At 44.2% G+C, this 133,892-nt stretch overlaps 3 protein-coding genes and 1 non-coding gene across 7 annotated transcripts in view; 2 read left to right on the top strand and 2 right to left on the bottom strand.

Annotated features, from left to right (window-relative positions):
* Nucleotides 1-25,387: 25,387 nt before the first annotated feature.
* Nucleotides 25,388-56,380, top strand: LOC103293873 (cytochrome P450 2U1). Its single transcript, XM_008150258.3, has 5 exons — nt 25,388-25,950; nt 46,041-46,676; nt 48,518-48,679; nt 52,375-52,542; nt 53,254-56,380. Exons 1-5 carry the CDS (start codon nt 25,464-25,466, stop codon nt 53,430-53,432), a joined length of 1,632 nt encoding a protein of 543 aa, XP_008148480.2. The 5' UTR covers nt 25,388-25,463; the 3' UTR covers nt 53,433-56,380.
* A 7,692-nt stretch (nt 56,381-64,072) lies between these two features.
* Nucleotides 64,073-64,152, bottom strand: TRNAH-GUG (transfer RNA histidin (anticodon GUG)). Its single transcript has one exon. It is a non-coding gene; the product is annotated as a tRNA-His (tRNA).
* A 6,811-nt stretch (nt 64,153-70,963) lies between these two features.
* On the top strand, nt 70,964-120,672 carry HADH (hydroxyacyl-CoA dehydrogenase). Of its 2 annotated transcripts, XM_008150259.3 has the most exons (8): nt 70,964-71,189; nt 95,517-95,645; nt 98,682-98,839; nt 102,509-102,635; nt 105,801-105,890; nt 110,124-110,196; nt 118,771-118,887; nt 119,833-120,672. In XM_008150259.3, the coding sequence occupies exons 1-8, from the start codon at nt 71,058-71,060 to the stop codon at nt 119,949-119,951; spliced, it is 945 nt and encodes a 314-aa protein (XP_008148481.2). In that variant the 5' UTR covers nt 70,964-71,057; the 3' UTR covers nt 119,952-120,672. The 2 variants fall into 2 exon arrangements, with proteins under 2 accessions (XP_008148481.2, XP_054582698.1); XM_054726723.1 differs by lacking the exon at nt 105,801-105,890.
* Nucleotides 120,673-131,569: 10,897 nt separating this feature from the next.
* The window catches only part of LEF1 (lymphoid enhancer binding factor 1), a 119,881-nt gene continuing 117,558 nt past the window's right edge, over nt 131,570-133,892 (bottom strand). For all 3 annotated transcript variants that reach the window (XM_054726696.1, XM_054726697.1, XM_054726699.1), the window contains one exon: nt 131,570-132,384. Coding sequence is in view for 1 of the 3 variants with exons in the window: in XM_054726699.1 (XP_054582674.1) it covers nt 132,305-132,384 (80 nt within the window). In the remaining 2 variants the exon portion in view is untranslated. The remainder of the gene's footprint in view (nt 132,385-133,892) is intronic.

Below are 133,892 nucleotides of genomic sequence, written 5' to 3'. Positions count from 1 at the left end.
TGCGGAGGGCTCCCTTCCAGACTTCCTCACACCCGGGGAGAGATCTCTAGTCTCTTGCTCTTATGAAGGACACAAATCTCATCATGGGCCTCTATCCTCATGACCTCACCTAAACTTAATTACATCCCAAAGATCACGTCTTCTAATACCATCCTATTAGGGGTTAGGTGCCGCATCCATTTGCAGCAAGGGTTCAGGATCTGAAGAAGGGGCCGCGCACAAATGAAAACACTAAACAAGAAATATGAATTTAGAAGGCGTGGGGGCCAGGCAGAAACTTCCCTCTAGTGGAGAAGCTCTCTGAAACCCTGGACCTGTTAGCTTTTATTCAATTTTAGATACACATCTTGCCCTCAGTTAGGCATGGCAATCCAGTAGCAGACAGACTATCTCAAAAGGTCAGTAAAAGATCAGTAAGGATTTACTTTGAGGTTATTAGGTCAGGAAATTGCTTTGAGCCAACACTATCTCAACAGAACTATCAATACATAGTTTTTATTTTTATTTTATTTTATTTTTTAAATAAATCTTTATTGTTCAGATTATTACAATTGTTTCTCCTTTTTTACCCCCATATCTCCCCTCCATCCGGTTCCCACTCCCCCTCTGCCCTTACCTCACCCCTGTTGTCCTTATCCATAGGTGTATGATTTTTGTCCAGTCTCTTCCCGTACCCCCCACACAGACACCCCTTACCCCCTGAGAATTATCAATCCACTCCCATTCTATGCCTCTGATTCTATTATGTTCACCAGTTTATTCTGTTCCTCAGATTTTTAATTCACTTGATTTTTTAGGATCACTTGTTGATAGATATTTATTTGTTGTTCATAATTTTTCTTTACTTTTTTCTTCTTTTCCCTCTTTTTAAAGAATACCTTTCAGCATTTTATATAATACTGGTTTGGTGGTGATGAACTCCTTTAGCTTTTTCTTATCTGTGAAGCTCTTTATCTGCCCTTCAATTCTGAATGATAACTTTGCTGGGTAGAGTAGTCTTGGTTGTAGGTTCTTGCTATTCATCACTTTGAATATTTCTTGCCATTTCCGTCTGGCCTGCATAGTTTCTGTTGAGAAATCAGCTGACAGTCGTATGGGTGCTCCCTTGTAGGTAACTAACTGTTTTTCTCTTGCTGCTTGTAAGATTCTCTCTTTGTCTTTTGCCCTTGGCATTTTAATTATGATGTGTCTTGGTGTGGTCCTCTTTGGATTCCTCTTGTTTGGGGTTCTGTGCACTTCCTGAACTTGTAAGTCTATTTCTTTCACCAGGTGGGAGAAGTTTTCTGTCATTATTTCTTCAAATAGGTTTTCAGTATCTTGATCTCTCTCTTTTTCTGGCACCCCAAAAATTCGGATATTGGTACACTTAAAGCCGTCCCAGAGGCTCCTTACGCTATCCTGACACTTTTGGATTCTTCTTTCTTTCCGCCTCTCTGGTTGGGTGTTTTTTTCTTCCTCATATTCCAGATCTTTGGTTTGACTCTTCAGGTACGGTGGTCTACAGTTGAGTGTCTGTATATTCTTTATTTCAGACAGTGTATGCATAATTTCTGATTGGTCCTTTTCCATTTTTATGGTATTCTCATTAAGGTCCTTGAAGGTCTCTTCAAGTTTCTCAGCAGTTTTTAGAAGATTCTTTTTTTTTTTTTAATATTTTATTGATTTTCTACAGAGAGGAAGGGAGAGGGACAGAGAGCCAGAAACATCGATGAGAGAGAAACATCGATCAGCTGCCTCCTGCACATCCCCCACAGGGGAAGTGCCCGCAACCAAGGTACACGCCCTTGACCGGAATCGAACCCGGGACCCTTCAGTCCGCAGGCCGACGCCCTATCCACTGAGCCAAACCGGTTTCGGCTTTTTAGAAGATTCTTGAGTAACCTTATCAATGTGGTTCTGAACACTGTGTCGTCCATTAGTTTGCTTTCCTCCATCTCTCCTACTCGTGACATACTTCAGTGTCTTCCTCATTTTGGCTGCCTCCCTGTGTTGATGGAGTGGCTTTGTGTGGTCAGTGACCTATAGGGGCCGGTAGCTCAGCTTCCCCAATCACTCTAAGTGGTCGCTCTTGGTACACCCCTTTGTGGGTTGAGTGGTAAGTCTTGGTGTAGTTAAAAGCCTTGATTGCTGTTGGTACACTGGGAGGAATTGACCTCCAGGCCAATTGGCTGTGAGGACTTGCTGGGTCTATAACAGAAGAATTGTGCTGTGCTGGAAACACCGTAGGGCTTTGGTGCTCACTGAGTCTGCCTCTTGAATGTGTCCCTTATGAGAGTGGTTGAAATCTGGTGTCGTTCACACCGACCACTAGATACCCTAGTGTCTGGATCTCCAATGGGGTGCAGGTCTGAGGCCTCCCAGCAGGAGCTACAACAAGAGCTACAGTTTTGTCCTCTTTGCTTGGGCAGTTTTGGAGCAGTCTGACTGGAGCTGCAGTTAATTTGGTTGAGCTGCCACAGAACAGGCCATTTACATGTAAAAGCCGCTGTGTGGAGCCTTGGCGGTTTGTAGAATGTGCAGGGCGGGGTCTTAGGGTGGGGTGGGATCTCAGGGTGTCACTAGGCTGGGGCGTGGCCAACGGCCATGGCTGCCTTCAGCCGTTTCTGCCTTTCCACGTTTCCAAGTCCCCGTGCCCCGCGCTCCAGCGCAGCAAACCCTGATTGCTGGGCGCACCTCTGCAGAAAAATCACTCTCACTCTCTGACCGATGGTCCAGAGTCCAGCTTCTCCCCACAGACGTCTGGGTCCCCCACGTGTCCCCAGAAACTGGAGTTCAGAGTGATCGGGAGTTTATCTCCCTTCAGTTTGAAGAAAAGCCACGCGCCCAGTCGCCCGCCGCCAGCCCGCTTCGCGCGCGCCTCTGTACCTCAGCTCTCCAGCGTTTGCGCTCCCTTCTCTTCTTAGTTGTAAACCTACCACTCAGCCAGCTTTCTCGTGGTTCTGGGTGGTAGACGTTTTGTTTTTTAGTTGTATTTTTGAAATTGTTGTGCGAGGCAGCAGTTTAGTTGTTTAACTTTGCCGCCATCTTGGTTCCTCCTTCCAATACATAGTTTTTAGCCCTGCTAAAGCTCAAGGTTCATCAGCCTTCTGAGTTCCTTGTTGCACTTTCATAGTAGTGTTGACAATGGATGGCTCCCCGCAGTTAGGGTTTCACATATGGATTTCAGGAGCACACAAAACACCTGGGCTTTTAAATTTTATATAAGCACATCTTTTTAAAGTGCACTGCTTATAGTGCAGTCTCAGGCTCTTGGGTTTCATGGTTCTTCCTAATCAGAGCCTTACCTATGCAAGGCACTTCCCACTGCTCTCAACCAATAGCACCCTCTGCCTGGGTCAGGCTGCTCTATCTCTGTCCTCTGTTCTGCAGTGATCAGTCCTGTCCTGTGATGTGCTTCCCCATCCAGAATGTCGCCTGTCTCCCCAAGAGACAACACGGTGGCCCTGTGCTCTCTGGGTTTGAATCTCAGTTCTTCCAGTTCTACTTTTTAAAGAAGACCTTAAAAAGTTGCCTAACTTCTCTGTGCCTCGGCTTCTTTATCTGGAAGATAGAAATAATAATAGTCTGTGTCCCATAGAGTTGTTAGAAGGACTAAATGAAAGATGTTGTTACAAGACACACATTGAATAAGTATTGGCCAAGTTCAGTTAACAAAAACTTTAGTATCATGGTTCTAGTCCTGAAATTATTAACATCCAAATCTTGCCTGTCCTGAGAGTTCAGCTAAAGTCTTATCTCCTGAAAGCTTTACCTTCCCTGAATTCCTCCCTAAAAGACACAATTGCCAAAAGGTGAGATACAATCACTACTTTAAGATTTAAAAAATATATCCTATTTCCGTACCAAATTAAAATTCCTTTAAAGAGGGTTGTCTTAGTGTTCATTTCAGTGTCTAATAAAGTTCTTATCAACCAAAGGACTTGTATGCATGCATATATGCCTAACCAATGGACACAGACAACAGGGGGGTGAGAGCATGAGTGGGGGGATTGGGGGAGTAATGGGATAAGGACACATATGTAATACCTTAATCAATAAAGAAATTTTTTAAAAAGTTCTTATCATAAAGGTTATTCAGCAAATATTTACTGAATGAATATTTTAAAATGACTTGTGTATTTGGGTTATTAACAGAATTGATGAAGATTCAATGAAAAGGAAATTGTCCACTATGCCACCAAAATAGTTTGCTTTAACATAATTGAAGCATTTATCAAACCATCGTATGTTTATAACTTGAAAATGTTTCAGTAGCTACCACATAATATGTGTTTTGATAAAAAATATGGATTGAAAATGTCTGAAGTGGAAAATTCAAAGACTGTGGACTTAGCCCCTAGGTTTAATTCCTAAGCAGTTGCTTCCCAGCCATCCAGCCTTGGGCAGGTTACTTTACTTATCTGAGTCATTATGTCCCCTCTATAAAGTGAGAGTGAAGAAACCAACTCCTAATGTCATGATGATGATCAGAGATAATGTATAGGAAAGAAGTGGATACTTCCTGACTCATTAATACTTGATAAAGCCTAATCTGCCTTTTAAGCAATTTAAGAGTTTTTAAATTGTAAGAATTTAATGGTTTTTAAATGAAGCATTTTTTTAAATTATATTTTATTGATTTTTTACAGAGAGGAAGAGAGAGGGATAGAGAGTTAGAAACATCGATGAGAGAGAAACATCGATCAGCTGCCTCTTGCACACCCCCTACTGGGGATGTGCCCGCAACCAAGGTACATGCCCTTGACCGGAATCGAACCCGGGACCCTTGAGTCCGAAGACTGACGCTCTATCCACTGAGCCAAACCGGTTTCGGCATGAAGCATTTTTAAAAAAAATACAAGATACAAATATTTGTCCTGTTGTACAAGTTTCTGGATTATCAGTTGATAACAATGTTAAGTGTTTAAGCTCATGTTTCCAAAGGCCCCACATACCTTCCCCTGAATACCTTCCCCACATTTTGCATGCTAATTAGGTACATTAATTATTTTATTGTATCTCTGCAAAAATACCCAGAAAAGTGAGTAATGAAATTACTAGTGTGGAAATATTTTTTCTAAAAAAAAAAAGGACAGTTCATTTAATAAGGTAAACCTGCCATCCATGACCATGGGATTAAGAGTGATCATTTTATCCCAATCATAAGTACTATCTGTCCTATCACAGTGGGGTCATATGTCTGTCCCAGTATTGTACCATCAACCAAGTTACTAAATTGTACCAGTAACTACTCTAGTTAGCTGACTTCCGAATAACCTGCCAAGCTCTCCAAGGAAGCACCAGAGGTTGGGCAAGCCCAAAAGGGTGCTGAGATTAAGTATCAAAGAGAGTTGAGCTCAAAAGCAGAAAAGGTTGGTAAGGACTGTTTTGTTATACAGCAGCCTTCCCAAGAGAAGTGATGAGAAGTCTGCTGAAGCTTTTAAAAATGAAACTGCCTAAACAGAAAATTTCACAAATATATGGAAATTTAACCATCACACTTTTAACCAGTGGGTCAAAGGAGAAATCCCAAAGGAAATTTGAAAATACCTTGAGACCAATGACGATGACAAATAGCAGAGCAAAACATATGGGATACAGTGAAAGCAGTACCAAGAGGGAAATTTACATTAAGGGACACACATTAAGACAGAAGAAAGATCTCAAATAAATAACCTAACTGTAGATCTTAAGGTCTAGAAAAAGAGCAAACTAAATTCAAAGCTAGCAGATGGAAAGAAAAAAAAGTGAAGAAAAATTAATAGAAAAACAATAGAAATCAATGAAACAAAGTTGGTTCTTTGAAAAGAGCAACAGAATTGATAAACGTTTAACTAGATTGCTTTTTTTTTTTTTTAAAGAAAAGGTTCAAATTGCTAAAAGCAGTATGGAATAGGTACATTACTATGAATAATTGTATGCAAGTAAATTGGATAACAGATGAAATGGACAAATTTCTAGAAACACAAAACCAAACTGTACTGAATCATGAAGAAGTATAAAATCTGAACAAACCTATAACTGACAAAAGAATTGAATTAGTAATAAAAAAAAAACCTCACAAAGAAAAGCCCTGGACTAGAAGACTAGACTGGTGAATTCTACCAAATATTAAAAGTAGAACCAACACCAGTCTTTCTCAAATTCTTCCAGAAAACTGAAGAGAAGAGAATATTTCCTAATTCATTCTATGAATACAAAGCCAAACAAAGACATTAAAAGAAAACTTAAGACCAATATCCCTTATGTATATTGTCATAAAAATCTACAAACATTGGCAAAACCCAATTCAGCAGCATATTAAAAGGATTATGTGCCATGACCAAGTGGATTTATTCCTGGAATGCAAGGGTGGTTCAACAAGTGAAAATCAATCAATATAATATACTACCTTAACAAAATGAAGCAGGGGGAAAAATGATCATTTTAATTGATGCAAAAAACCCCCAACATTTGAGCCTTAACTGGTTTGGCTCAATGAATAGAGCATCAGCCTGCATACTAAAGGGTCCCGGGTTCCATTCTGGTCAAGGGCGCATGCCCCGGTTGTGGGCTCTATCCCCAGTAAGGGGCATGCAGGATGCAGCCCATCAATGATTCTCTCTCATCATTGATGTTTGTAACTCTCTTTCCCTCTCCCTTCCTCTCTGAAATCAATCCTACATAATAAAAGGAAATTACCACCACTCTGCTACACCCATGATTGGGCCAGCGGGAGGCGCAGGGGGCGGGGCTCGGGGTGGCCGGGGTGGCCCATTGGGGCCGGCAGGATGCTGAGCTCCTGCCGCCACTGGCGATGCTGCGGCACAGAAGGGGCCTATGGGGCAGGGAGCCCACGTCCTGCTCCGGACCATCAAAAGTGGGGAGCAAAAGCGGGGGAGCTGGCTGTCTGTCCGCTTCAGCACCAGGCCTTTCCAGGCTTTCGAAAGGCCTGGTGCACCAGCGGACAGACAGCCAGCTCCCCCGAGATCGAAAGCGGGGAGCTGTGTGTTCGCTCCAGCACCAGCAGACCCCCTGCCATCAAAAGCGGGGAGCAGGCTGCTAGCAGTGTCCGCGGAGCGTGCTAGGCTTTGCGGGGCAGTGGATATGGCCTGGATGGCAGGTTAGGCCTAGGGGACCCTACACATGCATGATTTAATCATGCACTGGGCCTCTAGTAAAAATATATTTGTTAAAAGAAAGAAAAAGCATTTGACAAAATTCCACACCCTTTCATAATAAAAATACTCAACAAAATAGAAATAAAAAGAAACTGCCACAACATCATAAAAGTTTTATATGAAAAACCCATAGCTAGCATCACACTCAATGCTTATCCTCTAAGAGCAGGAAGACAACAGAATGCAAGCTTTTTCCATTCCCATTCAACATAGGATTAGAAGTTCTAGCCAGAACAATTAGACAAAAAAAAAAAAAAAAAAAGAAAGAAGAAAGAAAGAAAGAAAGAAAGAAAGAAAGAAAGAAAGAAAAGGCATCCAAATTGGAAAGAAGTAAAATTAACTCTGTTCACAGATGATGATCTTGTGTATAAAAATACTAAAGATTCCACACACACAAATACCTGTTAACGCAAATAAATTCAGCAAAGTTGTAGGATACAACATCACACAAATATGAGTCATATTTTTTATATACTAACAACAAACAATGAAAAGAAAATTTATAAAACAATTTGGTTTAGAGACTTCTGGCCAAGATGGTGAAAAAGGTAAATGCGGTACTCACCTCCTCCCACAACCACATTAAAATTACAAATCAACTATAAAATTACAACTAAACCATCATTCAGAACTGCCTGAAATCAAGCTGAATAGAAGTTCTACAACTACAGAATTATAAAAGAAGCCACAATGAGATTGGTAGGAGGGGCAGAAGTGCAGAAAGGGCTGGTCCCACACCCACGTGTGGTGATAAAAATCAGAAGGGATACCTTGGCTCTGGAGGCCCCCCTGAGGAGTGAGGGGGTCCCAGTCCCACACTAGGCCCCTAGCTCAGGGTTTCAGTCCTAGGAAGAGAAGTCCCTTTAACTTCTGGCTATAAAAACCAGTGGGAATTGAGGCTGAGGGAGGCTTTGGCTGCTGGAGTCCCAGGAAATTCCTCTTAAAGAGCCCATGTATGGATTTACTCAGACTCACTCCCTCTGAGCACAGGGACAACAGCTTGAAAGGCTCCAGAGATGTAGGTGGAGGAACTGAATTACTTGGCATTAGGGTGAGGGCTGGAGGGGCAGCTTTTTCCCTGACAGAAGTACTGGCAGGGGTCAATGTTTCTTTGATGAGCTCTTTCCCCACAGAGCCAGCAGACAGGCATCATATCTGAGTCTCCATCAACTTGGCTATCACTGTTTGCCTGCCCCTGGTGACTCCCTGAGATCCCCATTCCACCCAACTCTCTGGCCCACCCAAGCTATTTCCAGTGGCTTTACCATAGGAATGGCCTGTCTTGACTCATGCTTCAGATCTTCCTAAAATCATACATGCAGCATCTTTCCTCAGTGAGCCCAGTACCTCTAGGTAAGTGGCCCCAGGCCTGACACTAGCAGCAGCCAGCCTTGGTTAACATCTTGGTCTCACCTGGGCACCTACAAGCCCAACACAAGAAGCAGCCATCTGCAAATCACTTTGTATTTTATGTCCGGTGGCCCTGGAGCAGAACACAGGCAGTGGCTGACCTTGGCCGGCATCTCCTGGGAGGCCCCAGAGCCAGTGCACCTAGTAGACAGCTTTAGACCACATCAAAGCACCACCCAACCACCTCCTCAAGTGACATACTCAAGTGCAGACTCAGCGGGTACCAGAACTCTACTGAAACGATTCTTGCTCTATGCAGTGGGTCCCTGCACAACTGACCCTCCAAGGTGGTTGAAGGTCACAGTTAGTCCTTACAACTGATTGGCCTGGGTAAATCCCTCCCACTGATGTGCCAATAGCAATCAAGACTCAACCTCACAGATGTACAGCTCACATGGGGGTGGGGAGGGGTACCTCTAGCGCCCAGCTATGATGAATGAGGAGGCTGTGCCACTAGACCAAGCATGTCAAACTCAAAGGCTAACATGGGCCAAATAAACAAGGTTTAAGTTTATGTGGCCACAAAAAAACAAAAGCTTCAATTTTCATATAACCATAGGTTTATTGCAATAGAGATATGCTGAATACAAAGGGCTGAAATAAATGAATGATCGTTAACATAAAATAATAGAACATTTTAATAAAAATTAATATTTTTTCTTGAGCAGTAACTTACCAAACACTGAATAACTGCACAAATTAATAAGCATAACACAATAAACCTATTTTTCTTGTTCTCTGAAAGCAAAATATTTGCTGTTGCGCACACCAAACAAGTCAGTGCAAGACTAATGACGTGGCAATCAGCTGCTGAAATATTCGCTGCTACTATTAGTGGAGAGAAATGGTGCGCCTGTGCGTAAGGGAAATGAATACAACACGATTATAGTAATCAGTCATTAGCGAACGTTGTAGTTCATTATTAATAATTATGTATAACAGGATATTGTAAAAATTAAGTTAAAAAATTGTATTAAAATGTTTCTTACACACCGTTATATTGGCTGGCCACAAAAATATTCATTGTGGGCCACATGCGGCCCAGGGGCTTAGTGTTTGATATGTTTGCACTAGACCCTACATGACACCTACTACATTAGGCCACACTCCCAATCCTGAGAGATGTGGTAGCTCTACCTATATTTATTTCAGCACTGTTTGTAATAGAAGGAAACCGGTAGTAACCTAGATATTATTAACAGAAGATTTTGCTAATAAATTGTGACATACTTACATGAATTCCTTAATGATCTTGGTTTCACCTCTGCCCCTTTACAAAGCAGTCAAAATGATTCTATTAAAACATAAGGCAGATGTTGGTATTCCTCCTCAGAAACCCTTCTATGGTTCACCATCTTCCTCCAAGTAAAAGCCATGTTCTCTCCAGGGCCTTCTTTGATTTCATTGTTCCTCCCCTCACCTTACTTCTTCACTCAAGCCTTGTTCCTGGAGAACTCAGCATGACTCAGCCTCAGGGCCTCTGTACTTGCTGTTTCCTCTGTCTAGACTGCTATTCCCCCTCCCCCACCTCCCTGCCCCGTACCTGCAAGCTTTCCATCAGGTGATCATCCATCTATTCAAGACAAGCCTTCCCTGAATACCTTATATAAGACAGCACACCCCACCACACAAACACACACACACAGCAATCTCTGCCGCCTTCTTTATGTGCCTTATTTCCTTCCTAGTACTTATCACTGTATCACTAACTGGTACAGTATACATTTGCTCATCTACTATCTGTCTTCTCTCACTAGAGAATAAGCTCCTTGAAGTACTAGTACTTTGTTATGCACTTCAAGGAGGGTTATTATGTTCACATAATATTCTTAGTGCCAAGAACAACGCATGACACTCGGTAAATATTTATTGAATGATTTCAGACCATCGATATTAATGAAACACCAGACAAATGTTTAAACAGGATGAGGGAGGCAGATCAATACTCAGTCACAAGACGAGATTCTCAAAAAAACACCGGTAAGTGAAAAGAGCAGGTTAGTGAACCAAAAGCATGATGCCATTGGAGGGAACGAGGACCAGGATGGGGAGGGAGGGAATCTACGTCAGCAATAAGAAATCTGAGAGGATAGATATCATACTTTTATGTTGTTAATCCTCACCTGAGGATATTTTCCCATTGATTTTTAGAGAGAGTAGAAGGGGAGAGAGGGAGAGAGAAAGAAACATGGATGTGTCCCAATCAGGGCCAGGGAACGAATCTGCAACACAGGTACGTGCACTTGACTGGGAATCGTACCCACAACTCTTTAGTGTGTGAGCTGACACTCTAACCTCTGAGCAACACCAGCCAGAGCTATATCATACTTTTAAATAGAGGCTATCTCTGAGGTATAAAAGCAGGTGCATGCCTGTTTGTGTGAGTGGGTGAGTATGTCTGTGTACTTTGTTTGATGTAGTAATAGCCCTAATACCAAAATTCTATGTTTTAATGTATTCTGCTGGAATAATCAAAACATATATAACACAGCATTGTTCATAATAGAAAAGAAAAGGTGAAAAAAGATAGAAAGAAAAAAAGAAAGGAAGGAAGAAATTAGCCTATGTGTCACAACAGGATATTGGTTAAATTTTGAAATATTCCTAAACAATGGACAAGATTTTTTTAAAACCCAGAAGTCAGCAAATAATGGCCTGCACACTAAGTCTAATTGCTGCTGTGGTCTTTTATTTATTTATTTTTATTTTTTATATATTTTATTGATTTTTTACAGAGAGGAAGAGAGAGGGATAGAGAGTTAGAAACATCGATGAGGGAAACATCGATCAGCTGCCTCTTGCACACCCCCTACTGGGGATGTGCCTGCAACCAAGGTACATGCCCTTGACCGGAATCAAACCTGGGACCCTTGAGTCCGCAGGCTGATGCTCTATCCACTGAGCCAAACCGGTTTCGGCACTGCTGTGGTCTTTTCATAAATAAAGTTTTATTTAAATACTAGTGACCCAGTGCACAAAACTTGTGCACATTTAAAGGGGATTAAATTAGAGGAAATAATTTAATATTGCTATTTGCCCTTTCTCTATAAAAGAAGTGTCAGAGATGAAAGAAAATTAGTAAAATGTATATGAAAACCTTCCTTCTGTCAGAGTCTGGGGCTCACCACGGGACCCAGAGTCAAGTCCCCACCCACCCACATGCACCTCAAAATAGTGTGAGACCCAGTCCCGACCGCCCCACCCCTACCCATTGGGCTAGATCCAGACCCGGCCATTCCCACCCTTGTCAAGACTTGCCGGGCAGGGGGCGTAGCCTCAGGTCCCCTGGCCCGGTGCCAGGACAGAAGGCATGGCCTGAGGTCCCCCAGCCCAGACTGGGGTGGGGTACATGCCTTGAGGTCCTCTGTCAAGACATGCCAGGTGGGGGACATGGCCTGAAATTCCCCTGTCAAGCCCCGTTGGGTGGAGGGCATGGCCTGGGATCTCCCGTCAAGCCCCACCAGGTAGGGTTGCAGGGGCGCAGCCTCAGGTCTCCCTGGCCCAGCACCAGGAGTAGGGTGCAGGCTCAGGTCCCCTGTCAAGCCCCGCTGGGCAGGGGCACAGCCTGAGTTCCCCCAACCCAGAAGTGGGGGTACACCTTGAGGTCCCCTCTCAAGCCCCACTGGGTGTGGGGCACAGCCTGAAGTCCCCTGTCAAGCCCTGCCAGGCAGGGGTGCAGTCTGAGGTCCCCCGGCCTGGTGCGGGGTTGGGGGTTGCAGCCTGAAGTCCCCTGTCAAGCCCCACCTGGTGGGGGGTGCAGCCTGAAGTCCCCTAGCCCAGCACCAGGACGGGAAGCATACCTTGAGGTCCCCCGTCAAGCCCTGCTGGGTTGGGGGCACAGCCTGAGGTCCCCTGTCAAGCCCTGCCAGGTGAGGGATGCAGCCTGAGGTCCCCCGGCCTGGCACTGGGGTAGGGGAGCAGCCTGAGGTCCCCTAGCCCAGCACCAGGACGGGAAGTGCACCTTGAGGTCCCCTGTCAAGCCCCGCTGGGTGGGGGGTGCGGCCTGAGGTCCCCTGTCAAGCCCCACGGGGGCGGGAGAGGGCATAGCCTCAGGTCCCTGCTGATTGCTCGTTAAGGCTCCTTATGGGAGCTTGGCCTCAGCTGTGGGTGCAGCCATCTTTGTGATGGAGTGATGGTCAATTAGCATATTCCCTCTTTATTATACAGGATATAGCCATGCCCATTTAGATACATTGTCTATGGCTCCTTTCCAACTCCCACGGCAGAGCTGTATAGTGGTGATAAAGACCAAAAAGACCAAGTGATCTGCAAAGTCTGAAATACTATTTGGCTCTTTACAGAAAAGGTTGCTGAACCCCTGGACTAGAATAAAGTAATTAAAAATGACTTATAGAGAACAATATGGAAAATGTTAATTATATATTTACTAATGTCCTGATACATGAAATTCGTACAAGGGGGAAGTGGGTGTCCCTCAGCCCAGCCTGCACCCTCTCCAATCTGGGACATCCCTCTCGCAATCCTGGACCACTGGCTTCTAACCGCTCACCTGCCTGCCGGCCTGCTCACCCCCAACTGCCCCCCTGCTGGCCTGACCACCCCCAACTGTCCCCCCGTGCTGGCCTGCTTGCCCCCAACTTCCCCCTCCTCAACCAGCCTGATCACCCTTAACTGCCTCTGCCTCAGGCCCGCCTCCATGGCTTTGTCCGGAAGGTCTCCCAGAAGGTCTCCCAGTCTAATTAGCATATTACCCTTTCATTAGTATAGATTACCCTTTTATTAGTATAGTTAGAGGCCTGGTGCACTGTTGGGGGCCAGCTGGTCTGCCCTAAAGGGGGTCCCAGATCAGGGTGGGGATCCCCATGGGGGGTGGGGTTGGCCTAGGCGAGGGGCCTGGGGCAGTTTTCAGGCCAGCCACATGCCATTGGGGTAGGGGTGCCCACTGAGGGAAGTGCCGGCCTGGGTAAGGGGCTGGGACAGTTTTCAGGCTGGCCATGCCCCCATCAGGGTAAGGGTCCCTGCTGGGGGGCATGGCCAGCCTGGGTGAGGGGCTGAGGGCCGTTTATAGGCTCCACACCCCCATGGGGGTGAGAGTCCCTGCTGGGGTGTGTGGCCAGCCTGGGTGAGGGGCTGAGGGCCATTTGGGGGTGGTTTGCAGACTGGCCAAGCCCCCAGCTTTGTCGGAAGGATGTCTGAAAGGTCTCCTGGTCTAATTAGCATATTACTCTTTTATTAGTATAGATTCGCATACTTATTAAATACTAGAGGCCCAGTGCATGAAATTCATGCATGGGGGGGTTCCCTCAGCCCAGCCTGCACCCTCTCTAATCTGGGACCCCTCGGGGGATGTCTCAGGATCAGGCCTAAACTGGCAGTTGGATATCCCTCTCACAATCCGGGACCACTGGCTCCTAGCTGCTCACCTGCCTGCCTGCCTGATCGCCCCTTACTGCCCGCTTGCTGGCCTGGTCACCCCCACCTGCCAGCCTAGTCACTCCTACCTGCCCCCCACCCCACTGGCATGGTCACCCTAACTGCCCCCCCACCCCACTGGCATGGTCACCCTAACTGCCCCCTCTGGTCATCCCACGCAGCCTGCTGCTCAGTCATTTGGTTGCCCCTCACTAACCTCCCTGCTGGCCTGGTTGCCCCAAGCAGCCTATTCGGTCATCCATTTGGTTACGATGGTCACTTAGGCTTTTATATATATAGATGTGAATGTTATAAATAGAAATATAACACTTATAATATTACCTATATAGTTTTTTTTTTTTTTACAAGAGTGGAATGATACATACAGCAATGTTACAAATTACCTGAGTGGAAAAAGCAAAAAGGTGATTATTCATTTTTTTACAATTTCCTGCATTTTCAAATTTTCTATAAACACTATGTATTACTTACTATCTTTAAAATCTAAGTGAAAAATTGACTTCTTAATGCCTGGTTTGCTTTGAGTCTGTTCTTGCTTAAAAGAAAGAATAGGTAAACTTTCAATGTCCTTCTATAATGTGATTCTTCTGAGACTTAGAAGCGAGGCTTCCTTATTAGGCAAAGGGCCAAGCATTCCTACTTGAACCAGAAGCAACAACCCTATTAGTTTTGTTTAGGTAACTGGCTTATGCTTTACTTTGTAAAAGTACTTTTTTTTTCATATTCTATTGACTAAGAATGTTATTAATCAGGGCCCAAGTTCAAAGTCCTCACAATCCACTTAAGAGGGTGAGTATAAAGGATTGGAGGAATATTACAGTCCTTGTGTTACAGACCCCTCATTTTACCACCTGAAGACAACAAGAGGAAGAAGGGTTTCCTAGACTGTTCTTCCCAAGAGAAACCCCAAGTAAACAACCTAACATTACATCTTAAAGAATGAGGAAAAAACACAAAGCAACCCTAAGTCAACAGAAGAAAGGAAATTATAAAAGTTAGAACATAACTGAATGAAATAAAAAACAGAAAGACTATACAAAAAATGAATACAATAAATAGCTGGTTCTTTTAAAAGATTTAATAAAATTGACAAACTCCTGACTAGACTCACTAAGGAAAAAGAGAAAAGACTCATATAAGCAAAGTCAGAAATTAAAGAAAAGTCACCACAGACATCACAGATATACAAAGGTCATACTAGAATACTATGAAAGACTATATGCCACTAAATTCAATAACTGGAATAAATTAGTCTCTAGAAATATATAACCTTCCTAGACTGGATTATGAAGAACTGGAAAATTTAAATAGATTGATCAGCATTGAGGGAATTTAAACAACCATCACAAACCTCCCAAAAAATAAAAGTCTAGGACCAGATGGCTTCACTAGTAAGTTCTACCAAGCATTCAAAGAAAATTTGATACCCATCCTCCTCAAATTTTCTAAAAAATTGAAGAAGCGGCAATACTGCCTAAACACATTTTGTAAGGCCAATATAACCCTGGTACCAAAATTGGCTGTATAAAGCACACAGGAAAAAACCCACAAACCAATATCTCTGATGAATACAGATACAAGAATCATAAACAAAAGACTAGCAAGTTGAATAAAACAATACAGAAAAAAATATTCATAAATCACAGTCAAGTGAGGTTCATTCCAGGGGCACAAGGATGGTTCAACATGTGCAAATAGATCAATGTAAACACCACATTAACAAAAGATAAAAATCACGTGACCATATCAATATACGCAGAAAAAGCATTTGATAAGATACAACATCCATTTATGATTAAAACATGCAATAAAATGGTTATGCGCCCAGCCGGTATAGCTCAGTGGTTGAGCATCAACCTATGAACCAGGAAGTCATGGCTCAATTCCCAGTGATGACATATGCCTGGGTTGCAGGCTCAATCCCCAGTGTCTCTCATCATTGATGTTTCTATCCCTCTCTGTCCCTCTCCCTTCCTCTCTGAAATCAATACAAATTTAAGAAAAAGGGAATATAAAGACCCTTGAATTCTTTTTTTAATAAAAAAGTAAAATGGGTATAGAAGGAAAGTACCTCAATATGATAAAGGCCAAATATACATATATACAAGCCCTCAGCCAACATCATACTCAATGGTGAAAAACTAAAAGCTTTTCCCCTAAACAGTGATGGACAACCTTTTGAGCTTGGTGTGCCAAACTTCGCCAAAAAACTGAGCATAACTCGGGTAGTGTGTCACTTTGAGGAAAAAACATTATTTCGCAAATGTTTCATCCTCAGGAGCAGCAAATGTTTCATCCTTGGCATGCGGCCGCCTTAGCGGCCGTGTGTCATCAGAAATGGCTACGCGTGTCAGTGCTGACACGCGTGTCATAGGTTCGCCATCACTGCCCTAAAATAAGGAATAAGACAAGGATGCCCACTCTCACCACCCTCATTCAATATAGTTTTGGAAGTCCCAGCTAGAGCAATCAGGCAAGAAAAATAAATAAAAGGCATCCAAATTTGGAATGAAAAGTAAAGTGTCACTTTTTTGCAAATGATAGGATTCTGTATATAGAAACCCCTAAAAACTCCACCAAAAACCTATAAAGACAGTATAGTTGCAGGATACAAAATCACTGTACAAAAATACACTGCTTTCCTATATACTAACAATGAAACTTCAGGAAAAAAAATGTAAAAAACAATTCCTTTTGCAATTGCAACAAAAAGAATAAAATAACTAGGAATAATCTTAACAAAGGATGTGAAGGACCGATAGGTTCTGAAAACTACAGTGTTATTTTAAAAGATTGAAAAAAGCCGAAACTGGTTTGGCTCAGTGGATAGAGCGTCAGCCTATGGACTGAAGGGTCCCAGGTTCGATTCCGGTCAAGGGCATGTACCTTGGTTGCGGGCACATCTCCAGTGGGGGGTGTGCAGGAGGCAGCTGATCGATGTTTCTCTCTCATCGATGTTTCTAACTCTCTATCCCTCTCCCTTTCTCTCTGTGAAAAATTAATAAAATATATTTTTAAAAAAAGATTGAAAAAAGCACAATGAAATGAAAGATATTCCATGTTTGTGGATTAGAAGAATCAACATAGTTAAGATGGCCACAAAGCAATATACAGATTTAGTGCAATCTCCATAAAAATCCAAAAAAGAAATATTTTAAAGAAACAAACAAACAAAAAATAAGATTTCTATGGAACCACAAAAGACCCCGAAAAGCCAAAGCAATCTTGAGAAAAAAGAATGAAGCTGGGGGTATCGCACTACCTGACTTCAAGTTATACTACAGAGCTACAATAATCAGCATGTCACTGACAGAAAAACAGACACAAAGACCTGTTTCACAGCAGTGTTCATAATAGAAAAGAAAAAACAAAAGAAAGACAGAAAGAGAGAGAAAAAGACAGGAAGGAAGAAATTAGCCTATGTGTCAACAACAGGATATTCGTTAGATAAATTAAGAGCCCAAAAATGAAACCATGTGCATATGGGCAAATAATTTTCGACAAAAGAGCAAAAACACACAATGAGGAAAAGAAAGCATCTTCAATAATGGTCCTGGGAGAATTGGAAAGTCACAAGCAAAAGAATGAAACTAGAGTACAGTTTGTCCCCATGTACAAAAGTTAATTCAAAATTAATCAAAGACCTAAATATGAGATCTGAAACAATAAAGTACATAGAAAAAAAACATAGGTACTAGACTTATGGACCTTGGTCATAGAGAACATTTTGTGAATTTGACCCAAAAGGCAAGGAAAGTAAAGGCAAAAATAAATGAATGAGATTAAATCAAACTAAAAAGCTTCTGCACAGCAAAAGAAACTGCCAACAAAACAAAAGGTAACCCAACCAAATGGGAGATGATAGTTACAAACTACACTCCAACAAAGGTTTAATATACAAAATACTAGCGTTCCCGTTGCAGGAAAAATCCTGCAATAGGATTTCCTGCTGCACTCTACCCCGCCTCCGCTCCTCCCTTGTCGCCCGCCCCGCCTTCTCCTCCAGCCCGCCTGCTTTTCCCTTCAGCCCCGGCCCCGCCTCCGCTCCTCCCTTCTCCTCCCCCCCGGCTTGCTTGCTTCTTCGAAGCTTTACTCCCTTCTGCAGCTCTTGGCTTCTTTCGAAGCTGTCTTGATATGCAAATTAGTCGCCATCTTTGTTGGGGTAATTTGCATACTCATTCTGATTGTTTTGTGGGCGTGGTTTGGCTGGTGGGCGTGGCTTGGGTGTAGCAAAGGTGTGGTCAATTTGCATATTTGTCTATTACTAGATTAGATATAAAGAGCTCACACAACTCAACGCCAACCAAGCAATCCAATAAAAAAAAAAAAACAGGCAGAGGCTTATTTTCGTGGCTCAGTGTTTGAGCATCAGTCCAGGAACCAAGAGGTCATGATTGCATTCCAGGTCAGGGCACATGCCTGAGTTTCCAGCTCAATCCCCAGTAGGGAGTATGGTGTGCAGGAGGCAATTAATAGGTGATGTTTCTCTCTCATCAATGTTTCTATCTCTCTATCCCTCTCCCTTCCTCTCTCTAAAAATCAATAAAAACATTAAAAACAACAACAACAACAGGCAGAGGACAACTCCCAAGAAGACATACAAACACTAACAGATATATGAAAAGATATTCCACTTCACTAGATATTAGGGAAATGCTATCAACTGTCAAACCTCAGAGGGAAAGTAGGGGAGGGTGGGGTAAAGAGGAGAGATCAACCAAAGGACTTGTATGCATGCATATAAGCCTAACCAATGGACACAGACACCAGGGGGGTGAGGGCATGAGTGGGGGGTTGGGGAGACAATGGGGGTATAAGGACACATATGTAATACCTTAATCAATACAGAAAAAAATTTAAAAAAACTATAATGAGATACCACCTCACACTTCTTAGAATGGCTACTATCAACAAGACAAGCAATAACAAGCATTGGAGAGGTTGTGTAGTAAAGGGAACCCTCACTCACTGTTGGTGGGAATGTAGACTGGTACAACTACTATGGAAAGCAGTCTGGTGATTCCTCAAGAAATAAGAATAAAGTTACCATATAACCTAGTAATCCCTCTCCTGGGTATCTACCCCAAAAATTGAAAAAAAAACAACCCATTTATTCACAAAGGTATATGCACACCCCTATGTTCATTGCAGCATTATTCACAATAACCAAGACATGGAGACACCAAGTATCCTGCCATTGAAGACTGGATAAAGAAGATGTGGTACATATACACAATAGAATATTACTCAGCCATAAGAATGGATGAAATACTGCCATTTGCAACAACATGGATGGATCTTGAGAATATTATGTTAAGTGGAATGTCAATCAGAAAAAGCTAAGAACCATAGGATTTCACTCATATGTAGGATATAAAACTGAAACTCAGGCACAAACAGTATGGTAGTTACCAGAGGGAAGGTGGGGGAATAGTAAAGAATGAAGGGGGCCAAGTACATGGTGATAGACGATGATCTGACTTCAGGTGGAGGTCACACAATGCAATAATGTACACTTGAAACTTATATGATCTTATTAATCAATGTCACCCTAGTAAATTTAATTTTAAAAGAGAAACATTTTTTAATTAATTAAAAAAAAAACATTTTTAGAAAAAGAAAGGTTTACAGCTTGCCCAAGGCAACCCAGGTAGATTTGGGCAGAGCTCTTGTGTGGTTTCCATGCTGACTTCTGCATAATAAATGGGGTCAATGAGGCAGAAGAGAGGAACAGCGATTTCAGAACGGCTTCAGCTCACATAAAGATCAAATGTTAGGGGTCAGCAACAAGGGGGCAGGCTAACTAAAGAGTAAGTTTACTTTTAAGAGGAATGTTACTCTTAATTTTCTCTTCTGATCCTCTTTACTTATATACAGGACTACTAGTCATAGTTGTTATTATAACAACTAGGGGCCCAGTGCACGAATTCGTGCACCTTGAAAGAAACTGTGGGCTGTGAGGCTGCGGTAGGCACAGGGTCAGGTCTCAGCCCATCCTCTGCGCCCCCACCCGGCTCCTCCCCTATGGCCCCCGGTACCCTGTCTGCCAGCAGCCCCGCTCCCACCACCGCTGCTCCCATGCACTGATGGCGCTGGCCCCGCTCGCACCCGCTCAAGGCGTGGAGTGATTAGGGCCAGCGCCAGCAGCAGGAGCGAGTGGCAGCTGCTGCCCCGATCTCCCCTCAGGAGCAGGGGGAGGTGGAGAAGTGCTCATGGGCGATCAGGGCCAGCAGCTGCCGCTCACACCTGATGATGGCACCAAGCGATCAGGACTGGTGCTGGGCACTGGCAGTGGGTGCAAGTGACAGCTCCAGCACCAGCTGCAGGTGCTAGAGGGGTCGGCACTAGCACTGGGTGTGAGCAGCAGCTCTGGCACTGGCAGTGGGTGAGAGCAGGGCAGTTGCCTGCAGTGGGTGTGAGAGGCGGCTGCTAGCCCTGATCTCCCATCAGGAGCAGGGTGAGGTGGAGAAGCCCTGAGGGGTGATTGGGGCCGGCAGCCGCCACTTGCACCCGCTGACAGCGCTGAGCGATGGGGGCCAGCACCGGGGTCACTGGCAGTGGGTGTGAGCAGCAGCTCCGGCACCAGCAGCGGGTGAGAGTGGGGCCAGCACCGGCAGCAGGTGCAAGTGCCAGGTGGGACCACAGTGCACAGGAGCAAAGATTTTTCAGTAACCACCAGAGGCTCGTCCCGATGACAGCGTCCAGCGGCCCGCCTTGGTCTGGTGCCACCGCTCACTGCTCCACCATCCTGCCACGGCAAATGCCCGCTGTGTTCCGCGCACACCCTCTGGTGGTCAGTGCATGTCATAGCAACCGGTTGTTCATTTGTTCCACCTTTTGATCTATTTGCATATTAGTCTTTTATTATATAGGATTATATAGGATACTAGAGACCCAGTGCACGGATCCGTGCACCAGTGGGGTCCCTTGGTCTGGCCTGCGGGGATTGGGCCAAAACTGGCTCTCAGACATCCCCTGAGGTGTCCTGGATTGCAAGAGAGAACAGGCCAGGCTGAGGGACCCCACTGTGCACAATTGGGGGCCAGGGAGGGACTGCAGGAGGGCTCCAGGGAATGCCTGGCCCATCTCACCCCATCCCAATCAGCAGGACTCCAGCAGCAAGCTAGCCTACTGGTCAGAGGACCTGCCCCCTGATGGTCAGTGTGCATCATAGCAACTGGTCAAATGGTCGAATGGTCGGACACTTAGCATAGGAGGCTTTTATTATATAGGATATTATGTAACTGTAACTGAGGGCATTCACTTCATAACAGGTGCGTCTTCTTACTTCACCATGTCTTTTTCTTCCAAAATATTGGATTTTGTTAATTTTAAAATTTTGTTCTACTGACCCCAGTGACAGTGGCTCAGTGGTGGAGTGTCAACCTATGAGTCCACGGTTTGATTCCTGGACAGGGCGCATGCCCAGGTTGTGGGCTCAGTCCCCAGTGGAGGGAATGCAAGAGGCAGCCAATCAATGATTCTCTTTCCCTATCCCTCTCCCTTCCTCTCTGAAATCAATAAAGATACATTTTAAACAATTTGTTCTACTGAGATATAATTTACCTAGCTGACATGCACAGTTTTGACAATTGTATATACCCAGATAACCAACACTCTACTCTGATCAGCATATAGAACATTTCCACCACCTCAGAAAAATGTCTTATGTCCCTTCTCAGTCAATCTCACCCTCTATCTTGATTTCTATCACCACAGGTTAGTTGTCCTTTCTAGCACTTGTAACTGCTGTTATTCAGTATATAATTTTTTGTGTCTGGCTTTCTCACTCAGCATATTTTTTGAGAATCACAATGCTGTGTGTGTGCAGGGGAGGGGGTAGTACAACATACTCGTCCTTTTTTTTTTTTTATTATTGCTGAGCAGTAGTCTATCTTACAAATACACTGCAGTTTCACTCCCCACCCCCTTTTGTTGAAGGAGACCTGGACTGTTTCCAGTCTGGGCATTAAACAAAAAGTTGGTCCCAATCCTGGCAGCATTTTGTCCAAATAAAAAGAAGTTTTGGGATTTGGATTTTGTTACTTTTCGGTCTGCTTCCCACTAATATTTAGATTTTTTTTTTAGAGGCCTCCCTCCCTTGCTCTTTTCTCCAGGAAAATCATAGTATATACATGCAACTGCAGAGGAATTCAAGTGGGTAATATTGAAGATGGACATGTTTATATATTCATGCTCATCACACAAGCATAAAGGCTGAATACAGAAAACAAGTTAATATCTTGGCCAGTCTCACAATCTAATTTTGGAAAGGGCAGGTAAAGCTGCAAAGGGTGAAAAAGGGGGGGGGGCAGCAATAGTGTCAATTCTATAGAGTTTAAGGCATTATCAGGGCCCCAATGATAATTATAATTACACTTGTTCTTGTTGACCCTTAACATTAGACATTGTGCTAATGATTTAATTTAATCCTTATGCTAGATGTGACACATTTATTATCCCAACTTCAGGTAGAGCATGTGGACATTCAGAGGGTACATAAAAAAGTACATAAACATTATATATAGAGGACATTCAAAGGAGCATAAATCATAGGGACTTAAAGGAATTCAAGGGGTTAGTTTTTAAATGGCTAGTGGTGCAACTAAATAGTATAAATAGCATTTTTACTTTCTCTTTTCATTAGCATCTTGCAAACTCTTCTTAAGCCATAAGCCCTCTCTGTTCATGCTCACTGACTCTGGATGGGTGTAGTGTGTGACTTTTACCTCCCAGGGAACTATAAACCAGCTGGACAATTGTAGTTTTACAAATGGAGTAATTTAACACCACTCCTCATGACAAAATAATAAGTACTTTGATATTGTGGATATACTGTTACCAACAATTCTGGCCAAAATCCATGTACAGCAAGAAAGAATTTCAGTGGAAAAGTGAGTAGTTTAAAAATGATCTTTAGGAATTCAATAAAAAATTATTGTTTTCCTTAATGCTTTCCTTTCTTCCTTCCCCTCTCTATCCACCCCAAATATTGTTTAGTATTCTCTTCTTTTACTGCTACTGATTATTATATTATTGCCCTATTTAAAATAGGAAGGATGGCCCTGCTGGTGTTGCACAATGGTTAGAGTGCCAGCCTGCACACTGAAGGGTCTCAGGTTCGATTCCTGGTCAAGATCATGTACCTGTGTTGCAGATTTGATCTTTGGCCTGATGGATCACGTTTGGGAGGTAACCCATTGATGTGTCTCTCTCACATCAATGTTTCTCTCTCTCTCTCTCTCTCTCTCTCTCTCTCTCTCTCTCTCTGTGTGTGTGTGTGTGTGTGTGTGTGTCTCTCTCTCTGTCTCTCTCTCTCCCCCTCCCTCCCTTCCTCCCTCCCTTCCACTCTCTCTAAAAATCAATGAAAAAAATATCATGTGAGGATTAACAATAAATAAACAAACAAACAAACAGGAAGAATGGAGAAGAAAGTATTCTTTTTTCTGATAAGAAAGCCCTGAATACAATTTGGAGAAATTCATCCTTAAGGAGCACTGTATGAGCCATGTGGCTTCACGTTTAAAATAGCATTATGAACAACATAGCTTTCTATATTAGTTTGCTAGGGCTTCCATGACAAAGTATTATAGACTTGGGGGCTTAAACAGAAACTAATGTCTTCACTGTCTGGAGGCTGGAAGTCTAAGATCAAGGTGCTGGCAGGGTTGGTCTCTTCTGAGGCCTCTTCTTGGCTTGCAAATGGCCTTCCTTTTGTGAACACGTGTCCTAATCCCTTGTTATAGGAACAACAGTTATATTGAATTAAGGTCCACTCATATGACCTCATTTTACCTTAATTAGCTCTCTAAGGACCCTGTCTCCAAACACAGTCACATTCTGAGGTCCTAGGGGTTTAGGACTTCCACATATAAAATGTTGGGGGCACATAATTCAGCCTATAACACTTCCTAACTGCATGACAGATCTAACGAAATAAGAGAATATTTAGGAAAATGCTATCAATGCAATTATAACAAGAGGGTATCTGTTAGGGATGAAAATTAGTCATATCTTCAACTATTTTAAAATCACTTGTGAATTTAAGTTGCTTGTAAGGAAAGATGTTATTGGCTACTATTTTAGATAGCAAGGCCATGAAGAGAATCAGATCACATGTTGGAGTTCATATCTGCAAACAAGTACAGTAGTTTAAATGTTAAAAGTTCTCTAAATTAAAAAAAGAGAAAAGTAATCTAAAATTAAAGGTTAATTATAGAAGATAAGAGGTGTGTATTTTTTATTAAGCTTAAAATGACTTATGAAGAACATGGCAAAAATAATATTAGAACAGAGTAGACTTGAAAGTTAGCATAGCTTCCTGGCATCACTTATTATATAGAAAACAGAAAGGATCACAGAACAAATAAGAAGGCTCACTATGCTTTGGTCACACTTTTGTAAGTACAGCTTGGTGTTCAGTGTCTTAGTGTGTGCAGCATCCAAAATAATCAGAAATAGGGAAACAGATTTGTCCATGATGATCAACTAAGATGATTCATATGAAACTGACCTTTCAATAGATAAAATAAAACCGGAGGATTTAGCCAGTAGAAGAGGTAAAAGCGAAGTACCTAGAAGCCACTATGATGAAAGATTAGATGGACTTTTGTCTTAAAATTATTACACAATTCTTATATAATGTCTTAACCCCATACCAATAATAATATCGTCACCCCTCCTTACTCTATTAGTTTTCTCTTTATATCATTAGCTTCTTAAATCCTCCCAGCAAGTTCCTAAAATAGGTCGTCTGCTTTACCCAGGCCAGGGGCTAAAACCAACTCTGTGCGTTCACTCTCCGCATAAAGAGGTTGCCCCGACCCTGGCAAGTCCTAAGAACTTGACTCCATCACACCACCCCCCACCATCACCCCCACCACCACCCCCTACCCATCTTTCCCGTAGCTTGGCCATCTACACCTACACATTTAACACATTGCGTTTACGTCATCGTCATCCTCCAGGCTCTGGGAAGAGGAAAGGGTCTTTTTGACTGCAAATCCCGATCTGGATAAAGAGTAGTAGCCCGGTCTTTTGGCTACATGGCGTGGGGCGGAACCCCCCCCCCCCCCTTCCAGCTCAGGGTGGAGCTGCTGGGGTGGAGGCTGTGTCACATCAGGGGCCTATTGTCCCCGCAAGATTTATACACTCAATATACAAACGAACGACTTAAGGAAGTCCAGCAGCCAATCAGAGCGCAAGAATGCACAGCCAGCATCTTTGTTTTCAGGAGCTGCCACAGCCAGACCGGACCCAAAGGAGGGGTGCTACGGCCATTAGAGACCAAACTTGCAGACTGCGCGCCCCACCTCGTCCGTCCGCCGACCTCTTCTGCAGCGCAGCTGGCGCGTCCCCTTTTAGGAGGTGGGAGAAAGCAAGGGCCCGGCCAATCCCGGCGCGCTCCGCCGCTCCTCCCTCCCCCGGCTCCCGGTTAAGGCCGCGGCTCCCAGCGGGCGTCAGCGAGAGCGCTCTCCTTGGGACTGCAGGGTGAACACGAAGGCCGCCCGTGCACTGGCCATGGCCACCGCCGCGCCGCCACAGGCCCCCGAGGGCTTACCCTGGCCTCTGAGTCTCCTGCCCGCGCCTCGGGGGCTGCTGAGGCTGGACCCCACCGGCGGCGCGCTGCTGCTGCTCGGCCTGACCGCGCTGCTCGGGTGGAGCTGGGTGAGGCGGTGCCGGCCACCGGGCATCCCTCCCGGGCCCACGCCCTGGCCGGTGGTGGGCAACTTCGGTTTCGTGCTGGTGCCGCCCTTCCTCCGCGGGAAGACCTGGTTAAATTTAGGGATGAATATCCCAAACATGGACCCCTACATGCCGGCCTCGCAGGTGCTGCTGACCAATCTGGCCCGAGTCTATGGCAACATCTATAGCTTCTTCGTGGGCCCCTTCCTGGTGGTCGTCCTCAATGACTTCCACAGCGTGCGCGAGGCGCTGGTGCAGCAGGCCGAGGCCTTCAGCGACCGTCCTCGGATGCCGCTAGTCTCCCAAGTGACCAAGGAGAAGGGTGAGCTGGGCTCGGGAGCCTCGGGTGTCCGGGGAGTTGTGAACCCGCGAGGCTGCGGACCTGTGCCCCCTCCAGCCGCACGCACCCCGCCAGGGCACTGCTGCACCCCAGTGGGGGGGGGGGGTGGTGGTGGTGGTGGTGGCGGCGGTGCCTCCCTTTTCCAGATGCCATTCAACTGTAGCTGATGGATTACTCGTTCATATTTCAAGATCAGGAGGAAGGGTAATGGGAGGGAAGGGGGTGACAATCAAGTGTGAAGCCTGGCTGCATCTCTGCAGGGGTATTCTCTCCTTCCCAGAACCAAGCCTCACTCCCTGGAGGAAACCTGGATCCTTTTCACCTTCCGAGTTTTGCGTGCAAGAGTTTAAGATATTTATTTTCCCATAAAATAGTCCAGAAAACACTTTAGGAGCCTATTGGCAAACTTAATACACTGAGTTTGTAGCCACTGTGATTCCTGCCTCCTGGAGTCTAACTTGGGCAATTTTTCTGGGTTAGGAAACGAAACACATTGTTTCAATAAAATATCACATTTACTTTTCCTCTAACCCCACCCATCCACCTATTTATTTATTTATTTCCCTGCTTATTTATTGCCCTTCATCAGTCTTCCCCGCCTTTGTCCTATTGGCTAACAGGCCCCAGGCTTTTTTTTTCTGAGTCACTCCTTTGCAGATATTAAATGTCTGCCTCAGGGAGGCTTTTTTTTTTTTTCCCTCACTGCTTCTCCAAAAATTAAGCTCCGTTATTAGAACAATTTCATTATACAAGTATTTTTCCTTCACTGCAATTACCAAAACTGAGGCTACATAATTTTGTAACCTGGGGCCAGGATGTGGGTCTTCACCACTAGACTGACATCCAGGAGGACAGGGTAATTCCTATGTGCCTGGCACATAGTAAATCTCAGTAAGTATTAAGTGAACTGCTACTTACTGTCTCTGGAATGTGGCATAAAGAGACCCAGGCTTTTTAGAATCTGAGTAAGCCAGAGTTTTGCATCAGGATTCTAAATGAATAGTAGTAATCCTATATAATCCTATGTAATAAAAGGCTAATATGCAAATCGACTGAACAGCAGAACAACCAGTCTCTATGATGTGCACTGACGCTCAATGCAGGAGCTGCCTCCCCCAGGGCTCCCAGACTGCGAGAGGGCGCAGGCCGTGCTGAGGGCACCCCCCCCCCCCGCCAAGTGCATGAATTTCATGCACTGGGACTCTAGTGATCTAGTGATGATCATAAAATTCTAAACATCTCACTGAAAAACTGAAGTCACAGTTCATACCTCACCCTCTCCATGCCTTACACAGGCTACTGCTTCTACCTGGAAATCTCTCCCAATCTCATGGCTGCCTGCTTTTCGTTTTTTTAGATTGTGATGAAATACACATAAAATTTGCCTACTCAATAATTTTAAATCTTACAGTTCATTGACATTAGGTTATTTACATTGTTGTAAAAACCATCATCTCCAAAACTCCCTTTGGCTTGCCAAACTGAAGTCTTGTGAGCATTAAACAAATATTAACCCCAGTTCTCTTTTTCCAGTCCCTGGCAACCACCTTTTTTTTTTTTCCTCTATGAATTTAGTAATCATACAGTATTTGTCCTTCTGTGACTGACATATTTCACTTAGCATAATGTCTTAAGGTTCATCTATGTTGTAGCATGTGTGAGAACGGCCTTCCTTTTTAAGACTAATATTTCATTGTATGTATGTATTACATTTTGTTTATCCATTCATCCCCTGACAGTTGGGTGCTTCCTCCTTTTGGCTTCTGTGGAAAAAATGCTGCTATGAACATGGTACAAATATCTGTTAAGGAAAAACCCAAACAAAACTGGTAAAAGATGTTGGCCAAGGTTAATTTTTCTTTCTATGTACTACAGTTCCAATAAATCAAAGCATAAAAGCCCAATAACCCAATATGAATAGTTAAGAAGATGATAAATCTTCATATAAAGTTAAAAGATGATGATTTAACCTTGGTTAGTGCAAATAAAATCCATAGTTGAGATTTCATTTTCTAGCAGTCAGATTTTCAAGTATATTTGATACCAGTTATTAAAGGGATGGGGAAACAGTCACTTATATGTCCAGAGTAATATAATCTTGAAAGAGGGCAATCTAGTTTTTATTTTTTTTCCTCCAGAGAAACAGACGAATTCACCACACACACACACACACACACACACACACACACACACTGAGTGGCCAGATTATTATGATCTCTGAGCACATAATAATCTGGCCACCATTATTGTATAACCTATATAATAAAAGGCTAATATGCAAATTGTCCCCTCGACCAGGAGTTCGACCAGCAGGCAGGTTGGCCAACCGCCCATGTCCCCTTCCCCTGGCCAGGCTGGCTGGACCCCACCCATGCACGAATTCATGCACCAGGCCTCTAATACACACACACACACACACACACACACACACACACTGAGTGGCCAGCTTATTATGCTTTCAGAGATCATAATAATCTGGCCACTCAGTGTGTGTTTGTGTGTGTGTGTGTTGTGTGTGTATGTGTATATATATATATATATGTATACACACATACAAACACACGCAGAGATTTATTTCATGTAATCAGCTTACATGCTTGTCGAGGCTGGTGTTGATATAAGAAGGTTCAAGCCTGTAGAAAATTATTATGAAAGTTTATTAGAGTTTATTTGAGCCAACTGATGACATTCCAGGAAACAAGATTTCAAAATGCTCTCAAGAGAGCAATCTAGTTTTTATTTTTTAATTTTATTTTTTTTCCTTCAGAAAAACTAATTTATTACATATATATGTGTATATATATATATATATATATATATATATATATACATACATACACAGACACACATAGAGATTTATTTCATGTAATCTGCTTACATGCTTGGTGTTGATGTAAGAAGGTTCAAACCTGTAGAAATTTGAAAGTTATTAGAGTTTATTTGCGACAACTGACGACATGCCAGGAAGTGGTATTTCAAAATGCTCTTAAGAGGGCAATCTAATTTTGTTTATTCTTGTTTTTAAATATATTTTTATTTATTTTGTATTTTTTAAAATAATCTTTATTGTTCATATTATTATAATTGTTTCTCCTTCCCCCCCCCATATCTCCCCTCCTCCCAGTTCCCACCCTTCCCTCTGCCCTTACCTCTCCCCGTCGCTATCCTTATCCGTAGGTGTATGATATTGTCCAGTCTCTTCCCGTAACCCCCACACAGACACCCCTTTCCCCTGAGAATTATCAATCCACTCCCATTCTATGCCCCTGATTCTATTATGTTCATCAGTCTATTCTGTTCCTCAGATTTTTAATTCACTTGACTCTTAGATTCACTTGTTGATACGTATGTATTTGTTGTTCATAATTTTTATCTTTACTTTTTTCTTCTTTTTCCTCCTTTTAAATAATACCTTTCAGCATTTCATGTAATACTGATTTGGTGGTGATGAATTCCTTTAGCTTTTTCTTATCTGTGAAGCTCTTTATCTGCCCTTCAATTCTGAATGATAACTTTGCTGGGTAGAGTAGTCTTGGTTGTAGGTTCTTGCTATTCATCACTTTGTATATTTCTTGCCATTCCCATCTGGCCTGAATAGTTTCTGTTGAGAAATCAGCTGATAATCGTATGGGTGTTCCCTTGTAAGTAACTAACTGTTTTTCTCTTGCTGCTTGTAAGATTCTCTCTTTGTCTTTTGCCCTTGACATTTTAATTATGATGTGTCTTGGTGTGGTCCTCTTTGGATTCCTTTTGTTTGGGGTTCTGTGTGCCTCCTGGACTTGTAAGTCTATTTCTTTCACCAGGTGGGGGAAGTTTTCGTTCATTATTTCTTCAAATAGGTTTTCAGCGTCTTGCTCTCTCTCTTCTTCTGGCACCCCAAAAATTCGGATGCTGGTCCGCTTGAAGTTGTCCCAGAGGCTTCTTACACTATTTTCTACTTTCTGAATTCTCTTCTCTTCTCTTCTTGCTTTTCTGGAGGCATGTCCTTTGCCTTTTTATATTCCAAACCTTTGACTTGATTCTTGCGTTTCTCTAGTCTGCTGTTGGGTCTCTGTATAATATTTTTTTATTTCAGTCAGTGTATGTTTAATTTCTAGTTGGACTTTTTCATATCCTCGAGGGTCTCATTAAGTTTATCGGCTTTTTCCATGAAATTCTTGAAAAACCTTATAACCGTGGTTTTTTTTTTTTCTTTTAAATATATTTTACTGATTTTTTACAGAGAGGAAGAGATAAGGATAGAGAGTTAGAAACATCGATGAGAGAGAAACATCGATCAGCTGCCTCTTGCACACCCCCTACTGGGGATGTGCCCGCAACCAAGGTACATGCCCTTGACTGGAATCGAACCTGGGACCCTTGAGTCCGCAGGCCGACGCTCTATCCACTGAGCCAAACCGGTTTCGGCCATAACCGTGGTTTTGAATTCTATGTCCAGTCGTTTGTTCTCCTCCATTTCTTTTGTTTGGGATCTGTTTCCTTGCCTCATTTTCATTTTTGCTGCTTCCCTGAGTTGGTAGGGTAGCTTTGTGTCCTATTGGTTCAATGGGTCAGCCTCCCAGTTACCTGAGGTGGACGCTCTTGGTGCACCCCTTTTTAGACTGTGTGTACAGCCTTGTTGTAGTTAAGTCTTGATTGTTGTTGGTGTCTCTGGGAGGAATTGACCTCCAGGCCAATTGGCTGTGAGGGCCTGCTGTGTCTATAAAGGAAGAATTGCTGTGCTGGAGACACGTTTATGGGCCGGGATTTGTTGCAGTAGGGCTTTGGCGCTCACTGAGTCTACCTCTTGAATGTGTCCCTTATGCAAGTGGTGGAAATCTGGTGTCGTCTCACACCGACCACTAGATGCCCTCGTTTCTGGATCTCCAATGGGGTGCAGGTCAGCTACTGTCTGAGGCCACTCAGCAGGAGTTACAGCAAAAACTGCAGTTTTCTCCTCTTTGCTTGAATGGTTTTGGAGCAGTTTGACTGGAGCTGCAGTTTATTTGGTTAAGCTGCCACAGGGAAGGCCATTTATATGCAAAAGCTGTTGTTTGGAGCCTGGGCGGGTTTGTAGAATGTGCAGGGCGGGTCTCAGGGCATCACTAGGCTAGGGCGTGGCAAACAGCAGTGGCTGCTAGTCTGCCTTTTCTGCCTTTCCACTTTTCCAAGTCCCTGCGTCCCGTGCTCCAGCGCAGTAAACACTGATTGCTGGGCGCACCTCTGCAAAAACGTCACTCTCACTTTCCAACCCGATGGCCGAGAGTCCAGCTTCTCCCCGTAGGCGTCTGGGTCCCCCGTGTGTCCCCAGAAACTGGATTTCAGAGTGATTGGGAGCTTATCTCCCTTCAGGTTGGAAAAAAAGCTGCGCGTCCCGTCGCCCGCCACCAGCCCAATTCACGCGCCTCCGTACCTCAGCCCTTCCGCGTTTGTTCTTTCTTTTTCCTTCTTAGTTGTAAATCTACCATTCAGCTAGCTTTCCTGTGGTTCTGGGTGGTAGACGCTTTGTCTTTTAGTTGTATTTTTGAAATTGTTGTGCGCGGCGGCAGTTTAGTTGTTTAACTTCGTCACCATCTTGGTTCCTTCTTTTAATATATTTTTATTGATTTCAGGGAGGAAGAGAGAGGGAGAGAGGTAGAAACATCTATGATGAGAGAGAATCACTGATCCGCTTTCTCCTGCACGCCCCCTACTGGGGATTGAACCGAGACCTCCTGGTTCAACCACAGAGCCACACCAGTCAGGTGGCAATCTGGTTTTAAACTTAAAAATGCACATACTCTATGCAATTTCAATGCAATCAAAAGAATATTTTGTGACATGAAAATTAAGTAAAATTCCAATTTTAATGTTTACTGGAATACAATCATAATCATTTACCAACCATTTGTCTGTGACTGCTTTTGCACTATAATTGCAGAGTATTTCTCTCAGAGACTATATGGCCCATAAACCTAAAATATCATTTAGTCTTCTTCAGGAATTTTGCCTGACCCCTGCACTATGTATAATAAAAATTTCTGCAATGACAGAAATATTCTCTATGCTGCCCACTAGCTAAATGTAGACAGTAAGATTGAGAAAGTGAGTGCATCTTATGGCTATTAGACAGCAGACAGTGTAGCTCTAGAAAACAAGAGGCTAATTTTAAACTAAACATATACTTTTACATGTATGGAGCAATACATCCATGAATTTTTTTTGTATCCTGCCTTTGTCACTCTTTAGCTGCGTGAACTTAAACAGTAGAAAATAGGCAAATACCAAAATTTCATTGAAAGACATTGAATAAATTTTGTACCATCCATGTAATGGCCTTATTGGAAGATATCCAAGAAAGCAGGTAAAATAAGAACAATGGATAATCTTTTAAAAAAAAATAACACATTGTTTAGTGTACCACTATGTAACCAATGGCCTTAAAACTTAGTTCAGACAAGTATTAAATGCTGTGGTTGGTTGGGCTCAGCTTGTGCTTTTGTCCCACATGACTTGGACTGGGGCCACAGCCACCTGGGGCTTTTCTCTGCCTGGCAGTTGGCGCTGGTGTCACCTGGGAGCTCTGCTGGGGCTGTTGTGAAGCACTTGGTTCTTTTAATGTGGTCTTTTCATATGGGTTGGGGTTCTCACAGCATGGCAGCTGGGTTTCAAGTGGATGGAAGCAGGTACTAAAAGTCACTTCTGCAGTCTATAGGTTAAAAGCTCTTCCAGATGCAGGTAGAGGAGAGAGAGAGTCCACTGTCCATGAGAAGAGTGGACAGGAGATAAGAATTTGTGGCCATCTTTAATTCACAAGCACTCACACATGCTTATATATTTATAGAAAATCCTTATTGTACACAATAAATGGTTGGTAGTGTTTGCCTTTATATAAGGGAATAGAGTTTGGGGGAAACTTCCCTCTTTGCTTGTGTCCTTTGAATTTTACCATATGTGTTACCAATTGAAAAACTCCCTTTTTAAGCCTTCTTTCACCAATGGCACTGCAAAAACCACCATTGTTTAACAGTTTTTCATTTTTAAATAGCTTAAAGTATAGAAATGAGCTGGTGCAGGATATCAAATCTGTTAAAAAAAAAAGAATAACTAAATGGTGGACTGCCTAGAGATTCTGAGACCGCAGGAAAATGCTCAAAATCTCTGGGTTTGGATTTAGAACTGGGTTCAGATCCTGCCTTTGTCACTCTTTAGCTGCGTGAACTTAGGCAAGCTTCTTAAATTTTTATGTAAACCAGGAATAATGGTATTTCACCCTCAAAATTATAATTATAATGCATTATCAGCCACTTCCTGATTGTGTGGTGTCAAAATATATGCTCTCAATCAATATGTCTCCTCTGCTCAAAACTGCAAAAGGTCTTTATTATCAGCTCAAATCCAGACTATCCTGGTGATTAGTCTTACAGCTGCACCAAACTTGTCACAGAGCTTCCGGAGTCGCAGCAGACATTCTTGTTTCGTAGCCTCATTCTGTACCATCCCTGGAGCATACCACACCCATTCCCAAGTAACCAAATGTGAATAGAGTGCTTGGTGCATCTCCGTGCACAGCCAAACCCCTTGTCCAGTCTCCTTCATCAGACCAGGATCATCGGCCTAGTGATTTCTCTTAACCATCTTTGCTTCCCCACCCTTGTACAGTATCTTTCATGAAATGGGCATTTGATGACTGAAATTGTGTTTCCAATGTGTCTTTTTGCTGATGAGCCCCTAAGAAGATCCTCAATAAATAATTACTCAGTTGAAAAAATATATATTTGTTCAAGTCCCTGCTTTTAATTCTTTGGGTATATACCCAAAAGTGGAATTGCCTGATCAGAGTTTAAATCTGTTTAATTTTTTGAGTAGGTGCCATAATGGCTTTCCATAGTGGTTGCACCATTTTACATTCCCATCAGCAGTGACAGGTTCAAGTTCTCCACATCCTCACCAACACTTACTTTGTTTTTCCATACCTGCTTAAATGTCACCTCTTTGAGAAACTGGTCCCTGAGATACTTCTCCACTCCCAGGGAGAGGTGCTCTATCCTTTTCTCTATGATGGTAGGTATCCCTGTTTCATTCTAACCCCACCCCACCCCCTACCAGTCACTTGACCTCTTGTCAGTTCCTACTGCATTTATGTGTTCTACATCCACCCACTGCTTTCCATCTTCATTGGTAGCATCCTCCCCCAAACTTCCATCATTTCTCCTCTGATACTCAGAAGCCTCATAACTAGCCTGCTTGCTTCTGCATCAGTCTTTTATCTCTGTATCAGCCAAAGGGATTTCTTTTTAAAAATCATGTATTTAACCATGTCACTTCCTAGCTGAAACCAGTTGCCTCCAGCTCCATACTTGACCTACTGTGTCCTGAAGAATCTGGCTCCTGCCTACCTTTCTGATTTTATCTCTTCCCACTCTCCTTTTATTTGTACATTTCAACCTGCTCTAAGCACACCAAGCCGATTCCTGCCAAGGTTGTGACTGCCTCAGGACACTGGGTTTGCCTTGGGCCCAGAATAACTTTTCACTTGACTGACTCCTTGTCATCTCTCAGGCCAAATGTTGCCTTTTAGTCCTATTTTAGACACTTTCCAGTACCACAACTTATTTTATCACATGCTTAGTTCATTTGATAAACACTTTGAGAGTATTTAGCCTATCACCAAGTCTGTCTACTACTGGAATGTAAGCTCTGTGAGGGCAAAGATTTTGTTCATCTTGGTAACCAGTGTCCCCACTAATTGGCACAGAGGAGGTAATCAAGAAATTAATGAATGCATGCATACAAGCATTTGTTGATGGACTTATCACATCATATTTTTTGTGTTGCATGTCTGTCGTTTCTTCTAGATTTTTAAAGGTAGGAATTAGATTTTCTTCTTTGAGGTCCTTTTTGGTGGATATATAGTTTGGTCAAGAATTTATAATGAGTCAGTTTCTAAGTATTAGTTGGACCACAGATTATTATGAGATCCCTCTTTATTTCAGAAGCACTGCGAGCCTGGGGAAACTTGGCGCTTCAGCATCTCAACTAAAGAATGCATTCCTCTAAGACAGGGTGGGGAACATCCGGTCAGAGGGCTGTGTAAGGCCCCGGAAATCATTTGATCTGACCTTGCCCAGGCATTAGGGGTGAGTTAAAGGTTTGGCCAAATGTAGTAGGCTAATGTTTAAGTTGATAATTTTATATGGCCTGTGAAAGATGCTATAAATATCCACATGGCCCTTGGCAGAAAAAAGGTTCCCCACCCCTGCTATAAGAGACAGGATGTGTTAGGCAGTGCTGCGCTTATTCCGGTGGATGTGAAAGAATTGAGAAAAATTTCTGTAGCTGGTGAAGGTGATTGACTAAAAAGTAGAGGAAGAACCACATGTCACAAAGAAAATGCTTGTGGACTTAACTTGGAATAGAGAACAGGTCATCTGGATAGGAAAATTTAGACAGTTGAGGAATTTTTTTTACTGGAACTTTTTCAAGGGTGTAGAATTAAAGGAGAGAATGTGAGTTTATTTCAAGATGCTTATCAAAGAATGAAAGAGCAGATGAGTTCTGAGTAGACTTCACAGGTCAAGAAATGGACAGCATGACCAACATGAAGAAGCGAGGCCACTAAAGCTAAAAGGCTGAGCGGCTCAGCTGAGCAAGACTTGAGGAGTGCCCAAGCCAACTTTGGCTATAGGTTCCCAATGGCAAAATTGTAATATGTGAAACTGTTCAGATACAACATGTGCATACTTTTAGGGGAAAGAAATGATATTATGAATTAGGGGCCAGTAACATTATTAAATATTTATCACAAGATATTTAAAAATAATTTTGCTGCTAAAGACTAGCAGACAGGGAATGTTTCATAAACTGTGATATGCATAGAGAGGCTGGAAATAGTTAACAGATTGCCAAAACAATCTAGAATTTGGGAAGGTTACTTACTATATTTGAGTTTTTCAAAATATCATACTGAGATTGGTGCTCTTTTTAAGCCCAAAACACTACAATAAGCTAGATAGGCTATTAGATGTACTACATCAGCTCTACCCATCACACTCATTAATTCATATGATTTTTTTCCTGAGTAGGAATAGAAAATAAAATTACAAACTCAGAAACAAGGCTACCAAAGAAGTGATTTACTCTAAGTGTGGCCCATTTCTTCTAAAAGGTTTTTGCACCCTATTTTTATTATAAAATACTAGAGGCCCGGTGCACGAAATTCGTGCATGGAGGGGGCTTGTCCCTCAGCCCAGACTGTACCCTCTCCAATATGGGACCCCTCAAGGGATGTCTGACTGCCCGTTTAGGCCCGATCCCACCAGGATCGGGCCTAAACGGGCAGTCGGACATCCCTCTCACAATCCAGGACTGCTGGCTCCCAACTGCTTGCCTGCCTGCCTTCCTGATTGCCCCTAACCGCTTCTGCCTGCCAGCCTGATCACCCCCTAACCACTCTGCTGCCAGCCTGTTTGACCCCAACTTCCCTCCTCTGCCAGCCTGGTCACCCCTAACTGCCCTCTCCTGCAGGGTTGATCACCTCCAACTGCCCTTCCTTGCAGGCTTTGTCCCTCTCAACTGCCCTCCCTTGCAGGCCGGGTACCTCCCAACTGCCCTCTCCTGCTGGCCATCTTGTGGTGGCCATCTTGTGTCCACATGGGGCAGGATCTTTGACCACATGGGGGCAGCTATATTATGTGTTGCAGTGATGATCAATCTGCATATTACTCTTTTATTAGATAGGATAGAGGCCTGATACAGGGGTGGGGGCCAGCTGGTTTGCCCTGAAGGGTGTCCCAGATCAGGTGGGAGTTCCCTTGGGGCATGGGGCGGCCTGAGCAAGGGGCCTGTGGTGGTTTGTAGGACAGCCACGCCCCTGGCGACCCAAGCAGAGGCCCTGGTATCTGGAATTTATTTTCCTTCTACAATTGAAACTTTGTAGCCTGGAGCGGAGCCAAGCCTGGGGCTCCCTCCGAGGCCTGCAGCCATTTGTGTTGGGGTTATAATTGAAACTTTGTTGCCTTAAGCGGGTGGGCCCGGCCAGGGTTTGCGGAAAGCTTTGCTTCCCCTGTTGCCGGCGGCAACCCTGGCCTGTTCTCTCAAGCTCCATTCTGCCGCCATTTGTTTGAATTTGTTTACCTTCTATAATTGAAACTTTGTAGCTTGAGTGGAGGCTTAGGCCTGGCAAGGGCAGGCGGAAAGTTTGGCTTCCTCTGTTACCTAGGAAACCTTGCTCTCTGTGGCTATAGCCATCTTGGTTTGGGTTAATTTGCATGCTCGCTCTGATTGGATGGTGGGCGTGGCTTGTGGGCATGTCGGAGGTATGGTCAATTTGCATATTTGTCTATTATTAGGTAGGCTTTCAAATGCAAGATTCGGATAGCAATATAAACTCATTTATCCACCACTCAGATTTGCTTCAGATTCATAAACAGTACATAACTTTATTTCGTATATATGTTTAAAACTTACATATCATATATTTAAAGTATCATTTTCCTTCTAGCTTTTGTTATTTATTTATTTCCCTGTTGATAGAAATTAGATCATTTCTAATTGTGAAACATTGCTAGAGACTTGGAGCAAGAGTAGGCAAATGCCAAAGCCATACAAATGGAAGGCAAAGAAAATTATGAAGAAGTTTAAAAGTACGGGATAGATTGTCAGCATTGGCTACTTTGAAGGGGAAGAAGACGCAAAATGAAGTTCAGAACTGAAGATAGAAATGAAAGTTCATCTGGGGAATTTGAAAACGAGTGAGAAAAACAAGATAACTTGAATCTTATAGTAAATGCAGTAGAATAGTTATTTAAAATAGTTACATAAGAGAGCATGAATTCCTACTAAGAGGAACACCTCTATGACCCTGTGGACTTCTATAATAAGTGGATAGTAGATAAGTGGATAAAAAAGCTGTGGTACATTTACACAATGGAATACTTCTCAGCTGTAAAAAAGAAGATCTTATCCTTAGGCCAGCATAGATGAACCTGGAGGGCATTATGCTAAGTGAAATAAGCCAGTCAGAGATAAGTACCATATGATTTCACTCACATATGGAATCTAATGAACTAACAAGCAAAGTAGTGACAGACTCATAGACAGAGAGCAGGCTGACACCTGTCGGGAGGAGGGCTGGATAGGAAGGTGGTGGAGGGATTGAGCAAAAACAAAAACAAAAACAAAAAAAAGAGAAAGTACTCATGGACATGGACAGTTAGTATGTTGATTGCTACAGGGAGGTGGAGGAAGGTACAGAGGAGATACTAAATGGCGATGGATGGAAACTAAACTTGGGTGGTGAACACACAATACAGTGTACAGATGTGTTGTGGAATTGTGCACCTCAAGTCTGTATAATTTTGTTAATCAGTGTCACCCCAATAAATTCAATAAAAAGGGGAAAATTTTTTAAAATATGTTCTCCTGCAAAGTTAAGTGTTGTACAGTATTCCTTTGTGAGGATGTATTATAGCCAGTTTAGCCTGACCCTTATTTGGTTTGAGGTGGATTTTTGTTTCAACCATCTAGAATCTATTCCTTTGACAAGAGTACCCCCTTTATCTGAGGAACTCTGTCCCCACCATTCTTTTGTAGACATTAACTGTGGCTGGGCCAAGTGATGACTTATCTTTATAAGAACTCTCTTCCCTGGTCACAATGACTAGCTGAGGGATAGACCCCTGATCAAAGGTGGATTCATCAGAATAGCTCAGTTCTTTGTAACACTGGTTACTTGGTGGGCTGGGCACAGAACTCAAGAATTCATAACTAGAGACCTATCCTCACATGGTTTTAGGGTAAGAATTTATACTTGTGGCATAGTTTGGAAACCTCAAGCCACAAAATGAACTTAAGGTGTCCCAAATTGGTTTCACTATGGCATACTTGAAGCATTTAAATCCTTCCCCAGCATTTTTGAGGTTGGACCTGGAGAATAGAGGGCTTTTCTCTCTGGTGGTGAAAATGGGAGAATAGACATATTAAGATAGCTAATATTCTTTTAAAAGCTGGTCTGCAGTAGGAAAGAAGTCAGTCAGAAGGAAGTGAAATCTGGGTGCAGTAAAAAAAAGTTCTGGGACATTTTTGTTTCATGAGGTGGTGACACTCGGCCCTTCCTGTTTTTTGGTTCCACATCCTAATTGACCTTTTTGCTAAACTAGCTTGAGGGTATGTTGTTGTTGTTTTTTGTCATTCCCAACCAATAGATTCATGACCAGCATTGCTTTTCAGGGCTAATAATGGAGATGATAGGATGTGCCAGATCTCTTCCAAATACTTCTAAGACCCTAAGCCATTCTGGCTCCACATCATGAGTACTTTGTAAAGTTTGGAACCCTGAGGCCATAATTCTGTCAATGTCTCTCATCTCTGGCATTCTTGGGCACTGTCACTGTGGTCACTTCTGTCTTGCACTTCATTCCTGTTAGCTCATCATCAAAAACTCTTCCTGAAATACCTCTTTGACACTGCTAAAGTTATTTATTTTTCTAAGCAGTGCCTTCATGCACATCCTCATTAACAAATGAAGTATCAGCTCAGATGACCTTTCTTCTGAGAAGCACTGCCTTCTCTTATCTGATATGGTGTTCATTACAACCTCGATATACCTCAAATATACAACATTCAGTACAAGATGCAACTTCAATACAATCCAACATATAACAGTGTATTAGGATTGTTGGTTTACCCAGTTCCTCACAGCACTGTAAGCATCTTAAGAACAGGGACTGTATCTTCTAAATCTTTGTCCTCTTAGTATCAAGCATGCAGGGCCTCATTTATTTAGGAGGTTCTAAATAAATATGGGAAAACTGATAGAAAAAGGGCATTTTGCTGGACAAAGTATTTCTGAAATACAGGTGTGTAATTTAAAAGATGATGAGTAGATGATACAGACTGAGGACCTAACAAAGGAAGAATAAAATTCCTTGAGTAAAAGAACAAAGCAGACATCTCATATTTAATATCTTACATGATGAGATGATAGATAGGATTAGTATCAAATCCTGAAGTGAAGTGAGAGACCATATTTTTCCAAGAAAAGGAAAGGAGGCCCAACAATAATTAGTAAATGCTGACTGCAGCAAAAGACGTGGCCCTGGTTAAAGACAGGAAGAGTGACTAAGCTGTTTGTCTAGGAAGTAGTTTATGGAACTTTATTAAACAAAGGCAATGTTCTGTTTGGGGGAATAATTGAAACATTTCCATTCCATCCTTGTCTTGACAATCACATACCAAACCAGAGGGACTTTTAACAGAAGCTTATACTCTACCTATGATGAAATGTATTTACAGTCCTGCACCACAACGTCTGAAGACAAAAAGTGGACACAGGATTAGCAAATGAGTTCATAGAGTGAAGGATGACAACCTTTATGTGTCTACAGAGGAGAGTACTGTGAGACAGTTTACTCTGTAGAACTTCCAAAAGGCTCAGGAATTGGAGGTACAGGGGTGAAACAGTGGGCTAAAAAGAGCGATTGCTTGAAATGCTTATAAGGTGTAATTGTTAGGCCAGTTCCTTATCACCACCCCACCCCTGTAGAAAACAGAAAACACATGTTCTGGAGAACATTGGGTTTTACTGAAACTTTAGTTATTAACCTAAAATTTCAATTTCATAGGATTTTCACAAAGGACCTAAATAGATACTTCACCAAAGTGGACATACAGATGGTCAGTAACACAAAATATTATTTGCACTTTTTTTCAACCATGTAAAAATGTAAAAGCTAGTCTTTGCTCTCTTGCAATACAAAAAGAAGTAGCAGGCTGGATCTGGCCTTTGGTCTGTAGTTTACTGACTATTAAACTAGACATTAATAAGCTTTTTAAAAACTGGAGGGTGATCACTCACCCTGTTTCCTCTCAACTCAAAAGAAGGCAAGAAAGGAAGGGGGGAAAGAGAATAGACATAGTAGGACAAGTAGAGAGTGCAAAATAATGTTAGAAATAGTACTTAAATGTAAATGGACTAAGTTTACAGGCTAAATAATGGCCAGAAAGTATTTTTTTTCATCCAAATATATGTTGTTTAAGAGTTATACCCTCTCCCCAAAAAAGAAACATACTCCAAACATAAGAGTTCATTCAGGTTCAAAGTAAAAGAAAGGACAAGATTATACTAAGAAAATACCTGAAAAAGGAAAGCTGGTGTATACCTTGTCAGACTTAATTATTAAGAAGAAGGAAGGCAGCGGACCAACATGGGGGCAGGTAGGACCTGAGTGAGGGTGCAAGTGTGTGTGGGAGAGCATATCCAGGGAGAGATGGTATGGGTATGAGTGTGGAGAGAGAGAAGGTGTGGGTGTGAGTGTGGAGGGAGAGAAGGTGTGGGTGTGAGTGTGGAGGGAGAGAAGGTGTGGGTGTGAGTGTGGAGGGAGAGAAGGTGTGGGTGTGAGTGTGGAGGGAGAGAAGGTGTGGGTGTGGGTGTGGAGGGAGAGATGGTGTGGGTGTGAGTGTGGAGGGAGAGAAGGTGTGGGTGTGAGTGTGGAGGGAGAGATGGTGTGGGTGTGAGTGTGGAGTGAGAGAAGGTGTGGGTGTGGGTGTGGAGGGAGAGATGGTGGGGGTGTGAGTGTGGAGGGAGAGAAGGTGTGGGTGTGAGTGTGGAGGGAGAGAAGGTGTGGGTGTGTGTGTGGAGGGAGAGATGGTGTGGGTGTGAGTGTGGAGTGAGAGAAGGTGTGGGTGTGGGTGTGGAGGGAGAGATGGTGGGGGTGTGAGTGTGGAGGGAGAGAAGGTGTGGGTGTGAGTGTGGAGGGAGAGATGGTGGGGGTGTGGGTGTGGAGGGAGAGATGGTGTGGGTGTGAGTGTGGAGGGAGAGATGGTGTGGGTGTGAGTGTGGAGGGAGAGATGGTGTGGGTGTGAGTGTGGAGGGAGAGAAGGTGGGGGTGTGGGTGTGGAGGGAGAGATGGTGTGGGTGTGAGTGTGGAGGGAGAGAAGGTGTGGGTGTGAGTGTGGAGGGAGAGATGGTGTGGGTGTGAGTGTGGAGGGAGAGATGGTGTGGGTGTGAGTGTGGAGTGAGAGAAGGTGTGGGTGTGGGTGTGGAGGGAGAGAAGGTGTGGGTGTGAGTGTGGAGGGAGAGATGGTGGGGGTGTGAGTGTGGAGGGAGAGAAGGTGTGGGTGTGAGTGTGGAGGGAGAGAAGGTGTGGGTGTGGGTGTGGAGGGCATCTTTCAGTCAGCATGGGACCTCTGGGCGGTTTGGGTGCTCCTGGTGGAGGAGCTGCTAGGCCTCATGCAGACTGGTTGGGCGCTTTTCTCCCATTGAGAGTGGAGTGCTTGACATTTTGGATGATCTTCAGGGTTCTCCTTGGAAGGAGCCTTGGGGAACGGCCGAGGCCCAGCACCCCAATGCCAGTCAGGCATGCAGGGCCCCAGTGCTGAGACCAGACACCCCCAGCACGGGGCCTGATGCCATGACCTGGCGAGCCTGAACCAGTGCCCTGGACAACTGCCCTGCCACGTTGACAGGGCATGCCTGGCCACGTTGACAGGGCATGCCTGGCCTGCCTGCCCTGTCACCTTGACTTAGCGCACCTGGCCCTGCCATTGCGACACATCACCGCATCCCCCACCCCAAGACAGTTGGGTCTGCCATCGCAACCTGGCTGCCTGACAGGTGCCCTGGACTACATCAAAATAAAAAACTGCACAGCCACAGAAACCATCAACAAAATGAAAAGGGAGCCCACAGTATGGGAGAATATGTTTAGCAATGATACATCTGATAAGGGGTTCATTTTCAAAAAATACAAGGAACTCATACAACTTTACAAAAGGAAGTAAAATAATCCAATTAAAAAATGGGCAAAGGACCTAAATAGACATTTCTCCAAATTAGACATACAGATAGTTAAGAGAGATGAAAAAATGCTCAAAGTCACTAATCATCAGAGAGATGCAAATTAAAACAACAATGAGGTATCACCTCATACCTGTCAGAATGGCTATCATGAACAAATCAACAAATGACAAGTGCTGGTGAGGATGTGGAGAAAAGGGAACCCTAGTACACTATTGGAGGGAATGAAGATTCGTGCAGCCATTATGGAAAACAGTATGAAGTTTCCTCAAAAAATTAAAAATGGAACTCCTATTTGACCCAGTGACCCCATTCTAGGAATATATTCTAAGAAACCCAGAATATATGCACCCCTATGTTCATAGCAGTGCAATTTATAATAGCTAAGATCTGGAAATAGACCAAGTACCCATCAGTAGATGAGTGGATAGAAAAACTGTGGTACATTTATATCATGGAATACTATGCAGCTGTAAAAAAGGATATCTTACCCTTTGAGACAGCATGGAGGTACCTGTCTCATTATGCTAAGTGAAATAAGCCAGTCAGAGAAGGACATGTATCACGTGATCTCACTGATACGGAATCTAATGAACAAAATAAACTGTTGAACAAAATAGATCCCAGAGACACAGAAGCATGGGGCAGACTGTCAAATCTCAGAGGGAAGGTGGGGTGGATGGGTGGGTGGGAAGAGATTAACCAGGGAACTTATATGCATATATGCATAGCCCATGGACACAGACAATAATTTGGTGGAGATATGGGGGAGGGGGAGTGGACCCCTCCAAAGAGGGAAATGGGAATATCTATAATACTTTCAACAATAAAGATAAAGGAAGAAAAAAAACAAAGAATAAGGAATGCATTGCTGTTTTTTTTTAAATATATATTTTTATTGATTTCAGAGAGGAAGGAAGAGGGGGAGAGAGAGAAACACCAATGATGGGGGAGAATCATTGATCTGCTGCCTCCTGCATACCCCACACTGGGGGATCAAGCCTGCAACCCTGGCATGTGCCCTGACTATGACCTCCTGGTTCATAGGTTGATGCACAACCACTGAGGAATTAAATCATGACCTCCTGGTTCATAGGTTGATGTACAACCACTGAGCCATGCTGGCCGGGTTTAACAAGATATAATAATTCTAAGTTTGAAGGTACCTAGAAATATTGTCTAGTATATAGTGTATGTACCTAACAACATATACAGACACAGAGATATAGATATAAATATTTACTAGCTATGATATATGTAACAAAAAATTATAGAACAGCAAAAAGAAATTGACAAACACACCATTATAGTAGGATATTTTAACATACGTATTTGAGTAGCTAAGAAATCAGATAAAAATTTGCTAAGTATACAGAAGATTTGCAGTTATCAAGCCTTCTCTTTTGGACATATAGAGAACCCTATCCCCAACAATAGCTTGAACACAAATTCCTCTTAACTATTTGGAAGTTTTATTAAAATTGACCACTTACCAGGCTAAAAAGCAAATTCATCATTGTCAAAAATCAGTATGAGACAAACTGAGCTAGGTGGTAAAAGAGAATAATAATAAAAAAAATTAAACTTAAACTGTAATGAAAATATATGCCATGCATACAGTTCTTATGAAATACAGCTAACATGGTACCCAGAGGCCAAATGCAGAGCCTTAACTCACTTTTAAGGATAAAGGTCTGAAATGTAATGAGTTAGAAGACCAACTTTTTATATCCAAAAAAGAACAAAAGAATAAACTCAAAGCAAAAGAGAGAAACATGTCATAATTTTAGACAAATTCTTTCAAAGAGGGAGAACACACCCTGGCTCATTTTAGGAGGCCAGTATATCCAGACAAGTACATTATAAAAAATAAATTTTATAGGTATATTTCATTTATGAATATGAATTAAAAATTAGAAAAGCAAGTCCAACTTGTATACATATATGTATAACCCATGGACACAAACAATAGGGTGCTGAAGGCTGGGGCTGGGGGACAGGGACTGAAGGGGGGTCAATGAAAAAAGGGGACATATGTAATACTTCCAACAATAAAGAATTATTTTTTTAAAAATAAGAAAACCAAGTCTAACAATGTTTTGAAAAAAGCATAAAACATCATAACTGAAGTTGGATTTATTCTTGGACTGCAAGCAAGTCCAATGATCAAAAAGAAGTCAGTGTTCAAATTAATCTATAAATTAAATCCAATCAAAATCCCAAAGGCACTTTAATAAAAATAGAACTTGACCAGATGATTAAGTTTTATAATCGAGTAAAGAGCCAAGGATAATGAAAAACAATTTTCAAAAAGACCAAAGTGGTGGTGGGGGAGAGGGGAACTTCTCCATTAGATACTAGGTTAACTATAAAATTTCTATATACTTTATTATAAGGCACCAGTAGTTATTTTTACTGTTTTATATCCCAGTTCCTGGCACATAATAGGCATTCAGAACTATCTGTTAAGCGAATGAAGCATGCCTTTGAAGGTAGCAGAAATAAAGTAGATTAAAAGTGGGAAAGGAAGAGAACTGGCTGAAACAATAAAACACACGATGGGAGGTAGGAGGATGAAAAAGATGACAGGAAGCAAGGAATATCTGAGAGCAATTCTGTTGGCTCTGGTGGTGGAAGATGTGTAACCTAAGTCAACTAAGATATAGTTGTGGATGACCTTGAATTCAGATGTTTTTAAATTAGGGAAGTTGCCAACAATAGACATTTTAGATTACCTGCCAGTTACTTGATTTCAAACTATGATGGCCAGTGTTCTAATACAGTTGTGCTATTGATTTATTCAGCTCACATTTAACAAGCTCCCCCTTTGTACCCAGCACTATACCAAAAGCTGGGCTTTTAATGGTGAGCACAATCAGATATCATCCCTGCCCTCATCTGCAGTCTGCTACCATGCTAATGCTTCTGTTCAGAATGTTTAGAAAAGGGTGTATCCAGCGTGAAATATTTTCAAAGCCTGGATTCACTCTTATGAAAATAAGATCTTAAAATTTACACTAACTCTAGAAATTGAAATTCACTGCTTTTCATTTTACCAGGAGTTAGAATCTATAATGATAAGCTGTATACCAAATTTTTTTTCCTAATCAAACTGCATATGATTTTTGTTATTAGAAGCATATACTATCTTGATAACTACCTTTTGCAAATCATTTGTCTTGGCTGGTAATCTTTATATGTATATGAACTTTGCACAAGTGACTTGAGAAATACAGAATACATTCCTGGTATGTCCTGTTGAGTATTACCAAGTATTGCTATCTCTCAACGTCTTTTCTCGTGTGTCCTTTTGCAGGGGTTGTATTCGCACGTTATGGTCCAGTCTGGAGACAACAGAGGAAGTTCTCTCATTCAACTCTTCGTCATTTTGGCTTAGGAAAGCTTAGCTTGGAGCCCAAGATTATTAAGGAGTTCAAATATGTGAAGGAGGAAATGCAAAAACATGGAGGAGACCCCTTCAATCCTTTCCCCATTGTCCACAATGCTGTCTCTAACATCATTTGCCTCATGTGCTTTGGCCGGCGCTTTGATTACACCAATAGTGAGTTTATGAAAATGCTTACTTTCATGTCACGAGGGTTAGAAATCTGTCTGAACGGCCAGCTCCAACTGGTCAACATATGTTCCTGGCTTTATTACCTTCCCTTCGGACCATTTAAGGAATTCAGACAAATTGAAAATGATATTCTCGGTTTCCTTAGAAGAATGATCAAAGAACATCGAGAATCTCTGGACGCTGAGAACCCTCGGGACTTCATAGACATGTACCTTCTCCATGTGGATGAAGAGAAGAAAAACAATAGCAATAGTAGTTTTAATGAAGATTACTTACTTTATATCATCAGTGATCTCTTCATTGCTGGGACTGATACCACGACTAACTCTTTGCTTTGGTGCCTTCTGTATATGTCACTGAACCCTGACATACAAGGTAATTAATAGGTGTTTCCTTTATTCATGGCAAAGTTAAGTTATATAAATTAGGATCAGCAACTTTGGTGATCCTGTGGCTCCTAGCACTAAGCAATGAAGAGGTATTATTGAAACTCCATGTTTCTAAACTCCATGTTTCATACTTGCTTGCCCCTGCTTTAAATCTCTACAAGTCTGATTCTGTGTGGAAACTGTGACTAAGAAAGAACTTGAGAGGAATAACAATTTAGAGCTGATGGGAATCATAATGATCATCCAAACCCATTCATCTTGTTTTTAAAATGGAGAACAGAGGTCCAGAGAAGTTATGTGACTTTCACAAGCTCACACAGCTAGTTCCACTACATCAATACCAATAGGCAGTGAATGCCAAGCAGTTCATAGTGGAAGAACACAGGGGGAGATAGTGTATTCGTTTCTGTTGTTCCTATAATGAATAACTATATACTTAGTAACTTAAAACAACACGAGTTTGTTATCTCCTAGTTCTGCACATTAGAAATCTGACACATGTCTCACTGGGATAAAATCAAGAGATTGACAGGGCTGCATTCCTTCTTAGAGGCTCTAGAGGAGAATCCATTTCTAGGTTCCTTGGCTCATGGCCCTCTTTCTCCATCTTCAAAGCCAGAAATATTGCATATCTCTGACCACTCACCTGTAGTCCCATTTCCTCTGACTCTAAATTCAACTGGGAAAAGTTCTCCAATTAAAAACCCAGGTAATTAGATTGGGCATTCTCAGAAAATCCAGGATAATCTCCCCACTACGAAGTCCTTAGTTTAATCACATCTGCATTCTCTTTTGCCAGGTAAGGCAGAATGTTCACAAGTTTCAGCGGATTAGCTTGTGGACATCTTTGAGGGGTCTTTTTTTTTTTTTGCCTACTACAGATGGGATTGTGCCTACCTGCATTGGTTAATCTATTGCTGAGTAACACATTATCCCAAAATTTAGCATCTTAAAATAATATCTCACAAAGTTTCTGAGAATCAGGAACCTAGGAGTGGCTTAGACTGGATGGTCTGGCTTAAGATTTCTCACGATGTAGTAGTCAAATCTGGCTGGGGTTGCAGTCATCTATAAACTTGGATGGGACTGAAGGATCCACTTCCAAGATGGCTCATCCACTGGACTATTGGCTGCAGACCTTACCACTTGGACCTTCCCGTAGGGCTGCTTGACTTGACCCTAGAGAGAGTGAATGGCCAAGACAGGAGCCACAGTGTCTTTTATAACCTAAGTTTACAACTGACATGCCAACTCCTCCCTTACTCTGTTAGTCACTTAGACCAACTTAGTATAATGTGGGAGGGGACTGCGTAAGAATGTGTAAACCAAGCTTTGGCCAGTGTGGCTCAGTTAGTTGGGCATTGTTCCATGCACCAAAAGGCTGCTGGTTTGATTCCAGGTCAGGGTACAAGCCCAGGTTGCGGGATCCATCCTCGGTAGGGGATGTGCAAGAGGCATCCAATAGATGTTTTTCTCTTACATCAATGTTTCTCTCTAAAAATCAATTTAAAAAAATGAATGTGTAAACCAAGAGGCACGAAGATGACTGGGAGCCTTGTTGGGCTACCATATATTTATTGTCACATATACCAGTAAAAGCTTAGATAGTCAGTCCAGTGTTCACATGAGAGAATAATTCAGAGTACTCCTGAATACAGGGGCTAGCTGGCTCCACTTGGAATATCTGATCAGTGCTTCACTTCACTCGGGCTGAGTCAGGCCTGTACTGCCACATTGCTGGTTGTGTGTACAAGGTGATGGTAAGTGGCGTAGGAGGGAAGTCTCAGCTTACTAGTGACTGATCTGGTTTATCCTCTTTTTGTATAGGAAAGGTTCACGAGGAAATTGACAGGGTCATTGGTGCTGACCGAGTCCCTTCCTTCACTGACAAGGCCCAGATGCCCTACACAGAAGCCACTATCATGGAGGTGCAGAGGCTGACTATGGTAGTGCCGCTTTCCATTCCACATATGACCTCGGCGAAAACAGGCAAGTCTAGAACTTCCACCTTTGAATGGGAAGCCCAGCCCAGGGAAGTTGAGGTGAGGGTATGGTGACGGTCACCCACCTTGATCCTTCCAACAGTTTAGCACTGTGTCATGGATAATCAGATGTCCAGGGGATGCTTCAGCAGACAGTTGTCCATTATTGGTTGTACTGGCATTCTACACAGCTTGCTTTGTAAATGGCTTGCTCTTCAGAGCACAGATGCTCACAATGGTCAAACAAATTAAGCTGCCATCTGCGGTGGCTGCCTTGACAGAAGAAACTCTAGCATTGGCAAAGGCACCCACCTCTCCATCCTCTTCTTAGGGGCCAGAAGAGCTAGTATAAATATGGAATTAAGGTCTTCAACACCTTTTTGACTGGTCACGAGTATACTTGTGTTTCCACTCACATTAAGTAATTTTAAGGTCTTAAAGCAATGTAGAATTTTAAAAGAGCACTCTAGACTGTTTTCTTAGTGATGTTTGTTTAAGCTCAGATTATAAGAGGTGCGAGATACAAGCCACTTCACTGCTCGGCACTTATTTCAGCCATCCCTACTTTTCCTCTTTGCTATGCATGTCTTTTTCTCATCAGTTGTGACAAGAAATACATCGAATTCTTTCCATTCATCTTTTATTATGGCAAAAGTTTTAAAAAAGATGTGTCATGGCAGAGAAGAATGTTAGAGTGAATTATATGCAGATACTGAGTCTGATTGGCAGAGTGACTTTGGTAGTCAGCTGGAAGATAGTACCTTGTCAGAAGATAGTAATGAGTTTGACATTAGACTATAAAGAAGGCAAAAGAAATGTGATAGTATCCAACAGTGAAAGTGATTCTGAAGAAGAATGTGCAGAAAAAGACATTTTAACTGGAGGATTATACAAACACTAGAGGCCTGATGCATGAAGATTTGTGCAAGAATGGGCCTTCCTTCCCCTGGCTGCCGGCACCGCCTTTGCTCAGGCCGGAGCCACCTTTTTGCCTTTGCTCCGGCCCAGAGTCGCCTTTCCGCCTTCCCACGCTGCCCAGAGGCCTGGAGCGGCTGGGGCAGTGCAGAATGCCTGCGTCATCACCATGGCGATGATGCAAGCATCCCACCCCCAGCTGCTAGACGCCTAAATATGCAAATTAACCCACCATCTTTGTTGGGTTAATTTGCATACTCACTCCTGATTGGCTGGTGGGTGTCACGAAGGTATGGTTAATTTGCATCTTTCTCTTTTATTAGTGTAGATTTCAGTCATAACTGTTCAATCTGAAGACCCATAAAGTATAAGTGAAGTAACCAATTTTTTTATAAGAATTTTTCAATCTCATTACTTCTCAAACCAATTTATACATTAGCACATGGAAAAATACCACAAAACCTCTGCTAAAACTTCACTAGAGATGGACATTACTTATATGGATATAAAGAAGTTTCTTGGTTTAATTATATATTTTAAAAAATCTTTATTGTTCAGATTATTACAGATGTTCCTCTCTTTCTCCCCCCGATAGCTCCCCTCCACCTGGTTCCCACCCAACTCCAGGCCTCCCCCATGACACTGACCTCGTCCATAGGTGTTAAGTTCTTTGTCCAATCTCTTCCTGCACCCCCAAGAATTGTCAATCTGCTCCATTTCCATGCCCCTGATTCTATTACATTCACCAGTCTGTTCTGTTCATCAGGTTTATTCATTTGATTTTTAGGTTCACTTGTTGATAGATATGTATTTGTTGTCACTTTGTTGTTCATAATTTTTTATCTTTACCTTTTTCTTCTTCTTCCTCTTCTTAAAGAATACCCTTCAGCATTTCATATAATACTGGTTTGGTGGTGATGAACTCCTTCAGCTTTTTCTTGTATGTGAAGCTCTTTATCTGACCTTCAATTCTAAATGATAGCTTTGCTGGGTAGAGTAATCTTGGTTGTAGGTTCTTGCTATTCATCACTTTGTATATTTCTTGCCACTTCCTTCTGGCCTGCATAGTTTCTGTTGAGAAATCAGCTGACATTCGTATGGGTACTCCCTTATAGGTAACTGTTTTTCTCTTGCTGCTTTTAAGATTCTCTCTTTGTCTTTTGCCCTTGGCATTTTAATTATGATGTGTCTTGGTGTGGTCCTCTTTAGATTCCTTTTGTTTGGGGTTCTCTGTGCTTCCTGGACTTGTAAGTCTATTTCTTTTACAAGGTAGGGGAAGTTTTCTATCATTATTTCTTCAAATAGATTTTCAGTATCTTGATCTCTCTCTTCTGGCACCCCCATAATTTGGATGTTGGTACACTTGAAGTTATCCCAGAGGCTCCTTACACTATCTTCATATTTTTGGATTCTATTTTTCTTTTTGCTTTTCCAGTTGGGTGTTTGCTTTTTTGTATTTCAAATCTTTGACTTGATTCTTGGAATCCTCTAGTCTGCTGTTAGATCTCTGTATATTATTCTTTATTTTAGTCAGTGTGTGCTTAATTTCTGATTGGTCCTTTTTCATATCCTTGAGGGCCTCACTGAATTTTTCGGAGGTTTCTAGAAGATTCTTGAGTAACCTTATTACTGTGGTTTTGAACTCTATATCCAGTATTTTGCTTTCCTCCATTTCTGTCATTTGTGACCTGTTTCTTTGTCTACGCATTCTGGCTGCTTCCCTGTGTTTGTTTCTGTGTACTAGGTAGCTGCTAAGTCTCCTTGAGTTGACATACAGGGTGGGGAAAATGTAGGTTTACAGTTGTTCAGATGAAAAATAATATAATTATCAAACAATAATACAAGGATAAACTATGTTTCACAAACTCCAACTGTAAACCTACTATTGCCCACCCTGCATAGGCACTCAGATTCACTCATAACAAGGAATTTACCTCCCAGGAGACAGCTCATGATGTAGAGGCTTAAATTAGTTATGAGACTGTTGTAGAAGGCAATCACTTATAAATGGCATTATAGCATTTAACAATTTCTTTGGTACAAATTAAATTCACTGTGTATGCAGTATCTTTTGGGCATCTCTTAAAGTGCATATGAATTTTTCAGCCAATTATGAGACAATGCTGACTTCCCTGTACATCCCTTTACTTTAGTTACCTTTCTCATTATTGTGTAGACATAAGAGACTGTAAAATATAAAATTTTATACAAGTACTAGAGGCCTGGTGCACAAATTCGTGCATGGGTGGGGTCCAGCTGACCTGCCCCAGCAGAAGGAGGGGTCGCTGGTGGTTGGCAGGCCAGCCCCACTCCCAATTGGGGTGGGTGGGGCGACCAGAGAGGGGATGTCCAAGGGGGAGGGGCCAAGGGCAGTTGGCAGGCCAGCTCTGCCCCCTGGCAGAGCTCCAGGTCGAACTCCTGGTAGAGGGGACAATTTGCATATTAGCCTTTTATTATATAGGATTAGGAATGTCTATTCTTTGGGAAAGTTTACCTGGTATGCCCTGTGATTTCTATGTGTTTTCTTTTCATTATAATGTTGTTATGGTTTGATCTAATGCATTAATTCAACATTTGTTGAAACAACTCTCAAGCTGGATCCTGGGGTAGTATGGAGAAAGAGATGCCAATTGGTAAGGTCTTGCCCCTGCCTGCAAATACCTCAAGGTCTAGTCTCAGCAAATTAAGAGCTTGGAATGTCACTAGGTATTTTTTAGTTAGTAATGTTTAAAGAACTATTAGTAAAAAGCATACTGAATGACACTGATTTTTGTTTGTTTGTTTTAGTGCTCCAAGGGTATACTATTCCTAAAGGCACAGTGATACTACCCAACTTGTGGGCAGTGCACAGAGACCCAGCCATTTGGGAGAAACCTGATGATTTCAACCCTAATCGATTTCTGGATGATCAAGGACAACTTATTAAAAGAGAAACATTTATTCCTTTTGGGATAGGTAAGTTAACTTTATTTTCTTAATGACATAATTAAAAATGAAGTAGAACCAAAAGAATATTTTATTATTTCATAATACTGTTTTAAAAATGTTTCTTTCCAGGCAAGCTAATATAAGAGATAAATCATTTAGATAATACATCTCCACTATGTTCATTTCAGATTTTAAAAACTAAAGGAAAGCAATTTGGTTTTAAATCTTTAAATATGCCTAGGAATCTTCATCTCTGAACTGCTCTGGTGATTGATTGTGTGCCAGGGAACTGCTGGAGTTCAGAGCAGCTTTTGACTGTCTGATGGCTGGTGGGTGAGAGGGGTTCTCTATTCTCAGCAGCCGCTCCTTTAGGTTCCTAGAGAAGGAATACTCCGGAGAGTCTTAATCTGATTTATTTTCTCCCTAATCATCCAGGTAAGAGCACAGGAAAGAAATAAGTAGGTATATAAGTAGGAGGAGATAAGAATCAGATCTGTCTCTACTTCCTGTCTAGGATGAAAATAGATATTTATGAGTAGGAGTTAAAATGTGAGCTTCATTTGTAAAAATTCTAATCAGCATTACTGTGGGAGGTCATGTGGCATATGTGGCAATTTTATTTTAAAATTCTATATTTGTATTTAAAACAATTTAGATATTTCATATAAATGTGTCCTTTTAGAGACAGGAAAAGAGGTGGTATTATAATGCTTAATTTTTTTTCTGCTCTTATTTTAGGGAAGCGGGTGTGTATGGGAGAGCAGCTGGCAAAGATGGAACTATTCCTGACATTTGTGAGCCTGATGCAGAGTTTCACATTCGCTTTACCGAAGGATTCTCAGAAGCCCATGCTGACTGGAAAATATGGTCTAACTTTAGCCCCGCATCCATTTAATATAACCATTTCAAAGAGATAAAGAACATCTCTGAAAGGAGATGGTGAACAGGATGTAAATACATGTCTTTCTAAACACATTCTTCTTTCTACACTTGACAGCGGATCCAGCAACTTAGTGGATCCAGGGTAGGCTCAGGTTGGAGACTAAAAAGAGGGTAGAACATATGGGAGCTTTCATCTCCAGGCTCCTCAGCCATTTTAGTAACGCCTGTCTGTGACTTAGGGAATGGGGCTAGAGGACTGGACTGGGAAGCAGGAGATCTGGATTTTATTCCCAGTGGCTTCTACCAATGAGCATTTCTTCTCATCTCAGTGCCTTAGTCATTTCATGTGGTAACAAAACTTGCCTTCTCTCTCAGAATTAAGAAGGTCAAATGCCCTATACCTTTCCTAACATCACCAAAACACTGTTAAGTTCTGAAGAACACATTTAGGAATGGAAGGAAGACCGACCTGTTTCAGACCTGTGACAACATGAAAGTGGAGCTCAGACTTGAATACTTTGTCAGAAAAGGATGAGAGTTTAGACTGAGTTAGAGTTTTTCTTGCCACAGATCCTATGCCAGTTGGGGGGTGGGGTGAGGGTTGTTCTTGTTAATCTTTTTATGATTTTAGTTTTTACTTTTTGTAGACATGGGAGGAAGTGGACCCTGTTCCAGTAATGTTGAGGAAAGGTCATAGTCTGAATTTATATGTCTACCTTCCATTTCAACTACATGACAGTCAGACTAGCTGAAGACGTGGCTTCATGGCAGAATTCCTTTCTGCTGAGTTTACTTGCAAAGATATAGCTCTACCCTTTGACTTGTGCCCTAAATAGTGAGCTTGGGAATTATGATACTAGGATTCATTGTAGTGAATTCTTCTCTAGTCTCCCTGCTACCAGGCCTAAGGTATTGCATCCTTAAATACTATCAAAGACAGTAAGAAATTCTTATTAAAATACCTAAATTGTTTCTTAATAAAGAAGGCCCCTCAAGAAGAGCAGTTCTCAAGAAAGGTAACAATCTCTTTCAGGGGGTGTTTGGAAATGTATGGGTGTATTTTTGGTTATCACAATGATGGGGGTGCTACTGGCCTTTTGCTGCCTTAAGGCCTGGATACCAAATGTCTGAGCAATTCTGTACAAGAACTGCCCTGCCCATTATGCCAGTATTGCTCCCAATGAGAACACAGTCCAAAGAATGACGAGCCTTTTCCTTTATTCATCCACAGTACTCCTTCCATATATAGAAGTAATCATGATAATAATATAAACAACTCTATTTTTTAGCTTTTCCTTCCGCTGGTACCATATTCAATGATTTACTTGTAGGCATACATGATCCTTACAGATTATTAAGAGGATGCCATTTTATAGCTGATAAAGCTAAAACTTAGATATTTAGGTACCTAATGAAAAGGTTCATTTCAAATTTACCAGTCTTTGTGCCTGGAGAGTTCTCTCTAAACCACTTCTCTGTACTGCCATCACTTGATCCCTAGAAGCCTACCTACCCCTCTGCATTTTCAATATGGACAAATGAAACAGGCTAATCTTTAGGTGCCTTGAGGATTTTTGTTAATTAATAAAGAAAACACAACTAATAAACTAAATGCCCAGGAACAAACTGTAAGTAAATGGAGAGGCTGTGATATGGATTTTAGATAAGACACATGTGTGGTTTAAAGTGCACCTTGAGCAGGACAGTTTGTTCCTGATCTGGAATTTCATAGGCTTTTGAATTGCACTAGTAATTTGGGATTAGCAAGTTTATTACTCCTTAATTTATACATGCTTAATTTCAACTTTCCTAACAAAACAGTTCATAGCTTATTTGAGGAAAAAAACTGTTTTATGTGTGACTATATTGAAATCAGATGTTTATTAAACTCTTAAATATAATATCTCACAGTGTAGCACTTTAAAAACAGCTTTATATGGCTAGTCACCAAAAAGGCTATTAATGCTTTCCTTGATCATGTTGACATTTTACGATTTTATACTTTATGATTTGTTGAAATGTAAAAACTGTAGCACTTTGTTTTATAAATTTGCCTAATTTTTAGTCTTCATCTTTAGCATAATGTTATGCTTTTATTAAACATTTTAGTTTACCTTTGATAGTCTCATGTGTTTGTTGTTGTTGTTGTTTGTTTTAACTGCTAAACCAAATTCTGTTTTACCAGATGTCAAGTTAGGAACTGGAAGAGGGAGTAAACCTCCAAAAAGAAAGAGATAGCCACAGTATTATATAAGCATGTAGACAGTTGGGTAATACACTTACTCTCACAACTGTATCACAGCCCAAGTTGCTTATTTGCCAAGTCAAAGTCCAGCATTATTTAAGGAAAGGATGAACCTAAACAAGCTCTTGTGGCAAAGTATTTTTTAAATTTATTTTTTAAAATTTATTTTTCAATTACAGTTGATATACAATATTATACTAGTTTCAGATATACAACAGTGCCTAGTCATTCATATACCTTATGATGTGATCACTCCGATAAATCTAGTGCCCATATGGCACTATATATAATTACAGTATTATTGACTATATTCCCTAAGCTGTACTTTACATTCCTGTGACTATTTTTATAAGTGACAATTTGTACTTCTTAAACCCTTTACCTTTTTCACTCATTGCCCCAACCCCTCTCCCATCTGGTGACTATCAATTTATCTTTATCCATAAGTTAGTTTCTGTTTTGTTTATTTTGCTTTTTAGATTTCACATGTAAATAAAATCATATGGTATTAGTCTTTGTCTGACCTATTTCAGTCAGCATACTATGCTTTAGGTCCATCCATGTAGTTGCAAATGGCAAGATTTCATTCTTTTTTTATAGTTGAGTGATATTCCATTCTATATATGTACCACATCTGCTTTATCCACTTATCTATCGATGGACACTTAAGTTGCCTCTAGATCTTGGCTACTGTAAATAACGCTGCAATAAACATAGTGGTGTATGTATCTTTTTGAATTCGTGTTTTGGATTTCTTCAGATAAATATCCGGAAGTAGAATTGCTGGGTCACATGGTGGTTATATTTTTAGTTTTTTGAGGAACCTCAATACTGTTTTTTATAGTGACTGCACCAATGTACAACACCAACAGTGCACAAAAGTTCCCTTTCCTCCACATCCTCGCCAACACTGTTTGTTGATTTATTGATGATAGCCATTCTGACAGGTGTAAGGTGATACCTCATTATAGTTTTAATTTGCATTTCTTTGATGATTAGTGATGTCATGAAGCTTTCCATCTGTTTTCTTCTAAGAGATTTATAGTTTTAGCTTTTATGTAAAGTTATTTTTATCCATTTTGAGTTCATTTTTGCACATGGCATGAGGTAAGGATCGAATTTCATTCTTTTACATGTGGATACACAGTTTTCCCAGCACCATTTGTTGAAAAGACTGTCTTTTCCCCATTGAATGGTCTTAGTACCCTTGTTGAAAATGATCTGCCATATATGCAACTTGATAAACACTATCTTTTAGAATAATGAATCATAAAACTGTTTTTACTAACAGCAGAATGAACAAATGAAATCAAATAGAAAGCACAGACCTATATATTCTAGTGTATAAATGTGGCATCACACTATGAAGAAACAGAAAACAATATTTAAAAAAACAGAGCTAGTAACTGGTTAATTATTTATAAAATTAAAGTAACATTTTCCCACTTTCCACACATCAAAATTAACCCCCCAAGGTCTAAAAGTAATAATAATGTATCTGTATATATCTATGTATGAGACTTTTGATATAAGAATGGGGAGCTACTTTTCTAAGCATAAAAAAGTAGTTGCTCAATCATAAAAATAAAGCAGAATAGATTTAATAATGTAAAAATAAAAAACTATTGCCAAAAAATAATTGGCAAACCATAAAAAATTATTGTATCATCTTTGGCAAAACTTTAATATCCTTAATGTACAAAGTGTTAATAATTTGATTAGTAGAATATCCTACTTTTAAAAATAAGCACAAGATACAAAAAATATTGAAAATACAAATGACCAATATATGAAATAATATTTAAATTCTTCAAAAATGCAACTAAACAGTAAGATACTATTTTTTACCCATTGGAATTTAAAGGTAATTTTACAGAGGAAATAATTGATAAGTGAGATGCATTCATATACTATTGGTGGCAATATAGATTGGAACTACATTTCTGGATAACACTTAAGTATAAGCACAAAGGTCCTTAAAGTATCTGTTTCTAAATGAGTGGTATACCAGACTTGATCCTGGAACAATATACTATATTAAGGGAAAAACAACAACAGTGAATCCCAATAAAACCTGGAGTTTAGTTAATAGTATTGTACCAATTTAATTTCTTATTTTTTGGCAAAGGTACCATGGTTATGTAAGATGTCAAAATCAAGGGAAGCTGGGTGAGGGGAATATATGAACTCTCTATACCATCTCTGCATATTTTCTGTAAGTCAAAAATCATTGTAGGACAGTGAACAGCATGGCGATGTGAAGGACCTCCAGGTCTCTCCTCTTGAAGTTACAAGTTGGACAACTATAATTCTACAAAGGATTCCCTGCTGACACTCATTGAGACACCTGAATGTGGGCATATCTGAGCAAATGGCAGAGACAGGACGGGAGGTGAGGGGAAGATAGAGACAGAAGCCTTGTGCAGTCTGGTGCCTACTCTGGCTCCAGCAGACAGGATAGCAGTGATCAGTTGGGTTGTAACCTCCACAAGGCAAACTGGAGGGGCAGAGGCAGTAATTGGGCCTGGGTGGCTGGCACACATTGAGGCTGGGCCAAGAAGCAGAGTAGCAGTATAAAGGGTTCCAGCATTCCTTATCCCACTTGCACCAGACAGAGGATTTAGCAGAGCTGGGAACCAGCCCACCCCACCCACCTGTGGCCTAATCTGGCCGTAAAATCCTTACTTGGCTGAAAAAAGGAGCTGGAAAAAACTTTTCAGCTTATGTCGTCTGTGAACAGCATGGTGATGTGATGGTCTGTACCCTTTGTCTAAATCCACTGAAGAGAAACAGAGTCCCAAATATGTGAACCAGTTTGCCCCTGCCCACCTTTCCCCACCCATAGCAGCATAGCCTGGTAGAGGCAGCTGGGTCCACTCAGACTGAGCAGCTCTGGCTGGTGGCTTTTGGCTACAGGAAGGCAGCATCAGGAACATACAGAAGACCCATACCCTGCCATTTCCAAATCTAGTGATAGACACAATGAGATAGAGACAACCCAATGTAAATGGGATGCCCACCTACATAGGAAATATGAAGCGTTTTTCATGGTGGAGGTACACGGCTCGAGATTCCAGAATAAAAATTAGTGCTTTAGCACCACCTACTGGAAAACAAAAGAAAAACTTCTACTTAACAACTTGTTAAAACACTGAAGTGACGAGTAATTTTTTTTTTTTTAAGTTTCCATTCCCACAAATGCTCAGGAAGAGAAGTAATCCACAAAGCACAATGAATAACCAAGTTAACAAGGGCATTTAGAAAAAAATCTCCAGAAAATAAAGGCATTGAATACTGTGATTTAAGTGACAGAGAATTCAACTGTGGTTTTTTTTAAAAAAAAACCTCAATGAGGTACAAGAAAACTCAGAGAAATAATTCAACACACTCTAAAAATCAATGGACAAGAAAAGTATTTTACCAAAGAGACTAAAACTATAAAAAAGAACTAAACAGAAATTCTGTAGCTAAATAACTCAAAACAATGAGATCAAGAATGAACTAGCGAGCTTATGAAATTGAGCAGACCAGATGGAAGAAAGAATTACCGGTATAGAAGACAGAAATTTAGAAATGACCCAGGTGGAATAAGAGAGAATCGAGAGTAATAAAATAAATAAATAAAAAGAAAGAACTCTACAAGAACTATCTGACTCCATTAGATAGAGCAATATAAGAATAATGGATATATCAGAAGGAAAAGAGTGGGAGAAGGGAACTAAGAGCCTATTAAATTTTATTAACCAATCTTATCCCAAATAAATTCAACAAAATGCTAAGAATAAAAGATTCTATTCAAATAAATAATCAACAGAAACTTCCCAAATCTATGGAAAGAATTGGATCCTCAAATCCAAAAAAGCTAATAGAATACCTAATTATTTAAATCCATAAAGGCCTTCTCCAAGGCATAATATATTAAAACTGTCAAAATTAATGACAGTTTAAGAAAAAATTCTCAAGGCCAAGGAATAGAAGATGAGAACATATAAAGGAAACCCCATTAGATCATCATCAAATTTTCCAGCAGAGACCCTACAAACTAGCAGACCATGGAATTAAATATTAAAATTATTGAAAGAGAGAAATCATCCAGTAATAATATAACCAGTAAAGTGATGCTTTGGATATGAGGGAGAAATAAAGACTTTTCCACATATACAGAAGTTGAAAGAATTTACCACCACAAGACCTGCCTTATAGTAGTAAGAAATGCTGAGACTTCCAGTCAAGATGGTGGCATAGATAAACATGGCACTCACATCTTCCCACAACCATATCAAAATTACAACTAAACTACAGAACAACTATCATCAGAACTGCCTAAAATTTAGCTGAATGGAAGTCCTACAACTAGGGATTTAAAGAAGCCACAACGAGACTGGTAGGAGGGGCAGAGATGTGGAACACCCACGTGTGACAGATAAAAATTGGGAGGGATAACTTGGCTTCAGAGGAGTGAGGGGTATCAGCCCAACACCAGGCCCCCAGGCCCAGGGTTCCAGTGCTGGAAAGAGAAGTTCTCATAATTGCTGGCTATAAAAACCAGTAGGGGTTGAGGCTGAGTAAGATGGAGGCTGCTGGAGTCCCAGCCAATTCTTCTTAAAGGGCCTGCACACAGACTTACTTTGATTCACTCCCTCTGAGCTCCAGCACTGGGGTAGCAGCTGAAAAGGCACCAGGGATATTTGTGGAGGAATTGAATTGTCTGGAATCAGGATGAGAGCTGGGGAAGGGGGGGAGCAGCTTTCTCCCAGACAAAAGTGCTGGCAGAGGCCATTGTTCTTTTGATAAGCCCTCCTACAACAGAGCTGGCAGGAGGGTGCCATATCTATCACTGTTTACTCTGCCCTGGTGATTCCCTGAGATCTCTACCCCACCAAATTCGAGGGTCTACCCAAGCAGTTTCTAGAGGCTTTTCCATAAGAATAGCCTGTCTTGGCGCATGCTTCATACTTTTACTAAAATCCCTCAAACAAGCAGCATCTGGTCTCTTTGTACCCCATACCTCTTGCTAAGTGGCCCTAGACCTGACAGTAGAGACAGCCAGCCTTGGTTCACAGTTTGGCCTCTCCCAGGCACCTCCAAGCCCAGCACAAAAGCAGCCAGCTACAGATTGCTCTTTACCTCATGCTGGATGGTCCTAGGCAACGCCCAGGTGGTGACTGACTTTGCACCTCTGGGAGGCCCCAAAACCAGTGCACCCAATGGACAACTTCAGGGGCAGATTTGGTGGACACCAATGCCCTGCTGACACAAGTCCTACTCCATCAGGTTGTCCCCTAGCAGCTCCTCCACTTTACTCGCAGCTAGTCTTTGAAGCCGATCAGCCTAGGGATCAATACTTCCTGATGATACCAATAGCAATCAAGGCTCAACTACAATAGGACAGTGCACACAGCTCACAAAGAGGCACACCTGGAGTGCCCAGCTTAGGTGATTGGGGAGGATGTGCCATTGGGCTCTATAGGACACCTACTCTACAAGGTCACTCTATCAAGTCAGGGAGACGTGGCAGCTCTACCTAATACATAGAGACAAGCACAGGGAAGAAGTCAAAATGAGGAAATAAGAAATAGGTCTCAAATAAAAGAGCCAGATGAATCTCCAGAAAAAAGAACTAAATGAAATGGAGCAAGCAAATTACCAGATACAGAGTTGAAAACAATGCTTATAAACATGCTTAAGAAACTTAGAACTTCAACAGCATAAAAAAAAAAAAGACACAAAAACCATAAAAAAGAACCAGACAGAAATGAGGGATCCACTAACTGAAATGGAGTAGATGGGAAATCAACAGTGGAGTAGATGAAGTTGAGAATCAAATCAGCAATTCAAAATATAAGGAAGCAGAAAACATTCAATCAGAACAGCAAAAAGAAAAAAAAGCATCCAAAACAATGAGGATAGTTGTAAGGAGCCTCTGGGACAACTTCATGCATACTAACATTTGCATCGTGGGGGTGTCAGAAGGAGAAGTGAGAGAGCAAGAAATTGAAAACCTATTTGAAAAAAAAAACAATAGAAAAGTACTCTAACCTGGTGAAGGAAATAGACATACAGGTCCAGGAAGCAGAGTCCCAAATGAGATGGACCCAAAAAGGCCCACATCAAGACATATCATAATTAAAATGCCAAAGGTTAAAGACAAAGAATCTTAAAAACAGCAAAAGAAAAGCAGATAGTCATCTACAAGGGAGCTCCCATAAGGCTGTTAGCTGATTTCTCAACAGAAACTTTGCAGGTCAGAAGGGATTGGCAAGAAATATTCAAAGTGATAAAATGCAAGGACATACAACCATGATTACTCCACCCAGCAAAGCCATCATTTAGAATTGAAAGACTTATAAAGAGCTTCCCAGATAAGAAAAAGCTAAAGGAGTTCATTACCACCAAACCATATTACAAGAAATGATCCCCAATAGGGGTGTGCAATAGGCAGCCAATCAATGATTCTCTCTCATCATTAATGTTTCGGTCTCTTTCTCCCTTTCCCTTCCTTTCTGAAATCAATAAAATATATTTTTTTAAAAAGAAGAGAAGAAAAAGATAAAAAATATGAATAATAAACAGACTGGCAATAAATCCATATCTATCAACAATTACTTTAAATGCAAATGGGTTAAATGCTCCAATCAAGATATACTGTGGCTGAATGGATAAAAAAACAAGATCCTTATATATGCTGTCTACAAGAGACTCAATTTAGATTGAAAGCAAACACAGACTAAAAGTAAAGGGGGGAAAAGATATTTCATGAAAATGAAAATAAAACAAGTGAAAAAGCTAGGGTAGCAATACCAATAACAGATAAAATAGACTTTAAAATAAAGGCTATAGTAAGAGACAAAGAAGGACCCAGTAACTCCACTTCTGGGTATTTATCTGAAGAAACCCAGAACATTAAATTGAAAAGACATATACACCCACATGTTTATTGCAGCATTATTTACAACTAGAGGCCCAGTGCACATAATTCGTGCACAGGTAGGGTCCCTAGGCCTGGCTGGCAATCAGAGACAATCTGTGGGGTGACTGGAGGGCCACTGGGACCCCCGCTTGCACCCGCCTTGGTCTGGCACCGCCCCCTCACCTGCTCCACCATCCTGCCTTGGTCCCGCTCTCATTGGGCCCCATCGGGGCTGGCAGTGCCTCCACTGCTGCCTGTTGCCAGCGCCGCATCGCTGACAACCACCATGTTCCGTGCCACCCCCTGGTGGTCAGTGCACATCTAACTCCTGGTCAGTCGAACTCCTGCCCATGGGAACAATTTGCATATTAGCCTTTTATTATATAGGACTAGAGGCCCAGTGCATGAAATTCATGCACGGGGCGGGGGGTGTCCTCTCAGCCCGACCTGTACCGTCTCCAATGCAGGAGCCCACAGGGATTGGGACTAGACTGGCAGCTGGACATCCATCTCACAATCCCGGATCTCTAGCTCCTAACCACTCACCTGCCTGCCTGCCCTAACTACTTTCCCCTGCCAGCCTGATCCCCCGAACTGCCCTCTCCTGCCGACCTGGTCACCCCTATTAACTATTTTTTTAAATCTTATCCCCTTCACACACAATTGTATTTGACTTCCTTATTGGCTTCTCCCTCTCACACAATTTTTCTCTCTCCTTTATGTAACTGTTTCCTACTGACTCATCATTTATAAACTTTCTTTCCTCTTTATTTCCTACTTCTGCTCCATCATCCTTCTTCCCATCTTTCTCCTACCCTCCCTTCCTCCCCACATTCCTTCTTTCCTTTATCTTTACCCCTCCCTCCCCTTTTCCTTCCTTTCCACCTTAATTTTTTCTTCACTTCCTCCCTCAGACCTGCTTTGCTCCCTCCCCCATTTCTTCCTTCTTCCCATTCTCCTTTTAAACTCTACTGGCTCCCCTTTAAAACTTTCCTTCTCTCCCTCTTTCTCTCTCATCCTACCTTTCCCATACACTCTTCTCTACTTACTTCCACTGTTTTAACCTTTTGCACTCAGATGTCGAGTGTGACTCGACACGGTTAGCATAGGTAGCAGGAATCGAGAAAAAAGCGAGTGCAAAGGGTTAATATCTATCTATCTACCTGTCTAATTATTCACTATAATTTATCTTTTCTAACTCCTACTTTTAAAATCTGTCCCCAGTACACAACTATACTTGATTTTCATTATAGCTCCTACAGTTCACTCATACATCCTCTTTCCTTCTTTAACTCTGTTCTCTACTGATTCCTTTATAAAATTCTTCCCTACGGCCATCCCTTCTTTCCCATCTTCCACCTCCTCATTCTTTTACTCTTTTTTTTAATTGATTTTTTGCAGAGAGGAAGAGAGAGGGATAGAGAGAGGGATAGAGAGTTAGAAACATGGATGAGAGAGAAACATCCATCAGCTGCCTCCTGCACGCCCCCTACTGGGGATGTGCCCGCAACCAAGGTACATGCCCTTGACCGGGAATCGAACCCGGGACCCTTCACTCCACAGGCCGACGCTCTATCCACTGAGCCACACCGGTCAGGGCTCTTTTACTCTTTATACAGGCTAATTTAAAATTCTATGCTTTTCGTCCTTAGTACTGCTTTCCTCTCTGGGACCTGCAGCCGCCTCGGTTTGTGGCGTCCCCAGGCAGAGTGCTCTTGGATGGGGCGCAGTGTCATGGGGGTGTTTGTCAGGCACATGCACCCGGGAGAAAAAGAGGACTCTGGCGCTGGGGGCAGGGAAGTGAGCCTCATGCAAGTACCCATGCTGCGTGCGCACCTGCTGGTCTGTCAATATGCAAATTGGTCATTACTGGGACACCGAAATGGCCAATTAGCATATTACCTCTTCATATGTATAGATGGCTAAGATATGGAAGCAACCTAAGTATCTGTCAAGAAACGAATGGATAAAGAAGTTGTGCATATATACAACGAAATATCACTCAACCATAAAAAACAATGAAATATGCAACAACATGGATGGACCTAGACGGTATTATAAGTGAAATAAGTGAAATAAGTTAGAGAAAGACAAATGCCAATAAAGATTTCACTTATATGTGGAATCTAAAAAACAAAATAAACAAACAAGCAGAATAGAAACAGACTCAGATAACAGAATAACAGACTCAGAATAGAAACACTCATTTTGACAGTTGCCAGATGGGAGAGGGATTGGGAGGTTGGGTGAAAAAGATGAAGGCATTTCGAAATAAAATTAGTAGTTACAGAATATTCATGAGAATGTAAAATACTGCATAGGGAATATGGTCAATAATCTATACTCATAATAGCCTAGGGCCGTCATGACCAGGATGGATGACCGAACAGTGGGCCCCGGGCACGCAGCAGGAAGGGTCTGTGGGCTCTGTGGTGTGGTGGGCGGGAGAGATCTGTGGGCCCCAGGCCGCCAAGGCATGCAGGCGGGAAGGGTCTCTGTGGGCTCTGGGCTTCCGAGGCGCGGCGGCAGCGACAAGGGTCTGTGAGCCCTGGGCATCTGAGGCGCAGTGGTGTCGGCGGCGAGAAGGGTCTTTAACCCTGGGCTGCCGAGGCACGCAGGAGGGAAGGGTCTGTGGGCTCTGGGCCTCTGGGGCGTAGCAGTGGGAGAGATCTGTGGGCTTTAGGCCACCGAGGCACGCAGGAGGGAAGGGTCTGTGGGCTCTGGGCCTCTGGGGCATAGCAGTGGGAGAGATCTGTGGGCTTTAGGCCACCGAGGCATGCAGGAGGGAAGGGTCTGTGGGCTCTGGGCCTCTGGGGCATAGCAGTGGGAGAGATCTGTGGGCTTTAGGCCACCGAGGCACGCAGGAGGGAAGGGTCTGTGGGCTCTGGGCCTCTGGGGCGTAGCAGTGGGAGAGATCTGTGGGCCTTCGGCCACTGAGGCACGCAGGAGGGAAGGGTCTGTGGGCTCTGGGCCTCTGGGGCGTAGCAGTGGGAGAGATCTGTGGGCCTTCGGCCACTGAGGCACACAGGAGGGAAGGGTCTGTGGGCTCTGGGCCTCTGGGGCATAGCAGTGGGAGAGATCTGTGGGCTTTAGGCCACCGAGGCATGCAGGAGGGAAGGGTCTGTGGGCTCTGGGCCTCTGGGCTATGGTGGCAGGAGAGATCTGTGGGCTCTGGGCCGCTGGGGTGTGGCTGCGGCAAGAATGGTCTGTGAGCCCTGGGCCTCTGAGGTGCGGTGGTAGTGAAAAGGGTCTTTAACCCCGGGCCACCGAGGCATGGAAGTGAGAAGGGTCTGTGGGCTCTGGGCCTCTTGGGCGCGGTGGTGAGAAGGGTCTGTGGGCCCCGGGCCACCAGGGTGCTGTGGAACTCTGGGTCTCGTGCTTTCAGGGGTTTGGCCAGCTTTCAAACTGGATTGCAACAAGAGGGAGGAGGGAGCCCCATTCCTCGCAGAATCCACTGTTGGGAGGAGGGAGCCTGCCTGAGGGTTCCCAGATTGCGAGAGGGTGCAGGTCAGGCTGAGGAAACCTCCTCCCCGTGCACGAATTTTGTGTACTGGGCCTCTAGTATTGTAATAACTATATATGGTACTAGATTTATTGGCATGATTACTTAGTATGTTATATAAAGGTATAATCATGGGGTTGTACACCTGAAACTAATATTGTATGTCAACTGTAATTTTAAAAAAACAAAAACCCACCCATGGCTCTTGTAGTGTCTATAGATGTAAACATTGGAATCATTGTGTGAAAGTTGCAGTTCTGGGGTTTCTTAGTAAGAATGCCTAAGTAAATTAATCTGCTTAACCTTTATATTAGTAAAACAATTAAGTTCCAAATTCAGACATATGTAACGTTTACTGGAAACCACTCCCAATTTTTTTTTTTCCGTCTAACAGCAAGCAACTTTCTAAGGAGTATGAAAGTATGAAATGAGTGGGAGCCTTGAGGTCAGAGTGGGTTAAAATCTGAGCCTGGCCAGTTATTAGGTAGGTTACATTTAATAAATGATTTAACTGTTTGGAACCTTGATTTCTTCACCTTCAGAGGAAAATAGCAGTGGTAGGCTTTGGGTTGTTATGAAGAGAGACAAAACAGCATAATGGTTAAGAACACAAGCCCTGAAAACAGACTGTTCTGGGTTTGAATTCTGCCTGTGCCAAACTTGTGTGACCTTGACCAAGTTTCTGAACCTCTCTGGGCCTGTTTCCTTACATGTAAAAGAGGGGTACCTTTAGTACATATCAAATAGGGTTATTGTGAGGACTTAATGAATTTTCTCAGTAGAGGAAAAGATAAAAGTAGAGAGCAGGTATTAACACAATCAAAGCTTAAAGTTTGCCAGGACAAATTTGTTTCTAAAAGCTAAAGAAGATAAAGTTATTTGTAAAATTGTTCACTGTTATTAGAGATTTTACCTTATCCTATATAATAAAAGCTTAATATGCTAAGTGTCTGGTCTTCTGTTCAACCAATCTATGTGTAATCCTACATAATAAAAAGGTAATATGCAAATTGCATCACTCCGCTACGCCCACGATTGGGCCGGCTGGAGGCGCGGGGGGCAGGACTCAAGGTGGCCGATTGGCTGGCGGTAGGAGCGGGGGTCTAAACCACCGGCGCTGTGGAAGGACCCATGGGGCCGGCGGAAGACGCTGGTGGCGGAACAGAAGACGCTGGTGGCGGAACTCGGGGTGGCCGATTGCGTGGCTGCTGGCAACAGTTTTCTGCCAGCAGCAGTTTTCCTCTGGCCACCCACTGATCGGAGTGCCTCCCGATCGGAGTTCCTCTCGGGGTGGCCGATCGTGCTGGCTGGAGGCGCTCTGATCGCGGGTGGCCAGAGGAAAACTGCTGCTGGCAGAAAACTGGTGCCGGCAGCCAGGTGAAGGAAAAGTCTATTGCACGAAACTTCATGCAATGGGCTTCTAGTATGCTAATGATATGCTAAGGCCGCATGGCTCTGACATGCACTGACCACCAGGGGGCAGACGCTCCGGGCAGTAGGTGAGCTTGCTGCTGGGGTCCAGCCAATAGTGGCTGAGCGAGCTGGGCCAGACATGCCCTGAATCCCTCTTGCGGTCCCTCCCAGGCTGGCCAACCTCCCATGTCCCTCTCCAGCCCTGATCATGCACTGGTGGGGTCCCTTAGCCTGACCTGCGCCCTCTCGCAATCCGGGACCCCTCTGGGGATGTCAGATAGCCAGTTTCGGCCAGATCTCGCAGACCAGGCCAAGGGACTCCATTGGGGCACGAATTTGTGCACTGGGCCTCTAGTATGTTTTATAAGAGAATATCTTTTAGTGGGATAGAGCAATACATGACTGCCCTTCTCAAGCTAAGTATATATTTTATGCTTATCATATGACTAATTTCCTTGAAAACTCTGCTGACAAGTGTAGCAATGTCAACCCTCATTAATTCTGCAGTAGGTTAGCTTTTGGTTGAACTTTCTGGGCTTTGCTCTTGGGCCACCCTGAGTAGTCACATGAAATCTGGTTTTCTGCCATATGAAATCTAAAAAGCACTCAACAAAACACTGTTTCCCCAGTAAGCCAGAAATCATCATTTCCCACAAATAGAAGGAAAATTCCAATGTACTCAGTGAATCCTCCCCCTTAGTGTTCCTGATTAACACACACTGTCCTTGGGTCACTGTATCTATCACAGGACAGTGTGAAGACAGTGTCAGCTCCGCTCTGCCTGCCTACCTCACAAAGCAGGATGACTGGAAGGCTTTGATACTTTTTGTATACTGCCAATTTGTTAGAAGGAAAGGGCCAATTGCACTCCCTGCTTCTGCCACTCCGAGAGCCCACCACCATGTATATTTTAAAATAATACTTCTTACCCTAACCGGTTTGGCTCAGTGGATGGAGTGTCGGCCTGCGGACCGAGAGGTCCCAGGTTCGATTCTGGTCAAGGGACATGTACCTTGGTTGCGGGCACATGCCCAGTAGAGGTTGTGCAGGAGGCAGCTGATCGATGTTTCTCTCTCATCGATGTTTCTAACTCTCTATCCCTCTCCCTTCCTCTCTGTAAAAAAATCAATAAAAATATATTTAAAAAATAAAATAATGCTTCTTTGATACCAGTTTTTTAAATATTACAATTTGCCGTTTATAGGACTAAACAAAGTAGGCATTACTTACTCCATTCTCTGTGCCAGCCCTTTGCTGTCTCTGAGTTGGTTCAGTGACCAAGGTCACGCTTCCCAGCACTCCATTCTGCAGAAAGGAAGCATGACCCCAAGAACAGGGTGAATGTGCAAGGCAAGGGCCACAGAAGTCGTTACCGGGCACCCGAAAGCCCAAGGCCACCCTTGGGAAAAGACCAGCAGTCCTGGCAAAAGGAGAATGAATCTATTGTAACTGTCATCAGACCAGGATTGTGCAGGAGTTGGGGCAGGGTGGCCCTTGCTTCAGAAGACTGTACATGGGAGTTAGACTCTCAGTATAAAACAGCTGCAAAGTTATCTGTCCAAATGTTTCCTTTGATAGACAAAGACACTGGAGCCCAGGAGGTGTCTGCAGATGGTCATACTGCCCACCAGGGACTAAGCCAGGGCTCCTCTCACTCAGTGGTCCTTTCTCAGCATCACGTTTACATAATACAGATAGCCTCAGACTTGAGAGTCACTCAAAAATACAGCACTGGTTATTCTCTCTTTCCTGAGGAAAACAAATCATGGATCTGCAAATGCATAATTCTTGGCATTGTTTGACATTACACACATTTAAAGAATATATATCGTGATGCCCTGGCCAGTTTGGCTCGCTGGTTATAGCGTCGGCCGTGGACCGCAGGGTCTCAGGTTTGATTCAGGGTCAAGGGTGTGTACCTCGGTTGCAGGCTTGATCCAAGGCTCCTAGGTCAGGGCGCATGTGGGAGGCAACCAATCAATGTGTCTCTCTCACATTGATGTTTCTCTCCCTCCCTCTCCCCGCTTACTCTCTCTAAAAATCAATGGAAAAAATATCCTCGGGTGAGGATTAACAAAAAATAAATAAAAAAATATAGTGACAACACTGTCATTAGAACACGTTTGGCCTTGCATTAGACACAACTTGTAACTGAGAGTGAAAGGTTAAAATCCATCTAGGGGTCATCCATGCATCCTCCTAATTTATCATCCTTGCTCTCTTCACACCAAATTCCTCTTCTCCTGTGGCAATATTTTCTTGTTTCTACCTTTGCACATGCTGCTTCCTCTGGCTTGAAACCTTTCTCTTTCTGATACACTTATTCTTCAAATTATCAGGTTTCTCTGTGTAATTTTCCTTTCCCCTTTCTGATCCCACGGCGTTTTGCATTTGCTACATACTAGCATTTAAGGGACTTTACTATTTGGATGTGACCCTATCTCTCCCAAGCCCAACAGTCCCCAGCAAAAGTGCTTCTCCCATATTTTTACAGGATTAGATGAGATCAAAGCAGAGGAATGGTGAACACAGAATTCCTTAGGTATATACGTCCCATAGGAGGAGGCCTACTTTTGATTCGATGGTGAGTCTGTGAGTTCTTATTACATATTTAAAAATAAGTGACAAATTACAGGGGGAAGGTTAGGGAGAGGTGGGGGAGATAAGAGATCAATCAAAGGACTTGTATGCATGCATATAAGCATAACCAATGGATGCAAAACTCTGGGGGGTGAGGGCATATATGGGAGTGGGGTGGGGGGTGGCAATGGTAAGATATGTACACATATAATACCTTAATAAAAAAATTGGAAAAAAAATAAAAAATAAAAATAAGTGAGTAAAGTTCGCTATTACTAAGTTACTGTAATTCAAAATTACTCACACGAGGGAGATTAGCCTAGTTGGTATCGATTACTCTACAAAGGCTGCCCTTTGACCTCAAACCGTCAGCTGTCTAACTCCCTGGGCGCGATCTTTACTTTGGGACTCAGGGGCTGTTAGACATTAATTTCGATTGTTGAGCAGCTGGTTTATTTCTGTCTTAGCAGAAAACACTCATCATCCACAGGAATAAAATAACCCCCAGAGCTGGTTACTAGGTGACAGGAATCAAGGTTGCTCATTTTGGGTGCCTTTATCACCACCACCAAAGATCACGTATAAACTCGGCGCTGAGGTTGGCACGAGCACCAGAGGCGACGATGTAAGAAGCCAACACTATGCCTCCCTCTTACCAGGCGTCTGTGGCTTTCCGAGGAATGGCCTGCACGCTAACCGCCCTGCCCCGCTGCGACCCGGGGTCCGACGCCAGGCTCCGCATCTCCGCGGCAGCAGGCGGCGGCCCGCGCCAGCCCACGTGGACGCCGCGCTCGGACGCCGGAAAGCCGTCCCCGCGGCCTCCGCCAATGAGCTGAGCGGGCCGCGAGTCCCCGCCCCTTCTCCGGTGACGTCACGGTAACGCCCGGGGAACGCCGGGAGGCGGGGCCGCCTGGTCTCCGCCCCCAGAGGTCCGCTGGCTGTCGTGCGTCGCAGCGCGCCTTCTTCGCCGAGCCTGGACGCCGTCGCCGCCTCCGTTTGCCCGCAGCACCATGGCTTTCGTCACCAGGCAGTTTGTGCGCAGCGTGTCCTCTTCGTCCACAGCCTCAGCCACGGCGAAGAAAATCGTCATCAAGCACGTGGCGGTCATCGGCGGCGGGCTGATGGGCGCCGGCATTGCCCAGGTGAGCCGCCCCCTGGCAGCGCACCCCGCTCGCTCTGCTGCCCCCCGGAACTGAGAGCGCTGGCGGGCCGCGGCCCGGCGGGGTGATCCGCGGAGAGGCCGGGGTCCACGGGAGACCCGGGAATTTCCACCATGCTCCTCCCCCGTGTAGTTGAAACGTCTTGCTTCTGGGCCTGTGCGTGGTCATTCCCCAAAGATACAGTGTCTTGGGGCTGAGCCTCAGTTTCCTCGTCTCTAAATTCCAGCCGGGCCCAGGGCCCCAGCGGGCAGGGTGGAGCGTGCTAGCGAATGCACTTGGAACTGGGTCCTGCTGAGAGAAGATAGTATTGTCTGTGTCCAAGGTTGAGACGTAACTTGCTTGCTTGCTCCTTGGCTTACACCCTTATTGCTTCCAGAGACCTGGAACTTTTTAGAATTATACGGTCTTTGTAAGAGCAGTTTTCTGCTCTCCTGAAGGATCTCCTTCCAACCTCCCGTGCGTTTCCTTTGCTTTCTGGGTTACAAAGAATAATAATAGTCATCGCTTTTGTAGCACTTTGCAAAGTTACCTAGTAAGAGCTTGGGAGGCCCTGTTAGTCCGCCAAAGGCCTTGCAAGGCAACATTGACCTTTGACCCAGTGCCCTCTGTGCTGAGAACTGCAAATTTTAGGGACTTGGAGAAAGAGGGAGAAGACAAAGGGGCTGAGGGCCTCCAGTCTCAATGTCCATCTTCAAGACTGCCATGTTCCAGCCTAACTGTGGCTCAAGGTCAGTTGTGCGATTGATTACCTGGATACTGTGATATTTGCTGCTTCTCCAACCGCCCTCCCCGCAAATTCCTGCTCATATTGGAGAACCTTGATTCCCATGTCTTAGTTGATTATATTCTTATCATTTCAGCCTTTGCACCTTGTATTGTTGAAGTGGAGACCATTATCTAGTTTTTCTTAGTGGAGTACTCAAATGCAGTGGCTACAGTCATGAAAGAGTTTATTTTTCAGTGTCCTTCCAGTCAGGTCCACATTTCCATGCTTGCTCTTTTAAAAATCATTGACTATTATTATGTATCTTAACTTTCCTCTCCCTGCAAATGTTTTGCAACACATTAATTTGATTGCATTGTCTCCTAAAATACGTATTTCATTAACTTTTTATCCTTCTAACTTCTTACAGTTTTCCATTTCTCTCTTCCGAGATAATGTGTTTGGACATACATTTCCCTTTTTATTGTGTGGATGCCTGGGCTGCTAGGTTATGGTGTCCCCTTAATCTGTGTTCTACATGAGATGTGAGGAGCAAGTGCCTTTAACCTAAATGTTCCAAATATCCTACCTAATAATAGACAAATATGCAAATTGACCGTACCTTCGCTATGTCCACGATTGGCCAGGAGGCGCGGGGGGGCGGGACTCGGGGTGGCCGGGGTGGCCGATTGGGCCAGCGGGAGGCTGAGCTCATGTTGCCAGCGGCGGCACGAGCTCAGCGTCTGCGCCATGGCTGTGCTGCGGCACAGAAGGGGCCTCTAGGGCAGCGAGCTCACGTCCTGCCACAGATCATCAAAAGCGGGGGAGCTGGGTGCCTGTCCACTCCCGCACCAGGCCTTTCAGAAGCCTTCGCCACGCCGGAGGCTTCTGAAAAGCCTGGTGCACCAGCGGACAGGCACCCAGCTCCCCCATGATCGAAAGCGAAAGCGTGTAGGGGACCCTACATGTGCATGATTTAATCATGCACTGGGCCTCTAGTTATACTATATTATAGGATATTCAAGCTTGAGCACACTTGTATTCCCCTGCTCCACCAAAAATCTCCCACAGCTGTGAGAGTGAGATTTGTTGTGGGAAGGTATAAAATAATGTATTTGTTTAAAAACAAGATATTAGGGCCTTAAGCCTATTATTTATATATATAAAAGCCTGTGACCATTATGACCTGTTGACCTCTCGACAGGTCGACCAGCCTCTATGATGACGCATTGACCACCAGGGGGCAGACGCTCAATGCAGGAGCTGCCCCCTGTTGGTCACTGTACTCCCACAGCTAACCTCCCACAGTCCCTCCCCACAGCCAGCCAGGTGGTCAGTGCGCTCCCACAGCTAACCTCCTGTGGCCAGCCAACCTCCCGCAGTCCCTCCCCATGGCTGGCTGGCCCTGATTGGCCCCAATGGGGACTGGGCAACACGGCCCCCCGATTCACCCCTATCGCCGGCCAGACCAAGGTACCCCACCTGTGCACGAATTCATGCACCGGTCCTCTAGTACCGATATAGGAAAAAACGGGTCCAGAAACTGTTGTTAATGGTGACTTCAAGACATCAGTGGAAGAGGATTAGAAACTAAGTAGAAAGCATTGTTTCAGGTTGTTCAGCTCTTAGAATGCTATATCCATTATTGTCCAAAAGGGGTGTTATGCTGCACAACCATGCCCACAGGTAGCACCTAAAATTATGGATATGGTATTGGAGCTTTCATCTCAGAAAGCGGGGAGGAGGTTGACATTGATGGGAACACAGACTTGAATAGTTGGACCAGGGGAGTGAGTGCCTTTTGAAATTTAAGTGGGGGTGGGGGGAGAGCAGTTTATCCCACAGGTTGGAAATACAATGGACTGCCATTCCAAAAGTTGAAATAGTGGACAGTCATAGGGTAAGTAGTTCCATTCTTACAGAACAAGGTTTACAAGAGCCTCAGTCACTTTAGATGAAAGCTCTAATCCTGTGGAGGGAACCACACTTTCCTGCAGAACATCTCTGTGCTACTCTCAGCCAGTAGGTTGGTTGGTTTCAGCAGTTTAGCTGATCCATTTTGAACTCCACCTTCAGGCTTGTAGTTCTAAGCAGTATTGCTTCATTCTTCATGCTCCTTGACCTACAGCTTTTGATAGAGGGTGACTCTGTTCTGCTTATTAAGTGCCACAAAAAGTAGTTGATGTGTTTGACTGGAGATTGGCTCCAGTTCAGTATGGGGAATTGGATGACCTATATGCTCTGCCTCACGTTGGCTGTCTTAACATGGGAAAGTTACTTAACCTCTGTGCCTCCTAATCTCTGAACTAAGACTAACACTAGCACTAGCCTCATAGGAGAATCCAGAGGATTGAATGATTTAGCACAAGTCAGCCTCTTTAGCACAGTGTCTGGCACCGAGTAAGAGCTCACAGAGGCTTAGCTGCCTTTATGATTATTATCTTCATTGCTTGTCCTTTTGTCCTTCTCCCCTCATACCATCTCAGATTGTTGCTGCTAAGATAGGCCTGTAATGTGTAGATGGAGAATATTGGTTGTGAATCTGTTGCATCTCACTTAACCTTGATTGGCAAATACCAGTTGTCCAGGGACCTCTGAAAAGAGGGAAGGCACTTTTTGTCCTCCCTTGTTGTATTGTTAATCCTCATACAGCTTTTTTTTCTTTTTAATTCTCACCTGAGGACATGCTTAGAGAGAGGGAGAGAGGGGAAAAAAGAGAGAGAGAGACACACACACACACACCAATGTGTGAGAGAAAAACATTGATCAGTTGCCTTACATATGTGCCCCGACCAGGAATCCAACCGGCAACCTTTGGGTGCATGGGATGACGCTGAATGATTCTCTCTCATCGTCGATGTTTCTATCCCTCTCCCTTCCTCTCTAAAATTAATAAAAAACAAACAAACAAACAAACAAAAAACCCACAAGCACAAACTAGCATCTAAGGTAGGCTATTAAGTCACATTTAGCTTCACTTTCCTAACTCTTTCTGAAGTAGCTTTAATTTTAAGGTGTAGTTCTGTTTACAATCTTTTCTGTTTCCTTTTTAATGAATTTATTGGGGTGACACTGGTTAAAAAAATTACACAGGTTTCAGGTGCACAATTCTATAACACGCCATCTGTACAATGTATTGTGTGTGTTCACCACCCCAAGTCAAGTGTCCATTCACTATTTATCCCTTCTATAATCTCCTCCACCTCCCCTGTCCCCCTTCCTTTCAGCAATTACCACACTGTTGTCTGTGTCCATAATATTTTTTTATTTATCATTTTTGCTATATTCCAGTTTATGCTGAGTAGCATGGAAAAAATTAAACAGATTTTGTGAGGGCCTGACACATTTCTTGAACAGTTAAGCAATTTAAGACAAGTGAGGTCTGTGCTTAATTACAATTGATCAGTGCACAGGTCATTTGTACATATGTATTCTCCAAGGGTGTCTACTTTGCCTGTCATTTGTTTTGTTTGTTTTAAATTTTAAAAATTTGCTTAGGCTGCAGGTTAATATTTAAGTCAGGTTAACTTGTTATTTTTGTTTGCCCATTATACACTTCTGACTTGGTTCTGATTGCCAATTTGTCTTCAGCTGGATACTTGGGCTGGCAAAGCTTACACTACAGCATCAAATGACCCTTGAGTGGGGATCAGGTTGTTTTTTGCTTTATAAAGGAGGAAAAAAAGGGAAGAAAGGTACTAGCTGTGCTTTTCTTCAGTTTATAGAATAAGTTCTTTATAAGTTTTTCTTATACATTGCCTTTTTTCATATAAGGAACCCAGAGAGCTTGTAGCTTTCATTAAGTTACTGGTGAGGAGTCAGTGAGTTCCCTGGGCATGGAATTTATGAGGCTGAATTTCTCAAGGCTCCAGTACAAACTTCCTTTTAGTGCTCTACACTTCTTGGAGGAAGTGAGAAAGTTTGCATCTTGAAGGGGGTTGGATCTAGGTTCTTCTCACCCAAAACTTTTCTTTGCTTTTGTTTTTGGTCCCTCTTAAAAAGCAAAAAGTGCCCATTTCTTCTGAGGAGAGCTCCTTAGGCTGTTAAACAAAAGAAGGGAGGGGGCAACATTCTCAGCTACAGAGGAACATTTTCCTGACATTTGTGATGCTTGATGAGGACTCAGGTGGACCCAAAAGCTTCTCCCAGCCACTGAATTTGTTCACCGTTCTCTTCTCTCCCCCAGCTCTGAATTTTCTGATGCCAAATAGAAGAGGGATCAGAGTTGTTCTGTATTCTCTCTGTTTTGCAGTGAGTTCATCTCTGTTGAAATTTGCTTGAAAACAGTGCAGTGGCCTGGGAGAGGTTTTGGGATCACAGGAGACTGACACAATCTCTTCTTGTGAGTGTTCTTATGGAGGGAATTTTTTATTCCCAGGTGTTAACTTCCTCCTCAAGGGTATGGGATATGTTTGTCATGACATTCTTCCCTCGCCTCCTGTATTGTTGCTCACGTCTTCATTGGGTGGTTCTCTGCTCTTTGGGACAGTAAACCAGCTTCTGTCAGCATATTAGTTCTTGGACTTGGGGAGGGGCTGACCAGCATAAAAAGAATGCCATGGAATACCTTTGGACATTGTAGAGCAGAAATGACACCTCAGTCAGGTTTGGGGTATTCTCTGCTGTGTGGTAGATACAGCCTCACTGTTATTTGTCCCCTACTTGCGTTTCTAATGACCTTTCCTCCCCCTTCTCTCCTCTCCCCATATCTGCCTTAGGCATAGCCCTCACTGCCCAGCTCTCCTGGAAGATAATGCTGCTGCTCTCTGTTCTGTCTCCCCTGGGTTATGCTAACGATGCGGTGGGATAGTTTCTGGTGAGTGGTGGTCCAGTGCTTGAAACTGAGCAGGCTGTGAGGGGCCTGCTGGAGTGTGGATCCCAGCCCTTCCTCTTCTGGCTGTGGGCGCCTTGGGCAAGTCATTTAACCCCTCTCTGCCTCTATCCCTTACCTGGGAATTCATGTATGCTATCACAATGTTATGACAGGTAAATGAACTGAGTGCTTAGAGTCATACTGGTGTGTTCAATGGTAACTGTTCAATTAATGCTTTTATATAGCTCCCTCAGATCTAATCTGGTGTTGACTTCTCTTATTTTAGATTCTTTTGACTATCTTGGAAGATATTTAATAGGGAGATATGGGGAGATCAAACAATTCTAAAGATTTTAAAGACTGTGTGGATTGTTGAGAAAAAATAGTGCTCCATATAGACATTTTTGGGTATTACAGTGACTTCATAAAAGCATTTACAACAGAGCCTGGCACTTTAAAAATTCTACAGCCGAAACCGGTTTGGCTCAGTGGATAGAGCATCGGCCTGCGGACTCAAGGGTCCCAGGTTCGATTCCGGTCAAGGGCATGTGCCTTGGTTGCGGGCACATCCCCAGTGGGGCGTGTGCAGAAGGCAGCTGATCTCTCATCGATGTTTCTGACTCTCTATCCCTCTCTCTTCCTCTCTGTAAAAAATCAATAAAATATATTTTTAAAAAATAAAAATTCTACAAATGTAACACTTTATTCCATTCAAAGTAATGTGACCATTATAATAATCACTCCTACAGAGATGATATTGGGGTCAAGGGTCAGAGGCAGAGCTGGGCCTGGACTCTGTTCTCTCAACTCCTGTTCTGCTGGCTAGAGATCCCAGAGTCTGAGATAACCATAGCTGTGCCTACACCTCTGGTCTCTGCTGTCTTATGGGGAGATGTGGCCTCTACGGACAAGGGGATCCTTTGTGGCTATGTGGAATCAACCGATACCAGCTAGACTCAAAGTTAGATCATCTCCATTTGGATGCTCTGCTGCCATCTTTCTGCCAGTAGACTCCAAGTCAGTTACCAAAATTCAATTCATCATGTTCCCTCTAACTTTTCCAGAGAGTTTTCTCCTCTTATTATTACCATTGTTGTTCTTCCAGCCACATGCACTCTGAAGATAGGGTCATGGTCAGATAGGGTTGAGCACTGACCTATAACCCACACTGAAAAAGATTGAGAGTCTCTCCTCCATGAGGAGGTTCTCCCCTGTGCTTTCCTTTGTGATTCCTGGACCAGGCCTTGTTACCTGGATTCTTGTGGGAGCCTCTTAATTAGTCCTTTCACTAAAACGCCACTCATCCTAACAGACATTGCATATTAATCTTCCTAGAGAGCAGTTTGTATTCATAGCTCTCTTCTCTACCCAGAAAGTGTCCATCATGGCAGCATCTTTCAGATATTCTTAAATATAACTAAGACTTGATTGATGCCATCAACATGTCCTGTTATCCCTTTTTTCCAGAATTTGTGGGAGAGTCCTGGAAGAGAAGTTATTTTCCCTATATTACCAAACCCAGATGCTTATTGAATTTTTTAAAAAGTATGTATTTAGCCCAGGCCGGTTTGGCTCAGTGGTTGGAGCATCGGCCTGTGCACTGAAGGGTCATAGGTTCGATTCTGAATCAAGGACATGTTCCTGAGTTGCAGATTCCCTAGTCCCGGTTAGTCAGGGCACATTATCTTGGCTTTTTAAAAATATTTTGTGAAATAGAAAAATCTAAGTTTTTATAAATAGGCCAGCCAATGAATTCAACTGTTTTAAGAATAAGCTAGCTGACTCGAGTGGTAAGTGGTGGTTGAAAGCCTCAACAGAATGCCTTTTTCTGATTGTTCAAGTTGGTGAAGACAACTCGTGATGATGGCAGAGTTCATGGTATTACACAGACAGGGATAATTATAAACCCAGAATTGCCAGCTCTGAGAGATGTAACTGATTTGTGGCTTCTCTCCCTAGATCAAATCATGAGAACCCAAAGCCAGGCCTTGTTGGCAAGGCACGGGAGCCTCGGGCACAGTCAGCGTGGGCAGCACTGATTACATGCACTTATTCTGGGGATCAGGAGGCAGTTGGAACTCCACTGTGGCAGATAGTTTGTGCAGGTTTGCGACTTTTCCGAGAGAATGTGATGTTGATGAAACGCAGCCCTCCTATAGTGCTAGAGCCTATGGGACACCTCACTGAACAGTGGACATAGTTCTTACAAATTCACCATTCAGCCTGGCCCGCGTGGCTCAGTGGTTGAGCGTTGACCTATGACCCAGGAGGTCATGGTTTGATTCCCAATCGGTCCATGCCTGGGTTGCAGGCTCCATTCCCAGTGTGGGACGTGAAGGAGGCAGCCAATCTCTGACATCATTGATGTTTCTGTCTTTCTCTCCCTCTTCCTTACTTTCTGAAATCAATAAAAATATATATTTTTTAAAAATTCACCATTCAGGCTATGCTTCAGAGAAAATGCTTTCGATCTGGTGATATGTTTTCTTCTGCTGGGCATGTTTACTTGGCCCTGTGGCTAGAGTACTCTGGCTTTGACAAGTGTGCTATTCACTGGGCCTATTTTTACAGCTCTGAAGCACCCTTGTCTAAAAATATTTCTCTCTGGCTAAGCCTGTCTTCCACCAAGGCTAGAGAAGTCATGGAGCTGAGGACATAACCTTCAAATAAAATTGTTTCCATTGCAGGATTGCTTGTCCTCAAGGTCTTACAGTGTGTAGATCACTGTCATAGAGAACAAGAGTTCTCAATGGATTGATTAGATTATGGCCACTCAAAGTGCCAGCAAGAGTCTTCCTTACTTATTGTAAAAAGAACAGATGTTTATGAGACCAGGAAAAGAGTCCTGTTACTTTTTGTGGTCCTCTCTTCCACTGCCATCTCATTCTCGGAAAGTTGGAATAAATTGGGTGGTACTGTTGCATAATTCAGGAATGAGTACAGAATCCTTGCATCCAAGGCACATGAAATTCATTGCTTAGTAAGAACCCTCAAGAAAATACTTATGTTCACATTGTGAGGGGAGGCCCTCCGTTACCCTGATGAAAACAGCCCTGGACCGTCAAAAGATCTAGTCTCACCTTGGCTTTTCCACCAGATATATTTGTTGTCACCATTTCCTGAGGGCCCATCACCACTAGGTGTGGTCTAAGTACTCAGCAGACCAAGATGAATGACATTTAGTCAGGAGCCTGCAGTAAAAGAGTAGGGGAGATGGCACTTAAGCAAGTGATCATACACATTATGATGCGTGCAGTGGTAAGGTTATGTGGGGATATTATAGGAGCATGAGGCACACATAGCCTGGGGCTGACAGGATCTTGGAGTAAGGAAGCTTAGTATATAGGGGTGATACTCAGACATACCGTATTTTCCGGCGTATAAGACGACTGGGCGTATAGAAGATTTTCCTGGGTTAAAAAGTCGTCTTATACGCCGGAAAATACGGTATTTAATGAGGTGAAGTTGGGGAAAAGGTGTGGACAGTGCAAAGGCCTGGAGGTGAGAGGTGTAGCAGATGCAGGGAGCTACAGGCCTTGTGGTGGTAGAGTGCCAGGCAACAGTGAATACTGTATCTGGAGAGGAGGTGGATCCCCATCCTGGGGGCCTTGCATGCCAGGTGTAGGAACTTAAGTTTTATTCTGTTCTCACAGGGAGCCTTTGAAGAGTTTGATGGAGTAAGCAATCTAGACAGAACTACCTTTTACAGAATTACATTTAGGTGGCACACTAGTGCCTGCATGTGATCTTAGGTTAATAATTTTTCTGCTTTAGTTTATGTATTTTTTCCTTAGTAAAATGAAGGTACTGTGTTAAATCAGATAAACGGTCTTTGTTTTTTGATTGTGGTAAAAAATACATACATAATATAAAATTTATCATTGTAACCATTTAAAAATATACAGTTCAGTGGCATTTAAGTACATGCACATTCTTGGAAAGCCATCATGATCATCCATCTCCCGAACGCTCTTCATTTTGCAAAACCAAAACTCCATGCCCATTAAACAACTCCCTATTTCTCCTCTCCCCAGTCCCTGGCAAAACTGCTTCACCTTCTGTCTCTATGAATTTGTCTATTCTGGGTACTTCACATAAGTGGAATCATACAGTATTTTCTGACTGACCTATTTCACCTAATATATTCACGGTTCATCTGTGTTGTAGCATGTGTCAATAATTTCCTTCCTTTTTAAAAATTTAGATATAATTGCCAATATAACATATTAGTTACAGATGTTCAACATAATGATTCCATATTTGTATATATTGAGAAGTGATCACCATAATAAGTCTAGTTAATATCTGTCACCATACGTAGTTATAATTTTTTTCTTGTGATGAAATCTTTTAAAATCCACTCTCTTAGCAACTTTCAAATATACAATATAGTATTACTAACTATATAGCTGAGAGTTTGTACTTTTTAACCCTCTTCGTTGCCCACTCCCTTGTCTCTGGCATCCACCAATCTGTTCTCTGTATCCATGAGCTCAGTTTGTTTTTAGATTCCACATATAAGTGAGATCATATGGTATTTGTCTTTCTTTTTCTGACTTATTTCACTTAGTATAAATGAAGCCGTCAAGGTCCATTGGTGTTATAATGGCAAGATTTACTCCTCTTTTATGTCTGAATAATATTCCTCTCTCTCTCTCTCTCTCTCTCTCTCTCTCTCTCTCTCTCTGTCTGTGTGTGTGTGTGTGTGTGTACACATACATATACACCACAGTGTGTGTGTGTGTGTGTGTGTGTGTGTGTGTACACATACATATACACCACATTTCATTTATCCACTCATTCCTCAATGGACACTGAGGTTGCTTCCATAGCTTCCGTATCTTGGCTGTTGTAAATAGTGCTGCAGTGAACATAGAGATACATGTATCTTTGTGAGTTAGTGCTCTCTCTTTTTTTTTTTTTAAGTGGAATTGCTGGAACATATAGTAGTTCTATTTTTAATTTTTTGAGAAACTGTCATACTGTTTTTCATGGCAGCTGCACCAATCTGCATTCCTTTCACCAGTGATTAAGGGTTCTCCTTTCTCCACATCCTGTTCAACACTTATTTTTTGACTCTTTGATAATAGCCATTTTAGCAGGTGTGAGGTGCTATCTCATTGTGGTTTGGATTTGCATTTCCCTAATGATTAGTGATATTGAGCATCTTTTCTTGTACCTCTTAGCCACCTGTATGTCTTACTTGGAAAAATAACTATTTAGTTCCTCTGCCCATTTTTATATTAGATTTATTTATTTGCTTATTCTTGCTGTTGAGTTGTATGAGTGATTTTTATGTCTTGGGTATTAACCTCTTACAGATACATGATTTGCAAATATTTTCTCCCATTCAGTATATTACCTTTTCATTTTGTTGATGGTTTCCTTGGCTGTGCAGAAGTGTTTTAGTTTGATACAGTCCCACTTATTTATTTTAGTTTTTGTTGCCTTTGCTTTTGGTGTCAAATTCAAAAAATCATCACTAAGACCTATGTCAAGGAGCTTGTCTCCTGTTTTTTTCTAGGAGTTTAGTGACTTCAGGTCTCATATTCAAATATCTGATCCATTTTGAGTTAACTTTTGTGTACGGTGTAATACAGCGGTCTAGTTGCATTCTTTTGTATGTGACTGTCTAGTTTCCTGGACACCATTTGTTGAAGAGACTGTTCTTTCCCCATTGTATATTCTTGGCTCCTTTATCATAAATTAATTGACCATATATGTATGGGTTTATTTTTGAGCTCTATATCTGTTCCATTGACCTTTGTCTCCGTTTTTCTGCCAGTAGCATTCTGTTTAATTACTATAGTTTTTGGGTTTTTTAAAAATATATATTTCTTTATTGATTTCAGAGAGGAAGGGAGAAGAAGAGAGCGATAGAAGCATCAATGATGAGAGAGAATCATTGATGGGCTGCCTCCTGCACACCCCCCACTGGGTACCAAGCCCACAACCCAGGCATGTGCCCTCGGCTGGAATCGAACCTAGATCCCTTGGGTCCGCAGGCTGACGCTCTATCCACTGAGCCAAGCCGGCTAGGGCTGATTACTATAGTTTTGTAAAATAGTTTGAAATCAGGGCACACGATGTCTGCAGCTTTGTTCTTTCTCAAGATTGCTTTGGCTCTTTGAGGTCTTTCATGGTTCCATCCAAATTTTAGGATTGTTTGTTCTATTTCTGTAAAAAAATTCCATTGGAATTTTTATAGGGAATTGCTTGAACCTGTAGATTACTTTGGGTAGTATGGATATTTTAACAGTATTAATTCTTTCAGTCCATGAGAATATCTTTGCACTTATTTGTGTCTTCTTCAGTTTCTCTCATCAACGTCTTACAGTTTTCTTATAAAATGTTTTATAGTGTACAGGTCTTTTACTTCCTTGGTTAAGCTTATTCCTAGGCATTTTATTTTTTCTTTAAAAGGAATATTTATTGATTTTTTTTTTACAGAGAGGAAGGGAGAGGGATAAAGAGTTAGAAACATCGATGAGAGAGAAACATCCATCAGCTGCCTCCTGCACACCTCCTACTGGGAATGTGCCTGCAACCAAGGTACATGCCCTTGACCAGAATCAAACCTGTGACCCTTCAGTCCTCAGGCCGACGCTCTATCCACTGAGCCAAACCGGCTAGGGTGGCATTTTATTCTTTTTGATGCAATTATAAATATAATTGTTTTCTTAGTTTCTCTTTCTGCTAGTTTGTTATTAGTGTATTAGAAATGCAGCATTTTTGTATATTGATTTGTATCCTGAAACTTTATAGATATTTTTTCTTCCTTTTTTAAAAAAATATTTTTTATTGATTTTAGAGAGAAAGGAAGGGAGAGGGAGGGAGAGAAACATCAATGATGAAAGAGAATCATTGATCGGCTGCCTCCTGCATGCCCCCAATGAGAATTGAGCCCACAACCTGGGTATGTGCCCGGACCGGGAATCGAACCTCTTGGTGCATGGGTCAGTGCTGCCAACTGGGCTCTTTCTTCCTTTTTTAGGGTATAATATTCCATTGGAATATTTTTAATTGAATGATATTTTATTGCATTTATATACCACATTTTTTTTAGCCATTCATCATTGATGGACACTTGGGTTGCTTCTACCTTTTGGGTGTTGTGAATAATGCTGCTATGACCATGGGTGTAGAAATACCTATTAGAGGGGCCTTACTTTTCTTTCTTTTTTTTTAAAATTACTTTATTGATTAAGGTATCACATATTTGTCCTCATCCCCCCCATTCCCATCCCAAACCCCTCCCCATACATGCCCCCACCTCCCTGTTGTCCGTGATCACTGGTTAGGCTCATATGCAAGCACATAAGTCCTTTGGTTGATCTATCTCCCTTATCCCCACCCTCCCCTACCTTCCCTCTGAGGTCTGACAGTCTGATCGATGCTGTTCTTGTCCATCAGTCTATGTTGTTCATCATTTCCCCTAGATGAGTGAGCTCATGTGATACTAGAAATACTTTTCATTCTTTTGGGTATATACCCAGAAGTGGAATTGATGAATCGTATGGTAATTATTTTTAATTTTTTGAGGAATTGCTATACTGCATTCCATAGCGGCTACACCATTTTACATTTCTATAAGTAGTGCATAAAGGTTTTGATTTTTCCACATACTTGCCAACACTTATTTCCTATTTTTTTATAATAGCCATCCTAGTGGATGTGAATAGATCAGAGGTTTTTATACTGTGCTCTAATGGACTTTAGGGATTCCATGAATTTTCTTGGTGGTTTCCAACCTCCCCTTTCCTGATCTCTGTTTTACATGTTGTTTTCTGTTTGCATTCCTATGAAGAGGATTTTTTGGCTACAAAAGTTTGGAAAGCCACCACACTGAATGATCTCTAGGGTATCTTCCTGCTCAAAAAGTCGATGGTTTTGATGATCTGTAACTAATAAACATGAACAGTAAGTGCTTTTGCCCATCTCTGACATTGCAGTAGTTGAGAAACAAAGGTGGCTCAGTTTCCTCAGTGTGAGAGAGAAGAAGCTGTGTTGGAGAGAGTGAACTTATGTGTCTGTGGCTACTCCTTGATCTGGTTCACACATGTGTTCTCAGAGAGGGACACAAACACAGGGTCAGCATGCCTCTGGCCTTGCCCACAGCCCCTTTGAGAAAAGGTTTGGGATTTATTCTCATGTTGGAGGGAACTAAGCATTAGTCTGGTTTTGGAGACACAGGGGTAGTCATACTGCTCAGTAGTTGGCTCCGGTTTCCCCTTTGCCTGGCATCTCAACCAACTGGGCCAAAAATCGGTTAATCTGCTCGCCAAAATAACAGACTTTTGTACCACTTCATAATTGACTAAAGACTTCGGTTAACTTTTTTTCTTCCCTTTCAAACTAATAATATGATTTTTTTGTAAATCTAAAATAACTTGAAGGGTATGTAAAATTTGTTACAGTTTCGAGCAATAAAACCAGTCATGATTCCTTAAGAACTTACTCCTAAAGTAATTTACACATTGAGGTTTTTAAAAAATAGGTCTATTATTCATGTATTCTTTTCATGAATATTAAGTGTCTCCCATGTGCTAGACACTGGACTGTGTGAAAGGTAAAATGTGATTGTTGCTCCTGAGGAGCTCACTGTTCAGAGAAAGAAATATAAATATGAACAACCAACTGTAATAAAGGCACAGGCTGCCTACCTGTCATATCTGGGATGTTACATGGTACAGATGAACGTTTTGGTGGTTTAAATACCTTAAGGTAAGGCACTTATGACATATAGGATATATCTTCTTATGGTAAGGAAAAGGGGACATTAAAAAGTATATGTAGCCCGGCCGGCGTGGCTCAGAATTTGAGCATCAACCTATGAACCAGGTAGTCATGGGTTTGATTCCTGGTCAGGGCACATGCCTGGGTTGTGGGCTCGGTCCCCAGTAGAGGGCATGCAGGAGACAGCCAATCAATGGTTCTCTCTCATCATTGATGTTTCTATCTCTCTCCCTCTCCCTTCCTCTCTGAAATTAATAAAAAAGTATTTTTTTAAAGTTTATGTAAAAAAAGACATAATGTATATATTGTACTATATATACATATACATATACGTGTGTGTGTGTGTGTGTGTGTGTGTGTGTGTGTGTGTGTATGACATTTATGTTACTGGAAATTCTGGTGGGCTGCAGGTAGGGTTGTGCCAGAACCACACTACATTGGTGTTTGTGGCAACAGCAACTTCAGACTCTGAAGTGGATGATGCAGCAGCTGTTTTAGAAATGTTTCCAGGTAATATCTTGAGTTCATCATCAAAAGTTGATGTTGGTAAACTTTTCCATCTTTCTTCTTTAATACCTGGAATTACTCCTATATACTGGTTGGTTAGTGACCTCTTTGCTGAGATTTATGAGATATTTTTTTAATCCTCACCAGAGGATATTTTTTTTCCATTGACTTTCTAGAGAGAGTGAAGGGAGGGAGGAGGGGGAGAGAGAAACATTGACGTGAAAGAGACACATGGGTTGGTTGCCTCCTGCTTGCACTGACTGGGCCAGGGATTGAACTTGCAACCGAGGCACTTGCCCTTGACCAGGAATCTGTGACCCTTTGGTCCGTGGGCCAATGCTCTAATCACTGAGAAAACCAGCCAGGGCAGATATGTGAGATTTTTCATAAAATAGCTTTTGTGTTACCGTCCTGGGGGCTGTTGGCCACCATTATTACATAACTGAGTGGCTTTTGGTGGCTCACACCAGCTTCACACTCTGTTATTTATTTTCTTTCAGTATTTGAAGTCCTGTATGAAAGATCTGCTATATCTGTAAATCAGTGGAAGCACAAGAGGAAGTGACCACCTCTCCCAGAGTTTAAGATAGGTTTCACTAAAGCAGAGATAGCCTGCCTTGGCTTATGAAGGATCAGTTGGAGTCCCCCAGGCAGCTCCTGGTGGTGGGAGTCGCTTAGGCAGGGGCCTGGAGCCAGGAACTAGCAGGGAAGGGGGAGCCTGCTATGGCTGGAGAAGAGTACAGGCTCAGGTTACTACTCTGCAGCGTTAGGTAGTTAGTAGTTATTTATTAGACAACCATCATGTGCAAGGCATGTGATACATATTAGGCGCTACAAAGACCAAATCAATTTCTGCCATTGCAGGATTTTAAATCTAAGAGCAGAGATTGTTACACAAAGATCCAAATGACACAGTTTACTTTGGTATAAAGTAGCATAATAAGAGCAATATAAATCTAGCTCTGAGGTTTCAAAAAGAGGAAAGAGTACATTCATTGGGGGGGAAAGCTTCATTGGAGCATGTAGCATTTGAAATGGGCCTTGAATAATGAATAGAGTTTCTTTAAAGGAAACGTTTTTGTTCAGTCAGATTTTGCCCCTCAGAAAAGTGGTACCATTAATGGAGGTCAAGAGGAACTGGTTTCAGGATCGAGATGATGACTGTAGCTTGGACAGAAGATGCTGGTTTCAGCACAGTTGGAATTATGAGGATGGTTCCAGAAGGAAAAGATGTAGAGACAGATGAAAAGAATATTGAAAGCAGAAACTTAAAAGATACCTTTGTTTAGAGTCTGAGAAGATTAAGAAAGTCACTTAATATATCTCAAATGAATAGACAGAGATAAGAAATTGAAGAGCTTTTCAGAAAAGAAGCCCTAGTTGACAGTGTGCAGGCTGCACAAGGTGGAGCCAAAAACAGGCATTGGCTTTAGCAATCAGAAGATCATTGATAGGAACCTGTGATCTCATCCAGAGGTGGTGGTGGAGGAACCATGTTGTAGTTTGTGACTTGCATGGCTCAGGAGAGAGTGGAGCCCCTGATGTAGTGAGGAAAGCATCAGCTAACAAGCATTGTGCACCTTCCATGTGCCCAGCACTGTCTGAGCACTTTAATCCTCACAACAAACCTGTGAGATGGGGTCAGGAAACTCTGTTAGTATGTAGAGAGGCTGCATCATTTGCTCAAGGTCACGTAGTAAGTAGCTAAGCCCTGGGTTAAGCCTAGGAAGTCTGGTTCTGGAACTTGTGCTCCACACCATGTGCCACTCAGGAGTCGAAGGACTTTGGTCAGAAAGCGAGGCCAGCTTCAGGTGGCTAAGGATGTTTGTGCTTCCCCAGCTCCCTTTTTCTTACTTTTTTAAATGAAGAGAGATCCAAGCCTGTTTGTAAAAGTGGAAGGTCATAGAAGGGAAAACCTGAAAGTAGAAATCAGAAAAAGAACACATCTTGGGATCAGAAAGGTGTAAGCTCAAAAACAAAATAAAATAAATTACTTTAGGAGGCTGTACCTGGATCCAGTGTTAGGCCTCAGATTCTTGCAGGAGGAAGGGGACTGCCTAGAATAAAAATAACCAGCTGTTGTGATACATCCAACACCTTTCTGGGTAGTTAACATGTATTAACTCATTTAATCCTCCAGCAGCTCCATCGCTTCATTTTTACAGATGAGACAGCCCTCAGAGGTTAAGGAGTGTTTCCTGTTTCACAGGCAGCAGATAGGCTCCAGAGTCCAGCCCTTTCCCAGCCCGGAAGTGCCTCACACTGTTCCCTTAGACCCAGCCACGCTTTTGGGGTCAGGAACAGCCAGCATGAGAGCGCTCTGGATGCAAGCAGCCCTAGCTTCAGGTCCAGACTCTCAGTTTGCTGTGACAATGCCCCCCTCCTCCCCCCTCCGCCCCCTGCCAAAGGCTATATGGACATTCAACCACTGAGCCACACCTGCAGGGCAAGAATGTGCGTTTCTAAAAGTTCCCAGGTGGTGGTGATGCTGCTGGTCCAGGACCCACACAGGGAACCCTTATCCTAGAGCCATGGGTGTTGAGGGGCTCTTTTGAGTCTTTAATGCTCACATGGAAACTCATTTGTCTGTATAGGTGTTCTTATTCGTCAGGTCATTTTTGCTGTGGATAGGACTGTGATTTGATTGAACCGAAGGCTGCTTATGTGTTACCAGCCGTGGGACTTTGGAAAATGTTTTTTAATATATATATATATTTTTTATATTTTATTGATTTTTTACAGAGAGGAAGAGAGAGGGATAGAAAGTTAGAAACATCGATGATAGAGAAACATCGATCAGCTGCCTCTTGCACAACCCCTACCGGGGATGTGCCCGCAACCAAGGTACATGCCCTTGACCGGAATCGAACCCAGGACCTTTCAGTCCGCAGGCCGACGCTCTATCCACTGAGCCAAACCGGTTTTGGCGGAAAATGTTATTTAACCTCTTCAGGGCCCAGTTTCCTCATCTATAAAATGGAACATGATGCCAGTTTCATAAGGACTGCAAAGGTGTATTAGTTAGGACTTTACACCTTTGCAGTCCTTATGAAACTGACATGTGGTTATTTAGGAGGAATTTTTTATTGTTATTATCATCGAGTCTATCATAGTTACTAAGTAAAGCGTGGAAAAGAACACCAAAAAAATCAGTTCTATGACATTTCTATAAGGTAGCATTTTTTAATTATTGTCTATTGAAATCTGGTTGTCTCGACAAATCAGGTAGCATTCCTTGTACTCCTAACTAGGTTACAAGAAGACAAGTTTTGGAGCCTGGTTCTTGGAACCTGGCAGCACAGCCTCACAGCTGAGTGACCTTGGGCGAGTGACCCCACCTCTCCAATTCTCTTTCTTCTTTTGCAAAATGAGGATGATGTCTTCTTCAACAGGGTTGTTGGATTGATCAGAAATTGTCTTGGAACATACAACTATGTGCTCGGCCCACAGTAGGTCCTCAGTACAGGACACCTTATTTTTGTTTCATTTAGCTTTTTTTCTTTTTTCTTGTTCTTGTGTTAATCTTCACCTGCGGATATTTTTTCCATTGATTTTCAGAGAGCAGAAGGGGTGGGGAAGAAAGAGAGAGAGAGAAATATCTATGTGAGAGAGAGACATCTATCGGTTGCCTCTCACACTCAGCAGGCTGAGGATTGAACCTATGACCCTTTAGTGCATGGGCCGATGATCAAAACCACTGAGCAATGCTGGCCAGGCCTGGCTTTTTTTTCTTTTTAAAGGCTAGTTGAGGGTAGGTAGAGACTATTGCGTCTATAATCCATCCCAGCTCTTGGGGAGAAACAAAACTATTAAAATTTCAGAAATGAGATGGCCTCTAAGTGGCCTGTGGCTGCCTAGCCATGCTTAAGGCTGCCTCAGTTGTCTGAGCCAGTCTGAGACAAGAGTCACCCAGCTGTCAGGGCTGACATGGGTTTTGTAGGGGGAAGGGACAGATTGCTTGCATCCTGAGTACATCCTGTGATAGGCCATTTAGACATACAGCAGGAGAGGAATACCAATCCCAACATTGGACCCCATAGTCCTATGGATAGTTTATTAAGCATCTAATGTGTACCAGGCATTGAGCTAGATATGCTTCATTCATCACTGATTCATTCAGCAACTCTGCATTGAGTGCTCACTGTGGGCTGGCACTGGGGTTTGCAAGGATGAAGTTGCCTCAGGGTATTGTCAACCTTGTGTCCTCAGGATATGACTGCAAGAAATGATTACAAGGGACTTGAGCATTAGCCATAATGGAATGAAAATGCTGCTCTAACTTGAAACCACTTTGAGTTATGCTGTTATGGTAGTTTATTGCTATGCAATAAATTGTGGCCTGCACAACAGCGCTTCATCGTAAAATGATGGAGAGTTAAATTTTCTCTTTTTTTATTATTTATTGGAGTGACATCCTACCTAATAATAGACAAATATGCAAATTGACCGTACCTTTGCTATGCCCGCGATTGGCCAGGAGGCGCGGGGGGGGGGCGGGACTCGGGGTAGCCGGGGTGGCCGATTGGGCCGGTGGGACGCTGAGCTCGTGTCGCCAGTGGCGGCTCGAGCTCAGCGTCTGTGCCATGGCTGTGCTGCGGCACAGAAGGGGCCTGTGGGGCAGCGAGCTCATGTCCCACCGCGGACCATCAAAAGCAGGGGAGCTGGGTGCCTGTCTGCTCAGGCACCAGGCCTTTCAGAAGTCTCCGGCGGGGTGGAGGCTTCTGAAAGGCCTGGTGCACCAGCGATCAAAAGCAAAAGTGTGGGAGCTGGGTGCCTGTCCGCTCAGGCACCAGGCCTTTCAGAAGCCTCCGCTGTGCTGGAGGCTTCTGAAAGGCCTGGTGCACCAGCGGACAGGCACCCAGCTCCCCCGTGATCGAAAGCGAAAGCGTGTAGGGGACCCTACACGTGCATGATTCAATCATGCACTGGGCCTCTAGTTTGTTAATAAAATTATGTAGGTTTCAGATGTACAATTCTATAATACATCACCTGCATATTGTATTGTTTGATCATCACCCCAATTCACATCCCCTTACATTATCACCATTTATCCCCCGATACCTTCTTGTACCTCCCTTCATTCCCCCCCGCCCCCCCCCCCCCCCCCGCACCACCAAATATCTCTTTTTCTCCTATATTTTCTTCATTCAATCCAACCGTATCTACTTTGGGTTGAAACTGGGATATCCTTTTTCTCAATGTCTTGGAATAACTACATCATAAGATTTCCTTTGTATTTTCCTAAACCAAGGAAAGAAAAGCTAAAGTAGAAAAGGTTTACAAAAAATTTAAAAACCTTTCAGGGATAATATTTAGAGCATACAAGTGTTGCTTTCTCACTAGACCAGAAATACCAGTTTAGACATTTTGGAGAGTCCAAAATTGTAGAAAGTGCTCCAGTGATTTGAGGCAGGGAGAAACATTGAGCTGAGTTCCATGAGAGCAGCTTCTTCCACTGTGCGTGTAGCTCCGGGAAGTTTTGCAGAAACGGGGAAAGAAAACCTGCCGCCTCCTCTCTGTTAGGTTTGGCCCCTGCTTTCACCTCTTCTGGGTGAGAGGGGAAAATTAACAAATGTTTCACATACTCTGTCACTTTCACATGGTCATCTGACATGTGCACTTGGCTCTCTTGAAGGTCACCTTGAATCAATAGTTGTTTTTTTGGCCAGTGTCTACCTATGTGTGGTGTCTGTAGAGTGCTCATTCAGACCCCGGGTGAAGCCAGGTAGTGGCTGAATGGTCCAGTCTTCTCGTGGGGAGGTGGGGGCAGTTTATCAGAGGACTTCGGATAGGAGTGGAAAGATAGCATTTAGGCTAAAATGTTTTTCGGCTATGTTTTTTTCTGGTTGAATTTTATTGTCTCTCTAACGTCTCTTGGTTTACTTGAATATTTGAGGGTACCGGGTACCTCCTCTCCAGGTTTGGTTCTGCTTACACCTTTAAAACCAGGAACTGTAAGGCTAGCATTATGGCTCATCTGCAACAACAACAAAAAAATGTCCTGTGACTATCACAATCAAACAGGATGATGATAACTTTGAAAGTGTCTTTCTAGAAAAACGGTGCGATGTCACCTCTCTTGCTTGTTCCTGGAGCTGGCCCGTTCCCGATGTACTCCTCTTATCCAGCCTTCTGACATCTGCTGCCTGATGGGATTCTCATCATGGCAATTTTTATTTTATATGACAATCTATGTATGGAACCATATATAGTTTGATTTTCATATTTTCTAAGTGAAATCACAGTGTCTCTAAATAAAAGGACTCTGCCCTCTTTTTCCCCCCTCTGTTTCCTTCAGCGTTGGCTTCATCTTGTGCCAAACGTGCTTGAATTCCCTCTATTCCCCAATACCTTGAGGAGCAAAAACGCCTGAGTGATGCCTGCTGGAGGGGAAGTGGGCTGGGACCAGGCAGCTGGGAAGCGGAGGAACTAATGTCTGGCCTAGCTAGGATGATCTAGGTTAGAGGTTAAAAGGAACAAAGTGAAAGTCACTTGTGTCATTCCAGAGGGACTGTCAGAACACAGGAGCCAAAACAAAAGTAGGAGGTTCGCCAGCCAGCACCCTGCTTAGCACAGCCTTGCAGAGGATGTACATTCGGCAGTCACCCCGCCTCCCTTCAGCTGCTCCCCAGGAGTGCCTGTCTCAAAGCAGGTTGATTTCATCACCAGCTCCATCTGGAATTTGAGATTTATTTTCTTAGTTTCTATGTCAGGGTTCACCACCAACACTCCTTTGCCCCCCCACCCCACCCACCCCCCAGATTTGGTTATTTACTAAAAGGGCTCACAGCCCGCCCTCCATATCTACTGGTTATGCATCCTCGGATTTAACCAACCTCAGATAAAAAATATTCAGAAAAAAAATTCCAGAAAGTTGATCCCTAAACAATACAGTATAACAACTATTTACATAGCATTTACATTGCATTAGGCCTTATAAGTAATCTAGAGATCATTTAAAGCAGCGATCACCAACCGGTGACCACAGGTGATCCGTGAGGTCTGAAAGGTTGGTGATCGCTGATTTAAAGTACACCGAAGCATGGGCATAGGTTCTATGCAAATGCTAAGTCATTTTAATAAGGCACTGAGCATCTGTGGATTTTGGTAGCCACAGCGGGTCCTGGAATGAATCCTCTCATGGATAGTGGAGACCCAGGGATGACTATAGTCTCATGGCTATAATTTGTTAGGGCAAGAGGATATAAAGCAAAATCAGCAAGGGGAAAGGCTAATGTGGTAAAGTCTGGAGTGACCATTCCCAAGCTTCCAGAGTCCTCTTCCAGTGGAGTCACATAGGACACACTTAATTCCTCCAGCAACAAGTTGTGACAGCATGTATGAAGTGCTGTCTACCAGGCACACTCATTAGAGACCCAGAGCCCTGGGTTTTTATTGGGGCTGGTCACGTAGGCATCCTCTACCTAGCAAGTGCTAGAATTCCTAGCTCAGAAGGAAAGCAGGTGTTCATCATAAACCACGTTGCACAGAGTCCAGGTACAGCAAGCCATTCTGACCAGGGAATGGTGGGAACCCTCCCTGCGACTGAGTTTCCTGATGCCAGCCAAGGGCGAAAACAGTCTCAGGCCTGCTACAATGGTCTTTATACAGTTTCTAAAGTTGCTCTTACTTTTTGCTTTGAATTTATTGAATTGGACTTGCACATTTGTGTCCAGTGATTGAGGTGTTGGCTAGATGGGCCTTGGTCTGTCATTGCTTAGGGGGAACTATTGTCTGGGTCAGTGGGTGTTTTGCTTTCTGGACATGGTTTTACTTTGACGGTGCCGCCTGCCGGCTTCCCGCATGGGCTTCTGCCCAGAGGGCAAGTTGCCTGACTGCCTCTGCCCTTTTATCAAGATGACTCATTCCTCCTTCACCCCTTTGCCCTGCTGGGCTTATCAGACTGTCTGGTCCTGGCAGACTTCCTTTCCTTGGTCCCTAGGTGGGCTTGGACACTGTCTCCAGGCTCCACAGGCACAGACTTGGCAGCTTTCGGGGGAGAAGCGTGGGTGGGGGAGAATTGTAATTAACCTCCATGAAAACCTATCTTAGCATTTTTAAAAGTATTCTTTGGAAATCTCTCTTTGGGATTTGTACCTCTCTGCCTTTGAGTTTTGCCCTTCTGTTTCTTTTATTTTCCCTTTTTTTTTTTTCTTTGAGTTTTAGCTGCCTGGTTTCACAAATCTCCTATCTGATGGAGGTTTAGAATTACATACAGTTGACCCTTGTACAATGTGGGGGTTAGAAGTGCAGTCAAAGATTCATGTATAACTTTTGACTCCCCAAATCTTAACTAAACTTAATAGCCCACTGGCAGCCTTACCAATAACAAACAGTCGATTAACACATATTTTGTATGTTATATGTGTTATATACTGTGGTCTTGCAATAAGTAGAGAAAATACAATGTTATTAAGAAAACCAAAAGGAAGAGAAAATACATTTGCAGTATTTATGGGAGAAAATTCATGTATAAGTGGACCAGTGAAGTTTAAACCCATGTTGTTCAAGGGTCAGCTGTTCTCTTTTCTGTCATCTCTGGGCAGGTTTGTTCTCGCTGACCTGCCCCTCTCCTCCGCAGCCTTGGTGCCTCAGAAGCTCCCAAACAATGGCTGTGCAAGGCTTCTCACACCCAGAGAGGGCATCTCAGTGTCTGGCCTCTTGTGTCATTTATGTTTGCATCAGATCACATGTGCCCAGTTACCTATGGCTTACAACATCTGCCTCTAATGTGACCACATCTATTTTTAGCCACACCAACCATTCCACAGCCTTGGCCAAATCTATGGGCAAACCGTGATGACATAGGGATGGTGGCTAAACTAAGCTGTTGCTTTCAAACTTGTGGCAGTTTCACTAAAGTGCCCTCAGGATTCGGCTGCAGTGGGCATGGGGAAGGGAGGGGAATTGCCCTCCTAAATGGGAGTCTTGTCACTACATAATCCTTGGGGACAAGAGTCTGTTTGCACCATTACTAGAGTTTAAGTCTTACCTCTTGGTGATGTAAGGACTGCAGAAGAGCAGAGCAGAGGCGTAGAGCTGTGCAGGACGTGCCGGCTCTGAGGACGGATGTGGAGGACCATTGAGCGTTAGAATATGGCTAGTGCAGCTGAGGAACTGAAACTAAAATACATTTTTTTCAATTACAGTTTACATTCATTATTTTGTATTAGTTTCAGATGTATAGCATAGTAGACAATCATATACTTTACAGAAGAATTATATCTTTAATTTTACTTAATTTCAATTAATTTCAGTAGCTACATGTCGCTCGTGGCTTTGGTGTTGTACAGGAGGTAATTGTAGTGTGGCCTTTGATTTAGACCGCGGGTTTTGAGAATTTGTCATCATTCGTGTAAAGGGTTTAGAACAGTGCCTGGCGAGAGCTGTGTCTTCAGCAAAAACTGTGTGTCTAGATAGTGTTGGCCTTATTATGCTGACTTAGTATTTTGACTAGAATGGTGGTAGAGTTCATGTGGAATATGAAACTCTTTATTTCGCTTTTATATTTTCTTTTCTAAACAAAATTATTATTATTTTTTTGCTTTAGGTTGCTGCAGCAACTGGCCACACAGTAGTGTTGGTGGACCAGGCAGAGGACATCCTGGCAAAGTCCAAAAAGGGAATTGAGGAAAGCCTTAAGAAAATAGCCAAGAAGAAGTTTGCAGAAAACCCCCAGGTAATTTCTTGTTCTCAGCATCCTCAAGACCAGTCCTCTGACCATTTCACATTCTTGAAGGAAGGGTGAGGTGCTGGCCTTTGCTTACTCTTTCAGTTTGTTTATGTAAAACACATTTCTCCATAACTTTAGACCAATGTAATATCATAATCACTAAACATACAGGGGAGACTGGTTAAAAAACAGGAGAAGTAAATACCACATTGTTGGGTGGGATCTGAGGTTGAGGAGAAAGCTCTGCAGGTGGTGAACTCATTCTGTCCACTGAGAGTTTGGGATTGAATGACACCTATTTTGTTATAAGGATGCACGAGAGAAAAACAGGAAGATAATTCTCATACTTGTAAGTTAAAAAGAGAATGAGACTATAAATACTGTGTTTCAATAGAAACTTTCAGTTGCTTAGGTATGCCTGTTATTGATGTACTTGTGAGAGAGGAAAATACAAAGTCATTGTCACTTCCAGCAGCAGCAGAGGTGCGAGAACTTGAGGAAGGCCTGGAAGGCCGGGGCTCTGGTTCACTGACTCCTTTCAGTGGACCTTCACAAGTAATTAGAAGTACTACAAAAGTCACCCCAGTGCATCTTTGCTTATCTTTGTCACCTTGCTAAATTTGCTTAGGATTGATTTCCTGGAGGCTTGAATGGAAATTCTCCGTATACAGGCAGAGAAGAGTGCAGGTGGGGATTTTGTTCTTTTTCATCTGAGGTATCCATAAGGATGTGTCTAGGTCCCTTTAAAAATCTTTTTATTGCCTGGCCAGGTGGGTCAATTGGTTGGAGCGTCATCCCATACATACACCAAAAAAGGTGGTGGGTTCGATTTCTAGTCAGGGCACATACCTAGGTTGCAGGCTCGGTCCTTGGTTGGGAGGCAACTGATAAATGTTTATGTCTCATGTCCATATTTCTCTCTCTCTTTCTCTGTCTCAAATCAATAAAAAAAAAACATCCTTGGGTGAGCATTAAAAGAAAAAAAATTTTATTGTGATAAAATACATATAAGAAAAAATTTGCCATTTTAACTCAGTGACTTTAATTAATTCACACTGTTATACGACCATTACCACAGTTTGTAAAACTTTTTCATCTCTCCAAACAAAAACTGTACCCATTAAACAATAATTCCCCATTCCCTTCTTCCCCAGTCTCTCTTAACCTCCAGTCTTTCTGTCTGTCTGAATTTGCCTATTATAGAAACCTCAATAAGTGAAATCATACTGTATTTGTTTTTCATTTAGTATAATTCTTCAAGGCCCGTCCATGAACTTCATTCCTTTTTATGACTGAATAATATTCCATTGTGTGTGTATACCACATTTTGTTTATCCATTCACTTGTGAGTGGATACTTGATAGTTTTTTTTTTACCTTTTGGCTATTATGAATAATGCTACACTAAACATCAGTACACTATCTGTTCAAGTTCCTCTTTCAGTTCTTTCAGTTATGTACCTAGAAATGGAATTGCTGGGTTATATAGCAATCCTGTTGTTCTTTTGAGGAATCACCAATCTGGTTTCCATAGTGGCTGCACTGTTTTACATTCCCACCAACCGTGTACAAAGGTTTCAGATACTCTACATTCTGGCCAACGCTTGTTATTTTCTTTTCTTTCTTTCTTTCTTTTTTTTTTTTTCATAAAAGCCATCATAGGAGGTGCGAAAGTGGTATCTCGTGTTTTGGGTTTGCATTTTCTTAATATCTAATCACCTTTTAAAAATCAGAGGGGCAGGGTGGATCTAGTTTTCAGAGTGAGTTTGAACCCAGATAACCTGCATTTTTTACTTGTTCACTCTGCAGACTGTCCCCAGTGGGCAGAGACTCAGCCCTGTCCTGCGTGTAAATAAATGCCCCTGTGCCCAGGTAGCTGAGCTCCCAGAGGGTCTCTCCTTAGGAATCCAGTCTCCTGACATTACTCACCTCTGCCAGAGACATCCTCTGAGAGGGACGTGTCATCTTCAGCCTGTCTGGTTGACGTACTGGATTAACCTAGCTCTGTGCTGACCCGTACAGTAGCACTAGCTCAATTGACATGTGGCTGAGTTGTGCTGAAAGTGTAAAACAGACACCAGATTTCAAAGACTCAATAGAAGAAAAGAGTATCAAGCATCTAAAATTTTATAATATTAATTTTGAAATGATATCTTCGATATATTGGGTTCAATAAAAATTTTAACTTTTCACTTTATAACATGCAGCCAATAGAAATTTAAAAGTGACCTGTCCTCTCACTTTATCCTTCTTTTGAACAGCTCTGATAGTTGGCTGTTCAGTGATGAGTTGGGAGCCTTGGCTAATTATGACCATTTCGATGTCCATGGGCAAATTACATCTTGAAACCAAATGGCAGAACTGTCTGTTCCTGCCCTGAGGTCTGTTTGTGAAGACCTGGAGTCACAATGAGGAAGATGGGACTTGAAGCTCTTGAGAGCAGAGGCTGTGCCTGGCATGTTTTTGAAACACCAGTTGCTGGCCTGTGCTGGGCGATTATTATCTGGTGAATGCTGAGTTTGGCTTTCTTACCCTCTCTGTTGCCCTTACTCAGCTCTTCCCTACCTCCTGTGAGAGGGCAATAGTCAGCACCACCTCTCAGACTGATGGATGGTCCTGAGCTAAGCTTTCACCCTTCTCTGGAAGGACAAATTATAGGCTTCCTGGACCAGAACCTGGCAGCCTGTCACTGGGGACAGATATCAGCAGGCCAGTACAGGCGCTGTAAACGGACAGTTTAGTAACCGGAGCAGAGCTGGCCAGAAGCTTGGAAGATTATAACCTCTAGCTGACAGTGATAGTTGACCAGCAGTTGGGCTTGTTCACAGGCCGAATTCTTGCCTTGGTATCTAACATACATGGAGATGCCACTGTCCCTCAGCAGGAACATAGGGAGTTTTATTTCTCAGAATCTCGGGGTACATTCAAGTTGTGTCAGGTGTGTGGGCCTAGTCTCACCCTCCTCTTTCCTTCACCTATGCAGCCAATCACACCCCGTTTTCCAGTGAGCTCAGTGAATGTCTCCTTCCTTTCCTGGCAATAGGCAGGCAGTGAGTTTGTGGAGAAGACCCTGAGCAACATATCGACCAACACGGACGCGGCGTCTGTAGTCCACAGCATGGACCTGGTGGTGGAGGCCATCGTGGAGAACCTGAAGGTGAAGAACGAGCTCTTCAAGAGGCTGGACAAGTTTGCCTCCGAGTACGTGGACCCCGACATCCTTGTGGGGTCTGAGGGCTTCCTCCCAGGAATGTGGCTTCTGGCTGTAAGCCCACTTGCTCTTCTGTAGCCCACAGCTAGTTCCTTTGTTCTCCATTCACTATTCCCAGTTTGCTTCCTAAGGATCCAGTTGCCCTGATCTGATCCTGGTCCCCAAACAAGGGTGGAATTTCCCCCATCTGGGCCAGGCCTCTGCCTCTCGCAGCATCTGGGTCATGGGCCCTCGCAGGCCAGTGGGCGGAGGAGGCTTGGGCATGTCCTTCGATGTCTGCTGAGGACCTTCAGAGCAGTGTCCTATGCCCCCTTATTTGGGTGGAACTAACAGGATGGTGTAAGAGAAGGCGGTGCCTCTGTCTACATAATGTTTTCCCAGGACTCTCCTGTTCTGAGCTTTATCTGTATTAAATCATAACAGTCTTGTGAGCATTAAAGGAGCATTAAGTTCTGACCAGGCTCTGGCAAAGGGTGGAGAGGACAGCCAGCCCCATGAAGGTCAGGCATGCAGGTGCCTGGGACTCGAGGCTGCGCACGGTCAGCACACTTGTGCACGTGCAGCTCATGTTCTCAGAGTCTGGAGCCTTCTGTTGTGCTTGACTCTGGCTTTTGGTGACAGTGACACCTGACTGACTCATTCATGCTCTCCTTTTGTTTTGTTTGGCTGCACTCACCCGTCTTGGTCAGAATAAGGTTATATGACACAAGTAATTCTTAGGCAGCCACAAGTGAGCAGTGGCTAGAGAGCCCCTTGCATACCAGCCTGCTGGAATGTCAACCCTCAGAGCTCTATGGCCTGGGGTCAGGAGAGGCCCTGCCCCAGCATAGAGAAGGGACTTATCTGTCACCTGTCTATCACTGCCAGTCTGCATGCTCATGCTCTGTACACTGGCATGTAGGGGCCGCAGAAACGGAGGACTCTCTTGGTAGGGGTGTTGGCTCCAAAGTGGGCAGGAAGCCTCTAAGATAAGCAGACACTTGCCCCAGGAAAGGGAGTATAACCGAGTAGTTTGGCCTATCCTATATAATAAAAGGCAACCAAATGGCAGAACAAACGGTTGCTATGACACACACTGACCACCAGGGGGCAGAAGCTCAATGCCCTGGTGATCAGTGTGCTCCCACAGGGGAAGTGCTGCTCAGTCAGAAGCTGGGCTCACGTCTGGCAAGTGCAGCCGCGGTGGTGGGAGGATGTCAGACCATCATAGGCCCACTCCTAAGCCGTCAGTCGGACATCCCCCAAGAGGGCGCAGGCCGGGCTGAGTGACCCCCCCTGAGTGAACGAATTTTGTTCACCAGGCTTCTAGTATTGCAATGTTGGTCATTCCCTAGTGACAGTAACAGGTCTGACTGCCCTCTATGTCAGCATCCAGTAATGGGAGGACTGTAGGGAAAGTGAGGGGTTCTGGGGCCAGCCCCACCACTTCCCTCTGGTTGTGGACTGCCAGCAAACCCTTCTGGCTCTCAGTTGTATCATCTGTAATTTGAGTTGGGTTAGGGATAAATAATTTCCAAGACCATCCCAGTTCTAACTCTAAGACTAACTTCCCTAGTAATCTGTAAAATAGGAGAGGTGCCCACCACAGATGTGACTTTGCTTCTGGCCATCAGCTGTCCTTCTCTACACGCTTGTTTTCATTTTAAGTAGCTTGATTGAGATATACTGTACTGCAGTGCTTACAGTTAGATCCTATAACAGGAGATGAAAATATGTTTTAGTGATAGCATTCCTGGAGGAGGACACGACTTCCCTTGTGTAAGAACTGCAGATGAAAGTTTGGCTAAGGCCCCTAGTCAGCTGAGTCCTGGCTCTCCCTTGTCGACACTCATGGACTCTGACCCACCGCAGTCCCCACCACCCCCTCTTGTCTTCTCCACACTCAGGCCTGCAGGCATTGCCAATGATCATTAAGCTGGCACTGTCGATTTTTTCTTACTACATTTAAGAGAAAAATCGTTTTTTTTTGAACCTGACTGTCAGAAAGGGAAAAACAAAAGATGGTCCAAGAAAGGGAAAATGTGAAGGCGTACTTTTGTGGAAGATAAGACAACCCTGTATATTTACTTATTATGCAGCACATTGTGTTTGTGTTGGAAGAAGACGTGAGATGCTGGTAGGAGCAGTGGGAGGAGACTTTCCCCCTTCTGGTAAAACGTGTGCTGCGAGTGCCCTAGGTTGGGGACACTTGGGACTGGGCTCTGTTGTGTTTCATCCTTTCACAAAACATGCTCTGCAATCAACGCATCTTCATTTCCCCTTTTTGCTAGTGGGTTGCCCTTCAGATGTCCTGCAAATGCCCTTCAAATGCCCCTGCTGCTGTGGCTCAGGGTGTGTGGTTTGTGGCAACCACACTTGTGGTTATTGCAGAGGATCTTTTCTCAGTACCTTCTGTAGTGGACAGTAGTTTATCTTATTTCCTCCACTGACCGAAAAGCAAGTAGCTTTGAAAACTAGAATTTTAAAACTTTAAAATTAAAACATAAAAAAATCAAAAGCCCCTCTACCTGGCTTTTAAATTGGCTAACTTGGAAGTTGTTGAGAAAGCTGGGTGCTGTGGTGCTTTAAAAGTGAGCGCTCTCCTGAGAAGACCTGGAGCATCTTCCCTGGGGCGCTTGACCAGCCACACTGGCTTCTCCTTTCACCCCACTCTTCTCTCCTCTTTCCAGACCCACTTGTTCTCCTCTCAGCCTTCTGCCTCTCCTCCCACTTGCCCCTGATTTTTTGGTAAGCAGGAACCCCAAATCCGGTCAGTCAAGGACTGCACTCCTTCCTGTTGTATTGTGACCAGGCCTTTGTGGTTCTAATTAGCATTAGGCTGTTTTGTCTCTACTTATCCACAAGGTGGTGCCATAGGAAAGCTTGGAAGGCTTGCCTATTTAAAGATTTGCTGGTTGTTCATTTGGCACCCCACTTTATTGTGGTCTTAATAATTAAATTTGATTTAAGTCGGTATTTTTTTTAAAATTTAACAATATTGTATATGCACAAAAGAAGATGGTACTGCCTTTTTAGGAGCACAATACCTTGAACTACATTTATCATGTATATACATGTATCTTTTCTTTCCCAGTTCTACTTGTGAAACCTTAAAACTGTTTTTGGACCAGGTGGTTTTTTTCTCTCTTCATTTGAATTCCCATTCAGTGGAGAAGTAAAGCTTTTCACTGTGGGGAAAAGATCTTCATTCATGTTTCTTATCTGATGGTTCTAGTTGAGAATCCAGGTGTTTCTTTATAATTTTTTTGTTTGAGTGTCTGGATGCATCCTTTCTTACATTGGTCTTTGATTACTTAGAGTTTTATCTTGTGGCTGAGGTTGGTTAAGTAGCTGCCTCCTTTTTCCCCTCATACCATGAAAATTAATACAAGTAGATAGGAGAAATTTTGCTCCCTAAAATTAAGGGACGATTGGCAAAGATTAAGTACGCCTTTGGAACAGATAACTTTTAAATTACTTAATATAAAATTTTAAAATTAAGTGAACCAGGTCACTTGATTTCAGCTTCTTATATGAAGAAGTGTTTTCTCTGACTTCCTCTGGGGATTGACCGTAGATCTGGGCAGGAAGTGTTTCCTCGTGCATCGCATCTGAGAGTAGGCCTGCCTGTTCCCAAAGATGGGATTCATTCTGATAATCTACCATCTTTCTCTCCACAGACACACAATTTTTGCCAGCAACACTTCCTCTTTGCAGATCACGAGCATAGCCAATGCCACCACCAGGCAGGACCGCTTCGCCGGGCTCCACTTCTTCAACCCAGTGCCCATGATGAAGCTCGTGGAGGTCAGTGGGCCCCTGCTGTGCGTGTCTGCTTGCTTTGCAGCTCCGTCCTGCTTCTCGGATTCGCACCCGCCCTGCCATGGGGCATTGCACCGGAAGGATTCTAATGGGGGGTAGCTTGTCCTTGTGCTGTGTTTTTGTGGCCACAGTCTATCCTTTCAGAGCCAAAGGGAGGCCCCTGTGCTTCGTTTCTCCACAGCCCTGTGTTCTGACCCGTGATGTCCAGGAGGGCAGTTAACTTCCTGGAATGTTAGTTACTTGTTTGTTCCATAGCTGGTGGGCAGTGCAGAGAGAGGCATCTGACTGGGAGGCAGCACTAAAGATCACTGGCTTGATGCGACTCAGGGGAGAGCCACACGTGTTCAGAAGGTCTTGTTGAGGCCAGTTTGCTCCAGGCTGTAGATGGAATTCTTATTAGACAGCCTGGTTTTACGCAAGAGCCACTATCGCCACCTTGTCCACTGCTCCTGGGGTGAACTTGGCCCCATTTAATAGGGCCTCAGTATTGTCCCCAGGTTGAGGCACATCTTTTGGGTGTTGTGATCAGAGCTATTTAAAGAGCTCCTGATAACCTTGAACTTCCTGACCACAAACCCGCAGGTGGAAGCGAGTGGCCTGGGAGGGTGCCCCAGCCTTCCTGGTTGCTGCTTCTATTTGCTTGGAGACGTGGGGATGAGAAAGATGGAGTCACAATAGACAAATGTGGCAACTTGCCTTTTACAGTGGACTAATTACGGGGTGTGAGGAGCAACCACTATTAAAGTAGCATTTGTTGTGAGGTTGGAGATTTATTGCCGTGCGAAGTGTGGGGGACGTGGAGTCAGAGTGTTTCGGGATCGGTTTCCCCACTGCTGCCTTCTCCAGGCTTCGTTCCTTCCTTTATCCCTGCCCTCCCCACCCCACCCCGCAGCAGTGTGAGCGTTAGGTTAACGAGGACTGTGTTTTCCTATAGTTTTCTGTCGGGTGACAGCCCTGACCAGCTTGCGATAGGAATCTGTCTGTTCTACTAACATTGCTCCTCAGCCTCTTCCAATTTACCCCATCCCCTAAGGCGGTTTTTGAAGAAGTTAAATGAAGAGGGGATAGAAAAAAACCACATTTACCCTCTTTTATGCAGAAAAGAGCAAAAGAAGTGGAATGGAATTTTTAACATTTCTGTACTTAGCAACTAATTACTTTCTTGTGTAAAACGCATATCATGTGCATATGTGTTTTGGAGATAAAGAGCCAAGTGAATTCATACTTAAAAATAAAAAATTTTATAGATTTACTTCAAACTCTAATAATGTTGTTTTCAATTGCATTTCTCCGATAGTGTCCATCTGTGTCTTTGAAAAAGTTGCACATTGGTTGTTAACAGCTAATACTTATTAGCAAATGTTAGCATTCTCTAGAAAATCTTTTCTAAAAAAGAGCTCTTCTCTATTCAGCATTTATTCTTTAGCTCTCACATGTGTCTGAGTGGCTCTTGGCTTTTACTTGGAGCTGGAGATATATATATGTGTTCTTTTCAGACCCTGCTGGAGCTATAAGCAGGTTATGTGTAGCATGTAGCTATTTGTTGAGTGAATGAATATGCAGCCCTTCCGTTAAAAGCCTTTACCGTTGACTTCTTTAACACGTTATTTTTAAAACTCCGTACTGAGCGGCCTGTGCCCTACTCCATCTTTGTAGCTCTGGTGGGACGTGCGGCACCTCCTTAGATCAGCTCTCGGGTTGCTCTTCGATGGGTGATGCTACAGAACAGTGTCTGGCTGGGTTCTTCCCAGCCTCGTCCCCATCTCCCTGGCGCTTCTTCCTGCTTCCACTTACTGACTTCCCTCAGTGTTCTGGCACCCCACCACACCCCAAGCTGTGCTCACATTAAAACACTAATGAGAATCTCTTCATTTAGATGCACCTTTCATCTTGCACAGGTACTAGCTCAGTGATCGGCAAACTCATTAGTCAACAGAGTCAAATATCAACAGTACAGCCATTGAAATTTCTTTTGAGAGCCAAATTTTTTAAACTTAAACTTCTACTAATGCCACTTCTTCAAAATAGACTCACCCAGGCCATGATATTTTGTGGAAGAGAGCCACACTCAAGGCCAAAGAGCTGCATGTGGCTCGCGAGGCGCAGTTTGCCGACCATGGTACTAGCTCATTAAGGCACATGGCACCCTCAAGTAGAGTGGACGTATCAGGTGTGCTCATCCCATTTCACAGGAGAGAGGCACGCAGGGTTTGTCTGGCCTGCCTAAGCTCATGGACAGGGTCTGATGGAGAAGCCCAGCCTGTTTGCTTTGACTTTCAGTGAAGTTCCTTAAGTGGCATTTACATTGTGTGTGTGTGTGTGTGTGTGTGTGTGTGTGTGTGTGTGTGTGTGTGTATCCTTTTGTGTGTTTTTTATTTTTAAGTATGAAAAGTATGAATTCACTTGGCTCTCTCTCCATTTGCCAGAATCTAACTCTTGACAGGTACAGTCAATGTTTCCTGAGGGCTGACTGCCAGGCGTGGTGCTTGTGCCATCGCCTGTGGATCCCAGTGGCCCACTAGACCTTTGCACTACACCTTGTAGGAGGTACGAGGACTGGGGCGCCTTCCCAAGGTGCCTGGCAGGCCAGCCCCAGCCCTGGGCCCCTGTTTGCAGGAAATGAAAGTCCTCTGTGATTGGCCTTTCGGAAGCAAAGAGAGCCTTTAGGCTCCTCTAGTTACCTCCCTGACGTAGTGCACAGGAGACGGTCAAACACCAGCCAAAGCCGGCACTTAAGGAGCAGTTCCTGCCTGCTAGGGCTGCGATCCTGCCTTACCTCACAGTGTCGCCTCAGTTCCTTGAGACAGGTAGAGTGATTTCAGTCTCACAAAACATGCCGAGTTGTGGGCCAGGAGGTGGTGCAGTTGGGATTTGAGCCCAGGCCTGTCTCACAACAAAGCCTGTAAAACTCTCCTACACGAACCCTCACCTTTATATTTTAGGCCTTGATTTTGTGTATTCTGCAGTACTTCACTGCCTTAAAGTGGGCATTTTGGTAAACATTTTGTTTCTGGCTGAGATCCTTCTTTTCTGAAACAAAAGCTATTTTTGCTGCCCGTGTGGGTGCTTTTGGTCAATGTTTCTTGAACTATTCTGTTAAAATTATGTGCTGACTTTTGGTCATAATTCTTCTCCACTTGGCATTTCCAGGTCATTAAAACTCCAATGACCAGCCAGAAGACGTTTGAATCTCTGCTAGACTTCAGCAAAGCCCTGGGAAAGCATCCTGTTACTTGCAAGGTGGAGTATGAGTAGCATGGGAAGGGGTGATTTTCCTAGGAACCTGACTTGCTCCAGGTGGAATTCTTGCATAGGAGAATGATGCGGGAGATGGAGCACTTACACTGCAGGCCTGTCCACGGGTTGGGAAGAGTGAGCCACACCTCCTTTTTAGCTCGCCAGGGCCATCATGGGGAGTCTGAGATCCAAATGGGCCCAGCAGACTGTTGAGTGTCTGTGTTTCCATAAATGGATTTTGTTACCCCATCAGCTTTAGCTTCTGGGCCTCAGGAGCCAGAACCACCCTGTGTGTCCGGCACAGCCTGATGGACACGTGCGTCCCAAACAGAACACTGGGGCTTCGCTGTTGGCAGGAGCAGCACGCATGGTCAGGAGGTGATGGGAGAAAGTTCCTAGCATGACCCGCCCTGCCCAGGTCATGCTAGGAAAGCTGCTTCTCAGTGGAATGCTGCGTGGTGGTTTGTGTGTTTTGTTTTCAGTGCGAAGTGCGGTCAAATGGAAAGCATACCTCGACCTTTCCCCTTAGGGTCCCCAGTTATGAGCTGTAAAGTCACCCCTGGCTCCCCACTGCTTCATGTTGGTTACCTCAGTCTCCCCATTTGTTTAGTTTCTCATTAGTTCTCCCGAAATTTAAGGGCCACACTTCTGCATGACATGGCAGCTTTTCTAAAGGGGCAGTTGTGTCACAAAACACTGTTATGAATTTTTATAACTATCTCACCTTTTTTTTTTTTTTTTACCTTTAATTTTCTATATCATTGTTCTTTTCATAGCCTACTTTTGCTTTCTAAAAGATTCCTGAGTTTGAACGCACAGTATTGTATTAGCCCATGAAGACTCAGGTTGTTCACGAATCAGCCGAGTCAGTCGCCTTTCGATGTGGACCCCGGGCACCAGAAAGAGCAGAGCTGTGTGTGCCAATCCCCCAGCCCAGGAGTGGAGGCTATTAGGGAGTCTCACTTTTCTAACACTCATTCTTTGTTTGTTTAGTTTTGTGGTTTTAAATTGTCTGGGCTTTTTAAAAATCACGTTACTAACCAGATGTTATGATTGGACTTTCTTACCAGTTTATGCTGTGTTAGTGGCAGGTAGTAGTAATAGGCTAGAAAGAACAGTGTGTGGCAAATCTTAGGCTGGCCGTAAAAGTGGGGGTGCGGGGCCGAGCCAGTGGTCAAGCTCACAGCGTCATCAATACTTTCTGAGAGCAAAGGTCTGTTCTTCCCCGGGGGAGCCACGCCAGACGCAGGGATGGGAACTCTTGGTCTCATAAAAGTACCAGTTATGTCATCCAGAACACTTTCTCCAGACTAGACCATAGCACTTCCTGGGATTCTTTCTGGGTCAGTTATTCAGGCTCTTGGAGAGGCATCCTGACAATATAAGCCCCCCACATAGAACAGGGGTCTGCACGTGGTTTCTGCTGCAGCTTCTCAGTCCTGCTGTTGCAGGGGGAAGGCAACAGAGACAGCACATGCTGAGATGAATGTGGCCGTGTGGCAATAAACTATTTAAAAACGGGCTGGGGGCTGGATTTGAACTATAGGATTGTATTGGTAATTGCCAACACCTGACATAGAAGAGTGGCATTCATGTGCCTGCAGTGTGTCTTTTCATAGTGAGACTTCACAGGGAAGGAGAGTGTGAGGTAAAAAGGTTAAGGCCATGAACTCTGGAGCCAGCCAGCCTGGGTTCACCTCTTGCCTCTGGCACTTATTAGCTGTGTAACCTTGGGCAAGTCACTTAACCTTTCTGTGCCTCAGTGTCCTTTACCTTACAAAGAGGTAATAATAGTACTTATCTCACAGGGTTAAATGAGGAATAAATTATATATATATTTGTAATCCTCAACTGAGGATATGTTGTTATTGATTTTCAGAGGGGGGCGGTGCGGAAGGGAAAGAGAGAGAGATAAACATTGATGTGTGAGAGAAACATCAATTGGCTGCCTCCTGTACAGTGGCTTGGCTGCCCAGTATGTACCATGTAGTCAAGAGGTCCCGTCAAACCCATAATCTAGGTATGTGCCCTGACCAGGAATGGAACCCGCAACCTTTTTTGGTATATGGGACAGTGCTTCAACCAACTGAGCCACCTGGCCAGGGCATGAATTAATGTTTGTAAAGTACTTAGAACAATACCAGGCACATAGTAAGTACAATAAAGTATATTTAATAAATTGATAAGAAAGCATGAACCAATGTAAGCAGTACGATTTCATAAAATTAAATTGCTTTATTCAAGGATGATGTCTCTTTATGTCCCATTAACATTATGAGAGTATCTGTCTCAGCATCCTCAACAACACTGAATATTTTAATGAGGAAAAACCTGTTCCCAGTAATCTTACTGGCAAATGCCAGTTTTGTTCCAATGAAAAGTTTTTGACTAGTAGCTTGTTTAAATATTTTGTGGGTTCTAGCACTCTTTTTAGGCTCTTTCTGTAGACAATGTAAGCTCTATCTATTTTAGAATGCTGTGTATTGTAAGCAGAGCAGATACTTTTCCCCGGCTGCTTTCTGACTTCTAACCTTGTATATGGTGTGCCTCATTTGAGTTTCTTTAATAAACCTTTTAAATTTGAAAAGCATTTTCTCCCTGGTTATAAAGTCATCATCATTTCATTAATACAATCTTGGTTAAATGATACAGCTCTTGTGTTCATGTCTGTATTCCTGGGAGCTAGGAGTGGGGGGTGTTTGGAAGGAGGTATAAGCCCTGTGGCTTGGCTGCCCAGTGTGTACGATGCAGTCAGGCTAGCTGTAAGAGTAGTGCAGGCTGGGTCATCTTTAATCAGTGTGTACGGATTGCCTAGTGTGTTAGAAATGGAACCCAAGGCCAGGGTGAGAATTCTGCCTGCAGGGAGATCACAGCCTTTTTTTTAAAGAGGGGGGCTATTTACTTAACAGAATCAGCTTCACATGAATACCACCAAAAATCACCGTCCCACTAGCCCCCAAAAGAGATCAGTAGGTGAACCCATATCCCACACTAGGTCTCCAGGGATGCTGAGGAAGGTTTCGATGCGAGGGAAAGAGTGGAAGGAGTTGTCCAGCGTGGTGGGTCCTAAGTGGTGTGTGTGAAAGGCCAGCAGTCGGCCTCAGGTCGATTGTTCTGGAACCTGTTCCCAGCTCGAATCCTGCTGTTGTAGCGGGAAGGCAGGAGAAAATCCTGAGGGGCCCAGGAATGGCTCTGAGGAGCCCAGGAGAAGTGCTCCTGTGGGGGTTTGAGTTGGAGTGTGGCTTTTTCTAGATCCCTGAAAGGCGCATGGGAGAGGAGAGGAAAGGAGAGGAGCAGAGGGGCTGCCATTGAGTGCAGGGCAGTGTGCACAGCAAAACTGTTTTCCGATGTGTCTGCACAACTTGTCACATAGGAACGATGACTCCATTTCACAGATCATAGAACTGGACTTCAGGATGATGCAAGGTCAGAGAGTGTTAGAATTTGTTTTTATTTTTATTTTTATTTTATTATTTTTTAAATATATTTTATTGATTTTTCACAGAGAGAAAGGGAGAGGGATAGAGAGCTAGAAACATCGATGAGAGAGATACATCGACCAGCTGCCTCCTGCACACCCCCCACCGGGGATGTGCCCGCAACCAATGTACATGCCCTTGACCGGAATCGAACCCTGGGACCTTTCAGTCCGAAGACCGACGCTCTATCCACTGAGCCAAACCGGTTTCGGCTATTTTTTTGTTTTAAATATATTTTATTGATTTTTTACAGAGAGGAAGAGAGAGGGATAGAGAGTTAGAAACATCGATGAGAGAGAAACATCGATCAGCTGCCTCTTGCACAACCCCCACTGGGGATGTGCCCGCAACCAAGGTACATGCCCTTGACCGGAATCGAACCTGGGACCCTTCAGTCCGCAGGCCGACGCTCTATCCACTGAGCCAAACCGGTTTCGGTGAGAGTGTTAGAATTTGAGCCCAACCTGCCTGGCCACAAAGCCGTGCTCTTCTGATGCCCCCTTCCTTGACCTGCCTTTATTTCAGGATCACGCAGTGGGGGATCTGGGGTTTTGTTAGATACTATAGTTGTGGGATAAATTGTCATGTAAAGTGGAAGTAAGGCTGTGCTGCTACTATAATACAAGTTTTGAAAATGTATAGCTTCATAAATGTGGGTAACGTAATCAAGGCTGAGAAGGGGCGGCCTGGTGACTTCACAAAAGATAAAGTTCAATGAAAATTCATGTGTCCTTTCTTTTTCTGTCTCGTAAAACAGGACACGCCTGGGTTTATTGTGAACCGCCTGCTGGTGCCCTACCTCATGGAAGCAGTCCGGCTGTACGAACGAGGTACGAACGAGGTAGCTGCCCTGGGCCAGGCGGGAGCCGCAGGCTGGATGTCCTCAGGCAGGGCTGCAGGAAGGCCTCACCCGGGGCCCTGGTACCCCTGTCAGTGTGTTGCCAGGGACCCCTGGGTTCCCTGTGAGGCCTCTGAGGTATGGCTCTGGGACTCTCCACTGTAGTCCTGGCCAGAGCAATTGCATGCCCAGAACGGCTTTATTCCTAGATCTCTGCTTTTGGTTAAAGGGTTTATTGCTTAATATAATGGTAGTAATGTGAAAATCACTGGGCTAGGAAACCTTCGGTTCTCCTTAAAGCTCTAAGCTGTGACTGTGATCGGAAGTAAGTAACAAGGCTGGCATGCGCTGAGGAGCACTGCTGACAGCCCTGTCCGGCCTTGCTGGTGATGCCACGGTGCAGGTTGGGTTTTTAACCTTAAGAACAGTCTAACATGTCTCCTCAGCACTTGTTGATAGACATGTAAGACCTGGGACTCGGTCCAGATTATAAAATGTCATGTATCCTCCTGCCTGCCTTCCCCACCACATTTCTGGAAAGGTAACTATCATGTCAGCTTCAAAGGCAGAGAGCCTTAATAGGATGGATAAAAAGCAAGTGTAATTGTTTTCAATTACTTCACAAATGCTTGCTCCTGAGCATGTCATTTCGAAACAAAACGTTTCTACCAGCTCTTCCAGAGAGATGAAAGCACATTTGCTTCCTCAAAATCTGCTTTAAATATTAAAACTTTTCTCTGTGTTTCAGGAGAGCATTTGCCTCACTTTTGCTCCAAGATCAAACCAACACTTCTGTGTTTATCTATCAACAAATACGCCTAATTACACCTCAGAGGAAGCGCGAAATGTTTTGCCCAACCTTGCAAGGCAGGGTTGGTTTTTGTAATGTAATGTGTTAGAATAGAGTATGTGGGTGATTCACCTCCTGATGGTGTTTTTCTCACTGCAACATACTGTCACTTTGACATATTTGCAGAGAGACCGTGTATCTGATTGTAAGTTGAACATTTTCTTGACTTCTGTCCCCAGTCCCCAGCAGTGGTCTCTTTCTGAACAGATGCATTCCCTTTGAGCCTCACCATCACCAGTGGCTGGTGAGGTGAAGCTGGAAGTGGGGGCTGACCCCTGGGGAAGGTGCTCTTAGTTTGCCTTTGACGCTTCCCTCAGCACCTGTCATTGCTGTCCCTTTGCCTCCGCCAACTGCTTCTCAGGGCCTGGGAGCCGGAGCCTATTCTAGAACAGCTGGGGATCATGTCGGGGGCGGGGCTTTCTCCCAGCAAGCCCACTGTGGTCTGGACTTCCCGTGTCACACCTCAGGCTCCTTACCATGTCCCTGATGCTGCCTCAAGGTTCTGCCCTCCTTCAGCCAACACAGAGGTGTGTGAGACGCACACCTGCCCCCCGTTTCCATTGTCTGTGCTGACCTGCCTGCATCTATTCTACTTGGAAACCTGAACCCATTTTGGACCCTCTGTTGCCTGTCACATCTGTTCCTTTGTCACTGTTGATTCCTCCCTGTCATCCCAGCTCCCCTGTGCTAGTCAGCCTGCCTCAGCGGGGCTCCTTCAGGCAGCAAAGGCGTTCACGCCACCTCGCATCTTTTCCTAACTGGTCTCTGCCATGTTTGCAGACAGTCTCATGCTGTCCTGGGGGATGCGGACACAGTGCGTGCTGTGTCTCCCCCGTGCGGGGGGGGGGGGGGGGGGGGGGGGCGGTGGAGCCCAGGGCCCAGCAGCAGAGTCTTACAGTGAAGACATACACTGACTCTTTCGCCCGGCCTTTTCTGAACTCTTGAGGAAAACTCAGTACAACACTGCCTTGGGCAGCTCGGGCTGCTGTAACAAGAATACCACAGACTGGGTAGCCTGTAACTAACAAGTTTATATCTCACAGTTCTGGAGGCTGGAAGTCCGAGGCCAAGGTGACAGCAAGGTTGGGTTCTGGTGAGGGCCTGCTGCAGGCTGCTGACTTCTCGCTGTGTCCTAACACCGTGTCCTCACGTGGAGATTGCAGAGAGGAAACAGGCTCTTCGAGGGGCTCTAATCCCACTCATGGGGGCTCTACCCTCATGACCTCATCTGATCCTGATCACGTCCCAAAGGCCCTACCTTTTTATACCATCTCATTGGGGGGTAGGGTTTCAACATAGGAATAAGGGGACACAAACATTCAGTCCATACAAACACTGCGGATACACCTGTGGTGTGAGTGCCCCACGCACATGGGCTGGCACACTGCTGCTTTGAGGTGGAGGCTCAGCAGGAGGGGGCTGGGGCATTACAGCAGGGAGTCACTCCAGTCATCATCCACTCAGGCCTCCTGGCACCTGAACACCTTGCAGAAAGCCACAGGCTGCACCAGAGCTTGCACCAACTCCCCATGCTCTCCGGGCACTCCACCGCTCTCTCTGCCTCTGAGCCTCGGGCGTCCTTGTGTCCTTCAGCTTCTGTCCTCTTTCTGTCGCTCTAATTCATTCCCATTGCTGTTAAGGCCTGATTGGTGGAGTCAGTCACCCTCATCCCTGTGGGTCAGAGCTCACTCTCCATACCTTTGAGCAGGCTGGTGCCCAGTAGCAGACAGGCGGCACTCTGACAGGCCACGGTAGGCTCTGGCAGGGTGATGGGGCCACAGGTGACACCTGGGAGCGCCATGAGCCTGGCCTCCAGTCACTGTGATGTCCTGCTCACACTGTCACTCCTTGCTCAGGACATATGCAGAGGTTCTGTCGTCATTAAGGACAGTGTCCTTGCCAGGGGCCTTTTCCCTCACCCTCTGCCCCTGCCTTCGTCACCACATATCTTGCCCTACCTTTCTCACAATGCCATCATGTGTTCTCAGGGCTGCAGGCCGGACCTGATCTGTGTTGCCAGTGTGTTTACGCTCTGGCTGTCTGTGGGACTGTTGCCACTCAGTTGCTGAGGCAGGACAGGTGTCTTTTTCCTTCCCTACTCTTTCCTGTGGCGGTATCCAGGTCTTATCTTCAGATCCTCAGTGTGCCAGTACAGGACAGGCATTGTGGTCGCTGTTGCTGAATAAAGGAATGGTGGCTCGCAGAGGTTCTGCTCCTTGTGGCTGTGACCCTGGGTGTTGTTAATGCCAAGCGTGGCTGGTAGGTGGTGCTGATGAGCCAGCAAGAGCCCTGTTGGGGCGATCCCAGGTTCGCAGGCTGCAGAAGATCTGGGAGTTCACTGAGGAGGCTTTTCCTTGTTGTCTAGAGTTAAGTACTCTTCTCTGGGGAGGAGGATTCCAAGCACCTCCTAAGGTTAATGCAGAATTTTGCATGTATGTACATTTTCTTTGTAGAGGGCATCAGCTTCTCCGTGAAGTGCTTCACTATAAAGTAAGTTAGGAATTATTACTTTAAAACACCCCACCACATTTAACTCCCATGTGGCACACCAATCTATGTGTGTGTTTTATTTAGCTCTCTCTTTTTTGCGTCTTTGGCTCTGTATTAACTCAGAATAGAACTTTTAGAGTTGTGCTGTAAAACTTTGGGTTTTGTTTTGTTTTGTAATATGCTGTCTTCATATTATTTTTTGAAATAAGTGAGTCTCTGAATCTGGAATTACAGTCTTGCCTCTAGGGTTCATTGCCTGTCCTTGAATATAGATTTGATTAAATGGCATGAGGTGAGTTGAAACCATTATGCCAGGAGATTTCTGTCCACAGGAAGCCTGTATTCTTATGAGATAAGAGAGCCCCTAGTAAATAACCAGCATGTTAAGTTGTGACCAGTAACCTCTGAGAAAGATAAAGTAAGAGAAACCAAGATGGCGGCATAGGTAAACACCTAAACTGCCGCCTCGCACAACAATATCAAAACTACAACTAAAAGACAAAATGGACACCATCCAGAACCACAGGAAAGCTGGCCGAGTGGAAATTCTACAACTAGAAGAAAAGAGGAAAGCACATTGAGACTCAGAGGAGCTGCAGGAGGCAGAGGTACGGAGACTCGGCATGCGGAGAGGACAGCTGTGTGCACGGGCGGCTGGCTTTCTAAAGCGGAAGGGAGAAGAAGGAAGCTCCCGACTGCACTGAACTCCAGTCCTGGGCGAGAGGCTGTGAAACCAGACTCATTCGGCGGGAATCTGGACTGTCAGGGAAAGAGAAAGCACACTGAGACCCGGAAGCTGCGGAAGGCAGAGGTCCGGAGGCGCGCATGTACAGAGAGGACTGACTGCTGAATGCACGGGAGGCTGAGTGCGTGGCTGGCTTTCTAAAGCAGGAGGCAGAAGGAAACTCCCGACTGTGCTGAACTCCAGTTCCGGGCAAGTTTCTGGAACCCCGACTCATTCGGGGAGAAACTGGACTGTCTGGCAGCGGGCGAAACTCGAGGACGGCTTTCTCCCAGAGGTGCTTGCAGCGATTACCGAGGGACACTGAGACCCAGGGGCCTCATAGGGCAGGGCTGAAGGGAAACCAAGGCTGGCTGCTCCGCCCTGAAACCCCGCCCCATCCAAGCTGAACACAGAGTCTTGCAATTTTGCAAGTCTTGTCTCATAAGGCTGTCTCCAGCACAGAAGTTCTCACAGCGTAGACACAGCTGATCCTCACAGCCAATTGGCCTGGAGGTCAATTCCTCCAGTGATACCAACAACAATCAAGACTTAACTACAACAAGGCTGAGCACAGTCCACAAAGGGGTGCACCAAGAGTGTCTACCTCAGGTAACTGGGGAGGCTGAGCTACTGTTCCCTAGAGGACACCTAGTACACAAAGCCACTCTATCAACTCAGGGAAGCAGCGAAAATGCGGAGTCAAAGAAACAGATCAAAAATGAAAGAAATGGAGGAAAACAAACGACTGGATATAGAGTTCAAAACCACGGTTATAAGGTTTTTCAAGAATTTCCTAGAAAAGGCCGATAAATTTAGTGAGACCCTCGAGGATATGAAAAAGGACCAACTAGAAATTAAACATTCACTGACTGAAATAAAAAATATTATACAGAGACCTAACAGCAGACTAGAGGAACGCAAGAATCAAGTCAGCCGAGACCGGTTTGGCTCAGTGGATAGAGTGTCGGCCTGCGGACTGAAGGGTCCCAGGTTCTATTCAGGTCAAGGGCACGTACCTTGGTTGCGGGCACATCCCCAGTGGGGGACATGCAGGAGGCAGCTGATCGATGTTTCTCTCTCATCGATGTTTCTAACTCTCTATCTCTCTCCTTTCCTCTCTGTAAAAAAATCAATAAAATATATTTTTAAAAAAAAGAATCAAGTCAAAGATTTGAAATACAAAGAAGCAAAAAACACTCAGCTGGAAAAGCAAAAAGAAAAAAGAATCCAAAAATTTGAAGATAGTGTAAGGAGCCTCTGGGACAACTTCAAGCGTACCAACATCCGAATTATGGGGGTGCCAGAAGAAGAGAGAGAGCAAGATACTGAAAACCTATTTGAAGAAATAATGACCGAAAACTTCTCCCACCTGGTGAAAGAAATAGACTTACAAGTCCAGGAAGCACACAGAACCCCAAACAAAAGGAATCCAAAGAGGACCACACCAAGACACATCATAATTAAAATGCCAAGAGCAAAAGACAAGAGAGAATATTAAAAGCAGCAAGAGAAAAACAGTTAGTTACCTACAAGGGAGCACCCATACGATTGTCAGCTGATTTCTCAACAGAAACTATGCAGGCCAGACGGGAGTGGCAAGAAATATTCAAAGTGATGAATAGCAAGAACGTACAACCAATATTACTTTACCCAGCAAAGCTATCATTCAGAATTGAAGGTCAGATAAAGAGCTTCACAGATAAGAAAAAGCTAAAGGAGTTCATCAACACCAAACCAGTATTATATGAAATGCTGAAAGGTGTTCTTTAAGAAGAGGAGGAAGAAGAAGAAGGTAAAGATAAAAATTATGAACAACAAATATATGTCTAGCAACAAGTGAATCTAAAAATCAAGTGAATTAAAAAGTCTGATGAACAGAATAAACTGGTGAATATAATAAAAGCAGGGGCATAGAAAGGGAGTGGACTGACAATTCTCAGGGGGAAAGGGGTGTGGGCAGTGCAGGCAGAGACTGGACAAAAAGCGTACACCTGCCAAAACCGGTTTGGCTCAGTGGATAGAGCGTCGGCCTGCGGACTGAAAGGTCCCAGGTTCGATTCCGGTCAAGGGCATGTACCTTGGTTGCGGGCACATCCCCGGTAGGGGGTGTGCAGGAGGCAGCTGGTCGATGTTTCTCTCTCATCGATGTTTCTAGCTTTCTATCCCTCTCCCTTCCTCTCTGTAAAAAATCAATAAAATATATTTTTTTAAAAAAAGCTTACACCTATGGATGAGGACAGTGGGAGGGGGGTAAGGGCAGAGGGTGGGGTGGGAACTGTGTGGAGGGGAGCTATGGGGGGGGGGGAGGAACAATTGTAATAATCTGAACAATAAAGATTTATTAAATTTAAAAAAAATAAAAAATTCCAGTGGGGGGGAAAAAAAAAAAGAAAAGAAAAAGAAAGATAAAGTAAGAGGATGGCAGGAGTCCCAGCCTCGAGTCCTTAGTTTACATGCATGGAGAGGAATGGCAGTGAGCAGAGACCTACAGATGTCAGAAGTCTGAGGACATTGGGCACCCGGCACAGGGAACGGCAGGTGCTGAGCCAGAGGAATGTGCGAGGCTGTCATTCCAGCATTCTGGCTCTGACGGTATAGAAGCCTTGGGGTTTAATGAAATTCTTTGAGCAGAATCCGCCTTTCAGCTGCCATGTTCTTTCTCATTCCTGGCTTTGCACATGCTGTTCCTGCTGCCTGGAATGCCCTTCGCTGCCTGCTCTTCCCTTGGGGTTCTCATCAGGACATTTAGGACCTGGGCCTGGTGGTGGTTTTGGTGAAGTCATGGTAGTGTGAGTAAACCTCTCCATATTTTCCCACACAGCTGCGTGAGTCTTCAGCTCTTGTTAATGGTGAAATTTTTGGTTTACATATCTGACTTCTCCCATTATATCTTGAGTACTGATACTCAAGTGCTCTTCTTGATTTTCTTTGTCTCATTCTAAGTCTGGGTGCCTGGTACATGACAGATATGAATGCAAGTTGAATGAATGAATGAGGACACCTGATAAGGCTAGTGTGTATGCTCATTATGCTCTCTTTGCTTTCTTATGACCGGAAATTCAAACCATGATTCTCAGGACCCTCTGGTTAACTAATTAGTGGAGTACTAATAATATCACCCTTATGAAATAATTGGCTGATATTTTAATCGCCTTGGACTGCCTTGAAATCCTTTGGCATTACTTCAATACTTAATTGCTTTTAAAAATTGTCTTTATAGATCTTTAAATAGTTCCTGTTTCTCATGCCCAAAAATCCAAAATATTTAGGTATGAAATCTTCTCTGAGTATTGGTAACATTTTGGTATAATTATCCCTTTCTTTATGCTTTGGAACAAAATTCTAGATAGCCACTTACTACAGACTCTTCCCGTTCCTGATTTCGGAGAAAGGGACAGGCTGTTCTCTGTAAAGGCCTCCTGTGGCCCAAGGACAGTATGCTAAGGATGAAATTCCTAGGAAGAGGCACATTGACCCTTGTCTTAGTCTTCTCAGCACATTTTCAAGCTTTCATGGCAGTTCTAAAGCAGGTTTGGGCTTTTCTTCAAATGTTATTTTGACTGAAGTGTTTATGTGACTGTGATTCTAGAAGAATACTCATTACTTGCAAAACCAAGAAAGCTGGAAAAGAAAAATATATGTACAATAAATACAAAAGCATAAAACTTAGTTCTTTTTTAAAAAAATATATGTTACTGATTTTTTTACAGAGAGGAAGGGAGAGGGATAGAGAGTTAGAAACATCGATGAGAGAGAAACATCTATCAGCTGCCTCCTGCACAGCCCCCCACCGGGGATGTGCCCACAACCAAGGTACATGCCCTTGACTGGAATCGAACCTGGGACCCTTCAATCCGCAGGCCGACACTCTATCCACTGAGCCAAACCCATCAGGGCAAACTTAGTTCTTTTTATTTAAAAAAGTCCACTTATCAATCAAAAATCTGCTTTAGAGCCCTAACCGGTTTGGCTCAGTGGATAGAGCATCGGCCTGCGGACTGAAGGGTCCCAGGTTCGATTCCGATCAAGGGCATGTACCTTGGTTGTGGCACATCCCCAGTGGGGAGGTGTGCAGGAGGCAGCTGATCAATGTTCTCTCTCATCAATGTTTCTAACTCTCTATCCTCTCCCTTCCTCTCTGTAAAAAATCAATAAAATATATATTTTTAAAATCTGCTTTAGCTTCTAAAATATCTAAGTGATATTTTAGTACATTATTTCAGATTTGGAAATTTCCAACCCTTTAGAAAGGAACTAATGTTGGAATCAGGGTTATGGGGGCTTTCTCTCTCCATGGGCAGAATTCACCTACACAACAGCTTCGAAAGTCTTGTGACCTGTTTAGCATGTACCTCTGACACAAAATCTTACTTAAGCCAGAAATCCTGACTCCCGATATTTTTTGAATGTGCAAATATGCAAAACTCTAGCAATTCTGGAACTAGCTACCTGACAAGGAGAACTATGGGAAGAGAGTAACTCAGGGCTCCCCTTCTCCCTAGGTGATGCGTCCAAGGAAGACATCGACATCGCTATGAAGCTGGGAGCTGGGTACCCCATGGGCCCGTTTGAGCTTCTCGATTATGTTGGGCTGGACACAACGAAGTTCATCATGGACGGTACGACTTGGGATTCTCTGTTGTCTTTCTTCATTGAGTTGAGGTAGTCTTTCTCAATTGTGACTTACAGGCCTGTTTAAAACTGAAATTCTAAGGGGTCTTAGGAGACTTCCCGAAGTCCTGCCCACACAGCTTAACAACTCAAGTTACTAGGTGGTAGAGGAAGGAAAACTGTGGCTGCCTAGAATCTCTTCACAGGGTACCTTTTTTATTTTTAACCTTTCACTTTGAAATAATTATAGATTCACAGGAAGTTTCAAATATAAAACAGATAGTCCTATCTACCCCTTTCCCAGCATCACCCCGCAGTTCCATCACAAACCACAGCACAGTGTGAAACCAGGAAACCAGCACTGACGCATTGTGTCCTTCTCGCACACACTCTGATGTGTATGACTGCACTGCAATCAGGATACCCAGCCATTTTCTGTAATGTGTCCACTTTCCTGTGAAGGCTCTGAAACGGGGTAAAAATCATTATTAAAACAGGACTACTGAGGTTGAATGTAGCTCATACTACCAGGTTTCACAAAGAATATGTAGGTGTTTGGGAGGAGTGAGGAAGGTTCTACTTGAAGCATGAACTTTGGAATTTTAAGAGAATGTAAAATACCAGCAGCAGCAAATTTGGATTTTTCACATGTTCTGAAAGTTGTTTGACTGTGAAGGGTTCAACCGCAGTTGAACCAGTGATTTCAGGAAGGGTTTGGATAAACAGGAGCCAGGCCTCAAGCAGCATGGGGTCGGGGGGGAGGCAGGCAGCTCACCTCCTTTGGGGCCCTGGGGCTGCCCCAGCTCAGCCTTTCTCTGCCGTGTTGGCCTGAGGGGCACCACGCCCAAGGGGCTCTCCCACATCAAAGTGGGACTTTAGTCTTGCCCTGGGAATGCTGAGATGTGAAAATAAACCCAGCACTTCATCTGAGCCCTCTTCCCTCCTCTCAATAGGGTGGCATGAGATGGATACACAGAACCCCCTGTTTCAGCCCAGCCAGTCCGTGAACAAGATGGTAGCAGAGAAAAAGCTTGGCAAGAAGACTGGAGAAGGGTTTTATAAATACAAATGATGCGCAGCTGCTCCGGCTCCGGGAAGAGCCCCTCAAGCTCCACTAGCAGCCGCCCAAGTGCCCGCGGGAATGCCCTGGGGTCGACCTGCTCCCTCCCACCCAGCACAGTCTGTGCGATGTGCATTTGATTGTAATCTGTCTGAAATAATTATTTACATGGAGCAGGGTTCTCTCTTGAGAACAAATTCCCTTTTTTAGTCTATTCATTTCTGTGTATTTTCTAAAAAGCTTTACACCCTCAGTGCCTTGGAGCAAACATTTCTTTTGAACCTCATCACTTTGATAAAGCATTGCCTGGATTCGCGCACTGGTAGAGGGAAAGCACTTCCTCTGAGAGCGTGCAGGGTCATCACTGCCACACTGGAGGGTCCTGGGCGCTGGTGCGACCGTGATGTGTCTGTGAAGCGCTGTAGGGAGCAGTGTTGCATCTCACCTTTGTGAGAAGGTCTGCTGCCTGCAGCTTTGAGCTTCTCCCCACATCCTGGGTACGACATAGTGTCCTGTCTATCCCGCTCATCATCTGCTGGTCTGGCAGGAACGTCGCCACACACTTGGTTTGCAGGAAGAAGTTTCATTCACATCTGAAATCTGGATGAGTATAGTCTCTCTCTCTTTTTCATGAGAAATTGTTACTGCAAACTGCCTACAGATTGACTCTAATAAAATACAATCTTTTAATCTGTAAAAAATTTTGATTGAAATAAACATGTATAACATTAAATGGTAACATGCTTAAATGATTACAAAAGTAAAGGTTGGTAATTTAGCCGAGAGCTGTGTCCCACCTCCTTCGGCCCATTGCAGTGGTGAGGAGGAGGTGTTCGTGTGGGGGTGTTTGTGGGGACCTGACTGTAGCCATCACTCCAGGTTTCTTGCCAATAAAACTATGGTTGTTAAGTATGCTAAGGGCACAGAAAACAATTTTTAAGGAACATCTGCTGCTTTGCCAGCAAAGGGAAATAATGTAACATAAGCTTCTTTAATCATTGGCTTGAGAAAGTGTCTTCCAAGATAGACTTTTGAAGCTGGAAGGACATCAGAAACCCTGAGGTCCATTGACCTCATCAACAAAGACCCTGAGTTATGTGCCCAAGGTCACCAGAAGTTTTGTAGCAGAGCCAGGATTAGAACTAGTTTTGATGATAAAATAAATACAAACTAGCACATTTGGGAATTTCAAATCCAGACTTTCAAACAGGGCTGTCCCCAAAATGGGCATCCTTGTTTGGTGTCCTGGGGCATAAGTCTAATGGTTGAGGGATTGCCACCTCACCCCCCACTTCATGATAAAAGGGGGCTTAGTAATTTTTTTTTCTTGAATCTAACTATAGCATCATAGGAACATAAATAGGTACATGCATTTCTACCACAGAGACCCTGGCTTAGGAAGCTTTTAGGTTATTCTTATAACACATTTCCTCACGCCAAAAAGGAAGCACCTGCGGTGCCACCACGCTTCCATCACTAAGGGTCACCCTCGTGCCTGAGCCCTGTGCTCTCAGGCTGGCTCTTGGCCTTTGACCTGCGTCTGGCCTCCGGCAGGGCTTCATTTCCTTTCACTGACCGGAGTGCCTACAGGATGTGGGCCTTTGTCCTGAAAATGGCAGGGCTCTTTCTTGACCCCTCAATTCGGGGAAGAGAGAAGACGGCAATGGGACCATCAGCCTGCCAGGATGTGAGGGTAGGGCCACAGCAATCCTTTTCTGGCTGAGGTTTTTATATGCACTTTCAGCAAGTCAAAAAGGCTGGCCTCTGAGCATTATTATCATTTTCAAAAAATTTTCCATGCATCATGTTTGGGACCAGGAAGCAATGTTGAACATTCTTGTACAAAGAGGCGTTGATGGTGGGGTCCTCAGTCCCACTGAAAGCTGCTGCCCTTGGCTGAGGTCTGCGCTGCAAACTGGACTGAGGAGGAACCAGAGGGCCAGGCTGGCTTCCACTGCGCTCAGCGGCTCGTCCAGGCAGATCTGCGAGTCTGACTTCATCACCATGGCTTCTCACCTCCCCAAACTCTCCTCCCAACAGCCACCAGGCTCTTACATCAGATCTGGAAAGAGGGTACTCCTGCCATCCCCCCTTCCCCGGTCTCCTATACTCCCTTCTTAGTGATTATCCTAATAAAAGAGTAATATGCAAATTAACCATCACTCTGTGACAAAATGGCAGCGCCCATGGCCACAAGATGGCAGTGCCCAGTCCTGTCATCCCCACTGGAGTCCCCCAGTCCACCCAGCCTTGGCTGTGCAGGTTGGCCAGCTCAGAGGTGCCTGCGCCCCCACACCACAATCCCCGCCCAGCAGCGGCAGCCTAGGCTGGGGTCTCAGCCTGCAAGGGGCGTGCACTCCAATGGCATGATACCCCTCCCAGCAGCCATAGCCTGGCTGAGTCTAAGCCTGCGAGAGGCGCGCACCCCCATGGCGCGATCCCCCTCCCAGTGGCCACAGCCTGGGCTGGGGTCTCAGCCAGTGAGGGGCAGGATACCCCTCCCAGCTGCCATAGCCTGGGCTGAGTCTAAGCCTGCGAGGGGTGTGCACCCCAATGGCCTTAGACTGGGCTGGGGTATCAGCGTGCGAGGGGCATGCACCACAATGGCTGTAGCCTGGACTGGGGTCTCAGCATGCAAGGGGCGTGCACCCCCACGGCGCGGTCCCCCTCCCAGAGGCCATAGCCTGGGCTGAGTCTAAGACTGCGAGGGGCCTGCACCCCAATGGCCATAGCCTGGGCTGGGGTCTCAGCTTGCGAGGGGCGCGCACTCGCATGGCGCTATCCCCCTCCCAGCTGCCTTAGCCTGTGCTGGGGTCTCAGTGTGCAAGGGGTGCGCACTCCCACAGTGCGATCCCCCTCCCAGCAGCCTAGCCTGGGCTGAGTCTAAGCCTGCGAGGGGCATGCACCCCAATGGCACGATCCCCCTCCACATGGCCTTAGCCTGGGCTGGGGTCTCAGCGAGCGAGGGGCGTGCACCCCCACAGCGCGATCCCCCTCCCAGCGGCCTTAGACTTGGCTGAGTCTAAGCCAGTGAGGGGCGTGCACCCCAACAGCCTTAGCCTGCCCTGGGGTCCCAGCGAGCGAGGGGCGCACACCCCCACAGCGCGATCCCCCTCCCAGGGGCCTTAGCCTGGGCTGAGTCTAAGCCAGTGAGGGGCATGCACCCCAAAGGTCTTAGCCTGGGCTGGGGTCTTAGAGTGCGAGGGGCGCGCACCCCCACCGCGCGATCCCCCTCCCAACAGCCTAGCCTGGGCTGAGTCTAAGCCTGCGGGGGGCGTGCACTCCAACAGGCTTAGCCTGGGCTGGGGCCTCAGCGTGCGAGGGGCGTGCACTCCAACAGCCTTAGCCTGGGCTGGGGCCTCAGCGTGCGAGGGGCGCTCCCACTGCGTGATACCCCTCCCAGAGGCCGTAGCCTGGGCTGAGTCTAAGCCTGCGAGGGGCGCGCACCCCCATGGCACGATCCCCCTCCCAGTGGCAGCAGCCTGTGGTCTCAACCACTGAGTCACACCAGCCAGGCAGATATGCAGAAGTCTTAAATGTTTCTTTTTTTGTTACATATGTTTTATTGATTTTTTACAGAGAGGAAGGGAATGGGCTAGAGAGCTAGAAACATCTATGAGAGAGAAACATTGATCAGCTGCCTCCTGCACACTCCCCACTGGGTATGTGCCCCTAACCAAGGTACATGCCCTTGACCAGAATTGAACCTGGGACCCTTGAGTCTGCAGGCTGATGCTCCATCCACTGAGCCAAACCAGTTAGAGCTGTCCAATATGTTAAAGAAAAAACCCTATCTAATAAAGAGGGAATATGCAGGGGAGGGCATTTGGGGGTGACCGGGTTGTCAGGGGAGGGCAGTTGGGGATGATCGGGCTGGCAGGGGAGTGGTTAGGGGGTGATCAGGTTTGCAGGCAGAAGCGGTTAGGGGCAATTAGGCAGGCAGGCAAGCAGTTGGGAGCCAGCAGTTCCAGATTGTGAAAGGGATGTCTGACTGCCTGTTTAGGCCCGATCCTACATCCCCCGAGGGATCCCAGATTGGAGAGGGCGCAGGTTGGGCTGAAGGACACCCCCTCCCCCAGTGCACGAATTTCATGCACCGGGCCTCTAGTGTTCCTATAATAGAATGAAACTTTGATATTAGGAAGAACCACACAACTGATGACATGGCTTGTGAAAAAATTTCCGGGAGCCTCTGAGCATAGCCATCACCCAGTCTAAGTTAGGCTTAGCAAGATGGCGTTCTCTGAAGAATCGTTTTAATGCTTATGAAGATGTCTTTGTAAAATAAAAACTGTGGCCCTTTAATGTTCATAAGATTCCACTATTAATAACAGTTTCTCAGGGGAAATGGTTGGCTAGCTTTTGACATCAATGGTAAGGTATGTTTCCAGTTCAGGGCCTGTGACATGGTGCAGCGTGGGGCAAGGTCTGGCCAGATCCTGGAACTGCGAACATATACAATTGGGGGTATAAAATGATTCCTCACTGGGTGTACAGAGTAAGTTTTCTGACTCGTTAACATGGCAACTTTCAGAAGCTCGTTTCAGACTCAACCACTAATTGGCGGAGAGGATAGAACTCACGTTAGTCATGGCTTATACAACATACTCTGCTTTCTCTCGTGGTTTTCACGTTACACTTTTCACACATTTGAAACAAGTTTTTGTCTTGTCCCACCTTGATTTTAATTCCTTTAACATTTCAACTTCAATAACCAGTTAAGTCTACCAAAAGCACAAGGTGTGGCTAATTTTGTGGGACCAATTTTCTTGTAAACAGGCACTGATGATACATGAATAGTAACCTAAAATGTCCTTTGAGCAATGGGAGCATTGCTGTTTTCAACCCATTTGTTTGTGTAAATTATATTTTTAAAATCAGTATTAATATTTTTAATCACAGTTTTTATTTCTACAGCAGGAATGTTAACTCCTGAAAGATAGAAAAATCCCATCATTGACATGAATTCAATGTTTTATTTAAAATCACCCTCTGCAGCTGCTGCAGAATTAACTGGAATACATGATTAGTACCATGGGCTTTGGAATGAACCAGACTTGGATTCTAATGCTCAGCCCACGCAACCTGAGCAACCACAGGGATTGTCTTCCGGGTGCATCTGGCACAGTGGGCCGGACGATGGCCCCTCGTCTACAGGGCTGCTGAAGACCAAACAAAACGATGGCTGTCACAGGCTGAGGTGGTGCTGCAGGGCAGGCTAATTGTGACCACCTCCCTCCTCTGCCCAATTTGGAAGGAAGCCAGAGTCCTTCACCGCCCACAGGCTTACAACGGCCTGGACATTTCACACGTGGGGGGAGTGTGCTGACTATGGGGAAGGGCCCACGAGTCTTATAAAAGAGAGTCTTTGAAGTGAAGCTGCAGGGCCGCCTGGTAAGAAGATAAGTGATGGAGCGTCACCCCCACCGCCGCTCGCTCCCTGGGAAGCGGGTCCGGCTGGCCGGCTCCTCAGCGGGGAAGCGCACACAGGAAAGCTCCCAGTGAGCTGCAGGGCGGCTGTCACTTGGGTAAGTCACATTCTGTGCGTGGGTGGCACACGGGGTGATTTAAGACCCCGGGAGAACAGCGAGTGTGGAGGAGAGACGGTCCCAAGATTTTCCCAACGTGGTAGTTGGGGAAGTGATGGAATATGAACAGAAGAAAAATTAGACTTTCATCCCATCATCATGTAGTTGGTCAAGGCAAAGCCCTTTGCGTGGCGGTGGGACGATGTAGGCCTCCTTGCTGGAGCCGCTGGGTGTCTGAATGGGGGTCTCCAAGCCTCAGCCCTACCTGGGATACCCCACCAGGAAAATGAAGTCGGTGTTTAGGCGACAGGGACCAGAAGGGAAAGCCTCTGGGAATAGCAGCTGTTGACTCCCCCGGGTTCAGAAGGCGGGGAACTGAGGAGCCAGAACCAGCGTGGGGAGGAAGACATGCTCGAACTAAGGTTTCTGTTTGGGGTAGTTTGAAGGACTGACCCCTAAATGCCTCTTCTGGGGCCCTGTGCAGGTTTGGAGGCACATCCGGGAAGGTAGGTTACTAGAGCGTTTGAGCCTCAATGGTCCAGTTGAGGGAGGGGGATGGATCCACCACATGGATTTGTGGTGGGACCGCCGCTGTCTTGCTCTGCTGCGTCAGCAACCTGGTTCGAGTCCCGGGGAGAGACAGCTGCCCTCAGACTGCTCCCAGGTGAGCAGCTCTTGTTAACGGGTGTCAGGTGAAAGGTGGCGCACGGAGAGGGACGTGGTCAGGAGCTGAGTTACCCAAGCGCATCCTGGTCTGGGACCAACTGCCCCTTCAGCACTCCATCTCTTGTGGACTCCGCCAATAGCTGGCATGATGTTCTTCAGTCCTAGGCCTATGGTAGTGATTAATGCTTGTGTTTTGATTCTTCTCTGCTGGCCTGCCTTTCCTGTTCAGTCTCCTGTGTGTTGGGGGTTCTCTTGCTAGGAGAGAACTAGTTTATAGCATCTTTTTACTAAAATTACAGCTCTGTCCAATGCTGGGCGGTCAGGGAGGGACAGCACATCTCACTCCCTGACCTGCGGTTTGCAGCCCATCCCTCCCCAGGGACCACAGCCTTGTTGGGACTCTGCACTCCAGGGTTTCTGATCACCACTTGAAATTCCCCTTCCATAAGGTACGAGGGGGGAAGACTGAAGAGTAGAATAGAGACAGTCATCCAAAAGCTTCAGTAAAAGTTGGAGTGGCTACATATGAAGAGGGTTGCATTGGCATTGAAAGCTCATGAGCTCAGCCAGCATGGCTCAGTGGTTGAGCATCCACCTATAAACCAGGAGATCACGGTTCGATTCCCAGTCAGGGCATATACCTGGGTTGCGGACTCCATCTCAGTAGGGGGCATGCAGGAAGTAGGTAATCAATGATTCTCATCATTGATGTTTCTCTCTCTCCCTCCCTCTCTGAAATCAATAAAAATATTTTTAAAAATATATTTTTTTAAAGGAAAAAAGAAAGCTCATGAAAACGGGCCAGGTTTTGTGAGGGCTGCTGGGTGGGTTCCAGTTCTCTGGGACAGGACACCCAGGAAAGAACAGCCCAGCTGACTGGAACCTTAGGACCAGGGTAGGCACAGCCTGTGACGGAGGAGACTGCCGCAGGCCTTGCTCTGAGTGCTAAGGGTGACCCGAGCTGGTGTGGAGGGCAAGCTGGACGTGAACACCTTTCTGCAATCGGCAGCAGGTGTCTGACCTAACTTCGGTAGGATCTGTAACAACAAACAGGCTGATTGGTGGGGCTCCATTCTACTTTGGTGGCCTCATAAGTTAGAGATGGAAAAGAGGAAGTGACTAATCTACTAATTCCACTGGACTGCAAAGTCAAACAGTTAAGCAGTGTGATTGCCTATTCGGTTAAGCCGTGTTATTCTATCTGGCAAATCATACATTTCCTACCAAGTTCTCCCATTTATTTAAGGGAAATAAACATTTTTAAGTAAGTTAGCTGGTAACATCTCAAGCTATTACAGATTAAGAAAAATACTTAGTAAACACATTAGTGTAGATGACCCAGTACAATCCAAACCCTACCCATTTCCCGTATTTCCTTGATCTTTGGTCCAGACGGATTGGTTAGGCTTGGTTACCAATTGCTTCCATGGACAGAAGAAACATGTTCACATGTTTTATGGCTATAGGCAGTACAAACACAATTTTTTTTTACACTAAGCAAAGAAAGTGTTTAATAACAAATTACAAAGCAATTCAAGGGGAAATTCATTTAGTAGTTATTTCCTATCTGGCAGGCGTCTCTCCTTTGTGGAGACGTCTCTTCATTTAGCTCACAGGGAGGTATGCCCAGAGGGGTGGGTGCTTGGCACCCAGCAGTGGTGGGAGTGGGTGTTGTCCGGCTCTGTGACTCCAAACCGGGCCTTCCCTGCTGTACCACCTCCTTCCTAACATAGAGCTGGTTTTTAAAGTCCAAATTACTATCAGCAACAGAATGCTTGTACATTCTAACACGTGAGATGGCGAGTAAGCTTGCAAACAGTGCAATCATTTTTCTGGCGCACCACTACTTCAGCATAGCCCATTGGCAGGTGCTCAGTGATATGTACTGAATGAGGGTGCCGGGCATTTCTCTTACACCAGTTGCTGTGGCCCCCAGCGCTGCCTATGATAGACAACATTAGATTGTTTCTCAAACGGGGCAATTAAGTGAATAGCCAGTGGTCACTTGAGTTCTTCAAGTTTTACCATAAATTATTAATTCTATATTACCTAATATGTATAAAGTTCTAACTTGGGTTGTCTAGTGTGAGTAATGTTTATTTTCAATAGCTGCTCTTGTACGCCCTTCCCCTAGCCTCCCTCACCACCACTCCTGGCAGCAGAGGAGGAGAATATAGGTCTTCCCATTAGAGAGGTGCGGAAGTTGAGCAACTTCCAAAATGGTGCCCACTAAGTGAGAGCCAACAAAACCAATGATCTTATTTTCCCCCTAATACACTTAAGTAAGCATTTAGAATCACATCATTCTATTCGTATTAAGATGCTTAATTGCAAACTACCCTGGTAAAAAGCAGTTCAAAATTTTGTGTGTACGTCTGTTTATATCCCTGGAAGTTAAGGCAGCTCCTAAAATTCTCTGTATGAAAGATAACATTCCATGGGAAATATGGGAAATGTAGTTTGTACAACTACTGTCATGTGGAATATGCTTCCCTTTTTTGTCAGAACATGCATTGCTCCCTCGTGATTTTTCTCCTTTAAAAGGAAAGCCACACAGACATCTCGTTATTGCTCCTGGGCCCTGAGTAGAGGTTTTCATATTGTTGCAGCCTTAGACCAAACTATAGAGGAAAAGAAATATTGTACTTGGGATATCTGTAGTCAAGTACCTGTTCAAAGGCTCCTTCCAGCTAAACAGGTCGTTGCCAGCAACCCTAGCAACCAAACAAATTAAACCAGGAGAAAACACCCCTTCGAAGGGCCAGTGTGCCAACTGTGGCCTCAGAGAAAGGCTGGTTCCCAGAAAAAAAGGCGGGCCATCGTCCTGGAGGCAGGCGATCAGCTCTGAGCTGCTGCAGGGAAGAAAGCCGTCACCCAAGACCAGCAGGAGAGGCGGCTGGAGGAGCCCCTCTGCCCAGCCGCCCAGGATAGCTTCCCTTGGTCAGTGCCTCCAGGGGCTCTTGCCTCTCCTTCCCCGGAACCCTCTGTGGCAGAAAGCGGGATTTGGGCTGAATGGGCCAGGCTTGAGCACTGTGCATCCACATCAAAGTTCTCTGGGACAAGTTATCCTGAAAGCAAAATAAAAAATGAAGAGGGGCCCTAGCTGGTTTGGCTCAGTGGATAGAAGGTTGGCCTGGGGACTGAAGGGTCGCAGGTTCTATTCCAGTCAAGGGCATGTGGCTTGGTTGCAGACTCAGGGGATGTAGGGGAGGTAACCAATCGATGTGTCTCTCTCATATCGATGTTTCTCTATGTCTCCCTCTCCTTTCCACTCTCTCTAAAAAAAAAAAAAAGGAAAAATATCCTCAATGGAAAAACAAGAAGAGGGGCCTGGGTTTGGGGAAGGAACCACTGGCTCAGAGAGGATGCAAACAACCCATTTCTTTCAACATTGTTATTCATTTTTTGTGTGTGAAAATTATGGAGGGGCAACCCATGGAGAGGACTGTAGTAGGCTTGGGCAAGGCTTCTCAGCTCTGTATCCTTGCTGTCTGTAGAGGGCCACCTGGGAGGCACCTGGGCATTTCCTTAGGTCTTAGGCCGAGTCACGCCCTGGGAACATGCTTCCCCAATGAGGCTGGACATGTTAATCAGTTCTGACTTCAGAGCAGCCCAGGTGTCAGCAGGGGCGGGTCTAGATATGTAAATCCAGTAATGCTGGGGCCTAGTTAAGAATGCAAATAAGCTCCTTTGATCCTAAGTTTTGGTGTTACTTCCTGGATTTTGGGATATAAGATAAACCTGCTGCGTGGCTCAGGGTCGTCGTCATGCTGCCTCTCCATCAGAGAGGAAAGATGGCGTCCCACCCAGCCCCAGCTTCATGAATCTATTTTTGCGTCTTGTTTTCTTTATTTCTATTATTTCTCAATCCCTGGCCGCCTCCACTTAGAACCGGTCCGTTCATCTCTCTGTCCGCGCGGGACGCAGAAAAGGGAGATCCCCGCCATGTTTGGCCCCCGCCACTTCAGGCCCCTGCAGCTGTCTACTTAATAGACAGGCTTTTATTATTCATGGATTTATTTCTAAGATCCAGAAAAGCCGATTAATATGTTGCTACAACCCTTCCCCCAATAAAAGTAACACTTAAAGTCACCTTTTACATCATTTTGTTGGATTTTCTAGTCAACTCCTGAAAAAAGCATGGTGGGGCTTCAGGTATAACTACTTGGTTGATGTATATTAAAAAAGCTCAGATAATTTTCAAATAAATATGAAACCTTTATAAAAAGTAGGTCCCCTGAACATGAAATAGACATTTTTCCCTGGTTCAAGTTAGGACTAAATGAAGAGGAATTGGAGAGGTTCCAGAGGATAGTAATAAAAATGATTAAAGGACTGATGATGAAAGGTTCAAGGAGTTGGGATTACTTAGCCTGGAGAAGAGAAATTTGAGGGGTGATTTAATGGCAATCTTCAAGTACAGTATGTGGAGGGTTATTACAAGTATGGTAGCCAGCTGTTCCCCAGCTGTATTGAAAGTTGAAAAAAAGAGATAGGATTTCAGCTAGAGACTTAAGTTAGACCAGTGGTATAAATGGTCCTCATGCTCTCTCAATGGATGGGAGACCATCGTGGAAAATCATGAAATACTGATGTTTGAAGCGCAAATGTGTATTTTTGGCTCAGTCAGATACCAACCTATATGCTAGTAATGTAACAAAAGCTTAAGGGCAAATTCTAGAATACAAACTCAATACTGGGGACATGTTGGCTTTGGGGAGACGAGAGGGAGTTAAAACCTTCCTTCGGCACAGGGACACCTTGACCTGGGGACCCAGTTTGAGAAGCAATGAGCTGAGAAGTGGAAAGCGCGGCACACCTGCAGACACGGCGGCAAGCTGAGGGTGGAGCCCATGGTGATGTCTGAGGGGCTCGGGAAGGGAATCAGTGCCATCCGAATCCTCTTCTCCCCATTGGCCCTGACTTCATCTACACCTGGGGAGGAGGTGGAGGGGCCCACTCCGTACAAGTTCCTTGGAGGCGTACCTTGAAAGCTGCATCAGCAGTGCCCCTCAGTCGGGGACAGAGCAGCTGTGGCCTGGCCTGTGGAGTTAGTTCACCATCACCAACTCCAGATGATCAGGAACTTCATGCTTAAAAAAATTACACTTTAAAAAATTTTTATTACAAAGCTTCTTTTAAAAAATGCTCAGCACGTTAACGCAAACTGGAATGACAAACGTTAGATGACAGTTTGGGGCAAAGGCTGTGCCTTGCTATTTAAAAAAAAAAAAAGGGGGTACATCAATGATCATTTTAACAACTGGCATAAAATCCCACTAATTGGCTAATAAAAACAAATACAAATACAGAACATTTAAAGTAATAACAATTCAAGTGCTGGGCTTTTTACAAGAAGGGGTGAGAAGGAAAGAAATGAAAATTCACTGCAAACTGGACTACCGAAAGTATCTGTTAAGGTTTACCATTAAAAAAAAACAAAAAACAAAAAGGAGATCCGAAGAAAAACAAAATGGAATAGCACTGCCGACTGCGACCAGCAGAGTGGACATGGCCACTAACTGGACAAGATGTTGCTCAAAAAACAGTGGCTTCTTTTCAGTTCCTTTTTATTTCAAACTTTTCCAGATCTTTGAATTTTACTTAAAAGCTCATAGCTAGCAAAATATACAAGAAAATTAAAACTAAAAAGTGTAAATTAAAAAAATATTCAAGTTTAAAAAAAAAGGAAGCAAACTTGATCCTTTTGCACTGTTAAATAAAAGCTTTGGGGGAAAGGCAGAGAAAGAAAAGCGCAGACGGAGACGGAGAGGGAACTCGGCCACACGTTCCCGCGGGGACGCCGACGGACGGACAGACGCGCTGGCTGCTGGCTCCAGGTGCTCGAGGCCCGCGGGGGCAGCCAAGTCACCGTCCTTGCCAAGAGGTTACAGGTATGGATGCAAGATGCTCTGGGAAGTGCACGGCGGACACGCAGGGAGGAAAGTGGCTCAGCTGACCCAGGGCCTGCTGGCATTCTCACGTGCTGCTGAATTTTCTTTAAAAAAACCTTTTACGCTTTATTGTGGACCTTGGCTCTTGCAGTAGATGAAAGGGGGCTCGGCAGTGATTGTCTTTGTGGATCAGTGTCTCTAGCAGTGACCTCAGGGTGAAGGTGGTGCCAGGTCTCCTCTGGGGTCGACTGGGCAGGCCGTGGAGACAGTCTGGGTTTCAACAAGCTTCCATCTCCAGGAGGGGTCCCGGGGCCGCCGCCTTGGCTTTGCACGTTGGGAATGAGCTTCGTTTGCCACCTCAGGAAGGAACACAGGAGATGCTGTTAATGGGACTCTGTCTAAGGCCTTGACAAGATTTTTACCTCTACTGAGCACGGTACGTGACTTAGGATCTCTGCATGGAATGAATCCACTTTGCTGGTTTGGTGATGGCTACACAAACTGCCCCATGGTAGCCCCGTATCCCCAGACTACGTGAGAGGTAAGTGTATTTTATTGAAATGTTTATTTTGGTTCCACGTACGTATATACATGTATAGGTTATGATGTGAAATACACTTTAAAAAAAAATCCATTTAATAGTTTGGATCACGGACAAACATGAACTGTGATGGCGGGCAATGGCCACATCAGGGGAAGAGCTGTTCTCTAAGTGTTTGGGTATTCTGTGCACTGTGGGGATCCGCCGGGTGATTTTCCTACACAGGACTAACCCCTACTCCCATCAGCCCGCGCAGGCACACGCCCACCGCCAGCCCCTGCGACCGACCGACCGACCGGCCGGCATGTGCTCCGTCCACACTCAGTCCACTGCGCGTGGGCCTCTCCAGTCTCTCTTAAGACTTTACAGTCCTCTTGTTTTTTTCCTTCCCAGTAACTAAGATCTCTAATAACTGTTAGCCTTGGTACGTACACTTGACAAGTGTTTGAGTAACCGTTGTTTGATATGCTGAAGATGACTTTCACAAAGGATCCCCAAATCCTAAAATGAGCTGAGATTTTCTAAAGCGACTACAAATAAAATAAACGCTGTACCAGGATGAGACCAAGATGAAGGGAAAGTGAAAGCACCCCGAAGTTTGGTTCCTTCACCCGGGAAGGAACCTGGGGAGGCCGCCCCGGTCAGACGACCTGGGTCCCTGGCCATCTCCGGTGAATCCCAATATTCGTGTTTGTGCTGTCCTTGTTGCCAGCAGAAGTTTTCTTTAAAAAATTAATTCTAATAGTGAATTTCTTTATGCTTTTTGAGTGGAGAGAGACTTAGAGGAGAAATAGAAGGAAGCTTTGAAACAGTTTCATATTGCAAACTGAACTTGGGTGGGAGGCTGCAGTCTGTCCCGTGCTGTTCACGGGAGGAGCGCGCTGTGGGGGGTGGGCCCGCGAGGGCAGGCGAGGCCGGCGCCTGAGGTGCAGAGACGCGGCGGTGCCTGTGAGCCTGGTGCACGGTGAGCCCGGGGCACACTAGCCGCTACTGGCATGACTGGCCTCAAAAGGACTCACCGAAACTGCGCAGAAACTATGTGTATCTGGGGAGTTACTGAAAAGATAAAGCAACGACCAAACAGAGGGCAGTTAGCCACAGGCTGCCGTGCACTGAGGACAATGTCAGTGCCGGTCCTGGTGACAGGAGAGCACACAGCCTCGTGGTTTCCTCAGGGACGCGGCCGGCGGCAGCCCTGGGCCAGGCTCAGCCGCGGGAGGAGCCGGGCCTCGGTGGTCAGCAGGATGCAGGCGGCCCACGGTCCCTCATCCCAGCCACAGGCCGACTATGAGGTCATGAGGTCAAGACCTCCAAGGCCCTGCTG

The sequence above is a fragment of the Eptesicus fuscus genome, chromosome 2, assembly GCF_027574615.1.
Source record: "Eptesicus fuscus isolate TK198812 chromosome 2, DD_ASM_mEF_20220401, whole genome shotgun sequence".
Classification (NCBI taxonomy): domain Eukaryota; kingdom Metazoa; phylum Chordata; class Mammalia; order Chiroptera; family Vespertilionidae; genus Eptesicus; species Eptesicus fuscus.
This window is presented reverse-complemented; position numbering and strand designations above follow the sequence as displayed.

What these genes read in the sequence shown, in the direction of transcription:
- LOC103293873 (XM_008150258.3), top strand. Translation starts at nt 25,464, where the DNA reads ATGGCCACCGCCGCGCCGCCACAGGCCCCCGAGGGCTTACCCTGGCCT. An exon ending in TATGACCTCGGCGAAAACAG is followed by an intron (nt 48,680 to 52,374) that starts GCAAGTCTAGAA and finishes TGTTTGTTTTAG; the next exon opens with TGCTCCAAGGGTATACTATT. An exon ending in ATTTATTCCTTTTGGGATAG is followed by an intron (nt 52,543 to 53,253) that starts GTAAGTTAACTT and finishes CTCTTATTTTAG; the next exon opens with GGAAGCGGGTGTGTATGGGA.
- HADH (XM_008150259.3), top strand. Translation starts at nt 71,058, where the DNA reads ATGGCTTTCGTCACCAGGCAGTTTGTGCGCAGCGTGTCCTCTTCGTCC. An exon ending in CTGGACAAGTTTGCCTCCGA is followed by an intron (nt 98,840 to 102,508) that starts GTACGTGGACCC and finishes TTCTCTCCACAG; the next exon opens with ACACACAATTTTTGCCAGCA. An exon ending in CCATGATGAAGCTCGTGGAG is followed by an intron (nt 102,636 to 105,800) that starts GTCAGTGGGCCC and finishes TGGCATTTCCAG; the next exon opens with GTCATTAAAACTCCAATGAC.